Source organism: Grampus griseus (assembly GCF_964374135.1).
Source record: "Grampus griseus genome assembly, chromosome: 10".
NCBI lineage: Eukaryota > Metazoa > Chordata > Mammalia > Artiodactyla > Delphinidae > Grampus > Grampus griseus.
In genome coordinates this window covers 5,208,222-5,352,400 of record NC_139004.1, presented here as the reverse complement: position 1 = coordinate 5,352,400, position 144,179 = coordinate 5,208,222, and the positions used below count along the sequence as shown (strand labels likewise).

At 43.8% G+C, this 144,179-nt stretch overlaps 2 protein-coding genes across 3 annotated transcripts; both read right to left on the bottom strand.

Moving 5' to 3' along the window:
- Window positions 1–68,687: 68,687 nt before the first annotated feature.
- Window positions 68,688–84,831, bottom strand: SNRNP48 (small nuclear ribonucleoprotein U11/U12 subunit 48). Its single transcript, XM_082662720.1, has 9 exons — window positions 84,635–84,831; window positions 81,759–81,872; window positions 81,449–81,509; window positions 80,012–80,086; window positions 75,204–75,392; window positions 74,623–74,744; window positions 72,699–72,787; window positions 72,219–72,383; window positions 68,688–69,301 (listed from the first exon to the last, which is right to left on the bottom strand). Exons 1-9 carry the CDS (start codon window positions 84,788–84,790, stop codon window positions 69,253–69,255), a joined length of 1,020 nt encoding a protein of 339 aa, XP_082518846.1. The 5' UTR covers window positions 84,791–84,831; the 3' UTR covers window positions 68,688–69,252.
- A 3,638-nt stretch (window positions 84,832–88,469) lies between these two features.
- Window positions 88,470–130,660, bottom strand: DSP (desmoplakin; the record flags this gene model as incomplete). Of its 2 annotated transcripts, none has more annotated exons than XM_082664367.1 (24): window positions 88,470–92,383; window positions 93,385–95,679; window positions 96,448–96,546; window positions 97,123–97,230; window positions 97,791–97,874; window positions 98,963–99,125; window positions 100,193–100,386; window positions 100,902–101,040; window positions 101,730–101,896; window positions 102,564–102,790; window positions 103,044–103,245; window positions 104,022–104,148; window positions 104,950–105,104; window positions 106,284–106,436; window positions 106,978–107,103; window positions 107,432–107,527; window positions 109,387–109,491; window positions 110,008–110,169; window positions 111,067–111,117; window positions 112,890–113,018; window positions 116,008–116,182; window positions 116,886–117,034; window positions 118,386–118,485; window positions 130,467–130,660. In XM_082664367.1, the coding sequence occupies 24 exons, from the start codon at window positions 130,658–130,660 to the stop codon at window positions 89,159–89,161; spliced, it is 8,625 nt and encodes a 2,874-aa protein (XP_082520493.1). In that variant the 3' UTR covers window positions 88,470–89,158. The 2 variants fall into 2 exon arrangements, with proteins under 2 accessions (XP_082520493.1, XP_082520494.1); XM_082664368.1 differs by having other exon boundaries at window positions 95,182–95,679.
- Window positions 130,661–144,179: the final 13,519 nt, after the last annotated feature.

Sequence of the window (144,179 nt, the reverse complement as noted above, 5' to 3'; positions counted from 1 at the left end):
ATAAGGTCCACACATTGCATTTGACTGCTATGCCTCTTAATGCTGTTTTATTCTCTAACAGCTCCTCTCTGTTTGGTTTTTGTTTTTTCTGTCTGTCTTGGTCACTGTTTTTTAGGTTTTTTTAATTTTTATTAGAGTATAGTTGATTTACAATGTTGCATTAGTTTCTGCTGTACAGCAAAATGTATCAGTCATACATACACATATATGCACTCTTCTTTAGATTCTTTTCCCATATAGGTCATTACAGAGTACTGAGAAGAGTTCCCTGTGCTATACAGTAGGTCCTTAGTAGTTATCCATTTTATACATAGTAGTGTGTATTTGTCAATCCCAGTCTCCCAATTTATGCCCCTCCTCTGCTTTCCCCCCGGTAACCATATTTGTTTTCTACATCTGTGACTCTATTTCTGTTTTGTAAATAAGTTCATTTGTACCATTTTTTTTAGATTCTACGTATAAGCAATATCATATGATATTTGTCTTTCTCTGTCTGACTTAACTTCACTCCATATGACAGTCTCTAGGCCCATCCATGCCGTTGCAAATGGCATTATTTCGTTCTTTTTTATGGCTGAGTAATATTCCATTGTATATGTGTGCCACAACTTCTTTATCCATTCCTCTGTCGGTGGACATTTAGGTTTTTTCCATCTCTGTTTATTTTATTTATTTTTATTTATTGTTTTAGAAGATGTTGGGGATAGGAGTTTATTAATTATTTTAATTATTAATTAATTTATTTATTTTTGCAGTGTTGGATCTTCGTTTCTGTGCGAGGGCTTTCTCTAGTTGTGGCAAGCGGGGGCCACTCTTCATCGTGCTGCGCAGGCCTCTCACTATCGTGGCCTCTCTTGTTGCGGAGCACAGGCTCCAGATGTGCAGACTCCGTAGTTGTGGCTCACGGGCCTAGTTGCTCCGCAGCATGTGGGATCCTTCCAGACCAGGGTTCGAACCCGTGTCCCCTGCATTAGCAGGCAGATTCTCAACCATTGTGCCACCAGGGAAGCCCCATCTCTGTTTATTTTTAATGTCTTTGATTTGATGAGGAAACAAGGTCATTTATCTTGTAGAATGTCGTGCATTCTAGATCCGGCTAATTGCTCCTTTGTGCTGTTTAACTTGTTCCTCTAGCTGTCGTGTTTCCTGTAAGTTACTTGTCTGATCTAAATGTTTGAAGAGATTCAGGATCAATTTTTGGACAGAAATATTTGCTGAGTGATGCCGTGTCACAAGGTTCAGAATTCTGGTTGCCCCACTTTGAGAACTGCCCAGACTGGTTATTAGATTCACAGAGTGTCAGCCCGAACTCTCCAGCATGAAGTTCTTCACCAACTTTTCAGCTAAAGACTTTAGTATCTGTAATATATTGTCTCCAAAGATCACCACCAGTAATTCCTCCCACCTCTGGCCCCAGAATTGTGGGAACAGGTATGTGTCTGTCTGGGTTCAGAATTGTTGTGGAAGAGTGACTGCCATGTGGTTCCCATTCTTCCCTCTTTCAACCAGGGGTGCCCACTGCCGACTTGCCGTTGCACGTTGGGCATATGGAGTGGAGATAACTTATCTCCTTAGTTCATAGTTCCCAGGTCAGTAGGAGTTGCACTTGAGGACCTGGTTTAGATCACAAAATCCTAGACTTTGAGATGATGACAAAATGGAGACATTCGGGGGAAACTGAGTGTATTTTGCACGTGGAAGGGATGCAAACTATTGTGGCTAAGAGGCAGACAGTGTTAAACTGTTCCCAAGGCTGGCCATGCCTCTCGTCAGCACTGGAGTCTGTTTCCTCTCCCTCTGCACCTGGAATGACTTTGTTTTTTGCTTCAACCAATAGAAGGCAGCAGAGGTGACACTGTGTCCCTTGTGGGTTTAGTCCTTAAGAGACCCACCAGCTTTGACAGCTTCTGCCCCCACCCTCGTGGAAACCAACCACCACGTGAAGAAGTTTGGGACAGTCTGTGAATGAAGAGAACCCCCTGGAGGATACTCAAGGCTCCCTGGTGACAGCCCCCAATGTCAGTGGAGCCATCTTGGACATTCCAGCCCTGGCTGGGTTCCCAGAAGAATGTAGCTACGTTAGGGACCCCAGCTGCCCAACAGGATGGTGGTTTGTGATGCATCAGCAGATAGTTGAGATCGATGACGATAGATAGATAGATAGATAGATAGGGACATCAATCCATTGATGACCTATTGCCTGGACTCATTAGGGGTTGCAAAATGGGATTTTCTAATTTCTTCTTCATTGAGTAACTGGAAATCTGCTGAGAAAGGAGACGTTTTCCCCAAACGTCTTTATTTTCCCTGAGAGGATAAATATAAGAAAGGAAGGACAAACACTGGATGCTTTCCTTTCCTTTTGAATTTTCATTGGGCCCTGTAATTCCAATTGACCGTTGACGTTCGTGGGCTTTTTGCTTTTACTGTTTTCATTTTTTTTAGTGTCATTATGAGCCCTTGGATGTTTATAAGTTTAACCTATTTCGATCCTTTGCAGTTATTAGCTTTACTGATACTCAAATTTTCCCTTCTTTGGCCCATGGCAGCCTCCTCCAGTTGGATCTGTGTCCTTGTGACCTGACCCCATTTGTCTTGATAGCTTCCTTTCCTTCTGGCGTAACAAGATGACCCAGGTTCACCATATACATTTCCTGCCCCAGACCTGGAGTCGGCCATTTCTCCAAGGAGTTCTAGTTCCTTTAGTGGGAAGTGGAAACTATTTATTCTTAATTTACATTCCATCCCAAGAAACTTAGAAATTAGATTTCCCAGCCCCAGATGCTTAGAAATATCACATTAGAAATGGGCTGCTAAATCTTGTATTCAACATCGAAAATTTATGTGATCAGGAGAAACATACTTAACCCTCTATGGCTGTTCTTCTCATTTGTAAAATTAGGGTAACGATAGTACCTATCTCATTTTTGTGAGCTAATACTTTAAAAATTCTTGGAAATAATACCTGGGAAGTACTGATAAGTACTGGCTGCTATTATTATTGTTGTTGTTGCTATTAATTTCTCCTATTTAAGGAGAGCTCATCACTCAGGATTTTCACAGGTATCTGAACATTCTGTGCATTTAACATGTTCTTTTAATTAACTGCCACTTTATTTGCATATGCCTTTATTTGCATATAGATATTTGTGGACCGTATGTACAGTTCCTCTGTGTGTGGTCTTACATACGTCTTGTTATACCTTCTGTTTTGCTTACGTTTTTAATTCGTCATGTTTCTGAGATTTATTATACATATATAAGAGGACCTAGTTCATTTCTTTCTGAGTTCCAGAAAGATTTACAGGCATGTACCTTCTTTTTTATGTTCTCCCTTTGATGTCCATTTAGGTTGATTTAGCCTTTTGCCTTTCCCAACAAAGCTATGACGAACAACTTTATATTCCTTTGTGTACCTATGTGAAGGTTTCTTGGAGATGTGTACATAGAAATAGGAGGACCTACTTGGAGGATATATGTGGTCTCAATTTCATTTAACCCTGCCAGATTGAATATCTCTTGGAATGCTCTTTTGCTAGTCTAGGTTAAACTGATAAATTTCTGGTCTTAACAATTTGCCTGTTTTTCCTTTGGGGATGTCTGCCTCTTGCAGATGGTAGGAATTCCTTATTTATTCTCAGTAGGAATCCTCTGTCAGTTATGTACATTAAGAAGCACTGACGTATGCCATTACTAGCACAGTGTTAAGGCAGACTGCCGTGGCGCAAACACTTGGCTCCCCCAAGGTCACTAGCTTTGTGACTTTGCTCAAATTCCTTAACCCTTCTGAGGTTCAGTTTCCTCATCTATAAATTGGGATGGTAACAGTGACCTCCCTCATGGAAAACTATGAAGACTAAATGAGTCAAAGCATGCAAACTACTTAGAATGGAATCTGCACAAAGAAAGAACTCAGTTGTCTTTTGGAAATTTTAATATGCCTACAAACATTTCAGACATACACAGACATTTTCACTAATTTTTTTTTTAACTCTGTTCTAATCGTTTGATCCTACCCTTATACTCACTCAACTCCCCTCATGCTCCCTGATGGAATTTTGTGTTCTTTGGGTCAAGAACCATGTCTTGGTAGATTTTTGTTTCCAAGTGCTTAATAAACAGCCTATCCCATAAAAAAGAAAGAAAGAAAGAAAGAAATGGGCTGCTAGAGACATACACTCATGGCTGTGAGAGGGAAAGCTAATAGCCTATTAATAGGAGAGAAAACTGGAAAAAAAATTATGAAAGGCAGACATAAGAACTCAAAAATTTCAGCCATCTGGCCCAGCTCCAAACTTGCATTCTCCAAAAAGAGATCTTTGGTGTTCCCATTTGAAGCTAATCTCGTCTTCCAGCCTTTCCTTACATTTTATTTATATCTCTATTATAATATTTATCAAGTTGTTCTTGTCTAGGTCTGTTTGTCTAGATTAGTATCCCAGACGCCCATTCAAATCATCTAAGGAGCTGTTTATTTTTAAAAATATTCTAATTGAGATATCATTGACATATAACATTGTATTAGCTTTAGGTGCTCAGCATGGTAATTTGATGTATGTATATATTGCAAAAGGATTACCAGAATAAGTCTAGTTAACATCCATCACCACACATAGTTATAATGTTTTTTCTTGTAAGGAGAACTTGGAAGATCTATTCTCTTAGCAACTTTCAAATATGCAGGGCAGGATTATTAACTGTAGTCACCACGTTACATCCCCAGCACTTAGTTATCTCATATCTGGAAGTTTGTACCTTTTGACCCCTTCTCCCATTTCATGCAGCCCCACGCCTTCTGCCTCTGGCAATTGCCAATCTGTTCTCTGTGACTATCAGTTGGGTTTTTTTTTTTTTTTTTAGATTCCACATATAGGTGAGCTCATACAGTTAAAAAAGAATAAAATAAAATTTAAAAATGTTATCTGGGTCCCATTCCCAGAGAGTCATATTTAACTGGTCTGGGATGGGGTCATCTATATATTCTTTTTTATTTTAAATATATTTATTTATTTATCTTTGGCTACGTTGGGTCTTCATTGCCGCGCGCGGGCTTTCTCTAGTTGCGGCGAGCCGGGGCTACTCTTCGTTGCGGTGTGCGTGCTTCTCATTGTGGTGGCTTCTCGTTGCGGAGCACGGGCTCTAGGCACGCTGGCTGCAGTAGTTGTGGCACGAGGGCTCAGTAGTTGTGGTGCATGGGCTTAGTTGCTCCTCGGCATGTGGGATCTTCCTGGACCAGGGCTTGAACCCGTGTCCCCTGCATTGGCAGGCAGTTTCTTAACCACTGCACCACCAGGGAAGTCCCCTCTACATATTCTTAAAACTTGCCAGATGATTCTGATAGACAGCCAGGGAGGGCTGAGAGTCACTGGTCTAGCCCGTAACCCTGGAAGGGTGGAGACCTGCCAAGTCATCCTGTATCTCCCAGTGCCACATTACCCAAAACTGCCATTCAATAAATGCTTGTTGTGAGTAGGAATCTTGAATCAAAAATGGTTAATCAGGGAATTCCCTGGTGGCCCAGTGGTTAGGACTCTGTCTTCCACTGCCAAGGGCCTGGGTTCAGTCCCTGGTTGGGGAACTAAGAATCCTGCAAGCCGCATGGCGCGGCCAAAACAAAACAAAAAAATGGTCAATCATTTGTTACAAGGTAACAAATCGGAGAATGTGTCCCGTCCCATCCCCTCAAAGGACTGGACCCAGAGCCATCTGAGAAATCTGGCTATTCAGAGCAATGTGTTCAGATAGCTCAGTAATTTTTACTTAGGAAAAAATTACTATACTGTATCGCTGAAGGCTTTATCCCGAAACATTAAATCTCCAGTTAGAAGGGTAGTTTAGAAAGACTCCCACAGGTGCAGTGTTGGGATCCACATGTAGACAGTATAAAGTGGGAGGCATGATCATGTGGCTTGAGGATGAAGCTACCGTGATGCGACTGATGACCAGCAGTAGGTTTTCTGAGCCATGGTAATTGTCATGGTGGCACGTAATCCCAGCTGCCCCTGAATGTGGCTCATTGGAACTCCTGGTGGGAAGGGAATAAATGTAACTTGTGCAGCACACATTTCTGTATTCCCTCAGCCCCTGGCAGTGTGTTAGACGTAGGACATAATAAATAAGTGTTAAATCTTTTAGAAAGGAACTGCTCGTGTGCCTTCTCGTATGAGGACCGTATCTAACCTCAGTGAGGGCCACATATTTTGACTGTTCTCATTAACATGATACAGCTACAAAGGCATTGAAAATATGATCCTTTCTATTTTAGGCATAACAAAGAACTACAATTTTCTCTAAAAATAACCTAGATTGGAATTTTCTTCCACCCATGAGAGCGCTATGTTTATGAACACACAGTCCCAAGACCTGTGTCAACAACATTCTAAAACAATGCTTCACTTTGATAATCACATATAATAAGCATTTGGTTCCGTAAGCTTTCGTTAGTTTGGGAAATTTTTTTTTATCCTAACAAAGCGAGGATCTTTTTTTTCCCCATAAAACACAACCCATCTGATCAACAGCAGTCCAATCGTGGGTGCCTACAGAGGGACAAGATGTAAATTATGGAGAATAGCACCCCATGCCCTGAAACTGGCCCAGGCCAAGAGGGTCCAAGACTCCAGCATAAGCGCCATACATATCAGACCTGGTCCTGAAAACAGCCCTATTTTCAACGCATATATATATATACATATATATATATTTCCAATCCCTAGATGCAGAATAGCTTATGATAAACTCTAGAGCTAAAGTAAAGCCTTGAAATGAAATTGAGCAGCTGTGGCCTTTTAGAAGAATTTTCTGGAGCTATTCTGTGTGTGGATCAAGAACATGACCTGGAGATGAAACTTGGTACAGTCGCTGTGGAGAACTGTATGGAGGGTCCTCAAAAAACTACAAATAGAGTGGCCATGTAGCAATCCCACTCCTGGGCATATATCCAGACAAAACTATAATTCAAAAAGATACATGCACCCCTATGTTCATAGCAGCAGTATTTACAATAGCCAAGACCGGAAACAACTTAAATGTCCATCAACAAATGAATGGATAAAGAGATGTGGTGCATATATACAAGGGAGTACTACTCAGCCATAAAAAAATGAAATAATGCCATTTGCAGCAACATGGATGCAACTAGAATTATCATACTAAGTGAAGTCACAAAAAGAAAGGCAAACATTATATGATATCACTTATATGTGGAATCTAAAATATGACACAAATGACTTATCTGTGAAACAGATAACAGAAACAGACTCACAGACATAGAGAACAGATTTGTGGTTGCCAAGGGGGAGGGAGGGTGGGGGAAGGATGTATTGAGAGTTTTGGATTAGCAGATGCAAACTATTATATATAGAATAGTCCTACTGTATAGCACAGGGAACTGTATTCAATATCCTGTGATAAACCATAATGGAAAAGAATATGAAAAAGAATATATATCTAACTGAGTCACTTTGTTGTACAGTAGAAATTAACACAACATTGTAAGTCAACTACATGTCAATAAAATAAATTAAAAAACAAAAGAACTTGACCAATCTAAAGTCCAAGTCACATGATGCAGAATGAGCTACTTCTAAGTGGAGAACGAGAGCTTTATTTATCAGTTATCTATCCTTCAGGAATCCTCAGGAAGGTGAGCATAGATTTGCCATGTGACTCCCAGACACTCTCTTAAAAGCAAGTCCTTATTTCTTTAGTGCCCTTCAACCAGGTGAGGTGTTTGACAGGTGTAGGAGCTGTCACGTTACCTGGTAGGGTGGGGCTCAGGCTGCTATACATCCTGCAGTGTATAGGACGATCCCTCACACCAAAGAACTGTCTAACCGACTTACTGGTAGCACCTCCTCTGAGCTTAATAATTAAGTTGCTTAATTACTGAGTTGGAAATTAAGACATTAAGACCCCCACTGCTTATTTGCCTCTTCTGCTGTATTTAGTACATTATTGAACAGACAGCCAAGCCCACCTGGAAAAAGGAGGGAACAATATATTTATCCCCCAAGGAGAGGACCATCCACTGGTGGGACATACTCATCAGGATCTGTCTTTAGCTGAGGCCACAGTTTAGCATTTAGAGACATTTAGGGGATATAACACTTAATTCCACCTTCTACTCAGCCCGTAGTCTGAATTTGAGGATGGCGATAAGAAAATCTAGAAATTAGCTTCAGCAAAACTATGCCAACAAAAACAAAGTCAAACCAAAAGCAAGTCCAGCACTAGGCAAATGTAATGGAGACAGTCTGGAAAATTATCAGATGAATTAAATGACTGAATGCAACGACTATTTACATGAAAAATACTTTTGGTAATGAAGGAAATTGGTCTAAATTCTCTTCTATGGTTGATAGTTACTAAATTGTTCTGCTTATGAGGCAGAAGCTCTTGGTTTTTTGGTACCTTCAGTTTGTACCTAAAAATAAAAATGAGCGCCTATAAAATCAAATGGAATTGCTGTCAGGAAGATACAACCCAAAGTGCAAGTCTTGAGATGCAGCGCTTTTGAGAGACTTGCCTCTGTTGGAATCCTACATTGTTTTCACCTGGTTCAGGCACAAATGAGGAGGAATGTCCCCAGGGCGGCCTTCAGGTGGGAAACACATCCGGGATCCCAGCTAAATTCTGGGTTTTAAGGCAGTGCCCCAAGTGTAAAGAGGTGAGGTGCATTTTGACTAAAGTACTAGAAGTCTAAGAATGTTATAAAAGTCTGCCCAAAATATGTAAACAAACACATCTTCATGTATTCATCGCATATTTGTTGAGCCCTCCTGCATACCTATGCTAGGATGGCAATAGAACTAGAGGCTTTTTCCCAGCATGCATTCTGATTCCATCGAGCTGAACAAAAGGATAAGGAATGGAGGATGGGTGGCGACGGAGCAGACTGGCAGAAAACAGGAGAGAACGGACCAAGCAGGATGCAGGTGGATTGACTGCTTCCATAATACAAATCGCCCTTGGAAACAGTCTTCCAGTTCTCAGCAAAGGCAGGTGGTTTAGGTATGTCCATAGGAAAGCTAGCAACATCTCCTGTTTTCTGGCACCTATGCTTTGAACAGCTTCTTGGTGCCCTAAAGGGTGTCCTTCAGCTCTTCCTTGTTGCCCTACGAGATTCTGTGTTACAGAGAATCTCTTCCTGATTCTGTGTCTATCGTAAATACAGCTGTTGAAATACTCTTCCAGGATATATCTGAGGACATGGTGGAATTGGGATAACACTTTCCAGGACCAGGATATAAACTGCAGGCCATAATAAGATGGCTGGGATGCTCTATGAGGCAGAATCTATTATCTGTGTACAAGAGGCTGTGACTGAAATGAATGGAGACCCAGCACAGGGCACTTCCATCTTTGGAAGTGTCTGACGTTACTAAATGCTCTGTGAGTCCAGGAAGCAGCATGGAGCCCATGTGCATGTTTCCCTACAGAGTTCAGGAATCAGGAATGAAGCTGACTCTCTGGGTCTTCCATTGTCCTGGGTAAAAATGTCACAGTTATTGTAACAAAGGGCATCATGCTAGACACAGAGCTTCCAGAAATCTCTGCAGACCACGAGCACTATTTTGCAGAGTAGGGTCATAGCGGAAATGCAACTCAGAAGTTTGGGCTCTCCTTTTTCTGGATACGTTAACTAGTTGTTTTTTTTCTGGATACGTTAACTAGTTATTTTGGCAGAACAAGGCCTTCCTAAATGCTGAATCCTTTGGGGGAAATAGAAGAATATTCTCAGGACTTGAAATAGTTTGGTTAAATGCCTAAAATTGGTGATGGGGGTTAAGGCTGTCTTGGATTAAAGGGGCCTCTGCCCCTTCCTACTCCCTCTTTAGAAGGGACAGAGAAAGACAGAAAGGGAGTGATTTAATGGTACAGGAGATACCATATACTTCTACTTCATGACGAGGTTTTTTTGTTTTTTGTTTTTTTTTCACTAAAGACAAAACATCTCTCATGGCAGGATGTAGTTGCTTTCACTCTTACTGAGGCCATTTAAAAGCAAAAATATTCAAACAATTAAGCAAAGATAGAGCCAAGGGGCTGTGTCTACTACTTCAGCAGTGGCATCTGGGAAGGTTTGGCTAGCAGTGAGAGGTCATCTGGGTAGGAGGTAGCCCAGTAGGTCTGCACAAGGGAAGATCTCGCTTTAACACACACACACACACACACACACACACACACACACACACACACACACACACACACACACATTCTCTCTCTCACTCTCTCTCTCTCTCTCTCTCTCTCTCTCTCTCTCTCTCTCAGTCTATTTCCTGTCTGCTGTCCCACTGGCCATTTACCCAAGGCAGTCTCTACACCGTAAAATTAAGTTATCACAGACTTGTAGTTCAGATGCCTCAAGACCCAAAACAATTGGAGGAATGATCCCATCAGTTAACAGATTTCACATCCACTCCCCTCCCACACTTATCTCAAGGAAAAGACAGCAACAGATATATGTGGTTGGCCAGCCAACTGTCAGCCAAGTTAGCCTCCAAAAATTTTTTTTAATTTACTGGTTAATGATTCTACACATAGGCATACACAATTACCTATAGATTCTGAGAAGAGATACCCATTACGTGATTGTTTTCCTGGAGGAAGGAGCCTAAGGAAGAAGTCCTCAGGTTATGTCCCTACATTCTGATGTGGCCCCTCTCGACCTGGCTTCCAGCGTATATTAGCAGAGATTCGACTTGGAATTCAAATAGGTCAAGGATTAGACTGACCTCATCCACTGTAAGTGTTAGCTGTCCTGGCTTGTCTCAGGTTCTTGAAAAGAGGGTAGTCAGGTTCCATGTCCACTGAGTTCTGGATCCATCCAAGTTTGCATCTTGGCTGCTTAAACTTCTTTGATATTTAGAAAGGTCTCACATCCCACTGGCAAGTTCACCTTGGTCAAACCAAAGGTAGGTGTAGGAGCAGAGAGAAATTGTTCCGGAGTCCTCTTATGAAGAGCTGCTGCACCACTGTGGTATTGGAGGCATCAATTTGCTGATTTGGAAGAGTTACATTGGAAGAGACTAATCCCAAGGTAGGGGTAAGCGGGTTCTTCTCTTCCTCCTGCTGATTTAAAGAGGTCTGTTATCAGAGGAACTTGAAAGGAAAAAATGGGAAGTGGGTCGTGTAGCTGACACTCGCGGCACACCACGCCACATCCTTTGTCCACCTAGCTTTGGCACATCTGTGATGAACGGGTCTGTGCATACAATTTCTCAGAGCCCCTCTACTTTGCTGGTTTTGAGTTTTCTCTAAAACTATGGAAATCTGCTCCAAAATCGTTTCAACTATTTGCAATCCACGTGTATGCTGGAGTTAAGACTCCTAGGGTCAGCCTTCAAATAACTGGGAACCGCGGCCAGCGTATAAATGGCAGGCTCCCCAACTCCTGGTGGGACAATTTTGAGTTGCATTTCACACAGTTCATCAGAGGTCCCCAGTGGGATGGACCCTTCCTGTCTCACTTTCCCCACTCCCTCATTTCTGCTTCCAGGAATCACCTCCCGAATCAACTACGTGCACCCGAGCGTCCTTGGCCCTGACTCTCCTTCAGGGCATCACCGTCACGGCATCTCCAGGAGTGTGGCATTTGTTCAGGGTATCAGCTGAGACTCCTCCAGTTGAAATTGGCAGGGAATCCAACAAAATGTATATATATATATATTTTTTTTTAATAAATTTATTTTTGGCTGCGTTGGGTCTTTGTTGCTGCGCAAGGGCTTTCTCTAATTGCAACGAGCGGGGGCTACTCTTCGTTGCAGTGAGCGGGCTTCTCATGGCGGTGGCTTCTCTTGTTGCAGAGCATGGGCTCTAGGCACGCAGGCTTCAGTAGTTGTGGCACACGGGCTCGTAGTTGTTGCTTGAGGGCTCTAGAGCGCAGGCTCAGTAGTTGTGGTGCACGGGCTTAGTTGCTCCGCAGCATGTGAGATCTTCCCGGACCAGGGCTCAAACCCGTGTCTCCTGCATTGGCAGGAGGATTCTTAACCACTGCCCCACCAGGGAAGTCCCCAAAATGTATATTTTGATAGATTGGAATGTATTGGCTCATTTACCTGAAAAATCTAAGGCTAGAGTTGATTTCAGGTACTGTGATGTAGAGATTTAAAATATGACATCAAGATACAGAATCGCTATCTTTTTGCTGTGTTCTGCTGTCCTCCGTATGTTGGCTTTATCCTCAAATAAACTCTCCCTCTGTGGTCAGAAGGGGGCTATAGCAGTTCCAGGCTTTCTCTTACTTAAGTTTCAATTCCAGCTAGAAACAGCAGCAATATCTTTCCCAGAGATTCCAGAAGTCTCACTGTGTTTCTTTGGCTTCGCCTGGGTCATGTGCAGATGGGGAATTGGATGCCCCAACTCTACATGTGGATATGTAATCAAGGGAGTGGGGAAGGGATGACCTCCCAGAGGGAAGTCACACATGGCTGTCAGAATAAAGGTAAATGGTTGCTGAGTGGCAAAAAAACAACTGAAATCCATTACCGTCCACTCCTCTGGGCTGACCAGAATGCGCGCATGTGCACAGCCCCACACACGCACGTGCATGCGCGCGCGCACACACACACACACACACACACACACACACTCTTCCTCCCATACTTTGTAAAGTCGCCACGTCTACTTAAAATACATTCACCACTTCTCCAAAAGAAGATCATCTAAATCTAATCTAGCACCAAGCCTAGAATCTCTGGAAGATATGCAGTCTTATCAGTCAAGGCAAATTGTCTTGCCTTGTAACCTGATAGTCTACAGCTAAATGATCATTTTAGCAACCCCTGACACACTCAATACTATACAAAGGTGGGGAGAGAACAAGATAACTGCTGTGAAACCACCTTTTGAGAAAGGCAAGAATTGGAAATAACTCAGTGTTCACCAATCTAAAGCACATGTCCTGTCCAGCTGGACAGGGGTAGCAAGGCTCCCTTCCTGGCACTGGACTTTGATCATCGGTTAGTCAATCTGGATAGCCCTGGGAGACCCTTCTTCACCTATTTTCTTCCATGGCCCATGCTTTCTCCCTCTTTTTTTTTAGGGAAGTATAGTTAATTTACAATGTTGTGTTAGTGTCAAGTGTATATCAAAGTGATTCAGTTATACATATACATATATATATATTCTTTTTTTTTTTTTTAAACATCTTTATTGGAGCATAATTGCTTTACAATGGTATGTTAGTTTCAGCTTCACAACAAAATGAATCAGTTATATATATACATATGTTCCCATATCTCTTCCCGCTTGCGTCACCCTCCCTCCCACCCTCCCTATCCCACCCCTCCAGGCGGTCACACAGCACCGAGCTGATCTCCCTGTGCTATGCGGCTGCTTCCCACTAGCTATCTACCTTACGTTTGGTAGTGTATACATGTCCATGCCTCTTTATTGCTTTGTCACCGTTTACCCTTCCCCCTCCCCATAGCTTCAAGTCCATTCTCTAGTAAGTCTGTGTCTTTATTCCTGTTTCACCCCTAGGTTTTTCATGACTTTTTTTTTTTTCTTAAATTCTATATATATGTGTTAGCATACGGTATTTGTCTCTCTCTTTCTGACTTACTTCACTCTGTATGACAGACTCTAGGTCTATCCACCTCATTACAAATAGCTCAATTTCATCTCTTTTTATGGCTGAGTAATATTCCATTGTATATATGTGCCACATCTTCTTTATCCATTCATCCGATGATGGACACTTAGGTTGTTTCCATCTCTGGGCTATTGTAAATAGAGCTGCAATGAACATTTTGGTACATGACTCTTTTTGAATTATGGTTTTCTCAGGGTATATGCCCAGTAGTGGGATTGCTGGGTCATATGGTAGTTCTATTTGTAGCTTTTTAAGGAACCTCCATACTGTTCTCCACAGTGGCTGTATCAATTTACATTCCCACCAACAGTGTAAGTGGGATCTTCCCGGACCAGGGCACGAACCCGTGTCCCCTGCATCGGCAGGCGGACTCTCAACCGCTGCGCCACCAGGGAAGCCCCTATATATATATTCTTTTTCAGATTCTTTTCCATTATAGGTTAGTACAAGATATTGAGTATACTTCCCTGTGCTCTACAGTAGGTCCGTGTTGTTTACCTATTTTATGTATAGTAGTGTGTGTATGTCAATCCTGAACTCCTAATTTCTCTCCCCCCGCCCCCCTTTCCCCTTGGTAACCATAAGTTTGTTTTCTATGTCTGTGAGTCTATTTCTGTTTTGTAAATAAGTTCATTTGTATCATTTTTTTAGATTTCACAAGTATGTGATATCATATGGTATTTGTCTTTCTCTGTCTGACTTCACTTCATATGATAACCTCTAGGTCTGTCCATGTTGCTGCAAATGGCATCATTTCATTGTTTTTTATGGCTGAGTAATATTCCATTGTGTATACGTACAACACCTTCTTTATCCATTCCTCTGTTGATGGACACTTAGATTGCTTCCATGTCTTGGCTATTGTGAATAGTGCTGCTGTGAACACTGGGGTGCATGTATCTTTTTGAGCTTTGTCTCTCTTGGAAGATCTCCTTGCCTGTTACTGTCCATAGTCACATCTGAGAAGGTCTTAAGAGGTAAAGCCTGACTCAAAGGCTATACCCTATCAACTCATTTCTTAGTGACATGAATTTAGGTCTGGGGAGTATCTTCAAAATTAAGCAATCACCAATTGTACCTGGACTAAGCTTGTACTTTTATTGTAAGCCCTTGCTGTAGACCACAAAAAGGAACCAGTACACTCCAACACCTGAAACTGTTCCTACCAAATCTCCTGGTGTTACCCTTAGTTGTCCGTGGTGTGAGGGTCAGCACACAGCAGGCAAAAATGTGATCAGCACTCACTACCACTTAACAAGTACTGACACCTTTACAACCTGGGAAAGAGGATTCCTTATGACTTCCACTCAACATTAACTCAGCCAATTCCCTGTTCAAGAACCTGCTACTTGCTAATTCTTACTCCTGGTACTAATTTATCTATCGCTCATTTATTCAACAAATATTTCTTGAGTACCTATTATGTGCCAACCATTTGTTGTTAGTTCTATGGACACAGTGGTAAATCAGGTAGACAAGATGCCTGCTTACATGGAATATATAGTTAGAATTCAATCAGTTCCAAAAGGCCAAATATCCAACCCAAATAGGCGTACGCAAAAAAAAAAAATGTAATTTATTAGCTAAGATAACTGAAAAGTTCAGGGGTAGTACTGTCCTCAAGCGTAGCTGGATGTAAATGCCAGACAGTGTTGCCAGAACCCAGTTTCTCTTCATCACACAGTTACTGGACGTAGCCTATTCTGTGTTTTGGCCTTATTTTCAGACAGTCTCTCTCTTCCTGATCACAAGATGTCTACAGAAGATCTAGACTGTATATCTTCCAGGCTTTCAGCCCAATAGGATTTCATTTTATTTACTTTGATTGAGTCATATTGGGTCCCTGGCCAGGGAACTGAGACACCCTGATTGGCCAGACTTGAGTCATATGTTCTGTACCTCAAAGGAGCCAAAACCACCAAAAGTAGATGGAATGAAAGTGGATTACGGGTGGTTCCCCAGAGCAGTACTGGGGTGTGGTTATCAGAGAAGAGTGAATGGATACTGAACGGCAAAACCCATCCACCAGATCCAAAGGAGTGTGGATGTCCTGACTCATGTACACATCCGACCCAGGGTCTCCAGGAGTTGACCAGGAGTTGGTGGTACTCCGTCCAGCTGAGAAATATCTGAATCAGTGATTCCTAAGAGGCCAGGAAGTACATGAAGTTCAAGTCCCGATTCTGGAAGCTGTTGAAAGAAGGTATGGGCATTGCATATGCCAAAGAGCCTGCCAACTGCCCTGAGCTTGTCTGCAGAGCCCTCTCCACTCATCACTCCCTGAGATCTGGGTGAGGTTATGTGTCCCTAAGATTCAGTTTTACAAAGGCTTGGGCTCTCAAAATTGCTCCAGAAGATTGGAGATTGGAGGGGAGGGGAGAAGAAAGGCTGTAATTCCATATTACCCGACTTCTCAAACTTACTGCCAAGAATTACTCAAAGCTAGAGAATAACAGGATAACAAGATATGGATATGACACATCTTTTCATAAAATATATTTTGCTCAATAAAAAATAATTTAAAACATGACTTATATAATAAACAGATGTATAATGGAATAGAATGCAAAATTTACATTCATTTTTAGATCAACCATAACACTTCAAAGACATTTTCAAGCTTGCTATGAATACTCAAAGGAAAATAACTTGCATAATGGAGAGAGAGTAAAAAACAAAACAAAACAAAAAAACCTCTTTTCCCCAGACAGAGATTAGGAAGCATGATCCTTATCTAAGAAGTTAATCCAGTCTCTCTAAGTAGAAAATTCAGCATACTGGCAAGGTCTTTTTAGTAGCCAAGGGAGCAGCCCCTGAGTACGGCTGAGTAATGGCCCTGTTTATTATCCCCAGCAGACTCCCTGGGAAACAATTTGAAATCCAAAGTGAACTTATTCCTTTGTGAATAAGTAGGCCTTGCAATTACAGAACCATGAGGAAAGTATTAATCTCTTTCTGCTAGGCAATCAGGAAAATAAATATGCACTTTCACAACTCACACCGGTGGCAGGGCACAAAGGAGAGCTGCCTTGGAGAGTCCGCCAGGACTGTCTCATAGAAGACTCTGACACAGGATATGGTGAAGCCATGGTATCAAAGTCTATTGCCTGGGCAAGTCTGGGGGCTTGGAGTAGCAAAGACCCAGAGCCCCTAGGATGCTATTTCTAGACTGACTTACTAAGGCTTTGGGAAGGTACTGCTGGGAGGAGAAAGGTGTATTCTGAGGCATAACAATCCCTGTGATTGGGTTTCCCAAATAGCAGGCAGAGAGTCGAGGTGGAGCTTGGAGGGAGGAGGCATAGGGCACAGAGGGCTGGGGGCCTGAGGGCAGAAACTGGGTGCCTCAGAACAGAGCCCCCTGCCGGATGCTGACTACCTTGCATGCTTGTCCTTAGACCATGGGCAACGTCAGCACACGGTTTGCAAGTCTTTTCACTATATGTTGCCATTCCCTTTCGTTTTCCCCAGTCCTGCAATAAAAGTTGATCTGCCCAGATAGCAACGTGTGAAAGGCTGTAAAGAGAAGCTCCACAGAGCTACAAAGAGGGGTGTGAGGCCTGTCTTACTAGAGTAGAAACAGATGGAGAAATGAGGTGGCCGCCCAGCTCCCAATTCCCACTGTGATCATGTTGGCCCTCCTTTCTTCTTTGGGAATGTTGCTTTGCTCTAACAGGTGGTCCACATGTGAGATGCAGGGTGCCACCCCCATGTCACATGAGTCCAAGGGGAGCTCTGGCCCAGGGTGCAAGCCAGGTCAATCAGAAATCTCTCCCAGTTTTGATCAGCAGAAGCTAGAAGAAGCCCTTTCCTCTCAGAGGGAAAAGAGGGGAAGATGTGTGTGAGAGCGGCAGCCATGATTCAAACCCTAAGGAGAAGAATAATTTAGGAGAACGAAGGGATGCAGGAAGAAGGAGGGGAAAGAGGGAGCCCTCGTTCTGGGCATCCCTGCTCTTTCTACCGTTTGCTTATATGATTCAATGTATTCCACCTTTTCCTAGGCTGGTTGGTATTGGATAATTATCTCTTAAAAGCAAAGATCCTGTTCAATCAGTGTCCTTTACACAACATGCACACATGCATGCTTACATACACACACACTCATGCACACTGCAGATAATGGGTGTCTGAGACCAATGGTGAAGTAATTAGAGCCTAAAGTAGAAAAGATGGCAATATAGCTTTAAGAAGTCAGATGAACACCTTGGGAACAGATAGGAGACATCCATCCCTCTTTCCCAAATATTATGAAGGGGAGAGATTTTTTAAAGATGGGAAAATTGATAGTTTAGGTCTGCAAGTTCCAGAGCCGGAACTAGAACACAAGCTTTGGGACATCTAGACTAGAACTCTTTCTACAACATCAAGTGGACTCCACAAGTTAAAAGGAATTTTGAATGGTAATAAAAATGTGTGTTTATAGTAATAATTTCTCCAAAAAATGATAATAATCATTAAAATATACCTCAGGCTAACTTTTACATCTAAGGCTTCAGAGTAGATTTGGAGTTTTACAACATGGAATCATCATCTAAGTAAACTCTGACATTCCTGAGAAGTTGCTTAGAAGAATCACCTTTCAAATATTAAAACCAAGATATCGATCTCTTCCTGAATGTTTCCCAGGAAATCAGAGCTCAGATTCTATTACAGAAGAAAGGTAACTAAGGGAGGCTACTATGGATTGATTTATGCCCCTCCCCAAATTTGTATGTTGAAACCCTGACCCCCAACATGATGGTATCTGGAAACGGGCCTTTGGGAGGTAATTATGGTTAGAGGAGGTTATGAGGGTGGAGCCCTCATGATGGGATTAGTGCCCTTGTAAGAAGAGGAAGAGATCTCTGTCTCCCTCTCTCTCTCTCTCTCTCCCTCTTTCTGCAGTCTAAGGACAACACAACAAGACAGCCGTCTACAAGCCAAGAAGAGAGTTCTCGTCAGGAACTGAATTGGCTGGCACTTTGATTTTGGACTTCCAGCCTCCAGAACTGCAAGATATAAATGTCTGTTGTTTTAGCCACCAGTCTGTGGGACTTTGTTCTGGCAGCCAAGCTGACAAACACAGAGGCCAAGATCACAGATACTGCAACCCCCTGTCCCAGGTTTCCTAATTTCCAGTCTGGATTTCCAGGAGGCTATCACATTGTCAGGTAAGGCTCCAGTCTACATGCCCCCTCTTCTTTGTTTCAGAAAGGAAACAGATAGAAATGGATTGTCCCTGAGGGTCTGGATGTGGTAACCTAGGAAGGTCCTTACAGAACCCTGAGACACATCTGGTATCGAACCTTGAGTCCTCAGTGGCCTTCTTCCTAATAATTCTTTACGTAGCTAATAACTTGAGCAGTTAGATTTTTTTTAAATATGAGACATTGCTATAGACAAGATCCATTCTCATGGGAAAGGAAAAATCTATAAAATTAGAGCCACAACCTCCCAGTGCAGAGTTCCTGGTCACCAGCTTTTTCAGAACCTGTCAGAATACTACCTTATATACCAAAAGGATGCTTTTTATTCTATTGTGGAGAAGTGGGAGGTTGATTTTTTTAAAAAAAAGGATTAAGTACTAAACCATGAACAAATCACTTTAGTCAAAAGTCTTCTTTTTAAGACATGAAATAATTAGAATGGTATGGGTAGCCTGCTCTGCTAGCTTAAAGCTTGAGTCACTCTCCTGACCTTGAGTGCTCGTTTGGAAGTGCAAAAATTATTTCTGAAAATTGACTGCAAACACAAGCAACAGAGGGGTAATGAACCATGAAAGTAATTCATTAAAAGAGTTCCCACTTAGTTGCACGTTTCCTATAGTAAAACGCTTTTAGAAAATTGCTCACATTATAGACTCAGATGCACTATTCGTTAAATCTTAATTTTAAAAAATTACAACCATGTACAGTTACCCTAAGATGCTGGCATCAGTGCAGTGTCCCATCCCCATCCATGAGAGCTAGTTTTCTGAGAGCCTAGGGCGTGGTTTAATTTGGAGAAATGTTAAGGCAAAAATAAGATGGGAAGGGAGAAACTGCAAGTAAATATATGAATGCCATTATAATAAGATTTTATACTCACAAAATGTAAGCATAACAACAACATAGGGAGTAAATAAATTACCAGTGATATTTTTTTATTGTGGCAAAAAAACACATAACATGAGATCTACCCTCTTAACCAATTTTTAAGTGTACAGTACAGTATTGTTTGTTTTTTTTTAAGTCTTTATAGAATTTGTTACAATATTGCTTCTGTTTTATGCTTTGGTTTTTTTGGCTACGAGGCATGTGGGATCTTCACTCCCCAGCCAGGGATCAAGCCTGTACCCCGCAACCCCCTGCCCACATTGGAAGGCGAAGTCTTAGCCACTGGACCGCCAGGGAAGTCCTAGTACAGTATTGTTTACTACAGGCATAATGGTAGTCCAGCAGATCTGTAGAACATTTTGTTTTGCAAATCTGAAACTCTGTACCCATTGAACAGCAACTTCCCATTTCCCTCTCCCCACAGCCCCTGGAAACCACCATTCTACTTTCTGTCTCTGAATTGTATTACTTTAGGAATTCATATAAATGGAATCACACACTATTTATCCTTTTGTAACTGGCTTATTTCACTTAGCACACTGTTCTCAAGGTTCATGCATGTTGTAGCATGTGTCAGAATTTCCTTCCTTTTTAAGGCTGAATAATATTCCAATGTGGGTGTACACCAGAATTTTTTTTATCCGTTCATCTGCAGATGGACATTTATGTTGTTTCCACCTCTCGGCTTTTGTGAATAATACTGCAATAAACATGGGAATGAACTATGTTTCCCAGATCCTGATTTCAATTCTTTTGGAGAAATAACCAGAAGTGGGATCACTGGATCCTATGGTGGTTCTGTCTGTAACTTACCAATGATACTGTATACATATGAAATCTTCATTTATGGTCTTCTGCTCTTAAGTTTCATTTATCGTGCTCTTAATCTTTTACAATCTCCCTTCTTCTGGTTTTAGTAAGATATTTGTTTTCTTTATTATGGATAATGAGCATGCAAAGTTTTTTGCCTTTTTTGTAACTAACGTTACAACATGGAATTTTTCATTCTTGCTCTGATTCTACAGACACGGAGTTACTTGGATGTTTGAGAAGCTTTGCATAGCCCTTATTCCCCCCGCAGCATGGGTGAGTGGGTGTTTCTTCACATCCTGTCCCGCTGCCTGAAGTTACACAATTTGACCTGCCCAGCAGCCTTTCAAGGCAAATCAGGAGCTGTCAGCAGCTCTGATTAATACCGCAGCTCCCCCCTCCCAAAGAGAGCAGAATTTGTTTCAAGTCCCAATTACATGTTCCTCATCTTCCTTTCTTTCTCCCGAGTTTTAGTGGAAACTTCCTGATCTTTCATTCACTTTATCTTCCTTTTCTACTCCCAACTTCCCAATTTTGTCCTTTTCTAACTCATAAACATGAAGAACAAAGTTCTTGCAGTTGAAAAAATGGTCCGCAATAGTAAACCCCTGTGTGATGCAATAGTGGTGACGAAGGAATTACTCCTCTCCTCTGAAACCATATTTTAAAGAGGTCGATTGAAATGTGGCAGCAGCGGCAGCTAGGGGGCTCCACAAGCACCCGTATAGGCTACTTATTAGGGGTTAACTCCATTGCAAAGATCTCGAGAACCCACTGATAACAGAGGTGCAGACATTGTGCAGATTGTATTTACCAAAGATGGCCACAACGGTATCTCGCATCCCACACCATTTACTTGCAACTCACTTTGACATTCCTCCCACAGAGAGGTGGCGGTCCATGTTTCCAACCCGTAACATGGGCAGGTTCGTCACTCTAGTGAAAGGGGTGTTGTGTGACTTCAGAGACTAGGTCGTAAGAGGTGGTAAAGACTCCCCCTGGTTCCCTTGGGACACTTGCTTCCGGAGGTCTGAGTGACCATGTCAACCGTCTATCGGCCACCATGCTAGAAGGAAGCCCACATTAGCCCATGCAGAGCTACCAGAGGGAGCATCTCTGAGAGTGAACAAAGAGAGATGTCTGGCCAGCCCCAGCTGTTCCAGCTTCAGCCCCTGCCTGACCCCAGCCACCTGCGAGCCTGGAGTCAGAACCACCCAGCCATTCCTTCCTGAATTCCTGACCCACAGAACCCACAAAAGATAAGCCACTGAATTTGGAGATGATTTGTCACACTGCAGTAGGTAACTGATACAGAATTATTTATCTTTTCTCCTTTTAAAATATTCTTTCACCTAGTCTTTTTCAAAATTGCGTATTGAATGGACTTTATGCTCACTCAAGTAATTTTTATTAGAAAGATATTTAGGGCCTTCCCTGGTGGCACAGTGGTTAAGAATCTGCCTGCCAGTGCAGGGGACACGTGTTCGAGCCCTGGTCCCGGAAGATCCCACATGCTGTGGAGCAACTGGGCCTGCGTGCACCACAACTACTTAGCCTGCGCTCTAGAGCCCGCGAGCCACAACTACTGAGCCCGTGTGCCACAACTACTGAGCCTGTGTGCCACAACTACTGAAGCTCGCACGCCTAGAGCCTGTGCTCCACAACAAGAGAAGCCACCGCAGTGAGAAGCCCATGCACCGCAACGAAGAGTAGCCCCCACTCACCGCAGCTAGAGAAAGCCCATGCGCAGCAAAGAAGACCCAACGCAGCCAAAAATAAATAAATAATTTTTTTTTTTTAAAGGTACTTAGATATGTATTGTAAGGGTTAAAACAGCCGACCCTGGAGACAGTTCTGCTGGACTAGAAATCTAGGTGCCACTAATTAACCACAGGACCTTGGGCAACTTCCTAAACAGGGTGACAATTGTGATTACTTCTGCCCTCATCTCCATGTCAGCAGGCGTCCATCGTGTATCGACCACGGAGTTTGTGCGGAACTACACCTCCCCCAGCTCCATGGGTAGGTTTTGGTGGATCTATGGAGCCAATTGTGATAATTGCATCCCCTGGCACGTAACTACCTCAAGCCTAAACCAATCAGTGCAGGATTCGCCTGGCCACAGAGATTAGTTGGAAGCCACCCAATCACAGCAAAGCCAGCAGAAGTGGTGAAAGTGATTCTTTCTCCCCAAATGCAAATGAGGAAACATGTGGCCCTGGCAGAAGAAGGCAGCCCTCTTGTGATCCTGACAGAAGCCAACCAGCAAATGAAGCTGACACACAGAAAGGGTTGAGCCAAAGTAATTACAGACACACTGAGCCAGCGTCCTAACCAAACCGTACCTGAAGCTCACGCTACCTCTGGCCTTTTCAATCATGTGAGTTGACAAATCTCTATTGTTATTTAAGAAATTTTGAGTTGAGTCTTCTGTGCTTTAGCTTTACCCTTCTGTGCCTCAGTTTCCTCCTATACAATATGGAGATAACAGTAGTAACTTCTTCACTGATGTGTGGGGAGCAAAGGCAATAATTCATGCAGTTTTTTGACTAGTGCTTGGCACAAAGAAACGTGCTTAATAAAGTAATATATATGTAAACATAAAGCTAGGACTAAAGGGGTGTAATTTTACAGTGATGCAAGTTTATAATTTATAGTTCTTATGCAACTATAAATTAAAAACAAGTTTATAAATTAAATTTGAACAAGCAGAGGCACTGAAATTATGTGGCAGTGCTTGATCTAGGATATGCTAATACTGTCTTATAGTGTCATAGAAATTAAAATAGAAAACAGAAAATCTTCATCGAGAACTCCTGAGTCTCCTAGAATACACACACGACTCTAACAGAAACCCAAATGTCAATTCAGTACACACCCAGGACATTCCTACCGAATGAAGGAGCATAACAAATGTGATTTGAAATCGTTTCTAGGGAAATTAAACCAGTTGAGTTTTTAAAATTCTATCCAGAAATTCCCTAAATCAAAATGTCACCATTCAGAACAGAAAAAGCCTCAGAAAATGAACTTCAAAAAACTGATTGAAAAAAAAAAAAACTGATTGATAGAAAATCCAGTTTCATGCTACATCTACCAGCGGAAAAGGAGTTGTTATAATCCTTAAATAGAGTTTGTTATATTAATCAATTTAACACCCTTTTCCTTAGTGAGAGAGGAAATAATACTGGCCCTTTCGATTTTTTCAGTTTCATAATAAGTCATTACATTCAGAGGATCACCTGGCAAACACGATCCAGCTAAAGGCAGCTGAAATTCTCTGTTATGCCCATGGCTCTAGAGCCAGGAGTTACTCATGCTGACTCAATAATGTTGATTTTGTTTATTTTACTGTCTGTGTGCTATATACTAAGGCTTCGGCAGCTGGGAAATTGTGTAACTTAAGCTATTTTTTATCCTATTTACAAAGCTGCATTCTACTGTGTTCTTTTCTTTCCCCCAACTATAGCTGTACTTGTTATGAGAATTCTCATGGTGAAAACTCCCAGTTAAAGACAATTGTGGGGCTTCCCTGGTGGCACAGTGGTTGAGAGTCCGCCTGCCGATGCAGGGGACACGGGTTCGTGCCCCGGTCCGGGAAGATCCCACATGCCGCGGAGCGGCTGGGCCCGTGAGCCATGGCCGTTGAGCCTGCGCGTCCGGAGCCTGTGCTCCGCAACGGGAGAGGCCGCAACAGTGAGAGGCCCGCGTACCGCAAAAAAAGAAAGACAATTGTGATATGGATTAGGGTTACATTTGATGGGAGACCAACCTCACCCATCACTCTTTCGGCAACACTGTAATGGAGAAGGAGTTATGTGGTCGATCGGGAACACTGGACGGAAAGAGATGGGGCCTGGGGTACTGGAGTACAAGTAAGATACCGTTTTGGCAGCAGGTCCTGGCTTGAGCCAAGGCTGCATGACCAGGAAGATTCAGACCTGCACAGTTAATAGACGGGTAGCGCCTGTCCCTTGAAAATTTATTTGCAGGGGGCTGAGACTTAGCAGAAAGCACAGAGACTTAGGCAGACAGGTAACCTGGCACTAGTCAGATCTGGGCCTCTCGGAGGTGTCTGTGACTCCCTTCTGGAGAGAGGAGAAATGTTTACAGGAATCCTTCTTTCTGGGTTTTTCTTACAGTGCAATCCACAGGAATGGGTTTCATCCAGATGCATCAGAACAATGCCTGAATTCTCTGCCTGTTTCCTGGGTGTCAGCCATTCCTGTCCCAGCTGTTCGTTGCCATATAAATAAACTATCCAAAATGTAGTGGCTCAAAACCTCAATTATCACTCACAGTTCTCTGAGTCAGGCATTTGGGCAGAGGATCCAGCTGGGCAGTTCTTCTGCTGCTTGTGCTGTTGCCTGGGGTCACTAGCGGCTGTTCAGCTGGAGGCTGGTCTGGAGAATCTAAGAAGGCTTCTCTCATATGCCTGGTGTCTTGACAGAAAAATCTGGAAGCCTGGGCTCAGCTGGATCCCTCTCCCTCTCCATGGAGTCCCAGGGCCTTTCCATGGGGTCCTTCCTGCAGGCTGGAGGGACTTCTTCCCTGGCAGCTCAGCCCTCTAAGAGACTGGAGTGGAAGCTGCAATACTCCCCAAGCCTAGACCTGGGAGTTGCCGTGGTTCCCTATGGTACTCGGTTGTGGGAGCAGCCGCAGGGCAGCCCAGGTTCAAGGAGAGGGGAAGGAGATCGTGCCTCTCAACAGAGGTCCCAAAGAAATGGCAGCCGTCACAATACTCTCCCTCCGCTGAACAAGACCTGGAGCTGTATGAAGACAGGCACCAAGCACATGTTAGCTCAAGGTTACCCACGATGGAACGAAAATTGAGGTGGATCTCACTCCTGAGAAGCCAGGGGGGTTGGCCACGGCCAGAGCCCACATCTGTGGATCTCACTGGGATAGTCTAAACAATCAAAACTATAGTGAGGTACCACCTCACGCCGGTCAGAATGGCCATCATCGAAAAGTCTACAGATAGTAAACGGAGAGGGTGTGGAGAAAAGGGAACCCTCCTACACGGTTGGTGGGAATGTAAGTTGGTGCCGCCACTGTGGAGAAGAGTATAGACGTTCCTTAAAAAACTAAAAATAGAACTACCATAAGACACAGCAATCCCACTCCTAAACATATATCTGGAAAAGATGAAAATTTTAATTCAAAAAGATACATGCACCCCAATGTTCACTGCGGCACTATTTACAATAGCCAAGACATGGAAGCAGCCTAAGTGTCCATCTACAGATAAATGGATAAAGAAGATGTGAGATATATATATACATATATATATATATATATATAGCATACACACACACACTCACAATGGAATAATACTCAGCCATAAAAAAGAATGAAATATGCCATTTGCAGCAACATGGATGGATCTAGAGATTATCATACAAAGTGAAGTAAGTTAGACAGAGAAAGACAAATATCATATGATATCACTTATATGTGCAATCTAAAAAAATGATACACATGAACTTATTTACAAAACAGAAATAGACCCACACAGAAAACAAAATTATGGTTACCAAAGGGAAAAGCGGGGGAGGGATAAATTAGGAATTTTGAATTAACAGATACATACTACTATATATAAAATAGATAAACGACAAAGACCTACTGTATAGCATAAGGAAGTATACTCAATATCCTGTAATAACCTATAATGGAAAAGAATCTATCTATCTATCTGAATCACTTTGCTGTACACCTGAATCATTGTAAATCAACTATACTTTAATTAAAAATTAAAAATAATAAAAAATAAATGGTCAGCCAGGTCTTACCCTTATGCTGCATCTGTCATTTTCCACTGCTCATTCAAATTTTCTCTGAGTTAAATCATGGCTCTCTCCTGCAGTCTTTCATCCTTTAGAGGCTTAACCAGTGGAACAAGTCTCTAGTGTCTTCTAAAAAGCTTCACAAATATTCAAAAAAGATTTAATGAGGTCTCATTAGAAAGGCAGATTTTTTTGACCACAAAAAAAAAAAAAAGAGAAGAAGGAACTTCATGTTTGAAAAATATTTAAATATTGGGTCAGCTTCTGCAGAGAGCTTCAAAGAAAGAATGTTATGTCTAAGTCAGAATCCGAACATAAAAGTTCGAAAGATAACATGATAATGCTCGCTTGGCAACCCCATCTTCCTGACGGAAACGCAAACAGGCAAAGGCAGAGACTTTTTTCAAGATGGATTGTAAACACTAGGCCCTACCGCCATGCTAATTTGAAGATTATTTTATTACTGTGTACTTTTCAAGGCTAAATTGGAAACATCTGTCTTCCTGACAACTAAAAGGAAAAAGATTACAAGGGAGGCTGAGATGGCAAAGTCCATTTTAATTGCCTCATGCTGAAGATGGGAGCATCTCCTGGGTGCAGGAAGCGTCTCCTTTCATGCACCCCAGTATTTCACGAACTATAACTAAGAACCTACCACAAGTACATAATGCGCTCCTATTTATGAAACGTAAGTTAATTCTCTAAGTTGCTTTTGAAAAGAAAACATTTTCCCGAAAGCATCTGGAACCAGATGACAACAGGCCTTCCTGACTTGCATGTTCGAGTCAATCATGTTCTATTCCCTCCACATCTAGATGCTCTGATTCTGATTTGCTTCCTCATTTCTTTTTTTTTTTTTTATTTTTTGTTTTTGTTTTTGGCGGTACGCGGGCCTCTCACTGCTATGGCCCCCCCCGCTGCGGAGCAACAGGCTCCGGACGCGCAGGCCCAGCGGCCATGGCTCACGGGCCCAGCCGCTCCGCGGCATGTGGGATCTTCCCAGACCGGAGCACGTACCCGTGTCCCCTGCATCGGCAGGCGGACTCCCAACCACTGCGCCACCAGGGAAGCCCCTTCCTCATTTCTTGAATCACAGGAAGGTGTGTCTTTTCCCAGGATCACCTTCTCCAATAGTCCTCAAGGGCCTCATGAGAATTATGCACGTAACCAGATTGTTCCCTAGGCTTTCTCTCTGGGCTCCAAGTGAGCTCACCTATAGTCAGGGCCGCTGCTTGCTCTCTCTAGACCCTCCCATCCGGGGTCCGCTGCCCTGTCCACCCTTCTGCCCCACCACTGGGGCGTTCCCCCACTGCGATGTCTCTGCCTCCCCAGCCCCGAGTGCCACTGATCTTGGAAGCCCTCACCTCCTACTTCGCAGAAGCCTTCCACACCTCCGACCTCTGAGGATGTCCTTCTCAGATCTCGGGGAAATGCTTTCTGATCCTCAAGGCCAGTCCACCCTCAGACACACTTCCCACACCAGAACTGCTGTGCTCCTAAATTAGATACAGTTGTTTTCTTTATATTAGAGCCCGTTTCTTCCCGGCATGCACAGGCACCAGAAGTTGGGGTGAGGGCTGCTGGAGGGGGAACCACTAGGTGGTGAACTGGTCAAGCACAGCCTCACCCTATAGCTGGAACCACTGTACCCTGGTCAGTCGAACTGTGCCACTCAACCTGTCAACTCTTCCAGCCTTCCTTCTCACCCATTGTTGATCTTTTTTTCTCAAGAGCCAAGATATCCTTCCTAGAAATATGGCGTCCTTTAGGGACTCCCCAGTCAAGAATGGCCATTAGACTCCTGGAAGAAGACCCCTAGCTTGAGCCCCATGTTTTAGGGGTTCTGCTTTAGCTTTTAGGTGTGTTCCATCTCATAGGGCGAAGAGTCCACAGGCCCAAGGGAAGAGTCCAGGCACCCAGGATCCTGGAATCCCTGCCCAAATGGCCCCAAGATCACTTCTAGAGTCTGCACACCCTCTTGTCTGGGGTCTGTTCTCCCAGGGGCAGGCTGCACCTCCAGGACATGAAGCCTAGATCTGGGAGGTGGCCCAGGGGCAACTGTTTGGGGGATTCTGAGGAAGAGCTTAGGAATGAGGCCTAGAGTGTCCACACACATAAACTTGAATCTTCTTTTGCTCCATCACAGATGGAGCTGATGTGCAGGGAGAAGACAGGCAGATCTCAGGCCGGGGACTTTTCCCCTCACTTCATTTCCCTCACTGTAAGCCTAGGGAAAAGGGCTTTAGTGGAACCACTTAGAAAACATCATGTGTGTCCCCTGCTTGCGGTACCCAGAGGACCAATGTCTGACTCATGCCTGATAAGTCTAAACAGGGCAGGATTGGGTGGTTCCTGAACTGTGGGCAGAGGCGGGGACAGGCTGCTGCTGGGTTTGGTCTTAGCAACCTCGCAAAGGATGTTTAAGGGCCAAAGGATGGGCCATGAGATCAAGCTGGGGAGGGACTGGCTTAGATCCTGCCCTGAAAGGGCTTCCCTAGAGGAGCAAGGGGACCCTAACAGAAAGAGACCAGAATATTACAATTAGACACAGACCGTGCATAAATGGTGGTGTGTATGTGACAGGTGAAAAATAACCCTATTTTCTCTCTCATCCCCATGACCTGGGCTGGGAGAATCCAGTGAAGGCGGAGCTGCCAGCCCACAGCTCTCACTCACTGCGCCTCTCCCCCAACCCCTGAGGCTTCCCTGCCTGCAGGTCGCCCTTCACCCCCTGCTAAAACTGGCCAACGATCACTGAGTCTCAGACTCGGCTACTCACACACCAGGTCAGAAGTACCTGCAAGCCCTCAGTGTCTGGTTTCTACATTTAAAAATTATCCAAGTCACAAATATATTCTCCTACAAAATCAACAATTCAAAGATTTATAGAGTAGAAATGAAAAGTCTCCCTGCACCTGCACCCCAGTCACGTGTCCCTTAGCAGGTGCGACCTCTAAGAAGGGTCTGTGCGTTTCTTCCAGTTTGTCCTCATCCATGCATTTACATACACACAACATAAACACACACACCCCACACACACCCCACACACACACCCCACACATACACAACACACACACACAGTTTGTATATTTCATAAATGGGATTACACTGCCACCTATTCATTTCATCTTACAATAGTCTTGGCGTTCCTTATAAGGATGTCCTGTGGTTTACTGATTTAATCAGTCCTATTCTGAATGCAGGTTGTAAAGCAAGTGGTATAGAGCACAATCTCGCCAGCCCACCGGGAGTCAGATCACATCACAATTCCGCCTCCTGGTAGCTGTGGGACCTCAAATAAACTGCTTCACCCTGTGTGTCTCGGGCCCTTCATCTGTATAATGGGGATAATAAAAGTACGTACAGGGGTGTCACAGAACATTAAGTGAGTTCATTTATGTAAAGTGCCTAGAAAAGTACCAGCCCACAGAAGGTCTTGTATAAGTGTTAGCCGTTATTCACAGTAATAGCTATATTTCCAATTTTGCAACGATAATATTTTAGCAAACAACTTGTAAACGTGTGAGTATTTCTATGGGGCAGATTTCTCTTCCTAGAAGTGGAATTGCTATATTAAAAAGCATACACGGGGCTTCCCTGGTGGCGCAGTGGTTGAGAGTCCGCCTGCCGATGCAGGGTACACGGGTTCGTGCCCCGGTCCGGGAAGATCCCACATGCCGCGGAGCGGCTGGGCCCGTGAGCCATGGCCGCTGGGCCTGCGCGTCCGGAGCCTGTGCTCCGCAATGGGAGAGGCCACAGCAGTGAGAGGCCCGCATACCGCAAAACAAAAACAAACAAAAAAAAAAAGCATACACATATTAATTTTGCTCAACCCTACTAAACTGTGTCTCCAAAAGGGAGAAAATATGTGTGATAGTGTGTTTTTATTAGCACCTGCACCAGTACTGGGTGTCATCTCTGAGACTTCGGCAACCCATGGGTTGAAGTGGCGTTGTGATGATTTATTTGTACTTTGCTGGTTACCATTAAGGGTGAGAATCCTTTCACAGATTTGTTTCACACATTCGTCCCACCCCGTCCCCTTTTTCTTCTTCTGTGAATCCACGAGCCATGGCTTTTGCCTGTTTTGTCACTGCATTACTTTTCTTTTTCTTATTGATTTGTAGTTGCTTTCTATATATCATGGCTATTAGCCATTTGTGATTATATGTGTTACAAAGATTTTTCACCCAGTAAGTCATCTGCCTATTATTAGTTTGTCATGCAAAAGTATCACATTTTTGGCGGTCAATTCTGAAAATCTTTTCCTTTGGCATTTTATGTCTTGCTTAGGAAGGTTTTTTCCCACCCTAACATCATGGAAAACAGTCCTCATTGCTGGAGGATAATTCGTACCAAGGAAATAATGAAAAAAGGTTTGGGTTGAGATTTTATCTGGAAAAAAAATGAAATTAAATAATTGCTTTTATAGTATATCTAGCAACATTTCCATTACAATTTCAACTTCAGCTAGTTTTCAAAATGAACTAGAAATAAATCAAGTTTTACAGAGGAGAATAATTTTTCAGATAAAATTCTATTATTGTGCAACATAGTCTCCAGCTTTTACAGAACGGTCATTTTTACAAAAATATTTGCAGGTGTCATCAACTCTCCCAAAGGTTTCTCTGCATCCTTTCATGTCTAAATCATCCCATTTTGAAGAATCTATCCTGATTATCTTGTAAACTTCCTCGTCTTCTTTCCTTAACTGGTTCCATGCTTCCAGAGTCTTGTTTGCTGACAGCTTTGCACGAGATCTGAGCAGTGAGCTGCCAACATGTTCACCAACTTCGTGGAAAATTCTACCTCTTTGGCCAGATTTGCATTGTCATCATGCAGTCTGTTTATTTCGCTCGAAAGTTTTGAGTGTCTCTAACACCAGACTCTAATCAGAGATCTTTGGTATCTGGGACAGATGTTTGAGCAGAGGAAGATTTTACTGTGGCCAATTCATTACTTACGATTTTCAGCATGTGTATAGTTTTGCTTTCCGGGGAACTCTATAACTTCAGGAACTCAGATCATGAGTCCTGGGACAATAAGGACTCCTTTGCCTGCCATGCCATTCAATTCACCCAATACTGAGGGTGTGTGTTGGGCACTATTTTAGACACAGTGAATAAGGTACTGTGTTAGGGTTGTCCAAAGAAACTGAACCAATAAGATACATATAATATTTATATTAAATATAAGTATATTTATTATGAGAAGTTGGTTCATGTGGTTATGGAAGCTGAGAAGTCCCCTGATCTGCTCTATGTAAATTGGAGGCCCAGGAAAGCCAGTGGTGGATTTCCAGTCTGGGTCTGAAGGGTGCGCACCCCAGTCGGAGGGAAAGAGAAGACACATGTCCCAGCCCTGCAGTCTGGCAGAAAGAGTGAATTCTCCCTTCCTCCGCCCAAGTGTTCTACTCAGGCCCTCGCAGGTTGGCTGAGGCCCTCTCACATCGGGCGGACCACCGGCTTTACTCAGTCCCCTGATTCCAGTGCTAACCTCTCCTGGAAACGCCCTCACAGGCACGCCCAGACATGATGCTTAACCAGCTATCTGGGCATCCCATGGCCCAGTCAGGTTGACACGGAAAATTACCCATCGCAACATCTTTGGCAGTTGTGTTTCCTATAGCTGCAGCATGTATCCCCTTTTCTACTGAAGAACTGGACACACTGAACAACTACCCCCTTAACCTCCCCCCTCCATCCCCTTCACACACACACATACACCAACACCACCTGGCCCACTTCCTCCTAATCGTTCCCATGAGAACCTCAAAAGGTTGTTTCCAGAAACATCAGGGACAAACCAAAATGAACACCTGTGAGAAAGTTAAACCCTGGTCTGGACGAGAGGAAAGTTCAGAAGTGAATGATGTAAGGAACACATGGCCTCATCCTCTCACCTGACAAATGGTGGATGGCAACAATCTGGGAAGAAGACGGACCCCGCTGCCTTCCAGCTCTAGAACTCCATGACTCAGCATCGGGCTGTCTTGAGCCAGGACTGACTCATGTTAGCCCAAGCTCCCCAATATATTATGTGAAACAACTGTGTCAGAGCCTCTGACAGTACCAGACACGATGGTGAGGGAAGAAGATGAAAAGACCATGGTCCATGCTCTCAATGATATTCCAATACAGTTGGAGAAGAGGTAACATTACAGCAAAGGCCGTGAGGGTCGCTCCTGAGTGTGTGAGGGTGGGGTGGTGGATTCACACTGGGTTCCGTGGGGTCCCAGAGGCTCCAGGAAGGTTTCCACGAGGCCACCACAAGAAGAGCCGGGCTCTGGGCTGCCCCCCCCAACCCGGACTTTGCTGGGGGTAACGACTTTCATCAGGTTTACATTTGGGGTGTGATTAAAGATGTTATTTAAAGAAAAGATTGCTTTTAAAGATTAAAAACCTGTGATCTAGAGCAAGGGTCAGCCTGGGGACCAAGTCTGGCCCATCCTCTATTTTTGTAAATAAAATTAAATCGGAACCCAGCCGTGTTCATGTATCCATCGCCCATAACTGCTTTGTGCTCCAAGAGCTGAGGGGAGTCGTTGAGACAGAAACCGTATGGCCCACAAAGCCTAAAATATTTCCCCTCTGGCCTTTGACAGAAAAAGGTTGCCAATCCCCGATTTAGAGGAAAGACATCTGGAGTCGGACCAGCTCAGATAACTGTTCATCCGTGGAGGCAGTGAGTCATGAGGCAGAGGCAGGACAAAGCCCCAGTGGCCAGAGCTCCCTCCCACGATCACCCAACATCACCATTAAGGTTTCATTCCCTCAGCCACCAACTGCAGTGCAAATCCGTCTGCCCTCCCCAGGGACGCTGGGCAAATGGCCTCTGTGCCCTCCTGTCCCACCCGCGCTGTCCTCGAGGTGATTCACTGCGTGGAAATGAAGCATGGCTTCAGGGCCTCTTCTGCAGCCTGGTGCCAGGTTTTGCATTTTTTCTTTTTTGTTTTTGTTTTTTTGTTTTTGCGGTACGCTGGCCTCTCACTGTTGTGACCTCTCCCGCTGCGGAGCACAGGCTCCAGACGCGCAGGCCCAGCGGCCATGGCTCACGGGCCCAGCCGCTCTGCGGCATGTGGGATCTTCCCGGACCGGGGCACGAACCCGTATCCCCTGCATCGGCAGGCGGACTCTCAACCACTGCGCCACCAGGGAAGTCTGCCATTTTTTTCTTAAAGAGGGCTCCAAAAACATGGAATCTGCTGCCAGTTCTCTTTAATACATTCCAGGTAGTACCTGCCCTGTCCAGCAGAGCCTTTGCCTCTCACCCCTTTAGACCCGTGGAGTTCAAAGGACAGTGAGCTCTCCACCCCCTCTCCCCCGTAGGGCAGGCCCCTCCCTGCCAACCAGACCCCTTACTGGGGAAGGGGGATTGTTCCCCCACTGATGACTGAGGCTAGGTGGGCGTGATGATTCATCTTGTGTGTCAGCTTGGCTGGGCTGTGGTACCCAGACATTTGATCAGACATTATTCTGGATGTTTCTGTGAGGGTGCTTTGTGGGTCAGTCTAACATTTAAATTCATAGAGCTCGAGGAAAGCAGATTGCCCTTCCTAGTGTGGACGGCCCTCACCTCATTAAAGGCCCACATAGAACAAATGCCTTCCTCCCCTGAGCAAGAAGGAATTCTGCCAGCAGACGCCCTTGGACTTGAACTGCAACCTCATCTCCTCCCTGGGGGTCCTGCCTGCCAGCCCGTCCTGCAGATTCTGGACTTGCCAGCCTCCATGATGGTGTGAGTCAGTGCCTTAAAATACAATACATCTCTCTACATAGATATCTCGATGTGTATCTCTCTACACACATCCTATTGGCTCCGTTTCTCTGGAGAACACTGACTGATCCCATGGGTAAACCAGGCCTGGCCTTCCTGTCCATCCACACAGGGTCAATTCGGGGCAGGAAGTGGGAGGTCCAGAACATTCTCTGACCTGGCATTTCAGGGCCAGGCACTTTGAGGGTCACTGGGTACTTGCTTTGTTACCATTAATAAAATCAGCGCTTAGACCCCATTTGGACCCCTTAAGTCTGTTCTCCATCAAATAGAGAGGGGAACGGGACCAGCAGTTAGCACCCTTAACCTTCAACATTTATCACAGTCAGTTTAAAAGGGATCTGAAATTCATCCAGTCAAAGGTGTAAATGGGGCTTCCCTAGTGGCGCAGAGGTTGAGAGTCCGCCTGCCGATGCAGGGGACACGGGTTGGAGCCCTGGTCCGGGAAGATCCCACATGCCGCAGAGCAACTAAGCCCGTGTGCCACAAATACTGAGCTGGTGCTCTAGAGCCCGCGAGCCACAACTACTGAGCCCGTGCGCCACAACTACTGAAGCCCGTGCACCTAGAGCCCATGCTCCACAATGAGAAGCCACCACAATGAGAAGCCCAGGCACCGCAACGAAGAGTAGCCCCTGCTTGCCGCAACTAGAGAAAGCCCACGTGTAGCAATGAAGACCCAGCGCAGCCAAAAATAAATACATAAAATAAATAAATAAATAAATATAAACTTACTGGGTTTCACTGCTTCCTGTCCCCCAAATCACTGTCATTTTCTACTTGCGTCTGATATTGAGGTGACCTGCATTGTAAACTCAAGCTGGAGTTCAACCCCCCTGTTTTTGCAGATTCATTTATTCATGTGCTGATTCACTCAACACATTTTCACTCAGCACCTATGTGTCCAGGCACCGTAACAGGTGCTGGACCCCTGGAGTCAACTGGCCTGAGTTCACATCCCAGGTCTGCCCCTAATTAGCTGTGTGACCTCAGCCAAGTTACTTCATCGTAAAACGAGACAAACACTGGATGAAACGGGTCAGCAGGTGAAGGGGTTAAGGCAGCCTGAGTGGCTATACGCTCTCAGTACCAATCAGCTGTTACTATTTTGGATGCTGATAAGGGAACAACTTTGGTGGCAGGAGTTTCTGTCGGCTGGTTTCTGCTTTCAGAGTGAAAGGGGCAATGGTCAGGCGGTCATTTTGAGGGAAGCAAAGAAGATGTGAAGAAAGAGGGAAGTGAACGGGATGGATGGTAGTGATTGGGGTCCATACACCCCTAGCAGCACTGGGCTGGGGTCTTGTGATGTTCTCCAGGGCACAGCGTAGGGGCAGAAGGAAGACCTGGATTACTCCCAGCCGGGTTTCACCTGGGTGTCATGGAAGGTTGTAGGATCCAGGGACATGGGTGATAACATGGCCATGTGACAGAAGAAGCATACGCAGGAGTGCGGTGCCCAGCCTGATGCCATAGAGGACACCAGGCTGTTACTTAACTAGAAGGGGCCTCCCCATGGCTCAGGGCACAAGGAGGGCAGCATCACTTGTATTTTTCAAATTGAACCCGCCTCAGGCTCTAACACACCAGATTAGTAGAAAGTTAAATATCCCCGGCTTGCGGTTTCCCACCAACCTCCTATCATTGTCCAAAAGCGCATGGGCTTATTAGTGTCTCCAAGGCCAGTCCCATCCAGTCATGAAGCAAAAGCCAGACAAATGCCCTTGGGGCTGAAGGAAACCACAGTCACCCCCAGAACGCAGCTGTTCCAGAATTAGCTGCCCGGCCAGGCAGCGGGGATCACAAGAGCTACAAGCAAATAACTCATCTTGTCTGATTCAAAGAAATCATTGATGCTACTGTGGGTTTCAAGATGGAGCAATTCTTCAAGTAGAATCCCACTTTCCAAGGATAACTCTACTCCCCAAACCAGCCCAGATCCCCAAGGTCCCACTGCAAACACACACCCTGTAGCTGGCAGTGAGGTGTCCCCACCCAGCACTACTTCAGGACCATCTTCTCCCCATGACACCCTAGATCATCCCACTGAGTCCAGGTCCCCTTCTCCTTGTGGCTGGGGGCTGAGGAAGGCCTTGGAGAGATCTCTCCGTTGACCTGACTCAGGAACCTTCTCAATCGGTAAAGATCCAAATTACATTCAACCTCAAAAGAGAAAAGACTAGAGTTTCCGTTGCTTTCCGCAAGGGAAGTTCTTTATCTTCCTCTAGTTTGCTGAAGAGAGGGATGGGTGGCCTCAACCAAGTCACCACAAAGGCCTGCCCCACCTCCACAGGGCAGAAAAATAACTGGCAATGGCAGCTTCTCTCCACGGGGAAAAAAAACCCTACTAAACTAAAAATTGATTAAAACTCAACAATAATAAACACTGCAACTAAAAGATGGGCCAAAGACCTGAACAGACACCTCACCAGAGAAGATATACAGATGGCAAATAAGCACGTGAAAAGATGCTCCACATTACACTGTTTACTTTGCAGGGAAATGCAAATTAAAACAACAGTGAGACACCACTGCATACCTTTTAGAACAGCCAAAATCCAGAACACTGATGACACCAAATGCTGCTGAGGTTGTGGAGCAACAGGAACGCTCATTCATTGCTGGTGGGAACGCAAAAGAGTACAGCCGCTTTAGAAGTCACTTGGGTAATTTCTTACAAACTCACATAGTCTTAATATACAATCCAGCAATCATGCTCCTTGGTAGTTACCTAAAGGACTTGAAAAACCTGCATATGATGTTTATAGCAGCTTTATTCATATTTGCCAAAACCTGGAAGCAACCAAGATGTCCTTCCATAGGTGAATGGATAAAAAAAACTATGGTACATCCAGATAATGGAATATCATTCAGGACTAAAAAGAATCGAGCTATCAAGCTGTGAAAAGAATGGAAGAACCTTAAATGCCTATTCCTAAGTGAAAGAAGCCAATCTGAAATGACCACGTATTATATAATTCCAATTATATAACATATCAGAAAAGGCAAAACTATGGAGACAGTAAAAGGATCAGTGGTTGTTAAAGGTTAGAGGGGAGGGATGATTAGGTAGAGCACAGAGGATTTTTAGGGATGTCAAAGTACTGTATATGATAATGATGGATACGTGTCATCATACAGACGGTCCCTGACTTACGGCGGTTCGACACGGTTTTTCAACTTTACGATGGCGCAAAAGCAAATACACGTTCAGTAGAAACCATACTTCAGATTCTGCATTTTGACTTTTTCTGGGCTAGGGATACGCAGTGCGATCCTCCCTCGTGCTGTCAGGCAGCAGCAGCTCCCCATCGTCCATGCGATCACGAGGGTAAACGACCTAACCGGTACATTTAGACCATTCTGAGGCCAACCATTCTGTTTTTCACTTTCAGTACAGCACCCAATACATGACATGAGAGATTCAATGCTTTGTTATAATAGAGGCTTTGTGGCAGATTACTTTGCCCAACTGTAGGCGGATGTAAGTGTTCTGAGCGCATTTAAGGTAGGCGAGGCCAAGCCGTGCTGTTCAGTAGGTTAGGGGTATTAAGTGCATTTTCAACTTACAATGGACTTATTGGGACATAACCCCACTGTAAGTCAAGGAACGTCTTCTGTCCATTTGTTCAAGGCCTTAGAATGTACCACACCAAGAGGGAACCCTAATGTGACCAATGGCCTTTGGGTGATGATGACGTATCAACAAAGGCTCCTCAGTGTAGGAGACTTACCACTCTGGTGGGCTACGGGGGAGACGGTGCATGTGTGGGGAAGGGGGTCTAGGGGAAATCTCTGCACCTTCTCAATTTTGCTGTGAACCTAAGATAGCTCTAAAAAAAATAAAATCTTGAAATGTTTTAAATAAATAAATGATTGATTAGTAAAGATACCGTTGCCATTGCTTTATTCAAGCAGAAGTAGATGAGTTAGAGAGAGTATATTTCTTCTTTCAGAATTAGATTTACCTTGGACAATGGTCCTCATTCATTCAACCCACAAGTAGTTATTGCATGCCTACTATGTGGCAGGCACTGCTCTAAGCACTGGGGATGCAGCACGGAGCAAATAAACCAAGACGACTGCGCTTGTGAAACTTACAATCTCATTAGCTATGTGAGGTCATGAAGCGCAACAGAGGAAAATATCAAGTTGGGGAGGGAGCGAACAGCCCAGTGGTCCATAGGGTGGTCTGGGAAGGGCTCTCTCCTAAGATGACTTTTGAGTAGAGACCTGGAGGATAGAAGGAATGCTTTTCAGGTGGAAGGAGCAGGGAGGGCTGAGGGCAGGACCCCACAGAATGTGCTTAAGGAGGCTGGAGCAGGGTGATGGAGGGCCACAGTGACGGGAGGTGAGATCAGAAGCTTGGGGTGAGCACAGAACGTGCAGGGCCTTGATGTGAGAACTTTGTATTTTACTCTGTGTCATATGGGGAGACACGAGATGGTTTGAGCAGGGAAATGATATGGTCTTGCTTCCATTTTAAAAGGACCATGCTGGCCCCTGGCTCCTACACGGAGAAATAAGCCTTAAGGGGGCAAGTTAGAAATATGGAGACCTTAGTGGGAAGTTTTTTCCAATAGTCTGAGGGGGATGTTGGCTTGGACGAGGCTGATGGTAGTGAGAATTGGTAAAATGCTAGATAAAGTCATTAGGATTTGCCAGTGGGTTGGATGTGAGTACGAGAAAAAGAGTGAAGGATGAGCCTCTGGAAAGATGATGTGGCAATTTACCGAGATGAGGAAAACCAGAGAAGGGCTGGTTGGGATGGGGAGTTGGGAAGAAACCAAAAGTTTGATTTTAACTGTGCTTGATTTGAGATCCCTATTAGACATGCAGGGTTGATGTCGAGTCTGGAATTCAGGGGAAACGGCTGGACTGGTTTGGAGTGGTCAGCACATGGATGGTACTGAACATGGAGGGACTGATGAGAGGGCCTAGGGAGTGCATGTAGACGGGGAAGAGTGAGCCATGGGCATCCTAGTGCTTAGAGCTCAGAGATAAAAGGAAGAACGGGCAGTGTACACTCGGAAGGGGTGGCCTGTGACATAGAAGGGAGAACCAGTGGAGAGCAGGGTCTTGGAAGTGGGGAACATGTTTCAAGAATGGACTCAGCAACGATGTCAACCACACTTGGTCAAGATGAGGACTGAGACTTGGTCATTGGATTTGGAGAGTGAAAGTCACTTGTGGCCCCGACCCAGCAGTTTAGATGCAGTGTTAGAGGCAAAAACCTGATTGGAAAAAGACCCAAGAGAGAACAAGAAAAAGGAGTGAGGACAGCAAGTATAGAAAACTATTTTTTTTTTTACATCTTTATTGGAGCATAATTGCTTTACAATGGTGTGTTAGTTTCTGCTGTATAACAAAGTGAATCAGCTATACATATACATATGTTCCCATATCTCTTCCCTCTTGCGTCTCCTTCCCTCCCACCTTCCCTATCCCACCCCTCTAGGTGGTCACAGAGCACCGAGTTGATCTCTCTGTGCTATGCGGCTGCTTCCCACTAGCTATCTACCTTACGTTTGGTAGTGTATATATGTCCATGCCTCTCTCTCGCTTTGTCACAACTTCCCCTTCCCCCTCCCCATATCCTCAAGTCCATTCTCTAGTAGGTCTGTGTCTTTATTCCTGTCTTACCCCTAGGTTCTTCATGACATTTTTTTTCTTAGATTCCATATATATGTGTTAGCATACGGTATTTGTCTTTCTCTTTCTGACTTACTTCATTCTGTATGACAGGCTCTAGGTCCATCCACCTCACTACAAATAACTCAATTTCGTTTCTTTTTATGGCTCAGTAATATTCCATTGTATATATGTGCCACATCTTCTTTATCCATTCATCCGATGATGGACACTTAGGTTGTTTCCATCTCCAGGCTACTGTAAATAGAGCTGCAATGAATATTTTGGTACATGACTCTTTTTGAATTATGGTTTTCTCAGGGTATATGCCCAGTAGTGGGATTGCTGGGTCATATGGTAGTTCTATTTGTAGTTTTTTAAGGAACCTCCATACTGTTCTCAACAGTGGCTGTACCAATTCACATTCCCACCAGCAGTGCAAGAGTGTTCCCTTTTCTCCACACCCTCTCCAATATTTATTGTTTCTAGATTTTTTGATGATGGCCATTCTGACTGGTGTGAGATGATATCTCATTGTACTTTTGATTTGCATTTCTCTAATGATTAATGATGATGAGCATTCTTTCATATGTTTGTTGGCAGTCTGTATATCTTCTTTGGAGAAATGTCTATTTAGGTCTTCTGCCCATTTTTGGATTGGGTTGTTTGTTTTTTTTGTTATTGAGCTGCATGAGCTGCTTATAAATTTTGGAGATTAATCCTTTGTCAGTTGCTTCATTTGCAAATATTTTCTCCCATTCTGAGGGTTGTCTTTTCGTCTTGTTTATGGTTTCCTTGGCTGTGCAAAAGCTTGGAAGTTTCATTAGGTCCCATTTGTTTATTTTTGGTTTTATTTCCATTTCTCTAGGAGGTGGGTCAAAAAGGATCTTGCTGTGATTTATGTCACAGAGTGTTCTGCCTATGTTTTCCTCTAAGAGTTTGACAGTTTCTGGCCTTACATTTAGGTCTTTAATCCATTTTGAGCTTATTTTTGTGTATGGTGTTAGAGAGTGTTCTAATCTCATACTTTTACATGTACCTGTCCAGTTTTCCCAGCACCACTTATTGAAGAGGCTGTCCTTTCTCCACTGTACATTCCTGCCTCCTTTATCAAAGATAAGGTGACCATATGTGCGTGAGTTTATCTCTGGGCTTTCTATCCTGTTCCATTGATCTATATTTCTGTTTTTGTGCCAGTACCATACTGTCTTGATTACTGTAGCTTTGTAGTATAGTCTGAAGTCAGGGAGCCTGATTCCTCCAGCTCCGTTTTTCGATCTCAAGATTGATTTGGCTATTCGGGGTCTTTTGTGTTTCCATACAAATTGTGAATTTTTTTGTTCTAGTTCTGCGAAAAATGCCAGTGGTAGTTTGATAGGGATTGCATTGAATCTGTAGATTGCTTTGGGTAGTAGAGTCATTTTCACAATGTTAATTCTTCCAATCCAAGAACATGGTATATCTCTCCATCTATTTGTATCATCTTTAATTTCTTTCATCAGTGTCTTATAATTTTCTGCATACAGGTCTTTTGTCTCCTTAGGTAGGTTTATTCCTAGGTATTTTATTCTTTTTGTTGCAATGGTAAATGGGAGTGTTTTCTTGATTTCACTTTGAGATTTTTCATCATTAGTGTATAGGAATGCCAGAGATTTCTGTGCATTAATTTTGTATCCTGCTACCTTACCAAATTCATTGATTAGCTCTAGTAGTTTTCTGGTAGCATCTTTAGGATTCTCTATGTATAGTATCATGTCATCCACAAACAGTGACAGCTTTACTTCTTCTTTTCCAATTTGGATTCCTTTTATTTCCTTTTCTTCTCTGATTGCTGTGGCTAAAACTTCCAAAACTATGTTGAATAAGAGTGGTGAGAGTGGGCAGCCTTGTCTTGTTCCTGATATTAGTAGAAATGCTTTCAGTTTTTCACCATTGAGTATGATGTTGGCTGTGGGTTTGTGATATACGGCCTTTATTATGTTCAGGAAAGTTCCCTCTATGCCTACTTTCTGCAGGGTTTTTATCATAAATGGGTGTTGAATTTTGTCAAAAGCTTTCTCTGCATCTATTGAGATGATCATATGGTTTTTCTCCTTCAATTTGTTAATATGGTGTATCACATTGATTTGCGTATATTGAAGAATCCTTGCATTCCTAGAATAAACCCCACTTGATCGTGGTGTATGATCCTCTTAATGTGCTGTTGGATTCTGTTTGCTAGTATTTTGTTGAGGATTTTTGCATCTATGTTCATCAGTGATATTGGCCTGTAGTTTTCTTTCTTTGTGACATCCTTGTCTGGCTTTGGTATCAGGGTGATGGTGGCCTCGTAGAATAAGTTTGGGAGTGTTCCTCCCTCTGCTATATTTTGGAAGAGTTTGAGAAGGATAGGTGTTAGCTCTTCTCGAAATGTTTGATAGAATTCGCCTGTGAAGCCAATTGGTCCTGGGCTTTTGTTTGTTGGAAGGTTTTTAATCACAGTTTCAATTTCAGTGCTTGTGATTGGTGTGTTCATATTTTCTATTTCTTCCTGATTCAGTCTTGGCAGGTTGTGCATTTCTAAGAATTTGTCCATTTCTTCCAGGTTGTCCATTTTATTGGCATAGAGTTGCTTGTAGTAATCTCTCATGATCTTTTGTATTTCTGCAGTGTCAGTTGTTACTTCTCCTTTTTCATTTCTAATTCTATTGATTTGAGTCTTCTCCCTTTTTTTCTTGATGAGTCTGGCTAATGGTTTATCAATTTTGTTTATCTTCTCAAAGAACCAGCTTTTAGTTTTATTGATCTTTGCTATTGTTTGCTTCATTTCTTTTTCATTTATTTCTGATCTGATCTTCATGATTTCTTTCCTTCTGCTAACTTTGGGGGTTTTTTGTTCTTCTTTCTCTAATTACTTTAGGTGCAAGGTTAGGTTGTTTATTTGAGATGTTTCCTGTTTCTTAAGGTAGGATTGTATTGCTATAAACTTCCCTCTTAGAACTGCTTTTGCTGCATCCCATAGGTTTTGGGTCATCGTGTCTCCATTGTCATTTGTTTCTAGGTATTTTTTGATTTCCTCTTTGATTTCTTCAGTGATCACTTCGTTATTAAGTAGTGTATCGTGTAGCCCACATGTGTTTGCATTTTTTACAGATCTTTTCCTGTAATTGGTATCTAGTCTCATAGCGTTGTGGTCGGAAAAGATACTTGATACAATTTCAAGTTCCTTAAATTTACCAAGGCTTCATTTGTGACCCAGGATATGATCTATCCTGGAGAATGTTCCATGAGCACTTGAGAAAAATGTGTATTCTGTTGTTTTTGGATGGAATGTCCTATAAATATCAATTAAGTCCATCTTGTTTAATGTATCATTTAAAGCTTGTGTTTCCTTATTTATTTTCATTTTGGATGATCTGTCCATTGGTGAAAGTGGGGTGTTAAAGTCCCCTACTATGAATGTGTTACTGTCGATTTCCCCTTTTATGGCTGTTAGTGTTTGCCTTACGTATTGAGGTGCTCCTATGTTGGGTGCATAAATATTTACAATTGTTATATCTTCTTCTTGGATCAATCCCTTGATCATTCTGTAGTGTCCTTCTTTGTCACTTCTAATAGTCTTTATTTTAAGGTCTATTTTGTCTGATATGAGAATTGCTACTCCAGCTTTCTTTGGGTTTCCATTTGCATGGAATATCTTTTTCCATCCCTTCACTTTCAGTCTTTATGTGTCTCTAGGTCTGAAGTGGGTCTCTTGCAGACAGCATATATATGGGTCTTGTTTTTGTATCCATTCAGCCAGTTTGTGTCTTTTGGTGGGAGCATTTAATCCATTTACATTTAAGGTAATTATCGATATGTATGTTCCTATTCCCATTTTCTTAATTGTTTTGGGTTTTTTATTGTAGGTCTTTTCCTTCTCTTGTGTTTCTTGCCTAGAGAAGATCCTTTAGCATTTGTTGTAAAGCTGGTTTGGTGGTGCTGAACTCTCTCAGCTTTTGCTTGTCGGTAAAGATTTTAATTTCTCCATCAAATCTGAATGAGATCTTGCTGGGTAGAGTAATCTTGGTTGCAGGTTTTTCTCCTTCATCACTTTAAATATGTCCTGCCACTCCCTTCTGGCTTGCAGAGCTTCTGCTGAAAGTTCAGCTGTTAACCTTATGGGGATTCCCTTGTGTGTTATTTGTTGTTTTTCCTTTGCTGCTTTTAATATGTTTTCTTTGTATTTCATTTTTGACAGTTTGATTAATCTGTGTCTTGGCGTGTTTCTCCTTGGATTGATCCTGTATGGGAGTCTCTGTGCTTCCTGGACTTGATTAACTATTTCCTTTCCCATATTAGGGAAGTTTTCACCTATAATCTCTTCAAATATATTCTCAGTTCCTTTCTTTTTCTCTTCTTCTGGAACCCCTATAATTCAAATGTTGGTGCGTTTAATGTTGTCCCAGAGGTCTCTGAGACTGTCCTCAGTTCTTTTCATTCTTTTCTCTTTATTCTGCTCTGCAGTAGTTACTTCCACTATTTTATCTTCCAGGTGACTTATCCGTTCTTCTGCCTCAGTTATTCTGCTATTGATCCCATCTAGAGTATTTTTAATTTCATTTATTGTGTTGTTCATCGTTGTTTGTTTCATCTTTAGTTCTTCTAGGTCCTTGTTAAATGTTTCTTGCATTTTGTCTATTCTATTTCCAAGATTTTGGATCATCTTTACTATCATTATTCTGAATTCTTTTTCAGGTAGACTGCCTATCTCCTCTCCATTTGTTAGGTCTGGTGGGTTTTTATCTTTCTCCTTCGTCTGCTGCGTGTTTTTCTGTCTTCTCATTTTGCTTATCTTACTGTGTTTGGGGTCTCCTTTTTGCAGGCTGCAGGTTCGTAGTTCCCATTGTTTTTGGTGTCTGTCCCCAGTGGCTAGGGTTGGTTCAGTGGGTTGTGTAGGCTTCCTGGTGGAGGGTACTAGTGCCTGTGTTCTGGTGGATGAGGCTGGATCTTGTCTTTCTGGTGGGCAGGTCCACGTCTGGTGGTGTGTTTTGGGGTGTCTGTGGCCTTATTATGATTTTAGGCAGCCTCTCTGCTAATGGGTGGGGTTGTGTTCCTGTCTTGCTAGTTGTTTGGCATAGGGTGTTCAGCACTGTAGCTTGCTGGTCGTTGAGTGAAGCTGGGTATTGGTGCTGAGATGGAGATCTCTGGGAGATTTTTGCCATTTTATATTATGTGGAGCTGGGAGGTCTCTTGTGGACCAGTGTCCTGAAGTTGGCTCTCCCACCTCAGAGGCACAGCACTGACTCCTGGCTGCAGCACCAAGAGCCTTTCATCCACACGGCTCAGAATAAAAGGGAGAAAAAGAAGAAAGAAAGAAAGAAAGGAAGGAAGCAAGGAAGGAAGGAAGGAAGGAAGGAAGGAAGGAAGGAAGGAAGAAAGAAAGAAGAAAGAAAGAAAAGAAAAGAAAGATAAAATAAAGTTATTAAAATAATTATTAAGAAAAAAATTTTTTTAAGTAAAAAAAAAAACAGCAAAAAAACCGGACAGATAGAACCTTAGGACAAATGGTGAAAGCAAAGCTATACAGACAAAATCTCACACAGAAGCATACACATACACACTCACAAAAAGAGGAAAAGGGGAAAATATCCTAAATCTTGCTCTCAAAGTCCACCTCCTTAATTTGGGATGATTCATTGTCTATTCACGTATTCCACAGATGCAGGTACATCAAGTTGATTGTGGAGCTTTAATCCGCTGCTCCTGAGGCTGCTGGGAGAGATTTCCCTTTCTCTTCTTTGTTCTCACAGCTCCCAGGGCTCAGCTTTGGATTTGGCCCCGCCTCTGCGTGTAGATCCCGGGAGGGCGTCTGTTTTTTGCTCAGACAGGACGGGGTTAAAGGAGAAGCTGATTCGGGGGCTCTGGCTCACTCAGGCTGGGAGGAGGGAGGGGCACGGAGTGCGGGGCGGGCCTGCGGCGGCAGAGGCCGGCGTGACTTTGCACCAGCCTGAGGCGCGCCGTTCCCGGGGAAGTTGTCCCTGGATCCCGGGACCCTGGCGGTGGCGGGCTGCACAGGCTCCCGGAAGGGGGGTGTGGATAGTGACCTGTGGTCGCACACAGGCTTCTTGGTGGCGGCAGCAGCCTTAGCGTCTCCTGCCCGTCTCTGGGGTCCACGCTTTTAGCCGCGGCTCGCGCCCGTCTCTGGAGCTCCTTTAAGCGGCGCTCTGAATGCCCTCTCCTCGCGCACCAGGAAACAAAGAGGGAAGAAAAAGTCTCTTGCCTCTTCGGCAGGTCCAGACTTTACCCCGGACTCCCTCCCGGCTAGCCGTGGCGCATTAACCTAGAAAACTCTTTTGAAGAGGTTCACCACCAAGGAGCGCAAAGAAATGGGGTGGTAACTAGAGAGAGGTCTAGGGTTAATGTAAGGTATTTGGTTTTTCCTTGGTTTTGTTTTGTTTTAAGATGGATGATAAATGACTTAATAGAGAGAGAAGAAATGACAATGCCAGACAGAGGGAACTATTCCCAACACTGTCTCTGGGTGAGTGAGAGAGGAGAGTTTCAGCGCATAGCAAGAGGTAGTGTTCTTATTTTGAGCACAGAATAATTCCTCTCCTGCAACAGCGGAGATGCCTGGGAGTTTTTCAACTTTTTGCCATAAGGTGGCAGTAGACAGCTTCGTATAAACCCAACGAGCCCTAGAGAACACCTCTGGGAAAATGGCAGAAGCTGAAGCCAATTTTAAAAAATGTAAGACTCGCTCTGAAGGAGCACACTGCCCCTCCAGCCTGCCAGCTTCTCCTTGAATAGCATCTTCTCGGTCAGTCCTTCCCTGTCCAGTCTCGCCCTAAGTAGGTCCGCAAGGCTTTCTGGAGGAGGTGATACCCAATCAGACTCAAAGGATGCGTGGTGCTCTCCGGGGAAGAGCACGGGGGAGGGTAAGTGCCAGGCGGTTACTCAGGCAACTACAACTGGGACTGATCTGAGAAGCAGGCTGAGGGCAGAAAGAGTAGGATGGTGGCAGGAATCTAGCCAAGAGATGCTTGCCCACCCTCCCCCCCACCCCTGGGACTAGAGCAGGGTGGTAAATATAGAAAGGACAGGAGGGCTTAACACATACTTAGGAGGTAATAGGAAAGGGACACCTGGAGACTGGCTCTCAGGTCTCTATTGTGGGTGAACGGGAGGACGCTGGCGTGAAAAGGATGCAGACGACCAGAATGGGGGAGGCAGAGCCAATTTAGAGGAAAGGTGACAAGCATGGTTTGGGACAGTGGGGTCTGAAATATGTGGAGAGTATTCAGGGAAGATGTGCAATTTTACACATAAACATGGTGCCTGGAAGAGAGGGCTAGGCGGAACTCAGTAATTATTGTGAACATAGTTAAAATACAAGAGAACTGGTTACTGTCAACATAGTTAAAACCTAAGAATAAGTGACATCTGTTGGGCAGAGCCTATGTAATAAGAAGGAACGTCAACACTGAGAACAATCAATATTTAAGGATGAGCAGAGGATGAAAATCTCTCCAGAAGGAGAGTGTGGAGTGGGGATCCAGGCCGTAGTGAGTTTCAGAAAGGGAGGCTGTATTTGTCTGCTAGGGCTGCCATAACAAAGTACCACACACTGGGTGGCTGAAACAATAGAAATTTGTTTTCTCATGTTTCTGGAAGCTAGAAGTCCAAAATCAAGGGGGTGGCAGAGTTGGTTTCATCTGACGCCTCCTTGGCTTGTAGACAGCCGCCTTCTCCCTGTGTCTTTACGTGGTCTTCCCTCTGTGTCTGCATCCTAATTTCCTTTTCTTATAAAGACACCAGTCATCTTGGGTTAGGGCTCACCTTCATGACCCCCTTTTTTTTAATTTTTAAAAAATTTCTATTGGAGTATAGTTGATTTACAAGGTTGTGTTCTTTTCTGGTGTAAAGTGAATCAGTTATACATACACATATATCCATTTTTAAATGCCTCTTAAAAGTTCTTGTCTCCAAATAAATAAGTCACCATCTGAAGCACTAAGGGTTAGTACTTCAGTGTATGAATTTGGGGGGGACACAATTCAGACCATCACGGTGGGTATGATAGAGTCAAACACAGCACAGAGACCCAGTAATTTAAAGATGCGTAGTGTCCTTTGGGTTTGGTGATGCAGAAATCATGGTTGACCTCAGTGGTGCTTGCTAAAACCAGATGGCAGTGGGTTATGGGAAGTTCTTCAATGGAAACCAATACTCTTTGGAGAAAAGTGGATAAAGGCATATCCCTAGAGAGTTTGGAAGAGGAACTATTAATATCTCTGCCCACTTCTTTCATTTGGGAAGCAAGGTATTGATATAAGGGTATTGGGTACCAAATAATTGAAATATTATGAATACTATGATCTCTAGAGTAGAATAATTTCATTTATTGAGCACTTATTATGTGCTAGAAAAATTCATTTTAATCCTCACAACAAATCTATGAGGTTGTGTTTGTTACCTTCATTAACACATTGAGGAACTGAGGCTGTGGGAGTTTAAGCAATTTGCCCATGAGGACACCACTTCAGATGGCCTAGCTGGGTCTCAAAGCTGTTTGGAAGCTCCAAAACCCTCGTCCTTACCCACTTTGTTATATTGACTGTATTTACAATAGACGGCAAATTTGAGACAGGTTATTTACTAAAAGTTTGTAAGTCATTTGCTTAGATCTTAGAATACATTTTCCCATGGAAATGTGATTGGTAGTGACTGGGTTCCCACCAGCCCACAAATGTATGTTTAAAGTATAATGTATGAAAAGATGTTTTTTATAAACTACCAACAAAAGAAACATCTATGGCCTTCTGCCATACTAATGATTAAATAAAACAGCAAAACAAGAATATCGCTGAGTAAGAAGTTTTTACAAGTTATCTTAAGTGGCAGGACTTGAAAATGTCAATTAGGAAGTAAGGAGGAGAAGATTCTGGAGCGTTTTGTTTTTGAACATTTGGATTTAAAACCCAATTTATATTTATCGTGTCCAATTTACTTCAAACACGGTTTCCCTCCACTTTCCTGAATTCAAGTCATTCATTCGCCACGACTGGGGAGTTTCTTAACGAATAAATGTAATTTTAAGATGGTTAGAAATTTTTCTTGAAAATTAGTTCATATTTGTAAAATTTAGAATAGTGCCTGGCATAAAGTAATTAGGTTATAAGTGCCGAGTACTCTTCTAGGTTCTTTGAATGTACTATATTAACTCATTTAATCCTTATTAACAATGCTACTGTTGCCCCTGGCTTATATTGGGGGAAATGGGGCCCCAGAGAGACAAGGAACTTTCCCAAGGTAACACAGGTAGCCAATGGCAGAGCTAGAGTCCAAACCCAGATTTTTAATGCCTTTAAATGGTAGGAAAGAGGCTAATGAAGATGTGTGTATCCATTTGTGAAGGTTAGTTTTACGTGTCAACTTGGCTAGGCTAAGGTATCCATTTGTTTGGGCAAACACCAGTTGAGATGTTGCCATAAAGGGTTTTTTTTTTTTTAGATGTGACTTACATTTAAATTAGTAGACTTTGGGGAATTCCCTGGCAGTCCAGTGGTTAGGACTCATGCTTTTACTGCAGTGGCCCGGGTTCAATCCCTGGTCAGGGAACTAAAATCCCACAAGCCATGTGGCACAGCCAAAAACAAAAATTTACATCAGTAGACTTAGGATAAAGCAGATTACCCTCCCTAATGTGGGTGGGCCTCTTCTAACCAGTTGAAGGCCTTGAGAGCAAAGACAGGTTCCCTAGAAGCTGCCTCTAGACTGCAACAGAGGAATTCTACCTGAGTTTCCAGCCTTCAGACTCAAGACTGCATCCACTCTTGTGCATTTCCAGCCAGCCTGCCCAGCAGCTTTCAGACTTGCTAGCACCAAAAACCTGTAGAAGCCAATTCCTTAAAATAAATAAATCTCTCTCTCTCTCACATTATACCTCCCTCCTAGTGGTCTGTTTCTCTGTTATCTAGCCTGAGCACCCTGATAGCACACAGGTCATAAATATTGCCCAAGGTCAGCAATAAAGCTGTGAGAGTGAGAGGCAGACACGAAAGGGAAAGCTCAGCATGTGCGGCTCCCCTGCCTCAGGGGAGGACTCACGGGGAAGGGCTCCCATTGGCTCACGTTGGACTTCGACCCAGACAGCCTGGCTTCCGCAATGATGGCTTCTCTTGTTGCAGAGCACAGGCTTCAGTAGTGGCACGTGGGCTCAGTAGTTGCAGCACACGGGCTCTAGAGAGCACGCTCGGTAGTTATGGCACGTGGGCTCAGTAGTTGTGGCTCGTGGGCTCTAAAGCACAGGCTCAGTAGTTGTGGCGCACGGGCTTAGCTGCTCCGCAGCATGTGAGATCTTCCCGGACCAGGGCTCGAACCCGTGTCGTCTGAATTGACATGCGGATTCTTAACCACTGCGCCACCAGGGAAGCCCCTACTTTCATCTTTATTCCTTCCTCCCTCATGATTTTTGTCAGCTTCTTTGATATAATTTCTATACAATAAAATTCATCAATTTTAAGTATCCAGTGTGATGAGGTTTGACAATTGTACAGTCATGGTACCAATCACCACGCTCATGCCACAGCACGTTTCCAGCTCTCCCAAAAGCTCCCTCTGCAGTCAATCCCCACCGCACTCCTGGCAAGCACTCTGCTTTCTGTTACTGTAGTTTGCTTTGTAGAGAATTTCATATAGTGGAATCATACAGTACGTACTGCTTTCCACCTAAGCGGCTTTCACTTAGCATTATACGTTTGAGCTTCATCCATATGGTCGCTTGTGTCAATACTCCCTTCAGTTTGCTGAGTGCTCTTCCAGTGTCTATAAATATACTAAATTTGGGTGCCATTTACCAGTGGCACGTTTGGATTGACTCCAATTTTTGTCTATTGCGTAAAGTTACTATGAGCGGTCAAGTACAGGCCTTTGTCTGGACATACGTTTTCAGTCTTCTGGGTCAATACCCTAGAAGTGGGATTGCTGGATCATGTGGTAAGTGTATATTTAACTTTGTAAGAAACCGCCAGACTGTGTTTCCAAAGTGGCTGTATATGATTTTTAATTTACAAGAGGAAGGGGGAAAAGAAGAGCTATATCTTGCTATTGTTTAGGAAAGATCAAGCCCCCATTAAAGGAGGAAAAGCAGTTTGGGATTAACAGTGGGGTCTTCTATGTGCTATTCCTTCCCAGGGATCACAAAATCCAGAGCTGACTGTACCTTGATTTCTGCAAATTAACATAACGCGAGATGGAATGACTACGCTCAGACCTCAAATTCAAGTACACCAGAGAAAACGGATTCTGAAGTCTTTCTTTAGATCAAATTCATTTTGACTTGGTGCCCACATTCCCTGGGCTGGAGGGGAACTTGACCTCTATCCCTAGTAGGGCGCTCTTCCCGTCTACAGGGAAGTGAAAAGGTGGCACGTCTTCGCTGGACCAAGGCAATGGGATGGGTCCTGCAGTGCTTGGTCACCAGCACCTCTGGGACAGCGAGTGACCAGTCTTCAGGTCACCTGACTGCACTGGAGAGTCACTAGGCTATTTCTGCTAATCTTAGAGGACTGATGACAGGAAGCCCCTGTTGGTCTAAGCAGATTCCAGATGTCAAGCGCCCTAATGCGCCTACGAAATTCTTGGGGCACGGGGACATTTGACAAGGCTGGGGATACTGTAGCCTGTTTCCCTCTGAGACGTTGCCGTCCCTGAGAGCAGGACACAGTTCCCAAAGAGGTTTGTAAATGAAAAGCAGAAAGAAAATTTCTGGGCGATCAGGTCTCCTTTCCACCCAAGTAACCTCTAGCTACTTGGAGAGGAGAAAGAAAGCCACAAGGAAGGAAAACAAATACTACAAAACATCCTGCCAGAGTATCGTTTGTTAACATGGTTCATAGTAATTCCTGTTTTTAAAAGATGACAAAATGAACACACAAAACTACTAGAAATACTGTTGCCAAATGCAAAAGGATTAACCTTTTTCTCACATTCTGCCTTCGAGACGAAGACACGTTTTAGGAGACGCCCCGCCCCGCCGAGTGGCCTTCAAATCGCTCCCCCAGAATCAGCCAGCTTCCTCAACCAGGCCTGGTGGAAGCCGAGGGGGGAGGCGAAGGCAGGCAGCCCCTCCTCAGAGCAGGGTGGGGTCATGTCCACGGCCACAGCAGACCGGGTGGGGCTACGGGGCTTCTCTCAATAGACTCGTCCTTTTAATCTCAGATGTTCAGCTTTTTCATGCAACAGAGAGTAGAAGCCAGACTCAGATGGAGACGATGAGGAAACTACAGGTACCAGGATGGTGAGGCTGCGTCGTGCGGTGCAGGAGGCTAATCCAACTCCACGCTCACGGTGATGACTGGGACTCATGCGGGTGAGACTATCTCAATGGACAGTCGCTACGTATCTCTGCCAACCATTGTGGATGGACGGCAGTGGGACCTCCCCTGGCCAAAGCACTGGGTGTCATCCGCTGGAGCATCTGACTCCACTCAACCTGCTCGTGGTGAGGGAACCATCACCTCCATTTTGCCACAACCAGTGACAGTGCCCAGAGCTCAACCCCAGAATCACCCAGGGACTCACCAGCTCATCCCAGCAGATGCGTCCTTCCTCCTGGCACACCCTCTTCTCCTGGCTTCGTGATATGACCTGGTTTTCTGCCTTGTCTCTGGCCACTCTTCTCCCTTGCTGGCTCCCACCCCTACCAGACCTCTCAGTGGCGGCGTCTGTCCAGCTCAGCCCTCCCCCTCCACTGTCCTGACAGCCTCGTGTGTAGGTCACCTGCTGGGGGCACCGTCTTCTCCTGAGCAGCCTCTCTTCTGCCGCTCTACAGTTTGGATATCACCTGTAATGATCTGTCCGGGTCTCACGTGCTCATTCCTCCCAGATACTGTTTCTGGGAGGGCGGAGTTAGGCGTTGCTGGGCAATAGGACAGAGCTGCTCAGCTGTGTCTTGGATACTCATTTCTTACCTCGATTAACAATCAGCTCTTTCCTTTGTTTATTGCAGCTGGGGATTTTTGCAGACTCTTATTATCCTTTGGTTGTTCACACTACTAGGTTTTAGAGGAAGGTTTTAAGATTGATTGAAATCGACAGAGGGAAGTCCGAAGGTCAGAAATCCAATGAACGTTTTTTTTGTTTTGTTTTAAAATCTCATTAGAAGAAGTATATGTTTCTGTTGTATCACAACAAGCCTATCTATAATTTTCCTTTCCAGCCCTTATCACAGCTTATATTTATTATATGTATGTATTTGGGAAGTTATGTTTTAATTTCTTCTCCATCAGAAACTCCATCAAGGACCTACTGTATAGCACAGGGAACTATACTCAGTATTTTGTAATAGCCTATAAGGGAAAAGAATCTGAAAAAGAATATATATGTATATAACTGAATCGCTGTGCTGTACACCGGGAATTAACACGACATTGTATATCAACTATACGTCAATTAAAAAAAAAACAAAAACTCCATGAAGGCAAGTACTATATCTGCCTTGTGGCCTCAGTCATTATCAAACTGCCTGACATATGACAGGAGCGCATGAAGTATCTGCTGGGTGAATGAATTATTTAATCAGCCAATCAGTCAATCAATCTACGACTCGGGCCAGGTTATCCCTTCTCACTCACTCACAGTAACAGTCAGTCACGCCCCCTACTCTGACTCTGGGGAGTCTGTGTCAAGTTAGCCTTGACGGGCCTATTTGAATAATAAGTACTTATGGTAGGCTGGATACCCTGCCACAGGCCAAGGTGAATGGATTTAAAGTTTGAATCCTTCATGTCTTTCTGTCCCCATGTAGCTTACAAACTAAGCGACAGCAGCTAATAAGTGCTAGATTAAAAATACAGGCCGAAATACACTCTAGTACCCACAGGGAACGGGGTACGATTTGGCCTGAGAAAGGAAAGGAATTCCAACAGATGCCACAACACAGACGAACCTTGAGGACGTCACGCTAAATGAGCCAGACGCAAGGGATAAACACTGTATGTTTCCACTTAAATTGGGGACCCAGAGTAGTCAAATTCAAAGACAGAAAGTAGAATGGTGGTTGGCAGAGGGTGAGGGGAGGGGGGCACGGGGAGTTATTTTTAATGGGTATAGAGTTTCAGTCTTGCAAGATGAAAACAGTGCTGAAGATGGATGGCGGTATGGTTGCCCAGCAACGTGAATACACTTATGCCACTGCACGGTACACTTAAAACTGGTTACAACAGTAACATTTATATTTTACCACAATTAATAAAAAGCATAGCCCAAATGCTGTGGGAGCTCAGAGGAAAGGCTTCCGTGCCTCCCAAGAGGGTTCTGATGCCAGGTGCTAAGCCTAGTAGAGTCTTAACTAAGATCACGTGGGGGAGGGGGGCTTATGAGATTAATGAAAGATGGCGTAAAACGAGAAGGAATATGTCTTCAAGTGTTTTTCGTGTGAAAGGACGTTTGGAAGCTCTCCCTGAGCAGGCTTCCAGCTTCTGCACGGCAATCTCAAATCTGCTCTTGTGTCTGGGCCACCACCTCCATTTCAACGGGGATCCCAGGACTCCTCAGTTGTCAAGGGAGTCACCAGGCAGGACAGAGCTGCTCAATTACATGAGCTGCTTCCAAATCATGGGGTGTGGATTTTTCCCCCCATTTTTAAAAAGCAAATTTCATATTACTGCCAACTCCAATCAGCACTTAACCACACAATGATCTCAAATATCCCAACTGTTCCAAAAGGATGGAAACATTGACCCTGTACGGAGTTACGCGGCTCTGAGGCAAATGGGAAACACCGAATAAGGGATGCGTCAAGGGGAGTGATGGAGGCCTTGTGGGTCCCTTTATGAGAGCCAGGCTGTGGTGGGAAGCGTTATTTAGAGTCATCTCCGCGGAGCCTGATAAACGCCGCTCTTACCTATCATCTCTTTTTGGCTTCCTCTCTCCCCCACCCGGCATGGGCCGTGGTTAGTTCCACCAAGATGGTTCTGGGTTTCCACAGCCGCAGGAGCTGGAGTACCCTGGTTAAAGGGGCTGCCCCACTGGCGTGAACCACCAACACAGCTCGGTCACTCTGGACGCTTCTCACAGCGAGGGAGCCGAAAGCCATCAGCGCCGATGGTTGCGTCTGATTCCACAGCACTCCAGTGACGGGATTCCCTTTTAGCTCGTTTTTAGCGTTCAATGCCTCAAAAATACAATAAAAATTTCCTTCTAAGGCGCTCAGTCCTATTAAGAAGCACAAAAGAAGCCACAGATTTACAACCTGATCAATTTCTTTAGATATAAAATCAACGTTATCATCTTGACTGAACTGGAGGTCTCTTTTTTCTCCGTTTTTAATACATCTAGGATAAAATCTGAGCACTTACCACTTTTCGTAACGGAGCAAAGGCTCCCTGTCTGCCTCGCATAAAAGCTAACACTACGGCACCGGCTCTTGAGAAAAGAGCCTTCTTGTAAGCTTGGCCAACAACGCGCTTAAATCCGTCTCCTTGACCCAGCGCCTGGGGCGAAATTTAAGGAGATAGGGGAATTTCAAACTTGGAAGCTGATTGGTTAGTTTTCAATCATTCCATATAAGGTCCTCATGCTGTTGGAAGCCAGGTTTTCCTTATTGAAGGACCTCTTGCTTTGTAAAGGGCTCCAGTGGCAACGCTTCTTTCTTTTGAGTTCCAGGAACTGAAGGTTCTTGGTTCCTGAGTTCCCGTCTTGCACATGTGCAGTGCTGTCTCTAAAATAACTCGAGGTTTGATTAATCAACCTATTTAAGGAGCCAAGAACCGTTTAAGCTGGGCAATGTTTTACATGTTGTTTCACTTTTACATGGGAAAAAGCTTTTTTAGAAAAAATTTATTTTATTGAAGTATAGTTGATTTACAGTGTTGTGTTAATTTCTACTATAAAGCAACGTGATTCAGTGATACATATATATTCATCTTTTATCAAATGAAAAAAAGCTGGAAGGTTTGTTTCCCTCCTGTCTTTCCTTTGCCATTTGTGGCGCAGCAATCTTGGAGGTGCTGGGATCAGGGAGATAAGAAGGCAGCAGGCAGAGAAGAACCAAGCCTTCTAAGACTCTGCTGGTGATTGGCCTGTTTTTAAATAATTAGGAGACAGAGTACTCTTCCCACAAACCATCTCAGCATTGCCGAAAATAGCCAACCATTACCGTTCTTGATTAATGACTATCTCATCCGCCAAATATGGTACAGCACTCTAAGTGGGCGAGCAGCCCGCCATGGTTCATTGAAAATATGTTTTTAAAATAGGTGATCCCTGTTTCATTTGATGCTGGATCCGTGGATGAGGAATTGAAGTACCACGAGTTACCACACAGCCAAGGGGTACCCCAGAAGTTCGCACAACCTGAGCTGCCCCAAAGACTGTTGTGCTCTACAGCTCCCCAGCCAGCCTGGCAGGATGTCTGGGCATTGGAAGAAATGAGTGTACATTAATTTGTCCAAATCCCATTGTTTTTAACAAATGCTTTTATCTGTGCATATGGGAATTCCGTTGTTCTAATAACCCAGGAACTTCTGAAAGAATACCTGGGTCAGGTGACTGAGCAACTCCAACTCTTGTGAGTTTCAGCTGCTCCTTGGAGATCTTTTCCTTCAAGTATCAATGCCTCCACCACTAGTGTCTGCTGCTCCTAGACCACCCAGATCCTTGCTTACTCTTAGCATAGCTGAGACGGGATGGTAAGAAATTTTTAAAAGATTATAATACAACATAGGGTCAAACAAAAGGGAACGTATAATTAGCAGAAAAACAGTTCAGCTTCAGGTAGAAAAACAGAGAGTGGAGTGAAGGTTACCAAGGGCGACGGGGTGGGGGAAATGGGGGGATATTGGTCAAAGGGTACAAGCTTCCAGTTATAAGATTAACAGGTTCTGGGGATCTAATGTGCAGCCCCGTGATTATAGCTAATAACACTGAAATACACTTGAAATTTGCTAAAAGAGTAAATCTTAAATGCTCTCACTACAGAAACGAAATGGTAATTATTTGAGGGGATGGAGGTATGAGCCAGCGCTATGGTGGTATCCTTTTGCAATACATAAATGTATCAACACACTGTACACCTTAAACTTACACAACGTTATATGTCAATTATACCTCAATAGAGCTCGTAAAATATTTTTTTAATTTTTAAATTAAAAAAATTTTAAATGTTGGGTTAACCAAAAAGTTCATTCGGGGGCTTCCCTGGTGGCGCAGTGGTTGAGAGTCCGCCTGCCGATGCAAGGGACGCGCGTTCGTGCCCCGGTCCGGGAAGATCCCACATGCCGCGGAGCGGCTGGGCCCGTGAGCCATGGCCGCTGAGGCTGCGTGTCTGGAGCCTGTGCTCCGCAGCGGGAGAGGCCACAGCAGTGAGAGGCCCGCGTACCGCAAAAAAAAAAAAAAAAAAAGTTCATTCGGGTTTTTCCATAACATCTTATAGAGGTAAGGACATTTTATCTCACGTATTAAGAAGTCCAGGTGTGGGGCTCTCCCAGGGTTAGTTTATTCAGTCTCAACAACGTCATCAGGATCCAAAGTTCTCCCCACCCTGCAGTCTTCAGCCTGTTGGCTCCTCTTCTTCTGTTGATTCCACTCGTGATCAGAAATGGTTACCAGAGCCAAGCATCACACTTCACACAGCCATGTGTTGAGGTAAAAAGTGGATTTTTTTCCCCACAAGATATCTCTTTTTAGAAGCAAGGAAAGCCTTTCCCAGGAAGCCCCCAGGGAACTGACTCTCATGTACCGTTGGCCAGAACCTGTGTCACATTTTCAGTCCTAAACCAATCACTGGAAAGAGGGATGAGATCACATGACTAGCTTAGATCAATGAGGATTTACCTCTGAGCTCAGGGAGGCCCTATCCCTGAGCACATGGGCTCTGTAAGCAAGAGAGAAAGGGTAAGGGATGGATTTAGATATGCAACAAATGGTGTCTGCTAAGTGACCTTAATGATCTCTAAGGGTCTTTGCAGCTCCAACACCCAGTCACTATGTGAAAAAGCAACATGAAATCCTGGCTAAGTAGTGCTCCTTATTTCTAATGTAAGATGTCAGAGGATTTCTCTCTTTACACAAGGCTCAGATCTTCCACCAAGAATTTCAAAGTCATCAGATTCATTCAGGAGCCCAGTCCAGGACTGGTACTTAGCTCTATACTAAAAAAGGACACAGAGGCACTAAATAGGGTAACCGAGGATGGGCTGTGGTAACAAATTAATCCTGAACTATCAGTAACTTAACATAATGAAAATTTAGTTCTTCCTCACAGGGCACGTCCAATGTGGTTCAGTAGAAGGCTCTGCAGTCACTCAGGAACCCAGGCTGACGGAGGCTGTACCATCTTGTGATGCCACCATATTAACATAGCTTCAGCGTTTAATGGGACATGGAATATTCACACCTGCTCATAAGTGCCTCTGACTGGAAGTGACACTTGTTCCCTCTGCTTACAGCCCATTGGCCAGAACTGGTGATATGGTGCTAGCAAAACTGTGAGCTATCGGGGAAGTCTTCCCACATGCCCAGGAAGTAGAGGAAAATCCTGTATGATGAGCACAGCCATCATACACACTTTCTATCGTATACACTTTCCTTCTCTAATCATCAGAATCTGGACACTTTACCTGAGCATTTCCAGGTTCTAGTTCTACACCGACAACTGAATTGCCTTTTAGCTTTTTTTTGCCAATCAGCCTTTCAGCTAAGATCAAATGTCTACATTGAGATCTGCCATTGGAATTATCAATGATTTTGTATTTATACCTGATGACTTAATTTTTAAAGCAAAAAAAAGAAAAGAAACAAGAAAGAATGAAGGAATGAAAGAACTCCTTCAGTTTCATTTGCATGTTGTTTTTTTCAAGTCACGAACATACCATGTGAGTAGATGACCAAAATAAATGAGCAGCAAACTGTGAAGCTGCAGTATCCATGAACAGTCTAGGACTGTAGTCAAATAATTGTATATTAAATAAGTCTAAGTTGACATATTCAAATACAAGTAGTATTCAGCTCCATAGTAATAAGGCATAAAGCGTGGGCAGTCCATGTAATTATAACTCATATTAATTCTAGGCAAACGGGGTTCTGAAACCAAGTCTCTGACACCATCTGGGTGTCCTGCAGCACAGTTCTGACGCTGACTACCTGGGGTGAGCATCGTACTCCACAGGCGTCAGGGCTGAGTCCACAATACAACCCTCACTTCAGACTCCAGCCACAAGTGGGGTCCCCAGGCCACCTGCACATCTGATCAACCAGCTATATGCATTTGGGGGGTTCCCACAATCCCCTCAGTCTCAATAATTTGCTAGAATGACTCACAGAGGTCATTTAAAACTTTACTTGTGATTACAGTATATTATAATATAAAGGATAAAATTCAGAAACAGCCTAATGAAGAGATGCACAGGGCAGGGTCTGTGGGGTCTGGGGGAAAGCAGAGCTTCCATGGCGCCTCCTCGTGGAAGCTGGTCATACCACCCTCCCGGCCACATGAGTGTGTTCACCAACCAGGAAGCTCCACCCAAACCGGTCTCCAAAGCTTTTATCGGAGCCTCATTACTATGCATGATTGATTAAGTCAATGGCCACAGGACTGAACTCAATCTCTACCCCATCCCCACTCCCTGGAGGTCAGGCTGGCCCAAAGTTCCAACCTTCTAACCATGTGGTCTTTCTGGCGACCAGTCGCCATCCTGAAGCTTTCTAGGGGCCCATCTTGAGTCACCTCATTAGCATAACAAAGACACTCTTGTCTCAGGAAATTCCAAGCATTTTTGAGGCTTGGCCAGAAACTGAGGACAAAAACCAGGTATACCTTTATTACAGCAAACAAACAAAACTATATCTTCAATTTTTCTCTTCACGCTCTGTTCATTTTACAGTATTTCTAATCAGTGGTGACAATGACTGTCTTCCTAAGAGCATCAGAGACCCAAGACATATTATTGGGAAGGATCTTAGAAAGTCCCTTTTTTTTAACAGATAAGGAAACTAAGACTCAGAAGTTACATTACTTGCCTAAAGCCACAGCTGGTTGGTGAAAGAGTTGCGATTAAATCTTGAGTCTTCGTTTTTGAAATGTGGGCTTCACAGTCGACCATAACATCGCTCTCTTTTTTTTGGCCGAGCCACGCGGCTTGTGGGACCTTAGTTCGCCGACCTGCGATCAAACCAGGGCCCACGGCAGTGAAAGGGCCAAGCCCTAACCACTGGACCACCAGGGAAGTCCCAACCATAATATCTCTTAATGCCATGTAGCGAACTCACATTTTTTGAGGGGTTCAACTCCTCCAATCCAGAGTTCCCTAGAAACCTACCTCCAGAGCCCAAAGTTAAGCTTCTCTTGGTCACATTTGGTACCAGCCCTCCATCCTCCAGCCCTAACTGGCCTGCAAGCCAAGTAAGGCACTCTCCCCACCCTCAGGCACAGGGTGGGGAAAAGATCCAGGCTCAGCTTCAGGGAGGATAGAAGGTTGGATTCACAGCGGTTTCCTAAAGCTGCGGAATCATGGTGGAGGGAGGGGACCTCCGTGCTCAGGTAGGGCAAGTACCAGGTCCCAGCTGGCTCTGAGAAGAGCTCTTTACTTCCTGATGTTCCAGCCCCCAACTTCCATCCCCGTCTTTTCATGGAGGCAGAGAGATGACTGAGAGAAGAAACCTCAGTCCCTGTTCCAGCCCTAGAATGACAAAGCAGGCTCAGAGCCAGACTAAACAAGGGTAGCATGATTACTGGGATATCAGAAAATCCCCCTCAAAAAAAATAAAAAATAAAACCTTCCCCATCATCTGCATTCTGAGACTTTCAGTTCCTTTAAGGTAAACAAATCCTTTCATTCTATGAGAGATACGTTTCAAAATTTCAAAACCCAGCAGAGGGAATATATTTATGCAAACTCTCATTAGAGTGACTGACTGCTATCTGATTTGGGGTTTTGTCTGCATTTCATTTTAAAGTCAGAGAGCATTAACAACCACAAGGACACTGAGTACATTCAGTGCATCCCCAAATTATACATTGAGCAGATCACAGCAACACTGCATGTGCTTGTATTTCATTGCTAATCCCTTGCTCCTGCTTATGGAGGAGATGTTTAGGAGAGTGAAACGGGCTCTGGGGGGAGAGGCAGGAAATGTATATCAACTGTAAATTGACTAATAAGGTCTTGAATTGCCTAATAATCAAGAATGATTGCCCAACTGCCTAATAATCAAGAATAACCAAGAATCCTCATATATCATTGCCTTCTTCCCTGCAAGACCAATGAATAAAGGAAGATATGAACTTCTAACGTAAGAGTAAAACTCAATATCAAAATTATTCAGAAATGAACTCATCTAAACATGTTTTTAAAAGCAGAAACCTACCATTTTATTCACGTAGGTCTTTTACCAAAAGAAATCCTTTCTGCTCATTATATATCCCTTCCCCTCTAAGAAATAAATGAAATAAAATTTCTTCTAGACAATTCCAGCCTCATGTTCCCCAAACCACTGATCAAACAATTGCCTCAAAGATCAGAATTTCTTAAGACCCTTGAAGGAGGATGAAATGTATTCGACCCTGACTGCGTCAAGCCAATGGATCGGGGGGGGGGGGGGGAGTTCTCCACGGCTATGAACTAGGACCAGGCCGGCTTCATCAGAATCACCTGGGGGCTCCATGACAAAGAGACTGGGGGGGCCTAGTATCTACACGTATAAATGTGCTGTGCTCCTGTTTGGGGCACTCCATTTGATCTGTAATATATCAAAATTGTTATTAAAAAACAATTGCCCTTCAAGGGATGCATAGTTTGTCTCAGCAAAACTGACTTTTTAAAAACTTTATGCATTTTTTCCTCAGAATAGTACATTCATCTAACACTTGGCCATCCTTAGATGGAAAGACCATAAAAAGAAACATTCACTAAGTATCTGTAATATGGCTAAACTCTGCACCAAACGGAAAATTCATAACTTTTGACCATGTTAGCCTTTAATTCCGGAACGAATGCCTTGTTTCCTTGCCAAATAGATATTAAAGAATGTTAGTACATCAAAAGAGTGATCATCTTAAAATGCTGATACTGGGAGTGAAAATAAAAGAGCAAAGACAAGTGCCACCTATCTCCCTTTTTATGTACTAACAACACTCTCTAATGCAGACAAATAGATCCGTATAGTTATTCAATACCACCAGGCTACGGGTCAGAAGAGCAGAGCAGCTACATAATTCACAGGGCCCTGAACAAAATAAAAATGCAGGGCCCCTTATTCAAAACGCAGGAAAACAAAAAAGGCTTTTCCTTTCTTCCATGATCTCTCCTGACCTGTCATGGTGGGTTTTATTTGTTTTTAATGTCACGCTCCGACAGGCACGAGGACGGTCACAGATGGAGTGTCGGACACCCACCGGACACCCCCTCCCTGGGGTAAATGTGCCCAAGCTCCCCCCGCCGAGCAGGGACGAGGAGTGGGGACTAAGGGCCATCCCTGGGAGGTGGGAGGGGGGAGCGGGAGACGCTTCACCCCGTCACGTGCTCCATTATCCCATCTGGCTGCACTCCCAAGACACAAATTCAAAGACAAATCATTAAGAATTCCAAGACGGCAAAAGCAGAGCATTGGATCCCAAGCCCAGGCTCCCTTCTGAGCACAGACCTGAGTGGGACATGTGAGACGCGCCCCATAAGAGCCCCCAGGTTATAGGACTATGCTGCATGGTACTAGGACATCCAAAAATTTGTCAAAATAAAAGCTGCAGGATGCTGTCACTCACCTTAAAATACACACACGATTTATCATTCTTTTGGAAAAGAGAACAAAACCGAGGCTTTCTGATCAGGGGTGGGCAAGTTATTTTACATAAAGTGGCAGACAGTACACATTTTAGGCTTTGGAGACCACAGCATCTCAGCCGCAACTACTCAGCTCTGCCCTTGTAGCTCCAACCCGGTCACAGACCATATGTAAACAAATGGGCATGACTGTGCTCTAAGAAACATTTTTTATAAGTGCTGAAACTTGGATTTGATATGATTTTCATGTGTCATGAAATAGTATTCTTCTTTTGATTTTGTTTTTTTTGCCCAACCATTTAAAAATGTAAAAACCATTCTTAGCAGCTGAGCAAAAACAGGTGGCCAGCTGGACTTGACCTGTGGACCGTAGCTTGCCAACCCCTGCTTTAGAGTATAGTAGATTCAGTGTGGAAAACTAAAGAAGCCTCTAATACTCCCTCAAATCTGTAAGTGTGTCACTTCAATAGCAGGGTCAAGAGAAGCAATATTTATGAGTATTCAGAAAAGGGATTGGGAATAAGAGTTAGGAAGCTTGGATTCTAGACCAGGTTCTGCTATGCACCAGCTAGTGCTATGGATTGAATTGTGTCCTCTCCAAAATGCATATGTTGAAACCCTAGCCCCCAGTGTGACTGTATTTGGAGATAAGGCCTATAAGGAGGTAATTAAGGATAAACGAGGTTATAAGGGTGGGGCTCTGATCTGATAGGATTAGTGTCCTTATAAGAAGAGGCATACATAGAGGTGGTGTTTTAAGGTTTCCATAAAAAGTGAGAGCTGGATTAACCAGGCAAGATTTCCAGGTGGGACTGAAAGGATGAACACGATTTCCTTTAAAGGAAAGAAGAAATTTAAGTCAGGAGGAAATGAATCGAATGTATTGGTGAAAAAGTCAAGAGGCCGGGGCTTCCCTGGTGGTGCAGTGGTTGAGAATCTGCCTGCCAATGCAGGGAACACGGGTTCGATCCCTGGTCCGGGAAGAACCCACATGCCGTGGAGCAACTAAGCCCGTGTGCCACAACTACTGAACGTGCGCTCTAGAGCCCACGAGCCACAGCTACTGAGCCCGTGTGCCACAACTACTGAAGCCCGCGCGCCACAACTACTGAAGCCCGTGCGCCTAGAGCCCGTGCTCTGCAACGAGAAGCCACCGCAATGAGAAGCCCGCGCACCGCAACGAAGAGTAGCCCCCGCTCGCCACAACTAGAGAGAAAGCCCACGTGCAGCAACCAAGACCCAACACAGCCAAAAATAAAAATAAAAAGTAAATTAAAAAACAAAAAACAAAAAAACCCCACACACGTGCTTTAAACTGCCTTACAGAGTCAAAGAAGAACCCAGAGTCCTTCCAGATGGAAAAAAGTGAGACAGGAAAGCCTGCCATGACTTGTTAATAGGAAAGCCTCAGTGTTAAGTTCCTTCCCTGAAGGAAACTGGAATTGCTGTTAATTTTCTTAACAGTGTCTTCTGAGGAGCAAAAGTTTAATTTGATAAAATCCAACCGAGGCATTTTCTCTTTTATGGTTTATGCTTTCTGTGTCCTATTTAAGAAATCTTTGCCTAACCAAAGGTCACAGAGAATTTCTGCTACGTTCTCTCTTAGAAATTTTATACTTTAGTTCTTACATGTAAGTTTACGGTTCACTTCAGACTGTTTGTATATCACTGAAGGTAGAAGCCAAGGTTCACTGTGCTCCATGTGGATGTCCTGTTGTCCCAGCACCGTTTGCTGGTAGAACTACCCTTTCCTCGTTCAATTACCTCAGTGGCTTGTCGAAAACCAACTGATCACATATCTGTGTATCTGTTTCTAGATTTTTTTTTTCTGTTCTATTCATCGACATGGCTACCCTGGTGCCAGTACCACTCGGTTTTAGTTACTGTAACTTTGTAATAAATCTTGAAATCAAGTAGTATAAGTGTTCCAACTTTATTCTTTTTCCTCCCTAAACTGTTCTCTTTCAGATCCACTGCATGTCCATATAAATTTTTAAGTCAATTTCTATCAAAAAAAAAAATCCTGCTGGCATACTACAACATTGGGTGAACTTTGAGGTGAAGCGTGCCAGCTAAAGATTGGTACTTGCCGTCTGCCTCTACGAGGATTAGGTCACAAGCAACTGCAGCCACTGACCTTCAACACGCCCTGAAAGGAGTTCAGGGTGGAGATCAGGAATGAGGCCCTCTGTGCTCCGAGAAAAACTGGCAGAACAGGCCTTCAGATAGATATTTTCAGAAGATTTTATGAGCCCACTTCTTGCATTTCCTCATATTTGGAAAAGCACTGAAGTCATTCATGGTGACATCTGCTCCTCGTGACCAGCAGCCAGCATCTGCCAACATATGTGACTGCACAGAGTCCCCTTCACTGAAATCACATATAATGCTGACCTGTCCCCCTACCTCTTTGGAGCAGTTTCTCAGAGCTATCTGAGATGCTCTCAGGCTATAGTCTTCATTTTGCCCCGAATAAAACTTAACGCACAACTCTCATGAGATTTTTTTGTCGACAAATAAGCCAAACACAAAAGGACAAACATTGCGTGGTTCCACTTATGTGAGGTCCCTGGAATAGTCAGATTCATAGCGAGGGAAAGGAGAATGATAGTTGCCAGGGGCTGGGGTGGGGAGGGATGGGGAGGGATGGGGAGTGTTTAATGGAGACAGAGTCTCAGTTTGGGAAGCTGGAAAAGTTCTAGTGATGGACGGAGGTGACGGTTGCACAACAATGTGACTGTACTTACTGTCACTGAACTGTGCACTTACTTAACACTGTTTAAAATGATGTATTTTATGTTATGTATATTTTATCAGTTTTTAAAATGCATTATGCTTTCAAGAAAGAAAGAAAAAAAAAAAAAGCCTGCTGGGAATGTACCGCAATTGCATTGAAACTTGTTCAATCTAGAGAGAACGGGTACCTTAAACATGTTATCTTCTCATCTGTGAGCATGGTGCTGTTACCAAACCAGGTTTGTTTGCCCGACACGCAGCCAGCCAAACGCTGAGATGCTGAGGTCTGCAGTGGAGAAGAGGTTTATTCACGAGGGGCCGGGAGAACAATTCAAATCCACCTCCCCGAAGGCCAGGGCTTGGGATACTTACAGGATAAAGCTGAGGCATGGGGAGCGTGGGAAAGGTGACTGGCAAGAAGAAAAAGGTGAGGTCATCGTGGTTATGCGCAGGCGCCACTAAGCTACAGGCTTCTCCATGGGACTCACACTCAGAAAACTGCAGCATCTACACGCTCCGAGGGTGGAGTTTTCAGCTCTTTGACGTCAAAAGGTCACCGATTGGACATTCACCCAAGCTGGAGGGTCTCAAGGGTCCCAACCCATCTTAACCAGCTCGAACTTGAATTGGACGCAGCTGACACCAAGTTCCTGAAAACCAACTCGGGCAGACATCTTACTGTCCAGGCTACCTGATGCTTGGAAGGCAGGGAGTTTTTCTTAAAGTTAAAGCCAGCTTGATCAGTGAAGGCAGTTACAGTTCATTATTTATTAAGCAAGCTACAGTTTAATGGGTCTAACTGATGACTACCCTCAGTTTCAGCACCTCTTCATTTATGTCTTTAATTTCTCTCAGGAAGATTTGTGGTTTTCAGCATGCAGGTCTCACACATACTTTATTAAATTTCTTCCTATGTATTTTATGCTTATTGATGCTATTTCCAATTTTCATTACTAGCATATAAAAGTTATAATAGATTTTTATGAATTGACCTTGCTAAATTTATGAGTTCTAGTAGGGTTTTTTTTGGGTAAATCTCTACATAGGTGATTATGTCATCTGTGAATTTAGACAATTATTACTTCATCCTTTCTAATCTATACACATTTTCTTTCTTTCTATTGCATTATTGTACCAGTTAGGACCTCAGTACAATGTTGAATAGAAGTGGCAAGAGCAGACATCTTTGCCTTGCACCCAGTCATAGGAAAAATTATTCAATCCTTCACTTTAAAACATCTACAATGTTTTGTAGATGTCCCTTTGCTAGGTGAGGCAGTTCCCTTCCATTTCTAGTTTGCCGAGAGTGTTTTGTGTTTTTTAAGCCCTAAACAGGTATTGAACTTTATCGTGTTTTCTCTGCATCTATGGAGGGTCATAGGGTTTTTCTTTAGCACATCAATATGGTAAATTACATTGACCGAGGTATGTTTCTTCTTGAGTAAACTTAGGTAATTTGTGTATTTCAAGGAATTTACCCATTTCATCTAAATTGTTGAATTTACTGGCATGATATTCCCTATCATTTTAAAGTCTGTAGAATCTTTAGCAACACCTCCACAGTCATTCTTGATACTAATTTCTTTTTTTCCTCCTGGCTAGAGTCATCTGCCCAGAGGCTTATCACGTTTATTCACCTTTCTGAAAAACTAGTTTTTGGTTTCTTTCACTCTATTGCTTTCCAGTTTCCTATTTCACTGATTTATGTTCTTTATTGTTTTCTTCCTTCTGCTTAATGTGGGCTTAATTCAATCTCTTTTTCTATCTAAGTTGACTCAAGAAGAAACAGATACCTTGAAATAGATTCAGTATATTAAATTCATAGATAAAAACCTTCCCACAAAGAACACTCCAGTCCCAGATAGCTTCACTGGTAAATTCTACCAAATACCTTTTAAAAAGGAACAGTATCAATTATTCACAATTCCAGATAAAAAAAGAGGAAGGAAACTTTCCCAGCCATCATCATCTTGATACCAAAACCCAGACAGACATTACAAGTAAACTACAGACCGATATACCTCATGAACGGAGACACCTTAACAAAAATTTGGCAAATTTTTGCAAACAAGTGAATCTAGCAAGACATTAAAGAAACACTATCCTATTTTTCCCCGATCCCACCACCCTATTCCTTTCCCCTTCTCTCTCTCCTACTAAAAGCCCAAGTCCATCTTCTAGTTAGTAAAGTCATTGAAATCATAATGAAAAACAATATTATGAATTAAGTTATACTATATGAAACTGCTGATCATTCAAATGGATTTGACCTACAAAGGCAGCAATGTCACACGGCTCAACATTATGGTAACTCCGAAGTCCTTGTTTTTAAGACTTTTCAATCTGAATTTTATATACTTAGAAATTAAGTACAACGGCACTAATAGGGCTTCATACTGGCAAGCGACCCGCTGATTCTCACCTTATAAATTGGAGAGCTTCTTCCACACCTGAACCTAGCAGCCAATCTGATCTAAAACCAGTCAACCTTTCTGGCGTTGTCAGTTACTTACTCACGTAATCAAGGTTTCCTTTCTATTTGGAACCCACCTTGGAATCCTTAACCTGGGTTTCGCAGATACTGCTCTTCAGACATGAGATGTTTAATATTTAATGCCAAAGTTTCAACTGAACAATCTGGCATACGATAGACTATACTATACTACTAGCAACGAGAAGGAACAGACTACTGACACACACAGCATGGATCAGTCTGTGAAGAGGCAAGTACTGTGTTGTAGCACTCCACTTACATGAATTCTAGAAAAGATGTATCTAATCAACAGTAACAAAAAGAAGCTCTGTGGTTGTTTAGGGCTGGTGGTAGAGAAACTGATTGGGAAAAGGGGTATAAGGGAACTTCTGAGGGAGAAGGAAATGTTCTCTGTCTTGACTGAGATGAAGGATACATGGTGTGGGGGGGGTATCAGTTTGTCAAAACTCAATGAAATGTACACTTAAAATGAATGTATTTTACTGTATGTAAACAGTACCTCAATCAACTTTATTTACAAAAAACAAAACGACAGTATATTTTTAATTAACAAGTGAAACACAAATACTACCTTATTTTTTAAAAATTAATGCATAATGAATAAAGCTAAAGTTCCCTTTGACCACCCTCCCAATCCTGGTTTCCATCCCTTCTCTCTCCCATTTATACCTCCTCCCTCAAATAATCCCCGTTGGGCGTTTGGGATGAGTTCTTCTGAACCTTTAGAAATATATTCACATACATATACAGCCAGAGAAGATGTACAGTATTGTTTTGTTCATAGATATAACTTGTACATATGTTTCTGAAACTTGTTTATTTTCATTTAGCATGTCTCTGAGATCTAGTCATGATGATACAGTTTCTTTCTTTAAGTCCAATACAGTAATCTATCGTGACTACACCACATTTTCTTTAGCCAGGCCTTTCCCCTTTGGATGAATATTTGGGTTGCTTTTCCCTTTTACAGTTCACCCGTGATTACCCCCTGGGGTGGCCACAGGGATCACAGGTGGTGCTCCAAGCATTCTTTAGCCTTATCTGTAAGGATTTTCTTTTTCTTTTTTTTTTTTTTTGCGGTTCGCGGGCCTCTCACTGTTGTGGCCTCTCCCGTTGCGGAGCACAGGCTCCGGACGCGCAGGCTCAGCGGCCATGGCTCACGGGCCCAGCCGCTCCGCGGCATGTGGGATCTTCCCGGACCGGGCACGAACCCGTGTCCCCTGCATCGGCAGGCGGACTTCTCAACCACTGCGCCACCAGGGAAGCCCAAGGTTTAATTTTTTACAGTAAGAATGCATTTATGTATTAGTTATATAGTTTAAATATTCACTTTAATTAAAGAATTTTCTGAAACATAAATTATCAAAAAAAGAATGAAACAAAATCAGTAATAGGAGGCAATCATCCATTAAAATATAAGGAAAACAAATTTCTAGGGCATAATCAATGTACTCATGGTTTGAGATGTAAGTATTGGTTGAAAAATAATGATCTGAGCACTGAACAGTTCATGTAAGCACATTCTCCTACTCAAAGCAATTATGATAAAAACATCAGCATACTGGTTACCATGGCATAAGCATAATTAATACACGCACAAATACTTCATTTATATTTTTTGCTTTCTTCTTTTATGACTATGATGTCTTTCCCCATCCCTGAAATGAAAGGGGTGAAAAAAAAATTATAAATGACAGGCATTTTAATATCAAAGCTTTAAAATAATAATTCACAGTAATATACTGACATCAGATATAAACCAGAACAAGTTAAAACATGCCCTTAAAACTGATCAGTGACTTTTTTTAGGAGTAGATATAAAAAATGCTTCATTAAAACTACAGGACAAAATTGAGATGGGGATAAGGAAAACGGATTCTTTACCTGCGTTTGGAGTTACACTTTAAAATTAACTCTGACTATATGTACCCGGTCGATGACCTGAGAGTTCATTGCAAACAGGATGCTAGAGTCATAGGAGGAGTTCAGATGTCTGATCTACTCACCCTGGCCCCCATCTCAGCTCCCACAATTCATTCCCTCTCAAGGGTGGCCCTCAAAGACTATCCTAGTGAGAAGTGTTTCCTGCTAATACTCAGTTTATCCTCTCTAAAGGAAGATTACTCATGTTTAGATTTTGAGGTTATCTAACATATGTAAGTCAATAGGGACTGACTGGACATGTCAAAAATTACTTAAGTGGAAGAAGCACTGACAACCAGAAGAAGTGAGACAGCACAATTTCTGATAGCTAATCAAGAGTTAACGTGTGCAGGGGCTTCCCTGGTGGCACAGTGGTCAAGAATCCGCCTGCCAATGCAGGGCACATGGGTTCGAGCCCTGGTCCGGGAAGATCCCACATGCCGCGGAGCAGCTACACCTGTGTGCCACAACTACCGAACCTGTGCTCTAGAGCCCGCGAGCCACAACTACTGAGCCCGCACAACTACTAAAGCCCGTGCACCTGGAATCCGTGTTCTGCAATAGGCCACCGCAGTGAGAAGCCTGCGCGCTGCAACGAAGAGTAGCCCCCGCTCGCCGCAACTAGAGAAAGCCTGCTCGCAGCAACAAAGACGCAATGCAGCCAAAAATAAATAAATAAAATAAATATATTTAAAAAAAAAGTTAACGTGTGCATAATTATCACAGATTATCATGCATTAAATGAATCAAAAGGGTTTACTAAGCAAATATTTCATTTTTATAAGAGGACTAAATCATAGCTAGCTTTAACTCCATGAACTGAATGATAATAAGATGAGCAAAATTATTAAACCAGTAAGTCTTACTAATATCCTGATCACCACTGGCCCTGGAGAGGTGTCACTTAAAAGCCTACTGCTAGGGCTTCCCTGGTGGCGCAGTGGTTGAGAGTCCGCCTGTCAATGCAGGGAACACGGGTTCGTGCCCCGGTCCGGGAGGATCCCACATGCCGCGGAGCGGCTGGGCCCGTGAGCCATGGCCACTGAGCCTGTGAGTCCAGAGCCTGTGCTCCGCAACGGGAGAGGCCACAACAGTGAGAGGCCTGCGTAACGCGCAAAAAAAAAAAAAAAAAAGCCAATTGCTAGACAAGCACTGTGCAAATAATACTAAATAAGACATGGACCTGCTTTCAACGAGCTCAGTCTAGTAGAGAGAGAAATAACTTATGTTCAATAAAAAGTAGGTGCTGGGTAGAGTGGTAACAAAATGGGAAAGATCAGCTCTGTCTGAATGAGTGAAAAAGGCTTCATGGACATGACTAAGCTGGGTCTTAAAGGATGAGTTTACCGAAGGCTTAAAGGACTCCCCAGTGGCGCAGTGGGTAAGACTCCGCACTCCCAATGCAGGGGGGCCCGGGTTCGGTCCCTGGTCAGGGAACTAGATCCCATGTGCATGCCGCCACTAAGAGTTCGAATGGCAGCGAGCTGCAGCTAAGGAGCCCACATGCCGAAACTAAGACTCGGTGCTACCAAACAAACACATAAATAAATATTCAACAACAACAACAACAACAACCACCAGGCAGCGGAACACGAGGTGGAAAGGCACGGACGAGGCCCAGTGCGGGTGGGGAGTTGTGAGGAATGCGGGCTGGCCAGAGCAGAAGTTGTGTAGTTCACGGGGCAGGGGCAAATACAAGGTAGGTAGGCAGGCGCCCTGCTCCGGGAGGGCTTGAGAGCTGTTCCGAAGAACGTGAACTCTACCACTGAGGAGTTTTAAGAGGTGCAAGTCCACTCTGGCAGCAGGGCGGGGATGGATCCACGTGGGACAAGCCTACAGAGAGAACAGTGAGGAGCACAGCCATCGTTTTCCAGATGACAGCCTTAAGGACAGAGAGAGGAGGCGCATGTGAGGCATCTTCACACAAAACGGACGACTAGGACCAGATGGTAAGGAGTAAAAGGGAGCTTCTAGCATGAGTCCTCGACTGCTGGCTTAGGTGAACAGATGATGGCCGTCCATTAACCAGGACAGGAGTACTGGCGGAAGAGGAGCAGACCAAGAAAAAGTCAAGTTCAGGCGTAGACCTGACAAATTTGAGATCCACGTAGATGCCCAGTAAGCAGCTGGATACAGGAACAGACCTCGGTCTATCTGAATTCACTATTTCAGTATTACTTTATATCTCCGCAGCTTTCAGAATTTTATCAGGAATACCAACAAGGGCAAAACTGACTGCCATTAAAGCTTAGACCTCCTCTCTGACTTTATAACATCCTTTATCTGATGAATTAGCAAGAGAAAGAAAGGATGAGAAAGCGAAACAAGAAAGGGACGGTGGGACACAGAAAGGACTGGAGAAAGATCTAGGCAAACACCTTTTTAACATGGTTAACTTTCTACCTAGACATTACTTTCCCATCTCCTGGTGAGGAAACAAGTAATAAAAAAGGGAAACTGTACCAATCAGGCAGGTAGAGCTGTGGATATTTGAACTGAAACAGGATGAATGTTAAGAATCTTCATCAATTGTTTGCTCTCCTCACCTTAATTTACTTACAAGCCATGTCCTCAGCATGGCCTATGAGAGAAGGGCCTTTTGCTTCTCAAGCATCAACAATTCGACAGCGAATGACGCAGTGCCGGGCTTACCTCTCTTTCCTTCTTCTTGAGTCCCAGTGTTTGTCCTTCTCTTTGTTTCTTTTGCGTTTATGCGGGCTCCTACTCCGATCCCTTCTATGTCGTGAACACTCCGCATCCAGATAGCTTCCCCCAGACTGCCGTGAGTCTACTGAAGCCGACCGCCTTTCTTCATTCCTGAAACAGAAAGAACATTAAACAGTTTTAACTGTGGTCTCCAGTACAGACCAGCCTAAAGCTCAATATTCTGTATCAGACCAGTGACAGACAGAGACTAAATACGTGTAACCCTGCACTCCAGATAAGAGGGCGGGCAAAGAAACGTAGCTCTTAATGGCATGTTTCACAACTGTGGTAAAATCAAGAACAGTAAGCGTTCTGATGAATTACAGCATGCTACTAATGGTCTCGGAGGTGCTAAAGTTCAGTTGAACGATTACAGGTGACAGAATAAAAACAGAACTATTTTCACCAACTGATGCACTGACGTACTTCTCCGCATCATCCTCTGCATTCTCCTGCTCCTCTTGCCACTGGCTGCCGAGTTCCTCCATGTGCACGTTGATCACATCCCGAATCACCTACAGAGAGTTAAGTACCGAAATTCAGATAACAGAGCTACTCAGGGACTTCCCTGGTGGCGCGGTGGTTAAGAATCCGCCTGCCAATGCAGGGGAAACGGGTTCGAGCCCTGGTCCGGGAAAGTCCCACATGCCGCAGAGCAACTAAGCCCGTGCACCCCAACTACTGAGCCTGTGCTCTAGAGCCCGCGAGCCACAAGTACTGAGCCCACGTGCCACAATTACTGAAGCCCATGCACCTAGAGCCCATGCTCCGCAACAAGAGAAGCCACCGCAGTGAGAAGCCCTGTGCACCGCAACAAAGAGTAGCCCCTGCTCGCCGCAACCAGAGAAAGCCCATGCGTAGCTACGAAGACCCAACGCAGCCAAAAATTAAATAAATAAATTTATTAAAAAAAAAAAAAAGTTAACCATAAAATTGTAAAGAGCACTTAGCAACGACACTGATACTTGAGTTCAAGGTTATGAGACCAGAGAAGAAACAAGTGTTGAACCACCAAGGATTTGAGGGACTGTAAGACTCACTAGGGCGATGCCCGAGTAAGGTAAGTCTAAAACATGTACTTTAATTGTAAAAAGCACAGCATAAAACCAAGTGCTAAGCTGTCAGTACAGAGCATGAGTGCAGTAAGCCAGCAGATGGCTCAGAGCCATCAACACCTCATGGAAACAGTGAGTGGGCATCAAGTTTCTAAACAGCAAAACAAAAGGCACCACAGATGAGACAACGTGTATTAGGATACTGAGGTAAGAATAAATACGTGTGGTCAGATACACGTTAACAGACATGCTTGACTAAAACAAAAGAAAACGCTTGGTAAAATGAGGCCAGATTATGGAAGGTCTCTGAAATAATAAAAGGAAGGAAGAAATAACCTGGGAACTATTAGAGATTCAATGAGGAAATTATTTACAGTGTTTAGGCAAGGTGATTCGTGTACCAAAATTCATCAACTCTACCCACTAAATGACATCTGAAAATAAGTCTAGATATACATCAAGAGGTTAATGTACTTAAATTTTATAATATACATAAAATTATTTTATAATATAAATTACAAATAATTTATACCAAGACATTTCTTAAGCCCAAATGTTTAGTAAAGTACATAAACGTACACTAAAATTTCTGCCAAAAAAGATATTCACTGAACAATTTCTTTGTCCATAAGCATTATTTCAATTACTTCTCACAATAACCCTGCAGTCTGTATTACTATAAAATGAAAAAATCTGAATCTTGAAAAGCTCAAATAATTTGCCCAAGTCAAAGAGCCAATGATAAATTGCAGAATCAAAACTCAAGCCCAGGTCTGTCTAAAGCCAAAATCTATGTCCTCATCGAGATGTAATACCACTTTCTCAAAAGCAGTGTTTTTGTAAGATTGCACAACCTTTTCTTTTTTTTTTTTTTTTTTTTTTGGTACACGGGCCTCCTACTGTTGTGGCCTCTCCCGTTGCGGAGCACAGGCTCCGGACGCGCAGGCTCAGCGCCCATGGTTCACGGGCCCAGCCGCTCTGTGGCATGTGGGATCCTCCCGGACTGGGACACGAACCCTTGTCCCCTGCATTGGCAGGCGGACTCTCAACCACTGCGCCACCAGGGAAGCCCTGCACAACCTCTTTATAGAAGGGCTTTATACCCTGAAAAGCCTTTGTCTGGTAAAGGGTGGGTCTGAGAGTGATGGAGCAAATACAAAGCAGGTGTGGCCACCGTGGAGCCACTTCCGCTCAGAAAACCTCTAAGGAACTGTGGACATCCACGGGACAGAGGATAAGTATCTAAGGGAAATCTCTGTGTTCGACAAAGCTCCATAAAGTTATGCCAAACATACCTCAGTATATGACTTCTTGGTTATGTGAACATTCTTAGCTCTATAGGACTGGCGTCTTCTTTTATAATCTCTCACTTCTGCCAGGATTTCAAGGTAAGATTTTGGACTTTTTCGACTATTATCTAATAAAAGAACAAAATAAAATTATTACATCCTCAGAAGCTATAAATTCTTATGAATTAGTGGGAAGGCACACCATAATCATCCGACATTTCAACACGCTTTAATGTACTGTAATAATAGAGCACTCAAAAATATTCTGAAAACTCTGTTATATAAGTGGACTGAGGTTTATATCACTCCTTTTCTCTAACCATTAATTGAACATAACAGTGCTTAGGTACAGAGATTAAAGTAATAGCCCAGCTCAAGGAACATTCTTACAGAAGTAAGGTATGCTTAATGTAACAATCAGAGAGCAAAATTTCAAGTACTAAGTAAACATCTTAATATATATGTGAATGACAGATGATACAAAACCATCCTATTCCAACTCAAAGTGGCCTGACAAGTCATCTTAATAACACTCAAAGGACGGAATGACAATTAAGAAATAGAAAACTATGATATTCGTCTCAAACCTTGATTGACTTTGGCAGCCAAGTCTACAAAGAGATCGCTGTCATTTTCAATAATTTGAGAATCTGACCGTTTTTTCTTTGTCTCCTCGATTACAAAATCATAGAGGGCAAGACGATCGGCTTGGGTTAGATCACAAACAAACCGTTTGTGATTCAGAGGAACTTCAACAGGCAATGAAGAATACATCCCTAGAGTAAAAATAAAATCACAAGGATAAACAATACATGAAGCTCTGTGGATTTATGAGCTACTATACTTATCTTTAAACATGCGCTGTAATAATGCAACATTAAATTAACACAAGCAATCTGTTTTCATAGTAATCCCTAAACATACAAAACATCAATCTGTGTGATAACGGTCAACACTGACTCTATCCTGAATGCTACATCCACAGAATGTTTGCTGTTGTGGACGTTTGCTATTCTTTCCAACAATGTTAAGACAGATCCCATGAAGGCAGGCAGTAATAACTATGAGACAATTTGCTAAGAAAAAAAACTTTGAAAAGGCTACCCATACTGTAAAGGTAGATACTAACTTTCTTTCTGTCTATATGCTTTTCCCCATAAAAGCTGGGAAAAAAATGTTTTTAATAGGTAATACACATTACAGTCCCTTTGAAGATAAATTATAGAAATATGAAAAATGTGTAAAAAATATCATTTTTTATGAGAGACATCAAGCTAGATGTTCCATAGTCAAAATGCATCCCATTTGTGCAATGACTTAGAGCTAGGGACCAAGAAACAGTTAAGTAGCAGAAATCCCAAGAGAGACCAGAGAAAGACAGACTGAGACTAACCCTGATTTAATTTTCGGAAGCAGCAGCATATTGACTTCACCAAATTAAGTGAAAAACGTTAACAATACCCCCCCCCCCACCAAAGTCATAGAACTTTCTAAAATCTGCTCATTAATGAAAAAAAGTAAATACAATACCTTGATATGATGTATTAAACATTGAAGAAAATTTGTTTTGAGATTCAAATTTTCTCAAAGAAACAAAAAAATTACTGTAACTGTAAATAAAGCAATTTAAAATGATTCTTTCTAGACTTCATTATTCACAAATGCAAACAAAGAACATGAGCTACTAAAGGAATCCTTTTAATGTTTGCTAGTTACCCTAAAGTAATAACTCAGGTTCACAGAACAATGTAAAATCAGTAGCTCTTCTCAAATACTTATATTTGATAAAGTTTAATCTCACTGACTTCCTAGGTAAAGAGGCAAAACAAAAATTCAAATGAGAGCACCCTGTGAACTAAGCATGACCACACAAGAGATGACTTTACGTTTGTCTACACATTAAGACGAGAGCTACACTGAATCGAGTCCGTGGTGTAACAGCTACAGATAAGCATCTGTACTAGCAGAAGGCTTCTGAATTAGTGCGGAAGGAGGGTTCCCTCCTTTTCAATCAATCTTACTCTAATTCTGGTAGACGCTAGGGAAAGCCAGATGTTAAAACATTTAATTTTATAATATAAAAATGAGATGGCTTTGATAAACCGAATTTATCTGAATATAGGTTATATATTCTAGGAGAAAAATACAAAAGATTAGAAAACACTGATGTATTATAAACAAGCTCCACATAAACCTCTCTCTGCTCTTTTTAAACAAAGAAGTATAATTTCCTCCTTAAAATATTTTGGAGTTTTCTTTATTCATCTTAAATTCCTGTATGGTCAAGACTGATAGTTAAATTCTTTGAAATTCAACTAAAATTCCAAATCAAGACTATAATATTGTGACAGTGATTAAGATAAAGTTTAGAAATTTGAGTGATACTTTTAAAAGGATATCATTTGCAAAAAGGATACTGCATATCTTTAAATAAGGAGTACATTCAGGTTCCTAATTCCTCTTTATACTCACCCCAATTACTGAAAAAGAAAAAGTACAGGAAAAGTTAAACAAGCTGCATTCAAATCATTCAGAACATAGATATTTCCGACACACAAAAAAATAAACACACTTAAATAAGCTTACATTTCCACAAAATGTAGAAGTTCAAACGCAAGTTTCTATACAATTTAGAGGTATATCTGAATGAGCTGTAATCATACTAATTCTGTGACCCTCTATCTACCTTTTTTTATAGTAGTCTTTAAAAACTGTGGTCAAATATACACATGAAATTTACCATTTTAACCATTTTCAGGTGTACAGTTCAGTGGCATTTAGTACATTCATACTGTTGTGCAACCATCATGTCTATCCATCTCCAGAACTTTGTCATCATCCCAAACTGAAACTCTGATCTACTTTTTCAATAACTTGAACTCTCATTCTTCTGTGTTAGTCCTTTCTGCCAACACAGGACATCTCAAACGTGTGAGATACAATATTAAATATTAATATTAAATAATAATATATTTAACAATATTAAACATTAACTCGTGTTAAAGGTACAAATTCAGAATTTTGCGAAGAATTCATACAGAGTCAATTTCCTAACGCTGGAGATGAAGAAATGAGGTCCTTGGAAGTAAAACGATTTGCCAACATCTCACAAGTGGTAGGAACAGATCAGGTCTAGAACCATAATCTCCTGTCTCTTTGGGGTTCTTTATCATAGTACACTGACGCTCAAATCACGGCCACCACCCAAACAGATGCCATGAAACTGAAGTACAGAAACTTGAATTTTTAATATTGAAGGAAAAGGATAAACCACCAACTATATAAAATGACTGTTTATGACTGAAATTAGTATCTTGGTTATAAAATTCACCAAAGTAACTATATCCGAAAAGAAATAAGTAGATCTAATGGCTGTTCAAGTTTTGACAAAGATTAATGAATTGAGAACTCTATACCTTGAGTTTAGACCTGATGTGACTGATGAAATGAAAACATAAAAAACTGACAATTTAGTATATAACAAACAAAACATTAATGAAATGGAAAATGTAAAACTATTAATGTTAGTTATTCTTCCTTCAAAGTAAACATCAATAAGAAAGTATTAAAGAGATTTTTGTCCTGGGGTAAAAAATTTTAGATGTGTAAGACATAAGTGCGCCACAAAAATTAATCTCTATTGAGAAATTGCAGAACTCTACACAGATGAAAAAAAGTTTTAAAAAGAGGGTAACAGATCATATAACATGTTATTCTTAACAATGAAGTCTTAATTTAAGATAATACAAAAATTCAAAATCAAATAGAAGTTCCTCTTAACTATCTATTGAAAGAACTATTCATTCAAAGTAATTATTTGCTTTTGTAAAGAATTAAACTCAATGTGCAAATCTGCAAAATTCAGAACTTGGCTCTCAATCCAGCTTTCCTATATTATAGCAAAGGGGTGTTAATTCACTTCTGTGTGCCTCTATTTCGTCATCTAATATGAAAGAGCAAATACTTGTTCAACCTATCACAAGTTTGTTGTCAAAGGGAAATGAAATGAATAAGAGAGCTTTGAAAAATAAAAAAACTCTCTTCTAAAATATAAAAGCACTGAGAACCTTTAGAACAAGCACCCCAGAACTTTATCATCTCTATCAGACAGGATTTGTTTCCTGATCTGTAAAAAGCAGAAGCTGGATTAGATTATCTCCAAGTTCTCTTTCAACTCTAAAATAAATTTAGTAAATCTATCTAACTAGCTAAGGTCAAAAAAAGTCCTTTAACTAATAACCCCTCCAAAAAAAAAAAAAAACAAAACCAAAATCCTTTACTTTTTTAATTGGTTCACTAACTGAACAGGGGTCAAAAAAGGCTTGACTGACTATAGCTCAGTAATCTCTTCAAATAAGATGAGAGTCAAATGTCTCCCTCAAAGAATAAAACCTGCAATTTAGCACAGAAAGTACTAAATGGGATCTTCAAAACAGGAAATACAAGCAATATGCTTCTGGCTGTTCCGAGGAACCAATCTAATGCACACTAAGAAGACTTCTTCCTTCTGCAGCCACAGGGCAACTGAGGGAGAAATGAAGCCCAGATACTGGCTTAGAACAATGGGATTAAGACCCTGAACATCAACACAGGAGAAAAGAAATCCTAACTATGGGCTAGTGAGTATCATTCAGCTAAAAAGAAGAGTGAGGGAGAAAAAGGTTAAGATGTCCAGAGAAAGCTACCTTCAGGAGGCTTAAGGAAGTCAACTGAGAATTCTTATCAGAGCCAGTCAGCTTTGGCTGGATGGTCTACCCAGAGTCAGAAATCTGTTAACTGCATTTACTTGTTTTCTTCTATGATTTTGAAGGATTAAGGTTTCTTTCAATTTCCTAGAAGCTCAAACTTAAAAATTCTAACCTAGTCTCTGCTGAAGTTAAGTCCCAGGCAGAAACTCTTAAGCCAGCCTGGGCATGCAGGGATCCACAAACCCTCTGAAATTGTATATAAAACCGCTGTTTGTGCTTCACCGAGGAGTAGCTGTGGGGACAGATTAGCCCGAGCCTTTCCTCTTACGTTGCATTTCGACATTCCTACATTTAACACTGGGTTAATTCTCAAGAGAGAGGGGAAATGTCAGGGTGAGACAGTCTACTCAGTGGGATTTATTTACTAAATAATCATAATTAAAAAAAAATTATCTACGAGGCAATCTCACCTATTAGGTAATTCCAAAGCATGAATCCCTAGCTAAAACAGTGTTCTGGTGAGATTGGTGTATCTCAGTGGAATATATCTAACAAATGAAGCTGACACCAAGCACTGAGTCTAATGTCAAATATAAAACTTAGCCTTTCTCATAACTGTTCTCGTAAGATTTCTCTTGAAAATTAGTAACATGTGCTATGGAAGAAAAACAGTTTTATTAATTAGTTCAAACTTTGATGCCACTTACTTTGATTATAATAATCACCATCGTTTCCAACTGCATCTCTAGCTTGTTTAATTATCTGGAATTGTGAGTCCTTATCTGTCAAAAAAATCCATAAATACAATATGAATCGTCAGTGTCCACAATGAAATTAACTGGGTTCCAATCCAAGCTCCCTGGGCACATTGAGAAACCTTCCAGAATCTTAACACCCACAGTGCTGCCAAGGTACTCTGAATGCAGAATTCTTTCAGATCTACCTAGAATCCAGTAAGTAACCAGACTTCAAGCAATTCAGAAAACACTATAATCAAGCATGCAGCAGTAGCTGCTACAAATTTTATCAACCAATATAATATCTAACATTTCTTGAATCCCAGCTAAGTGTCAGGCAGTATTCTAACCATATTACATATATCATTACATCATTTAATCCTCATAAGGGTGCTATTATCATCATCTGCATTTTATAAAGAAATTTAGGCAACTAACAGGTTAATTACCGTACTGAAAGTCACACAACTATTAGTGACAAAATTACTTGACTCAGGGCATTCTGATTCCAAAGTCCAAGATTTTAACCTCTATGTATGCTGTGAACACTTGGAACACATTTCCATCCTCAGTTCTATCGTCAAATTATGTGTGTGGCCAGATTTTTGTTATAATCAAGAAGGAAGGCATCTGTCCTATTGTACAAAGCTTTGGAGGATTTTCATTGCCTATTATAAGCCTGGTCTCTAAATTTCAGATTGAGCAAACTAGTGTCACTATAGGAAATATCCTTCTTGGGACTTTCCTGGCAGTCCAGTGGTTAAGACTTCGCCTTCCAATACAGGGGGTGCGGGTTCGATTCCTGGTTGGGGAGCTAAGATCCCACATGCCTCGCAGCCAAAAAACCAAAAGAACATAAAACAGAAGCAATATTGTAACAAATTCAATAAAGACTTTAAAAAACGTTCCACATCAAAAAAAAAAAAATCTTAAAAAAAAAAAAGAAAACCCTTCTTTATCAACCATAAGTATACATATAAAGTCCATTCTTTTGATAATTCAAAAATGAAACATTAGGACTTCCCTGGTGGCACAGCGTTTAAGAATCCGCATGCCAATGCAGGGCACACAGGTTCGGTCCCTAGACTGGGAAGATCCCACATGACAAGGAGCAACTAAGCCCGTGCGCCACAACTACAGAGCGCTCTAGAGCCCACGAGCCGCAACTACTGAGCCCACGCGCGTAGAGCCCGTGCTCCACAACTAGATAAGCCACTGCGACGAGAAGCCCATGCACTGCAATGAAGAGCAGCTCCCGCTTGCCACAACTAGAGAAGGCCCGCGCACAGCAACGAAGACCCAATGCAGCCAAAAATAAATAAAAATAAATAAATTAAAAAAAAGAAATATCAATACCTATACAGGTATAGCTACACTAAGATATTTTAAAATTATATTAATACTTACTCAAGGTAACTGAAGGTATCTTCGCATTCTCATAGAAAAAGTCAGAATTATACATTTTACCCTAAACAATAAAAAAAACAAAATCTTAGTGTTTTTCAGTATCATATGACTATTTTAAGATTTGAGATAAACCAACAATAGATTAATATCATTTAAACATTTCTTGCAATAATTTGAAAAATGAGGCAAGTACCATTGCATCCCTCAAATGACTATTATTTTGTCAGAAAACATCACACTGTACCTTCCAAATACTGTGAATTTATTAAGGCATGAATTACACAACATACACATAATAGATATATGGTACCTCTTCTTCTTTGGTATAGCCCAGTTTCCTCAATCTACAAGATACCATGTGCTTTGCTAGAGACGACTTAGGCATGCGATGATTGGAATCATAAGGGCATATGGCAACTTCATCCTATAAAGATCAAACAGAAGTAAAGAAAAAAGGTACATAATTTTTAAGGAAATAATTATACCATTAAATGTTTTTATATCCTCTTCCGTAGGCCTCTCCCAACGCCCCTGTGTGAGTGTATGTACACAGAAAAAAAAAAACACCCTCCCTCATTCTCACTCCCCCTTACAGTCTCTGCCCCTCTTCAACCCATCAAAGCCCAACTCTTGGAAGATGTGTTTACACTCACTGCCTGGACAATCTCACCTACCAATCAGCTGGTCTTTTTTCCTCCTAACGAACTCTGAAATCCTTCCACATAATCCATGCCCACTGCCATGTCCCCATGCAGGAGATCTTCACCTCCCTCCTGGGTTACAAGGGCCACTGCCTAACTGCTCTCTCCACTTCCGGTCTGGCTGTTCTCCATTCTCCACACTGCAGCTAGCTTGAATCCCAGGCCTGCCACTTACTGACTGTATGAACTTAGTCAAGGTGCTGAACCTTACTTTGCCTCAGTTTCCTCATCTATAAAAGGGGTGTAACAGCAGGACCTCTCTCACAGAGCTATGAGTTTATACATAAAGCAATTTGGACTGGACCTCGTAAATAGTAAACATTCAATAAATATAAGCAATTATTATTTTATTAAAAGGCAAGTATAATCATGATATGCCTTGGCTTAAAATACTTCCATTCGGGGCTTCCCTGGTGGCGCAGTGGTTAAGAATCCTCCTGCCAATGCAGGGGACGCGGGTTCGAGCCCTGGTCCGGGAAGATCCCACATGCCGCGGAGCAACTAAGCCCGTGCACCACAACTACTGAGCCTGCGCTCTAGAGCCCACGTGCAGCAACTACTGAGCCCACGAGCCACAACTACTGAAGCCCACGCGCCTAGAGCCTGTGCTCCGCAACAAGAGAAGCCACCGCAATGAGAAGCCCGCGCACAGCAACGAAGAGTAGCCCCTGCACACCGCAACTAGAGAAAGCCCATGTGGAGCAACAGAGACCCGACGCAATCAAAAATAAATAAATTAAAGAAAAAAACAAAAATTTCCATGCCTCCCCCACTGTTCTCATTAAGAAAAAAAAAAAAAATCCAGATTCTTTAACACGGCTGACAGAAGGATCTTTAAGGTCTGGCCCCTACTGACCATCATTCCCCTCCTTCCCCATAGCCTGTGCTCTTAGCTATCCTTAACTACCGGAGGTTTCCTGATCTGCTCACCATACCCTTGTCTCTGGATTTCTACACATGCTGTTGATGCTTTCTCTGTGCTTCACTAGCTAATTCAGCTCTCTTTCATTCAGCTTAGAATTCACTTCACCCAGGAAGTCCTGGCCATCCCCTCACAGCCTACAATAACCGGCACTACAGTAATTCCAACCCAGCCTTCACAGACTTTATCACATTACAATGTAGCGGCTAATCTCTCTGTATTCCCCCTCATCACCACCACCAGCCGCTGAGCTCTGTGAGGATGGGAACTGTGGCGCTGTTCACTCAACTTCGGTATGAAAACACTCCAGCAGAAAAGTGAAGATTCACTGCCTATCTGGACTGCACCTGGTCTAGGAAGTATGAATGTCACTTACCAGGATGTTTAAGCCAGTTCCTCTCCTGAATATCAGACACTGGTTTTGCAAAGGTCAGATACACACCCACAGCCGATTGCCCGAATTTTGGAATTTCAGAGAGGAGTTTTAGAGCAGCAGCATACCAAGTAGGCACAGGGACTCTCAGAGCAGAATGCCTGGGGGTTCAAATCCTAACTGCCACCTCTCAGCAATGTGTCCTGGGACAAAGTATCACCTCTTCTGGTTTGTTTCCTCATCTGTAAAAAGTGGCTAACGGTACCTACCTCATAGGGTAACTATGAATATTAAAGGAGGTAATTATAGTAAGTGGCATATACAAAGCTCTATTTAACTGTTAATAAAAGAAATCTAAATTTACTAAATCGCTGGGTAAACAGTGGTGTGGAAAGGCTTGGCAGGCCCCACTCAACGGAATTCGCAGCTTCAAATATACCTCTAAACAAATAATAAAAGTGTTGCTGCTGTTTTCTCCTCTGGCCGGGCAGCACGCGGGATCTTAGTTCCCAGGCCTGGGGTTGAATTGAACCCGGGCCCCCTGCAGCGGAAGCGCGGAATCCTAACCACTGGACCGCCAGGGAATTCCCAAAAGTGTTTTTTCAAAATGGTAAACCCAGAAAGAATAGTCGACCGCATGAATAATGATGCCACACTGGAGCACTTCCCTTCCTCCCATCCCATTAAAAAGAAAAAAAAAAATCAGGATTGTTCACCCCAATACTCCTGCCTACATCTCTTCCTAACGTCCAGGAGAGCTGCTAATACCGACTCTAGGTTGACATCCTTTAATAATCGTGGAATCGGTGCACAGTCTGGAGGCTGAGAAAGATGACCTGCACTCCCAAGCCCTCCCGACACCGAGTCTGGTGGAAGTGCGGAATCCACGCGACAGATGACAGGGCAAGCCGCCGCCGTCTCCGCGAGCAGCACCCCGAACCCGCCCGCTTATCTCCTAGTCACACCCCAGCCCGGCTATCCGCTCCGCTCTGCACCCGCCGCGATCCCTCGGCTCCTTAGGGCGAGGTTCCGCAGGGGTGCGCAGCCCGGGGGTGGGTGCGAGCATCCCGGGGGCGTCGGGCGCTGCAGGCCGGATCCCGCGCCGCCCACAGCCCTGCAGACGCGGGGCCGCGGCCGCCGCCCGGGGCTCCGCAGGCTGAGGGCCCCCGGGAGGACCCCGCGCCCCTCACCTCGGCCGCCTCCTCCTCCCCGGGGTCCAGCCGGTCCAGGCTCCAGCCCAGCGATGCCGTCACCTCCTCCAGCGTCCGGCAGCAGCTCTCCACGAACTCGCTCAGCTCCTCCCGCAGCCGCCGCCGCTCCTCCACCGGGGGAGGATCGCCATCCATGGCCGCAGCACGACCACTTACCCGCCTGCCGGCCCGGAAGGAGCGACCCAACTGCCGGCGGCGCGCGCGGGCCTCTGGGAGCTGTGGGCGGGGCCACGTAGCCACGTGACTGGATCCGCCAACAGGGAAGGGCCCCGGGAAGGGCGGAAGCTGTTCTGAGAAGTCTCTTCCGTCCCTTCCCGACGACGCTACCTTCGTAAGGCTCGTGGATGCCTTTGCACTGGGCCTTCCCTGAACGGCGTTCCCCGCCCCAATTAAAAAAAAAAAAAAACGCTTATATCTACAGAAAAGTTTAAAGAGTAGTACAATGAGCATTCACATAGCCGTTCTCCAGTTCATTAACTGCTTAACATTTGGCCTCTCTCCCACCGTCTCCATACACACAGCCCCGCACACTGATTTTTGACGAATTATTTGAAAGTTGCGGATACTTCACCCCCACAGACGTCTGTATGCATCTCCCAAGAATAAGGACATAGCCCGACATAAGCATAATATATGATCAAACCTAGAAAATTAATGATTTCATAGTATCATCTAACATAATTCGTATTCAAATTTCCCGAGCTGCTCCCGAAATTCCTTTGATAGCCGTTTTTATTATTTTTTTCAACCCATGAGCTATAATCGGCTCTTTTACTGCAGAACAGTCTCCTCCACTCTCCTCTGTAACTTGTCATTGAATTTTGTCCCGACTCCCCGCCAGTTGTCTGGTAGAATGTTCCTCCTTCTGGACTTGTTAGATCTTCCCCTTACGACTAGATTCAGTGTTAAGCATTTTTTGCAAGACGTGTGTACCTCTTTATCACACCTCATAGAGGACACATATCTTAGATTCTCCTGCTGTCAGTAATGCTAAATTTGATCACTCGGTAAAGACAGTGACTGCATGGCTCCATTGTAACTGTACATTTTCCTCTTGGTATTTGGTAAGTAATCTGAGGGATGCTACTTTGAGGCCATGTGAACGTCCCGTTCCCAGCAAACTCACACAATCCTTCACTGAATCTGTGACTACATTACTGATTGCATACCCGATGATTCTGTAACTCTGTCATGCTCCCACGTTTATTAGCTGCCATTCTTACCACGCCTTCATTTTTTCTATTGTTTGTTTCACTATGGAATCACGGTTTGGTTTTTTAAAAACCATTATTAAAGGTTTTAAAATTCGTTATTACATACTCCATTACCATCATAATTCTTGTTTTATAAGCAGAAAATGTGTTTGCAGAAATTATAAAGTGAATACAAAATACTGATATTTTTGAGAAAATTGAATTGGATCAAATCAGTAATAAAAATTTTTCCATGGTTCCATGGACTTCTTCTGAATAGTAAGATCACTGCTATTTGACATAGCCTAAATGATGCTGTCAACACAAAGTGAACAATGCAAGAGGCATTTACTAAAGACTGAGTATTTGTTATATGGATTCAGCCCATTAATAATCAATGTCCATTTCCATCCTGTATCTTGGACTTAATTTTTTTTTTAACCATCATAATTCTTGTTGATGCTCAAATGGTCCCAAGTTTGACCAGTGGAAACCACTATAACCACCTGTGTCTCTTTGACACATCCCTGTTAGTCCTCAAGTACTTCCTTGCTTTGATTAACCCAAGTTTACTCTGTACATTTCCTACCCAAGACCTGGAACCAGCCCTTTTGGTTTCCCCAAATGGTTTTAACTACCAGAATCTAATCCCTCTTATGTTTTTTTTTTTTTTTCAAGCCTGATGCCAAATCTTTGCTTTCCTTTGCACTTGCTTCCATCAGGCAGTATACCGTGGAGTATACTTTTGTGAACAACTATTCTCAAAGGCAAATAGCACAGTTCTCACACACACACACAAATAAAGGTGATAATATGGAAACAGGCCAGTAGCTACAAGTGGATGTGTGGCGAGAAGCAGTCTATTCATACCCTGCCCACTGCATCCTTACTTTTTGTTTGCCATTACATAGTTTGCCAAGCCTCCTGGAAAATGTGAGTCTATTTTTGGGTGTGAAGTGATGACTGTTGTTGAAAATTTACATATACAGTTCCCTTGTCTGTGGATGTACAGTATACGTGAACCAGATCAAAACTCAGCCCGGGTCAAGTATGCCCTCTCTCCAGGATCCAGCTCTCTCATTTCACAGCTAATGACAACTCTGGCAGCAGCTTGGAGGGGGTGTACCATATCAACCTGAAGAACTCCTTTCCATTGATTCATGTTAATCTGTCCAATCACCATTTTCCTAAAGAGGTCTCCTGACCCCCGTTCTAGGTTAGGCCTCCATTCTGGGCTGAATTCTGTCCCCTCCAAAATTCAAAGTCCAAACCCCCAATGTGACTGTATTTGGAGAGGTAATTAAGGTTAAATGAGGTCATAAGGGTGGGGCCGTCATGTGACAGAACTAGTGTCCTTCTAAGTTGAGGAAGAGATGCCAGAGCTCCTTCACTGCCTGTTAGCCCGGAAGAGAGCTCTCACCAGAAACCAACCCTGGTGGCATCTACCTTGACCTTGGACTTCTGACCTCCAGAGCTATAAGAAAATCAATGTTTGTTTAAGCCACCGGGTCTGTGCTATCTCGTCACAGCAGCCCGAGCTAATGCAGTCCCCCAGCTCTGGCCTAAGGATCCTCCTTCATTTCCTTCAACATAGCATTTCCCAGGCACTTTCCTTCCTTTTAAACTACAAGGGCTATTTTTGCACCAGGTACTTCTCCCATTAGATCCACAGCTTCTGGACCATGTGTGGCACACAGAACTCAATATTCAGTGAATGAAATTAATGACAAATCCTCCAAATTGGGAGGGGGCCAAGAGGAAGAAAAAGAGAGGCGAGGTAAGGAAGAAACGAGTGCTGTTTTCACCCTAAGTACCAAAAGCCCCCCCCCACCAATAAGTTAAGGATTATCTAGAGTATGATCGTTTTTGTTCTACACAATTAGCATTTCATTTGTCTTCCTAGTTTCTACTGTACCATCAAATGTGTCTGATTGTATTAATACATGCTTCTGATATATGAAAGTTGTCCCACTCATTGTTTTACATGTGTCTTCTGTACCCATCCAGACTGTACGTGCCTTGAAGTCAGGGTCTTATAAACTCTACTGAATCCTCATTGTACCCAGCCCAATACTAGACATACCAGGCATTGAGTAAAGTATTATTAATTTAATAGCAAATGTCCGAATTTCAAAAGTTTTCTTTGATCCAAAGAATAGGCTTATATTTCGTTGTCCTTCAACAGAGAACCAAGAACTCTTCAGGAATCAGTTTCATAGATTCAAGGTCAATTCCCTTCTCTTTGGGGACTAAAATGCAACCATGTAGTTTAAGGCTACCCAAAATGGAATCTTAGCCACTTCATGTTTTTTAAAGGGTATGACAGTGACTTCTCCCCATGCTATTCACTGTCCAGAATAAGCCAGAAGAGGGTATTGACCTCTTGCCTGGCCTCCTTACACAGGCTTCTTTCAAGGACTCTACCTGGTACATAAATGTTGAAAAAACTACCTTCAGAAGACCAGCTTCTAACAAGAACTCAGAACTAGAACAGTTTTTTAACGGTCTTCCTTAATAGATGTTTAGTAAACAGTTTCAGACACATTTTACAATAAAAAGCTTCTGCTAAATGCCCTTGTGTGTAGGAACATATTATTAAATCAAAACGCAAAAACTTCAAACGTCTAAAACTTTATTGCCAGAATAGCAAACTTCATAAAGACACCTTTGAAAGTACATAGAAAATGACAAGCAAAATGAACAGAAAACTTTGACTAAAGGACAGCAAAGATTGCTACTATCATGCACATACAGTCAAATTAATACCAAACCAAACAGGTACACTTAAGAGAATATGGGTCATGCAATCCGAGGAGACGCATTCCAAAATGCTGGGGTTTGAGGGGGATTCTTTTTGTGGGGGGGAGCGGGGGGATAGGGTAATTTTCTCCTCATACAGAAAATGGAAATATTTAGATGAGACGCAGACTGATGACTACAAGGTCAATTTCATTTTTATCTCCAAGAACAGAAATCTGGGTTATAGGCCATAAGAAGTTCAAGAAGCATCACTCAAAAATCTAAAGACAGGAGAGAAGAAACAGACTCTAGATTCAATCTGTGTTTTCCTTACAACTGATTACTACTTCCTATACGCTACATCCAGTGTATGACATTGGTTCAGGTAAGCTAAGAAGATAAAAAGCCAGAACAGCCTTTACCATTTGATTCCCCCCATGGCTACGTTTTCTTAAGCCTAGAAAGTTCTATCACTATCCTACAAGCACAAGGTTTTCTTTCTCTATTATTTAGTAAAGTGAAAATTCATATAAATGAAAGCCAAGGTCTAGCAACCATTTCCAACCGACTACTAGTGCCCAATAGAGCTGTTGCTAATGGAGTAGGAGTAGGTGTGGGAAGAATTCCCCGTCGCATCGAAGCTTCCTCTCCGGGACCCACTGCGGGAACCGGACCGGGAGCCAGAGCGGGAGCCGGAGCGGGAGCCTGGGGCAGAAGACATGTTATAAGGGCTGGGCAGGCCCTTGGAGGAGACCGAGGCGGCCTCCAGAAGGCGCAGGCCGGTGATGTCTTCCACCATGGAGCGATTCATGGCATCCTTATAGGATATCTTCAACTTGGTTTTGGGGCAGGTCAGGATCTTGCTGTAGTTGCTGGGGTCTTGCAGCCTCTGCGCTGCCCGGCCGTCGATGTACCCCTTTCTGATGGCTTCTTCCATGCTCATCCTCCCTTGCACCTCGGGGTCAACCAGGCCCCCCGTGAGGTACTGGAACTCCAGGAAGCGCTGGCCGGCCTCATAGGGGAGCCACTTTTCTTTCACTGCCTCTGCTGCCGACATCTTCTTCTTTCCCTTCACTCCTTCAAAGCCGAGGAAGGCTTTCTGAGCAGGCTTCAGCCTGGTGGCCATATCCTGGTCGAGCAGGCCCTGGGAGACGGCGTCCTGGAGGGGCAGCTTCTGCCCCGTGGTGGGGTGGATGATGCCGCCCGTGCAGGCCTGGGCCTCCAGAAGCCTCTGCCCAGTGATGCTGTCAACGATACCCCGCTCTATCCCTTCCGTGATGGAGATCTTCTCCAGGTTTTCCGTGTCGAAGATGGCTGCAATGGGGCTCGATTCTTCCAGGGTTTCGGACAGAGACCTGCTCTTTATGGTTAAATTCCTGACGCTGGAGACGGTGGAAATCTTGCTTAAGGACTCATGTCGCGAGCTGCTGAAGACATCATCGCTGACGCCACTCCCGGTGCCACCGCTGTTGCCGACACCATTCTTCAAGGAGATCATATCAGCAAACTGAGTGAGGCTGAGGCTGCCGGACTTGTACTGGTCAAAGAACTTCCTGTCAACGAGGCCCCTGTCAATCGCATCTTGAACATCATACTGACTGCCCGTCTTCCTGTCTACCAGGAGCACCCGGGTGGAGCCGTCTGATCCAGTGATGGTTATTTCTTCCCACTCGCACTCCTGCTCACACAGTTCTTTGAAGGTTTCGTAATCTATGAGGCTCTTCTTGTAGGCCTCCTGGACAGACATCTCCTTGTTGGTTTCCGGGTCAACTATGACCACTCTGCGCTTCCTGAGGGTATTCTTTTGGGATGTCTGCACCTGTTTCTTCTTTTCTTTCAGGGGCAGAAGACACAGCCCCGTTTCCTCATCCTTAATGCACCTTTCTTTCAGTTGCAGATACGTAAGGTTTTCTTCAGTGTTTGGGTCGAAGAATCCTTTTGTATCGTCACTTGGATCCGAGAGAATCTCACTGAGCTCCTGATTGAAGTAGCCCCTCTTGTACGCTATGTCAACGGGCAGGCGGTGGCTCTCCTTCGGGTCGATGATCCCACCGGTTGCAATCTGTGCTTCCAACAAGCGAATGCCATGGCCCTTTTCGATGAGTTCCTTGTTCATGGCTTGGAACAAGGAGATGGTGTTTCCTGTTTCAGGGTCGTTGTAGCCGGTGACAGCTCGTTCCGCAGACAGGAGCTTCTCCTTGAACTCGATGCCCACCAGACCTCTTTTGTAGGCTTCCTCCACCGGTAACCTCAAGTTGCTAACAGGATCCACGATGAAGCCAGTAGCTGCTTGCGCTTCCAGGAGCTCCAGGGCAGTACCAGGTCGGACCAAGCCAATTTTCATGGCCTCGTAAATGCCAAGCTTCTGTTTTGTGGTCTCACTGTAGATGCCTGCGATGCAGCTTGAACCCTGAAGGAAATCCTTAATTCTCTCACCAACCTCATCATAAGAAATCTGACCTGATTCCAGTTCATTGACAGTGGATGGTCTCAATATACCGGAATCAACCAGCTCGGAGATGGGCACGGGTTGTCTGATTCCCTGGAAGGACATACTTCTCTTCTGTACTGACAGCAGCAGCAGACCGGTGTGCGGTTCGATTCTGCACCTTTCCCTCAGCTGCATGTAACTGACCTTCTTTTTGGTGACCGGATCCATGAAGTTCTTCTGACTATCTCGGGGATCGTTCAGGGACCGATACAGATCTCTGTCAATCAGCCCACGAGCCAAGGCTGTATCTTTCGGCAAGAAGACGCTGTTCACAGGGTCCACCACACCCCCTGAAGCAATCTGGGCTTCCAGCAGACGCATTCCGATTTCCCGATCAATCAAATTTTTCTTGATGGCTTCGGACACAGATACCGTCTTGCCTGAAAATGGGTCATCAAACCCAGTGACGGCTTTCTCTGCTGTGTATATCTGCTGGCGGTCATCGAAGTCGATGAGGTCCCGAGCTATGGCGCTGTCAACAGTCAGCTTCTCGTTCCTGTGGGGATCAATTATACCACCAGTGGCTGCCTGGGCCTCCAGAAGCATGACTGTGGATTCTGGGGTGATCAATTTCTTTCTCTTGGCCTCTACCAAAGAGTATTTCTCCTTAGGGGAAGTGGAAACTCCAGCGATAGCGCCTGCTCCCCGAAGGAAAGGCTGGATCTCAGAAGCAACTTCTTCCACTGACTTTTTCCCCTGCAGCAGTTTGTCCAGGGTTGTTTTGTCGATCAGCTGGCACTCATACAGCTGCAGCGCCGTCACCTTCTTCCTCAGTCCGTCAAACACCAGCTTCGAGGAGTCAACGGACCACTCGTACTCAGTCTGGGTCTCGCGGTGGGACCCATACGGGCGCTGCCTGAGTTTGTCGATTTCCCTCTGAAGCCGGGAGCGCTCTATCTCCAGCTGGGACTGGGTCTCCCTGCTGGAATCCTCCAGCTTCCGCTGCCACCTGTCCTCGATCCTCTTGATCTCCGCCTGGAGTCTTTCAATCTCACTCCTAAGGCTGTTCTTCTCTCTCTCGCTCTTTTCTCTTTCGGACTCTATCTTCCTAACAGTCTCCTCTTTGCGGGAACACTGTGTTTTCCACTGGTTCAGGTCGTTCTGGATCTGCTGTTTCTCACACTCCAGGCGCTGTTTCACCCTGCTCTCTGCCTCGAGGGTCACTTTGGCCTGATTCAGCTCATCCTCCAGCCTCTGCAGCCTGGCCTTGTCTTGCTCCAGAACTTTGATTTTCACCAGGAGGCTCTCTCTCTCCTGCACCACCTGAGAGCACTGATTATTGGATTCCTGAATCCTATTAGATGCCTAGAATGCAAAAAAAAAGAAAGAAATGGGAAAAAATAATGATGTGATCATATCACAGGGCCATTATCATTTAACTTCTTTTCCTATATTTTTAAAAAAAGTATATTTACTTATCGGCCCTTTTCTTTTCCTTGAGCACACTGTTAATTTTGTTATCTTACAAGTTCCTGAAAAAAATTCTGTAGATACATGTTGCCACTTTGATAAATGGCTTCTGTACTTTCTATATTTTTCCACAGAAGGAAAAAGGAGCAGCTGTAGACCTGGCTTACTCTTAATAGTAATTATGGTTTGAACAGATATGGGGAGTTTTATTCCAGGTTATCCCACCTGCTGTACCTACACTTCACCTGTTACAGCTATACTCACATGTTTAATAAAGCAATACAAATCTCCAGACGTACGCACACCCCTCACCCAGCCCCACACAAATATTGTCTACAGAAGTCAAACGTACTAGAAGTTCAAGAGGTTGAGTGTTTTAATTAGGGGTTAAAAGAAGAAAAGTCAAACAAAAAGAAACGTATTAGGGCCACGATGGAAAGAGCAGAGAATAACGCATGCAGAAAAATCACAGAAGCAAGCAAGAAAGCGATTTTCAAACTGCACAGAAAACCCATTTAATGTGGCTTTTATTTAGGAAAACTTCAATTACAAACGTTACGTCACAGCTCACAAAGAGCCACCTTCTAGAAGACAGAGTGGAACACTGAGAGGAAGTGAGCTCAGATGTCACACCCCAGCCAAAGTTGGAAGAGCAGAGCCAAGTGCGGGTTACACAGGGACGGGCACTCGCTGTGGGAGTAGAAGAGAAGGGCAAATGGCACTGAAATGACCCTGAAGTAGCGTCTGGATTAGGACAGACAGCAGCACAGCATCAAAAAGAAAAGCGAGACGTATGCAAGCATCCAGCCCAGCAGCAAGAGCACAGCCCAGCTGGGAGGACCGTGGAGGGAGTTAGTTGAGAGGAAGTGAAGCGGCGATCAAATATTTGTGAATACCTCTAATGCCTGCTTTTGGAATTTCTCAATTTCCTGTCTCAAATTTCCCCTCTCTCTCTGTAAATCATTAATCAGGCCCTGCAGCTCCAGGGTCCGGGTGTTGCTGATCTGCAGCTGGCTCCGGAGCTCCAAGATGGTGGCGTTTTTGTCATGCTCAGCCTCGCTGCGGCCCTGCTGGAGGTCATCGTACTCCAGCCGGAGGTTCCGCAGTTCCCCCTCAAGCAGCAGGTGTTCCTTGGTGAGGTTCTCAGTCAGCGACTGCAGCCTCTCGATTTCAAGCCTGCTCTCGTTCAGGCTCCTGCTCTTGTCCTCAACAGCCTTCTGGAGATGCTCGCTCCGCACATGCGCCTGCCTGGCGTTCTCCCGCTCCTGCAGCAGCTGCTGCTGCAGGGCCTCGACCTGGGAGGCCAGCCTGCGCAGCTCGTCCTGGGTCCTCTGCTTCTCCCGCAGGTGGCCGTCCAGCACGTCCCGCTGCTGCTGCAGCTCGTCCTCGCTCCTCTGTTTGACGATGGACACCTGCTCCAGCTGCTGGGTCAGGCTGGTGACCTGGATCGCCTGCTCCTTCAGGGACGCCCGCAGGGTCTCCAGCTCCTCCTCTAGCTTCTTCCTCCTGCAGGAGTCCTCGGAGGCCGCCCGCTTCAGCCACACCAGCTCCTCCTCTGCCTTCTGCTTCTGCAGCTGCAGCTCCTTCAGGGAGCTCTGGCAGCGGGCGATGTCCTGGTCCCTGACGGCCCTCTCCTGGGACACCCGCTCGTAGTCCGTCCTCAGGCATATCAGCTCCTGTTCCTGCACCTTCAGTTTGCTGACTGTCTCCGTGGCACTGCTGTAGGCCTTCTGCAGCTCACACTGTGCCCTCTGCCACTTGGCCTTCTCATCCTCCAGACACTTCCGCTGCTTTGCTTCCGTCTCTGTCAGCTGCTTTAGCCTCTCTATCTCCTTGTTTTTATCCTGGATCGTCTTGGCGGCATCATCCAGAGACTGCCGGTACCGTGTGCTCTCTTCCATCCGCACCTGCGTGACCTGCTTCAGCTCCACCTCCAGCTGCTGTTTCCGCTGCGACATCTCCAAGCCCGCGGCCTTTTGCTGCTGGACGTTCTCTTCGACCCTCCTGAGGTTCTCCGTGGTCTGGGCTAGAGCGTTCTTCAGCTTTGTTACTTCTTCCGAGAGGCTCCGGTTTTCCCTGGTGAGGTTGTCTATCTGGGCTCGGTAGCCGCTGGTGTCCTCCTCCTTCTTCAGGGTGAGCTGGTGGATGGTCGTCTTGGTGATGTTGATCTCCGTCTCGAACTGGTTCTTTAAGCTGATGATTTCCTCATCGTAATTGCTCCTTACCTTAGCCAGTTCATTCTCATATTCCCGACGGTGCTTGGCCTCCTGCTGAAACTCAGCTTTGAGTCTTTCGATCTCCTTGTTTTTGTCCTGGATGGTCTTGGCAGCCTCCTCCAGGGACTGCTTGTGCCTGGCGCTGTCCTCGGAGCGCTGCTGGATGACCTGCTTCAGCTCCATCTCCAGATGCTGCTTCTTCTGCAGCATCTCAGAGCCACAGGCCTTCTGCTGCAGGGCATCCTCTTCCGCCCGCCTCCGCTGCTCCGTGGTCTGCAGGATGCTGTCGGTGAGCCGGACAATCTCAGCCTTCAGATCTCGATTCTCCTTCATGCATCTATCGAGCTTGTTTTGGAAATTTTTGGAATCATCCTCTTTTTGCATGGATATCTCCTTGATGGTAGTCTTTGTGATGTTAATCTCTGTTTCATACTTGTTCCTTAAATTACTCATCTCCTCATTATAGTGGTTTCTTACCTTTGCCAGCTCATTTTCATATTCTCTCTTCCGGGTACCCTCCTCCTGCAGAAGAACCCTCAACCTCTCTATCTCGAACTCCTTCTCCTTGATGGCTTTCTCAGACTCTATTTTCTGCCAGCCGAGGCTCTCCTTCTCGCTCTGCCTCGCCTTCTGCAGCTGGTCATATTCGTTCTTCTGTTGATCAAACCTGTCTTCCACGGTTTTCCTGCTTCGCTTTTCATGCTCGATCTCGTAAGTCAGCCGGGTGATCTTCTCATTGAGCTCTTTGATTTGGCTGTAGCACTTGTCTAGATTTTGCTTGGCTGACTTGCCATCCAGCTCAGCCTGTCTCTTCAGCTCCTCCAGGCTCACGAGCTTTGCTTTGAACTGGGAACACTCCGCCTGGTATTTCTGCAGGTTCTGATCCAGGAATTTGTTCTTACTGCAGTTTTCAGAGTTGGCGTCTCGGGCCAGCCTGAGCTCCTCTTCCAAAACTTCGATCTTGGTATTTTTCAGCTGTGGAAGGGAAATCAGAAAGCGTGTTGAAAGAAAGATGCCTCACATCATAAGAAAGAAGTGGTACTTCCTCCCCCCAAGACCAACGTGCTTTCTCATTTCCTGTTACACACCTGCACACACACAGACAAGCACGCACACACGAGCACACATGTAGACACTGATACAAGGCAAAAGCTACTAGACAAAAAATTCAAGACATCTGTATTCTTGTCATAATTCTTCCGTCAACTGCTTGCGTGATCTTAGTAAGGGATCTACCCTCTCTGAGTTTCAGCTTCCTCATCTGTGAATGAGGGAATTTCTTCCAAGACCAAAAGCTTATGATCTCCTAAATTATGTTTCCTTTATTTCCAGGTATCAAGTAAGTTTCCATATAAACTCAATTCGAATATTAGAAATGAGGAGTAAATTAAACAGCCATTCGACATGGAAAATTCAAATCCAGCCAGTCCTGGATGTTCTTCTTAATTTAACACCAAGAGAGAAAGAAAGCAAATTCCTTGACCAAACATTAAATGAAATTACTGGGGGTTACGGCAAGGAAAAATAGCTATAATTTTGAAAATACTACCTGAGTGCATTCCGAGCAGTGTACTGGAGAATAGGACTGACACCTGATTTATGAATAAACTATATCATATTAACTGTTTAGAGGAAATACACTTTTGCCAATGAGTATGTCCAAATTCATGTTATAACGAGGCAGTAATAATTAAGTTCCATTCTATTTTCTTTTTTGATCCTCCAAGGAAATAAGTAAATTACCTTCAGATCTTCCAAACTCTTCAGCATCTCACTTAAGAATCTGTAATAGTCTGCAGACCTTGTAAGAAGTTCTATGTACCGAGCATGCATCTCTGCCGCCTTGGAGAAAAGAAGTGCAAGGAAAAATCAAAGGCGCTGCGTTCAAAAGAAGTCCTACGCGAGCTGCCCAACTGTTTTCTAAAACAATCCAATAGTGAAATTATATTTTAAGGAGTGAATTCCCTTCTTTCACCTGTGCTAATTCCGAAACCCAATAAAAGAATAAAGTACAATAAAACAAAGGGCCAAAAACCTTACACTTCATCCTCACCACTCCAGGTGTTCCCCCTAAACCATCTGATGGGTGATGTTCTCTGACACCTTTGAGAAGAAGTTGTCTTTTAGAAATCGACTGGATATTTTCCACTCTTTAAATGTCCCCCTCACTAAACCCAGAATTTAAGCCCAGTTTCTGCAAAGATTCTAATGTATGAGCAATAGACCCAGACTTCTCACTGATCATTCCCTAAAATGCATTATGCTGATGACTTACACTAGAGAGAGGATAACCTATTAAACCTTTTTGAATGGATACCCTATGGCAAGAGATGAATTCAGGGAGGGTAGGAAAGACAGAGAAAAGAGAAGATGCAGAGGGAGGGGCGAGCTCTAAGAGATGGGTAATGACATATCTACCTCTTGCAGAATCATCCCAGAAGGAGACTGAACGATGGTTCTCTTGATAGGTATGTTCAGTAGAGTTTCCAGTCCTGAGGTGTATGACGCCAGCTGCAGTTCATAATCCTGCAGAATAATAATGTTTCAGAAAAACATACTTAATTGACTTAAAAGGAGTCACTGATGGCTACAGTTCCCAAGCTTTAAATCACCAAGCTGTACTTCTAATGTCCAACCCCAAAGGCCATCACGTGCTGCTAGTGTCCAAGCATCATATGACATTATTAAACCAAGCAGCACCACTTTATATGCAAAATGGAGATCTCTGCACACACCACCAGTCTAAAGGATGAAGACCGGCCCATTCCCGTAGATATTGCTAATGTATAATCAATTCAAGCTAATGGATAACAGCATTTACAGTTTGTTCACGAGAGATTATATAAAAACCATAAACGTTGTCCTCAAGAAGTCTGTAATCTTTAAAGTGAATCAGAAAATAATGTAGTTGATAACATTCTTTTATTAAAAAAAGTATGGAACACTTCATGAATTTGCATGTCATCCCTGCACAAGGGCAGGCTAATAATCTCTGTATCATTCGTTTTAATATATGTGCTGCCGAAGCAAACATGGTTAATAATATTCTTGATGAAACACCAACATTCTTTGTGAAACGTACATACCTTAATTGAATTTGCACAAAGTTCGGCAAGTTTTTGTACTTCTTCTGATTTGTCTCGTTTGCTACTTATATCACTGTGCAAGTTCTATACAGAAAAGGAAATATTTATAAATGTTAAAGTGTAGACATATTTAAAATAAATGTTTTTTTCATTCTTTAACCACTGTTACTTGTTTTTTTTTCCCCTCAGTTTATGACTACATGTTCAGACCCCATAGTCTCACAGTTAAACCTTAGGAGATGAGCATGTTTTCTATTCAGAAAATAGAAGAAAGATCTTCAAGTTCTTATGATCTAAGAGGTTACTATCTGGCTGGCACTCTCTTCTGGTCCTATCACCTCAATTTATAAAGATACTTTACTATGACGGTCGTTACATTATTTCCATGTTCACAACTGCATTTCTTTGTAAATTTCTCAATTGCTTTTCCTCTGGACACTATTTAAGCATTCATAAAATGGACTAGTAATAGTAATTATTTATCATTTCATGAAAAGATACATGCATCCCCATGTTCACAGTGGCAGTATTTACAATAGCCAAGAAATGGAAACAACCTAAATGTCCATTGACAGATGAATGGATAAAGAAGATGTGGTATATAGACACAGCTGGAATACTACTCAGCCATAAAAAAGAGTGAAATAATGCCATTCGCAGCAACACAGATGGACCTAGAGAATATCATACTAGGGGCAGTAAGTCAGAAAGACAAAGACAAATACCATATAATATCACTTATCTGTGGAATCTAAAATATGACACAAACGAACTTATTTATGAAGCAGAAACAGACTCACAGACAGCAAGAACAGACTTGTGGTAGCCAAGGGTGGCAGGGGGAAAGGATGGACTGGAGGTTTGGGGTTAGCAGACGGAAACTATTATACACAGAATGGACAAACAACAAGGTCCTAGTGTGTAGCACAGGGAACTATATTCAATATCCTGTGATAAACCATAATGGAAAAGAATATGAGAAAGAATGTATATATATGTATAACTGAATCACTGTGCTGTACACCTGAAACTAACACAACACTGTAAATCAACTATACTTCAATAAAGTTTTTAAAAAATTTATCATTTTAAACCTAAGTACTGCTACGAAAACCAGAGGAAAACACAGGTTACACCCAGTGACATCTATGCAATGACAAATTGCCTTATACCTTCTGCTCATTCAAAAATCGCATGACCATGCTGGAATCTCCAAACTTCATGGATTCTAAGTTATCCTGGCAGCGTTTGGCATCACAGAGCCATTTGCAGAAAGTCTGATAGTTATCACGGTAATTCCTCAGTTGCTTGATTTGTTTCTCCAGGTTCCATAATCTGGGGCAAACAGAGATAATAAAATTATTAAATATCGCTATTGCTCTGCAAAAGTATTTAACACAGAGTTACCCCATGACCCGGCAATTCCACCTGGCACATACTCAAGAGAACTGAAAACATACATCCACACAAAAAATTATACATGAATGTTTGTAGCAACACTTTTCATGGTAGCCAAAAACTGGGAGCAGCCCAAATGTCCATCAGTTGATGAAAGAATAAACACAATGTGATACAGTCATACAATGGAATATTATACAGTCATGAAAAGAAATGAAGTACTAACACGTGCTACACCATGGATAAACCTGGAAAACATTATGTTCAGTGAAAAAAAAACATTCACATATTGTATCTTTCTATTCATAGGAAATGTCCAGAATAATTCGCAAATCTATAGAGACAGCAAGTAGAATGGTGGTGGTTTGGGGCTGGAGGGTTGGGAGGAAATGGGGAGGGACTGCCAGTGGATATGAGGTTTTTTTTTAGGGTGATGAAAATGTTCTAACTTAGATCGTGGGGATGGTTACACATTCTGAATATACTAAAAACCAGTGACTTGGACACTTTTGGTGGGTGGGTTATACGGCATGTGAATTATATATCAATAGAGATGTTTTTAAGAAGCACTGCTCGTAAAATAAACGATAAGCAAGATTCAGGAGATGTTTTTAAACCCTCATTTGCAGTAAGGCATTTCTTTTGTGTAAGATTTAATTTTCACAAACTCTTGGAAAATGCTCCCTCAAAGGAGCTACTCCTTCCAACAGTCATAATAGGAGTTTACAGGGCACAAAAGAACTTGATCAATGGCTTCCATTATTTCCCTAAGAACCTGAAGGGCCTCTGACACAGGTTGGTTCAAGCTCGGCCACTGGATGTACTCTCTTCCTGTTGTCAACAAAGCTGCCCACAGCCAGTGCGTGAAGAGAGCTCCCAGGATGCTGAACTTACACACAAAACAAAACCACTGTTTTTTACAGTGATGACTTCAAGTGACATTATCTTGGGAACAACCAAATGTAAGAAAGTATGAAAGAAAGTATGGAAGGAGGTTGGCACACCTGTAGTCTATCTGTTTATCGATTCTTTGCCAGCGATCTGTCAGCTGTGTGACTTTTTCACTGAACTTGCCCAGGTCCAGGTCGTACATTGGATACTGCTGTGAAGTCTGGCAGTAGATCTGCTGGGCTTTCTGCAGTTCTGTCTTCATGGTGGCCAACAAGGACTGCTTCAAGTTCAAGTCGTTTTTAATTTTCTGTCACAGGAGGAAAAAAAAGTACAAATTAACCGCATTCCCGCTTGATGCTACACCACAAGGAAAATATATCTACTGATTGCATCTCCTATATTTGTGCCAGTGACCTAGTTCCTTGTGCCAACTCGGTTAAAAAAAAAAAAAAAAAAAAGATTCGATGTGTAAATTAGTTTGAGAAATGCTACATATCACACTCCATTCCGTTTCTGAAAAATTATAAAATCTATTAACCTATTAAAGGTTCTGAGAAGTACTACAGTACCAGCTTAACTGTGGTCAACTCGCGTTCCCCAGACTAATCTCACCACAAATGGACTTTCTCACGTAGGTCCTGCCAACACGCTCTGGACAACAGTGCTCTAGAGATAACGGCTGATGTCAACCACGTGTGGCCAATGAAATCCAGTAATCCTCCAAACCCATGAAGACTTAGTGAGGCTCTACCACCGGGGACTGAGTAGTCCTGTATGCTTTCCCATAAGCCGGGCCGCTCGCTGTTCAACCCTTCTCCTTACCTTCAGTCCGCAGCGGTAAGCTTCCACTTTATCCAGATCTAGGCAAACAGTCTCCTCTTCAGTAAGCTTGGCTTCGTAAACCTTCAGCATGTCTTCTGTCTGAAGGATGGCCTGCAGGAGTGCTCTCACCACGCACAAGCTGTCGAGTGCCAAAGAGGCAAAAATAAAATTGCCGGCGACATAATTAGACTTGGAAACTCTCTCGGGCTCTCGCCACTCTTCGTAAAAGGGAACAATATGAAAGCAGATAAAAATTTACCCTGCTTATTTTATAAGTTACGGAGCAATACATTTTTTCCCTCTTTTTTTTTTTCTTTCTTTCTTTTTTTTTTTTTTTTTGCGGTACGCGGGCCTCTCACTGTTGTGGCCTCTCCCATTGCAGAGCACAGGCTCCGGACGCACAGGCCCAGCGGCCACGGCTCACGGGCCCAGCTGCTCCACAGCACGCGGGATCCTCCCGGACCGGGGCACGAACCCGCATCCCCTGCATCGGCAGGCGGACTCTCAACCACTGCGCCACCAGGGAAGCCCTCATTTTTTCCCTCTTTCATGACTCAGAACACCATCTTGCATCAATGGAAGAATTCTAAGTTCTGGCCTTTAGAGGATGCCTTGGCTGGAAGAGACAGTGGAGTTCAGAACAGTGGGATTGGCACCCTAGGCTGGAGGACCCTCTCTCAAAAGCACAGAAGAATGTGAGTGAGGCTCCAATGAAAAGAGAACCCATAAGGCAAGAGCTCCAGCAACCAGCACGTAAAGCAAATGAAGTCTCAGAAAACGAAGCTTGAGAAAAGCCAAATATCTGAGGTCAGTGTCAGTCGCGTTTACCTATTTAAGTAGCCGTCTGTGACACCATTGATATTTTCCAGTTTCTGAAACAATCCGAATACCTCATTCTGCAAATAGCAATATTTTTCCGAACCTCTGAAGTTAGCCAGCATGTCCTTCAGCTGGTTGAGAACTTGAGCAATTGCTTGAGAATCATTCTGTAAGCCCTGTCCGAAAAGAAGGGAAGCGCTTCTGATTTAGCTGTATGCTTCTCACCGTCATTCATGTCCTCAAAAGGCCCACGAAATGTGAACGACTCAAGTGAGAGTTGACCTTTCATGTCCTTCATCAGGGAGGCCTTACCAGCACTGGGTAAATGTGACCCTCTTCCTTAGAATATATACCTCGTAGATTCCAGCGCAGTGCCCGGGCCTGGCTGAGCGGAAGAGATCACTGAGCTTGACACTGAAACACCTGGGCTGCAGTCCCAGCTCGGCCGATGCCTTGCAGCTCTTACCCCACCCCCTACTGTCTACAAGTAAGATCATTCTACCTGTCTAGCCCACATCACAGGTTGTTTCAGGCAGAAGCCAAATGAATGTTTGTGAAAACTTTCGAAATCTACAAAGCACTACATTGCAGAAAAGGAAAAACACTGCAGCCGGACTGAGTGGCCCACAAACTAACAGCAAAGGTGGTTGAATCCCCAGCCTGGTATCTTTCCACAGATTCGGCAGCATGGGAAAGAAAAAAGGAAATTGTGCCAGAAGCCTCTTTTCTTGAAAATGAAGGTTTCTTGCCTATAAATATTTAAACCAGGAGGTCTTTTTTTTACTACTTCACAGTTAAATATAAATACACCTAGAATCAAGCAAAACATTAATGGATACCTACCTTTAGCTCGCTTATCTTCACTGTGATGTGGTGCGAAGACCCTTGATCTGCCAGAAGGATGTTTTTAAGGGTCATTTTGCTCTCACAGAGCTCCATCTGCCTGCGAATCTTCTGGAGCTCCATCAGCAAGCACATTTCCTGCTTGTCATTTTCTCTGTTGGTTTCAGTTACTTTATTATGGTTGACAGCTTGGCAGGAACCAAGATGAGTGATTTCAGTTGTGGTTACTGTAAAAATGTTAGGACCACAAAAATCAGAGACTTCTTGGCTAGAAGGGCGCAAGGCCTCAAGAAAACATCCATGCTGCATGAAAGTGTCGCTACTTCCTTTGATTTGGTTCTGAAAACCTAGCATCTCAATGACTTTTGATATACAATCTTTCAAAGGAGTGATTCTGCAACTAGTTTTTGGCAAACTACGTACTTTCTTTTGAAAACGGCATGTATGGTGGCTACAAAGAAGGACTGGCTCTAAACCAACCTGTCTGTTGCTGCGGGTAGCCGGGGAGCTGTATGACCAGGGTCTGGTAGTGTTTCTGGGCATCCGTGAACTGGGTCTGTATTTTCCTCTTGTCATCATCTCCAAACATCTCTGAGCCTTGGCTGTCTCTGATGAAGTCTTGGTAGCGTAACTCAAGGTCAGATATTGTCTTCAGGTAATCTTCCTGCCGCATCGTTTTCAGCTGGAAATAAACCAGGCGGGGAGTGTTTCTTGGCCCCAGAGCGTGGCCAAGAAAGCTTCCTGGGAAATGCACTACTCTGGTGGCGCTTGAGGCAACGCCCCTCAAAGACCCATTAAGGCAGAAAAGGTCTTTGATGATTTAGAGCTTGCGCCTAAGAACCAAAGCAGTGGGTTGTCAATTTTCTTCTTCCTATGGAATTTTCTTCCTCAAAGGAAATAGGACTCAGAAGCCCCAAATGTCAAGCAGATCACAGCAAAGCTGCTCTGACTGAAAAGAGTTAAAGGGGTAAAGGGAAGCCCCCACCTTACCCATTCCCTGCCCCTCTCCTCCCTGCTGTCCCTGTCATCCCAAAGGACTCCCTCACCTGGATTCTTGGGCCACTACCTGAAAACCACTGATCTAGGGTAACTAATGCTTCCAAGGATTCAACGCCCACCTTTTACTTCTGTGCTATCCAGTCAATACCTATGCCCTCACTTTCCATTACATCTAAGGAGAGTGGGACCCTGAGTACCACAGGACCTCATGCCTTTCCCACAGGGACTTCTGGCTTGTCCGGTAACTTTAATTAGTACTTCTGTTTGTCTCTTAACCGGCCGGGTGTGAATCCCTCCCATCCTGTGTTGGACGGACTAGAACCTCTAAGGAAGGCTCAGCCGACTCTCGTGTTGACACACAAAAGCATCAGCTGCACAGCTAGGTTTGCCTGGTAGAAACCGCACGTCAGGGAGCAGCTGGGGGGCCCCTCCAGGCAGCGGGTGGTCCTGAGGACGTACCTTGGCGATGGTCATGGTCTTGATCTTCTCGATGTCGATCATGCAGTAGTGCCAGGACACCAGGCTCTTCATGTTGATGTAGAGCTGGTTCCACAGGGCCAGGATGGCTTCGTAGTACTGCTCGATCCTAGGAGGTGCAGAGGGAAAAAGCACGCTAGCCTGGCTCTCCAAGTTCATCCCAAACGGGAAACCTGGCCACGCTCCCCCGAGGGCACAGAAAACTCAAAGGAGAACTAACAGAGCAATGGGTGAATGGAGCATTTGCAAAACATTCAACATTTCAATGGATTTAGACTAATACCCAAAAGTACATTCTCCATGACCGACATGGGTTTCCATACATTGGAATCATTTCGGTCAAAACAGGCAGTACAATTTGTGGTTGTTGGGTTGTTTGTCAACAACTTTTTAATTGACGGAGGTCTGGCGCCGTGCAGGCAACAGTGAGAAATGGGTCTCGGGTCACAGACGCCTGCTGGAGCTTGGACACGGGCTCACGGGGTTCCCTCACCCCACCCTGAGCGGGCTGAAGACTTCCATCATAAAAGGTTTGGAAGAATGTGCCCTAGACAATCTGTCAAATGAATGTGCCACCTACTGATGGCCAAATATTGATGCCAAGTGCATTTTGTATTTGTGGCTACAGGCCAAACTACTGATGGTCTAAAAGGCAGAAGAATTTCAAAACACCGTCTTTAAAGTGCATGGCCAGAATGAGCTCCTTTGCTGTCAGACATTCTTTTCATCTTCCCAAGATAACCACAGTATCTGCAACAGAAAACCTCAAGACAAGGCAAAGGGACCTTCACCGGGTCCCCCTCTGGGGGGGAGGTGACAGCAGTAAGAAGCAGTATGTCTCGTATCAGCTTCTGCCCTATTTCTCCCCACCCGCGTTCATGTCACGGTCAGAAGGAAGTTCAAGACGTACTTGCTTGAGAGGTCCACGGCCAGGGTGTTGGGCGGAGGAATGATGAGGCCCACGGAGGGCACGAGCATGTCCACGCCGCCCGGGCCAGTCACGTGCCACTTGCTCCGTTCGTTATTGTCCTTCAGGATACACTCGTCCCCTTTGTGGACGATTTTCTGCAAGGCAAGCAGCACTGTGTTTTGGCTTTATCCACGAGCCCACGTTTTTATCTTTTTGCTCAAGAACAGAAGCAGCAGCAGTGATGATGTGCTGTTTCAGCTTTGCTCTTAGTATTTTTTGCCTCAATTGAAGCTGATCTGGACACAACCCAACACGACTGATGCTTTAAATAAGACAGGTGAGCCTACAAGGTGTGTCTGAAGGGAATTAGGTAGAGTGACTTTCCAGGGGACAGCCAGGGGAGTCCCCCGGTGAAGTGAGCCATCCTCCTGGAAAGGAAAAACTCACCCCCTGGCTTTTCTACTTTTGTGAGTTTGTGTTTTATATCATAGAGTTCAGTGCGTGGGAGTCACTTGTCTCATTCATTTGCTCTTAAAATTGTTAAATAAAAACAAAAAAATTTTGATATCAGGTCCCCAGAAAAATAACTTCCTAAATTAACTCCAGCATCTAAATAGCTTCTTTTCTAAATTAACTCTATATAGCTTCTTAAAATGGGTATTTAAAATATGCCAACTATCTTAACTACTAAAATGTAACAAGTTCGACATGGAGGTATCTCAGTCTCCCTTTGGATTTCTTACTTCTCTCCACCCAAGTTCTAAAACCATTTCTGCATGGTAGAATAAACTCCATTGTTTTATAATGTCCATCTCACCAACTCATCACATTTTTATTTCTTAAGTCCTCCATAATTTTTATAAGAAAATAGAGGGAATTACATAGATAATGACTAAAACCAAGTCATCTTTCTATATAAATGTTTGTATTTACCACTGAGCCTACAGAACTGATGCGGCTCATTTAATGCATAAAATCCGCAATGACATTCCCTTTACATGCAGCATAATGACCACGTGTCTCTTTTTTTTTTATATTTCAGAAATTTAAAGAGGGATCACAGATGCTAATTGCATATTGGAAGAAAAGAAGGCTTAAGCCTTAAAACAGAATTAGAATAGTTTAAAAATAACTATTGTCCTACTTATTTGCAACTATCATACAACTCAGAACAAAAATCACTGCATTTTTTCAACAGCTTGCCACTTTGTATACAAAAGAAAGACATTTACTAGGGTGCTCAATGAAACCTAAATTAAATTCTGCCCTGGACAAAAATGCATCCGTAAAGAAAGGGAAAACTTTGGCAGCATTCTGATTAGCCGAGTACACACCTGGTCCTGTTTGTAGTCACAGAGAGCCCTGACAATAATGGGTTTATTGCTTTTGTAGTCCGGGTTCCGAGGTTTCAGCTGCACAATCCTCTTGGACTTGTTTACCAAGTTCTGCACCTGGCGCTTGTTCTCAAGGATTTTCTCCCATTCTTGCTGCAATTGCAAATAAAATCATACTCGAACACAGATAATCTCTGAAAGTGAGATAAGACCTTCAAATGGCATTACTATAGCTATCATGACATTACAAATTAGATACCGCTGTAGCTGCATTAGCTGTAAAAAACCACCCATTCATCTGTCTGCAGGGACCACAGGTACCTTTCAAAAGAAGCCGCTACAGAGGCAACACAGCCACGAATTAGGTGGGCGGGAAAGAACATCACTTTGCAAAAAGGCTATGCCGACAACATGTGAAGTACGCTTTTCCGAAGGGATTTTCATGTTAAGTCATCAGTGCTCTCTCCGGTTTTGTTCTGAGCACCCATAACTACTGAAGCAGAAGTAACGTGCCACAGCAGCTGATCATGCAAAGAAATGTATTTTGAGAAAAACCACTGAAAATGAAGACAACGCTTGCCTGAGCTTTGGGCACTCGCGGCTCTACAGAGCAATACAAACGCAGATAATCTGAACTGAGTCCGTGGGCGCATTTGGTTTATTCCCGGGGAAGGGCCTGGGTCTGAGACAGTACCTCTAGCACCTTGATCTGCTCCAGCAGACGCTGCAGGGGCATGTTCTTGTCACACAGGTACTTCTTCCTGACGGAGTCTTGAAGGCCCTTCAGGTAGGCTTCCGTCGACTGGGCCTCTTCAAAAAACTGTTAAGGATGCGGGTGACCCCGTGTCAATTAAAAGCAACTCAATACGCAGCATCACCTACTATTTCAACTTCAAGGATTATCTTCCCTACGAGTCTATCTGATAGGTGGTTAAAGGAAAGAATTTGAGCAGAAAGTACATTAACTTATCTGAGAGCAAGAGGCTACTTGAATGATTGGTGACCAATCTGTGCTCCTCTAAACTAAAAACCAATAAATAGTTTTCACACCATAGTGTGAAGATTGTTTTCAGTGCTTTTTCAAACACATTCGGAAGAGAAGCTGTGAAGACCCAAAAGACAATTAAATGATTACTAGGTATAAAAACCTGAAAGTAGGCAGCATTTTCTTTGAGATGAACATCAATGCATTTGGTGATCTGAAGAATCCAGCTCCACTGTGTCTGGAGAGTATCCATATATGCCTGAAACAAGAAAACAGCAGCTGTCTCTCCACCGTTCAGCCATAGAGAGGCATCCGTTATTTCATAGATAGGTGAGCCTGAATGAAAACCATGAAGCATTTTTTATCTAATTCCAAATCAAGCAAACTTTTTTCTAAAACTTGAAACCAGAATTTCCCAACAGGGCACTCTTGCTTTGGTAGAAATTAAATTTTAAAACCAATTTTGGGAATTCCCTGGTGGTCCAGTGGTTAGGACTCAGCACTTTCACTGCCGTGGCCCCGGGTTCAATCCCTGGTCGGGGAACCAAGATCCTGCAAGCTGGGTGGCCAAAAAAACCAGAAAAAACCCCAAAAAACAGCTTTAACAAATGGATATGATTAGGAGTATTAGTCAAAATATTCATCCAAATAGCATGGCTACTGACCAATCAAAACAGACCAGTCAGAACAGGGATAGCACTGGGGCAGCAAGCCCTGTTCCTGTACCGCTGCTAGATCATGCGGAGGTCCAAGGTGAAACAGAGCAGGACACAATGGTCCTTGCCCCCCATGTCCTCAACTTGCCTTCTGTCTGTGAAAAAACTTTAGCCAAAGAATAAGTTTAATCAGAGAAGTGAGAAAATGCAGAAACAAAGGAACAGTCCAACAAGACTAAATAACAATAGTTTGTTCATTAAGCTTAGTCAAGGACCTTTAGTTCCTCCTCAAGGGCTATAGATAATATTCTGAACAATATCCTGTGAGCTGTCTAATAGAGACTGAAACCCACACCAGGTGGAAGAAGTGAACTACATGATGACCAGACTGTAGCCATGACATAAGCTGCCACAGTTCTAAGAACTGGCCTCAAAGAAATGGGGACAAACCGATCCTGGAACTAAAGACTAACTGCACTTAAAACAATCAAGATGACGCTGATCAGACCACGGCACGACAAATTTTAAGATGACTGTCAGAGCTGACTGTGCTGTTTCGACAGGTAGCCCCCAACCCGCATCGATAAAAGCTCTTGGCCCCTGATTGTTAAGTGGGGGGAGGTGCCCTTTGGACAGGTTGCCGGCATCCAAAATAAAGGACACTTTCCTTTCCACCAACCTTGCCTCTTTCTTAGCTTTTTTTTTTTTTTTGCGGTACGCGGGCCTCTCACTGTTGCGGCCTCTCCCGTTGCGGAGCACAGGCTCCGGACGCGCAGGCTCAGCGGCCATGGCCCACGGGCCCAGCCACTCTGTGGCACGTGGGATCTTCCCGGACCGGGGCACGAACCCGTGTCCCCTGCATCGGCAGGCAGACTCTCAACCACTGCGCCACCAGGGAAGCCCCTTTGTTAGCTTTTGAGCAGCAAATAGCTGGACCGCCCCTACTTTCAGTTACAAAGGTACCTGCCATGAAGAGGGCCTGTGGGGGACGAAGGCAGTGATGCTTACCAACTGATACGGAAATATCTGGATTTTTTTAAACAATCAAAATGGTCATACCAGTGCTACCAGCTAATGTCAGCCTTGAGCACAGCCCAGAGATGGCAGTCTAGGGCAGAGGTCAGCAAACTACAGCCCAAGGGCCACATCCGGCCACCACCTGCATTTATACATAAAGTTTCACTGGCGCACGGCCACAGCCGCTCATCTACGTGTTGCTATGGCTGCTTTCACACTACAATGGCGGAGTTAATTTCAACAGAGACCAAATGGCCTGCCTGTCTAAAATATTTATTATTTGGTCCTTTCCAGAAAAAGCTTGCCAACCCCCGGTCTAGGGTATTGATAAAATCAACTTGTCACGGCTTTATGCTGGGTCAGAACCGCTCATCTGTATAGTCTTATTTTTTGAAAAGGGTCCCCTGTTTTCCCCTGATAAGAATATAAATCTCACGAAGCCCACCTCGATTTTGTCTGAAGCCGGATGCTGACTGAGGACAAGTTGGTCACTTTCTTGTTTAAGCTTATTGAGCTCTTTTTCCTTAACTTCCAGCTGACTCATGCGTATCTGCGAATAAAAGAAAAACAAGTCCTGTAGAACAAGTCACCGGCAGCCTTCCATCCCCCCCGCCATTGTTAAAGGAAGTCAAACACAAAACTGCATTTTGGAAATGAACAATGTCAAAGAACTGCATTACGTGTTCCTCAAGAACCTTAGCATTTTTAAGACCAGAAAGGATGTCTGAGATCATCCAGTAAGCAGCTGAGGCCGGACTGGTGACACGGCTTGTCTGAATTCACCCAGGTGAAGGGACAGAGCTACAACACATACTGAGATTTTCTAATTCTCGGTTCTAAGCCACCACACTCTGCGGTACACACGCTCGAGGATGTCTGACCGAACCAATCTCACCCCGTGTGCTGTCTTCTGAGATGCTAAGCCCTGCACTGCCTCTCTTAGGTCACGGAAAAGCCTTCAGAAAGGAATGGTTTTTCACGACCACCCCACTGAGGCTGCATCCCAGGTGGCCGATTAAACGATCACAAGTGCTTTCATCAGCACCGCGCGACCCCCGGGGCTTACAGAGAAGGCCTCCTGCTTCTGAGCGATGTTGGTGTTCCTGTCGCTCCAGTCGTACAGCAGTTCCTCCTCTTCACAGTCATTGATCCACATGATCTCTTGGGACGTGGCCTGAATGATGTTCTGCAGCTGTCGCAGGTGGTCCATCCTCTCAAAGGATATTTTCTGCACAGGAAGGTCAAAGCAGCGTTAGGACAACAATATGCAAATGAATGATGCTCCCTGCAGATTTCACAGATAAACCCTCGGTGATCCCTTTTACCAACAAAAATCCCAAGAATTGGTCAAATGTTCATCTTTTGCATTCCCTGATCAGCTGGTAGGTGAAAAGGACTCACCCAGACTTAGGATGAGTAAGGGGTCAATTTTAGATTCAAAGAAATAGCCTAATCCAGAAGGGTCTTGATTCAGACACTGGTGTTTGGCTTCAATAATTAGTTTTAGATTATATAGAGAAAACAGATTATTAAAAAAGATAAATCAAGCTTTTTCTGCCCTCTCCCACATCCCCAAAAGTCAAGGGGCCATCATCTTGGAAAATAGTTGTGTCACCACTGGCCATGTTATTTAAATAGTATCACTGCCAACAAGGAAATACTGGAAAAGGGAAGACAGGGTGACACAAATAGGCAGAAGAATGGACATATCTCTCCTTATGAGTCAAGTAATTGATTCAGTTTGTCATAAAATGGTGATGATGGTCTGATAAACCTCTCTCTAAGGAAAACAAGTCTTACTTTTGCTTATACTTCCTAAAAAGGCTACAGTTCACAAGTGGAAAAGCTTTATGGCTTTAACTGCAAGTACTTAACAAGTGCTAATTATGTGACACTTAAACTTGCAAAAACTAAGTACTGTCTTCAGAAAAAAATTCTTTTCAAATTTCCTTCTAAAGGGAACACAGCAGTAGAAATAAAATCAGCATCTATAAGCCCCTTGGTACACTTCCAGGCACTTCCTGGGTCCTTAGGGATAACGCCAAGCAGGTGCTTTATCCCCAGGTCCACATTTATACAACCGAATTGCACTGAACACAGAGCCTTCAGAAATAAGTCATCTTACCAGCAGGTTTTCATACTCCTCCTCCAACTGGTAGATTGCAGATTTTTCACGCTAGAAGAAGACCAACAGTGAGTAATTATTTAATTCCCCTTGAGGGTTTATATAGAGAGAACAGCCCTTCTAAATCTCCTTCTGTCAAATACATACTAACTTCAGATTCCCTGGTGGAAAGAAGAATTTGCTCTATGAAATCTTTCACCCACAGGGACCTTTCTCAGTTGATCTAGAGGCAAACCTCACTGGCCTGGTGGTGGCATCTCTAAAAGGAAAGGGCTCATCACTGTCGCTTAAAGAATCACTGTTAAACAAACTTTTAAAAGTTTGAAAATATCATTTAGGACTCCTCAGATCTTAGAGAAAAGAGGGAGAGATCTGATCAGATACTCAGGTAGACAAAAGTAGGCAAAAAAAAAAAAAAAAAAAGGTGGAAAAAATGGGGATGAGCATCTCCGGGCCACGTACAAAAGTCAGTGATTTACTTTTTTTTTTTTTTTTTTTTTGCGATACGCGGGCCCCTCACTGCTGCGGCCTCTCCCGTTGCGGAGCACAGGCTCCGGACGCGCAGGCTCAACGGCCATGGCTCACGGGCCCAGCCGCTCCGCGGCATGCGGGATCCTCCCAGACCGGGGCACGAACCCGCGTCCCCTGCATCGGCAGGCGGACTGTCAACCACTGCGCCACCAGGGAAGCCCCAAAAGTCAGTGATTTAAATGGCACAAATGAACTTATCAATGAAACTGAAACAGACCCACAGACATAGAGAACAGACTTGTGGTTGCCAAGAGGGAGAGGGGTGGGAGAGGGCTGGAGGGGGAGTTTGGGATTAGCAGATGCAAACTAGTATATACAGCATGGATAAACAAGGTCCTACTATAGAGCACAGGGAACTATATTCAACATTTTGTGATAACCCGTAATGGAAAAGAATATGGAAAAGAATGTATATATATATGTGTGTAACTGAGTCACTTTGCTGTACAGCAGAAATTAACCCAACATTGTAAATCAACTATACTTCAATTCTTAAAAAGTCAGTGATTTAAAGTGTAGAGATCGGGTGGCCAGGTACTTAAAATCAGATGAATATTTTAGGCTGTAATCTTGGACCCAGCTTCAAGTCAGTCCTTTCAGCAAAGGAAAAATGTCAGGATGAGACACGATTTCCTTATTAGAAATACAGTTTAATTACCACATAGGAAAGGCTTCACCAAGGACTGCACCGAGGATTCACCAAAATAAAACTAGAGGATTGTCGCATTTTCTCTATTTGAAGAGACGGTCTGCTTTGTGCAGAAGAGAACTACCACCCCTCAGAACATGCATGTACCAGTGGCATAAACGAGTGTGTGTGTGTGTGTGTGTGTGTTTAGTCCTGGAGGGTTAGCGCGATCCCTAGTCGGTCTTTCTGATTCCACATCCCCATTTATGAAATGGGATTTTTAAAAATTTCTAGGGAAGGATAAATTAGCAGTTTGGGATTAACAGATACACATTACTAGATATAAAATAGATAACCAACAAGGACCTACTGTATAGCACAGGGAACTATGCTGAATATTTTGTAACCTATAAGGGAAAAGAATCTGAAAAAGAAGATATCTATGTATGTATAACTGAATCATTTTGCTGTACACCTGAAACTAAGACAACACTGTAAATCAACTATACTTCAATTAAAAAAAAAATGCCAAGATTAAAAAAAAATGTTCCAGTCTGTTGGGGAAGAAATCCCAGACTCATGTTTCAGCCCAAACTGCCTGGGATCAACTAACTACAGCATCCTTCAGTACACTCTTGGAAGACTCTACAATGTTCCAAAGTACCAGGTCGGCTTTAATCTTGTCCAGCTGCCAGCGGTAGTCCCCGATGGCGTTGTGGATGGTCCTGTGGCTGCTGATGTGCTGTTCCACCGAGGCCAGGTCCACGCCCCAGGTTATCATGTCCATCTCCGCCTGCCAAGGGAGAGAGAGCGGGCCCTTCAATGTCTGACCCCCCTCACCTACAGCATCATCAGGGGTCGGGTACATACACAGGGACATACAGAGCTTCCACTGAGATACAACTGAAGCTGTAAACAGTCAATATTTTTGAAATGAAAAAAAATTGTAAAGGCTTGGAATTCCCAAAAAGCTAGGGAGGGCTGCCCAACTCAGTAATAAGCTGGAGGTCCCCTCAACTTATGTGTCCCTAGCTCAAGATGGGCTGAGGAGAGATGAATCCAAAATGAGATCCTTAAAACCTAGATCGTGTCCTCTAAAAATCTACCTGTGCACATGCAAGTGGCCTGTGTGTATATACAGCTGTGGGTGCGCACCTACGTATGATACGATGTTATAAGATACTGATAGACGTTTCAATATTCAGTTATTTTTAAATGTGCATTAATAATAGTTCATTAAGCTCAGTCAGGTACTACTTCCCAAGCTAAACAGTTGACCCAAGAGAAGTTTTCATTGTTTATTTCTTTAAATTGTGTTGAGCAATGTGATTTTTGACTCTTTAAATCCAGAATTTAGCATTGCCTTTCGGGATGCCAAACTCCCTATGACCCATTTCAAAGAGAAGTTACAATATATACCCAATGCCTTCATTTCAATGAATGTGGGCAATATGAAGATGGTGGATTTATGTTAGCTTTTTAAAAATGAAATCTAACTTTCTAATTTGAGTCTCCACTACTTCAATTTAAGAATGCCACACAGTAAGAATCAGACATATTATTTCACAAGATTCGTACTGTGGCGAGTCTATTGTCTTCCTTTTGCGTGAGCTCATGTAAATTTCCAAATCACCTGTGTCATCTCTCGGACATGCTGAGGGCAAACATTCCAGACTGGTATTGCAGCAAGAACATTACACACATTGTTCTAAGCCACATCCATGTTCTCATGTACTTGGCGAGCCTTCAGAAAGGGCAGCCACCAGACAACTGCAAGTTACCCAGGACTCTGACCTTTCTCTCCCGTGGCTCATTTCGACTTTAAAGCAGAAACAAGCGAGTACACTGGGAAATTAATGAGATGACCAGGCTCCCGAACCCACCTCTCATTACCAGCCAGGTGTACAGTATCTGCCCCATCCATCAGCAGAAACACAAATCAGGGAAACACAACCCTGGCCCAGGAGCTGTGTGACTGCGTAAGGACTGTGCCTCTGGGGACACTTCTCCCTTATCAGCTGGCCCTACAGCTCAGTCCCCTGGGAGTGAGAGGAAGAATGCAGGCTATGCTTAGGGAAAGAAGGGATAAGAGGAACGCTAGAGCAAACAAGCAGCAAGTGATAAAACTGCTTTTAATCCCTTTGAAACCCTGGGGGCTACCTGATCTGAAAAGCAGCGGCTCATCAGTTGCATCTGTAAGAGGGGTGCACCCCACCCCCTCTCCCCACCACCCGCCATGACAGAAAACTGCGTCCACGTGATAATGCCGTTTTCCAAAATTTTAAAATGCTGAGCTACAAAAGATTCTTACAAGGCTACACCCAACATGAATACAGAAAATGACAAATTATGAGCTGTCATGTTCTAGAACTGTCAGAGTGACTAAGAAGAAATGAGGGAATTTGCCGTTTCATAAGTAATCTGGTTCAAAGGCTGTTTCACCTAACGTCTGTCACTGGTCACTGACCCTCCCCATGCAGTCCAAGCCCCATGAGCCTGGCCCAGCCTTCTCTCCTGGCTCCATTCCGCAGGGACGGGAGTGCCAGCCCTCCCCCACTCCCATCTGAGCAGGGTTTTAGCATAGCTCATGCAGAAAAATTTAGCATTTGGCTGTATGTATCTTGTTTTCTTCAATAATATTCCTTTTCAGGGCTGTGGGACATAAGCTTTGAACCTCATTTTCTGGCATGCTGCCAAAACATAGTAAATGTTCCAGAAATGTGTGTTCAAAGATTAGAAGGGGCTTGGGAAACATGCAAATAGGTTTGTATTTAGGTTTCTGGGATTACAACTGACTCTCCTCCTCTACAAACCCCACCTTCTTGTAAGTGCTATAAAGTCTTTATAATACGTGGGAGAAAAGGTTAACTGAATGAAGGAATGCACACATGCATGTTTAGCTGCATAAGCCTTCACACGTGCCAAAGAACACCTACAAAAATCTTTAAGTGGCTGAGAAACTTCAGAACCACTGCTAAATTGGCCCAACAACAAGTAATGAAACCACTCTCTCCAACAACGACAACCGCATCTCTGCACAACTGATCATTCTAACACGCCCGCTTCCTCACGAGAAGGACAGCTCATTAGGATCGCGTTTTCATTACAAAATTCCCATCTACATTCATTACGGCACATAATTACTACATAAAACAACAAACCAATAATTAGCACTGAAACATCCTTTGTAGAAACTCCAGTGCTAGGGAAAGGCTCAGCACCTCTGATGCCAGTATTTCACTTCTCTCCCACAGAAGTGATGTCATGATTGCACAAGACAGCTGACACTTCAAAAATATAATAAGGTTAGGCAACCAACGAGACCAAACCAGAAGGTCCAGTTTTACTGCGTGTCCAGCTCCTCCAATTTGTTAATATTTTAAATGAACCTCCACAATGTTCGCTTTTTTTCTCTTAAGCACCTCTCAGTAACACCTGAAGAGCTCAGCGATGAAGTTTTTTGGCACATGAACTACCATAACAGATCTTCCAGCTGTGAACGGTGAGAACTAGATTTTCACCATCTAGCAATTCAGTGATACGTGTTAAATATTACCTACGTGATAAAGTACGACTATAAAGCAATGAGGCTGGTTCCCTAAGCCACACGGGGAAGAAAAAAATCCCTGAATTTTCACTTATTTCAAAGTAAAAGAATATGAGGAAATGCCGAAAACAGCACGTGGTTGCTGCCAGCTGATGTCCCGACCCCCATCCCGCCAGGTCTGCACACCTGGCCAGGATCTCTGAGAACCAACCTCCTCCCACCGGAAGCCGCTTACCCTCTGCTGCCGCATCCACCCCAGACATTCGCTGGTGAGGCGCTTGGTGACTTCATCCCACCCGGAGCCACTCTGGCAGGTGTACCCTCCACCTCCCTTGGAGCTGGCCCTTCGGCCTCGAGGGACACTGATGGCTTTGTAAAGGGCTCGCATTTGCTCCTGGAGCTGCAGCAGTCTGAAAGGAAAGGAAAACAATCACACCACTGCCGGAAAACAGCCCATGAAACATGTCCTGGCCAAACGGCCCCCTCAGTGTCAGTACAGAGATCACAAATGTTTTACTCATAGATTTTTTTTTTCTTGATCACATGCAAAGCCTTAAATATTCTGATGCTCCAAGCCTAAAGCATCACAGCAAGTGTAACTGCCTTCGCCCAACCTGGCAGCATCCTGTACCTTCTCACAAGTTCCACCCTGGGAATTTCCTAGGACCATGCGCCCTGGGTAGTGTGATCTCAAAATCAGACTACACACCTCTGCTTTAAACGGCATTTTCAACTCTGTGAGTCTCATTTCTGTATGCATTAAACTGAGCTGGACTTAATTTTAGACTCTTCAAAGTCAATCGCTGTGCCAAAGGTCTTTGCTGCCCCCTAAGTGGAAGCACAGTGAACGTCTCAGAGCAAACTCACTCTTCAAAAGAAGCACGCCCTCTTGGGCAGGTCTGTTTAGTTCTTCGCATGGCAGCTTTGTGATTCCACGACAGATGAAGGTAGTGGGTTTGGTCAATTTGTATTAGAGACACATTAAGCTCTAATACCAAGCAAGGGAGCCCTTTCTGGGGAATATCTGTGCTTTCTTCAGGGAAGACCTGGGTCAGGGGATTGAGTGCAACTCCACGAGGCCTGCGGGCACCACGCTCGCTCTGTGGGCAATACCTTTTCTGATAAACATCACAGGGCTGGCCCATCTGCCGCATCTCTCTAATCAAGCTATCGGTAATTTCCATCTGATCGTTGGCCTGGGCAAAACACTCGTCCAGTTCTCTGCTCTGCGCCAGCTGTATCCCATCTCCGTACTTCAGTTCCTACAAGAAAGAAGTCACATGAAGGAAACACATAATACTGGAGAGAAAAGCTTCACGCGTATTACTAGAAGCAAAAGCTTCCGCTATAAACTCAAATATTTAAGTCCCCTGCCCCGTTCCACGGAAGTGCAAAAAGTCTCTAACTGAAAGTTGTCTTATTAATTTGAAATAGGGAGGTAAATTAGGGAGATTCATGAAGCAAAATTTGTAGCCTATATTTTAAATTTTCAGACCCCTTTAAAAGCATATTCACAGAGTGCTGACCTTTCTCTTACTTCAGTGTTAAATGCCTATCTTTCTTATTTTCACAGGACACTCATCTAACTGTAATTTCACTGTGATAAGAACACTGTACCAGATGAGGTCTTTTTATTTTTTTTCTGGTACGCGGGCCTCTCACCGCTGTGGCCTCTCCCGCTGCGGAGCACAAGCTCTGGAAGCGCAGGCCCTGGAAGCGCAGGCCCAGCGGCCATGGCTCACGGACCCAGCCGCTCTGCGGCATGTGGGATCCTCCCGGATTGGGGCACGAACCCGCGTCCCCCGCATCGGCAGGCAGACCCTCCACCTCTGCGCCACCAGGGAAGCCCCCAGATGAGGTCTTCTTTACACACAAACTGAGCTCTTCCTGCAACTTGTGGGAGATAACTTTTTGGTTCTTAAAAAGAAAGCTGTCTAGTTAATTGTATCGAGCCAATCAATTTCCTGGTTTTGATGATGGGTGATACTTAGTGAGATGGCCACCTTTGTGGGGAGCTGGGTGACGGATACTCGGAAAATATCATGGGTCTCGTGCCTTCTAAGCCTGTTTCAATAAGATCCTAAGTTATCTCTGTAACATCAAGAAATACTGTGAGCTTTCACGAATGTTACCATTTCCCCTCAATTTTCAGTTGCTTATTTATCCATATTTTGTAATGTTTCTCATGTAGAATTGTTCTCACAAGATGGTAAATTTTCCTGAAAAAAGACATTCAATTGATGGTGTACATCACAACCCATGACAATCCAGTGACATAAACATGTCAGGTTGCACCTCTAGGAAAAGAAAGCATTACAAAATCAGAGAAATGACAACAGGTTGTTGCAATTCCAAAAGGGTGTTAATCCGTAGTGTAAATATTTGTTGGGAAAAAAACTATGTGAAAACTGGTTCCCATTGTTAAGCCAACATTGCAAGTAAGTTAGGAAGATAGACATCCCGCTCTCGTCTGTTTTGAGAAAAAGCATCTCTAAACACTAGGAGGGCGGGGAGAGAATGCACAGGTCAGGGCTCTGAGTCTAAGTTAACCAGGAGCAAAACCAGGTACAAAACCAGGTGTGGACAGTACTTTAGGAGAAAAAGAAAGCTTACCGGCTGCACGATCAGCTCGGCCCGCATCAAACAATCCGAGCAGTTCTGCAGAAGCTCCTGGATGGTGTTCTGGTTCTGCCTGGACATCGTTCCGGTTTGACTGATGAGCAAACACAAAGAAAGAAAATATGAAAAATTTTTTTCAATTTTGAACTCATTTTAAACTTTCAAAACAGCTGCAAAAACAAGACAAAAACACTTCAGTAGGCCCTTCACCCAGACTGCCCAATTGTTCACATTGGCCATGTCTCTTTGTTCCCCTCCCCGCGTATGTGTGTATATCTATGTATAGTATATATACATTTTTCTGAGCCATTTGAGAACAATCACGCTTCTTTATCCCAAAATATTCCAGCATGTATTTCCTAAGAACAAAGCCATTCCACTATATAACCACAGTACAATTACCAAAAGCAAGACATTTAAAAATGATGGAATACTATTTTCTAATCTACAGAACTTTTTCAAATTGTACTAACCTTCACACCAAGTTTTTTTTTTTTTTTTTTTCTGGTATAAAATCTAATCCAGAAATATCCTTTTGAGTTGTGAAAACACATTTCCAGCATCTTCTCTGTCACCCCTCTCCCTTCATCCCACATCAATGCCATCACCAGTCCTGGGAAAGGTGGCATCAGACCCAGAGCTGCAGGGTTTCCTTGACCAGTCTGGCTGAGGACAATTGTAGGAGACGAAAGAAAAGCTTATTCTGCAAAAATATTTTCTGCAACCAGAAAAAGCTGATAATGGTAAAGGAAGGATGGGGTAAAGAAAGTGATGGGAAATTTAAATATCTTTAATGCAAAAAGAAGCCACTTTTCCTTTCAGGATGACCCCAGAATATTATCCTGTACAATGATGCTCACCCACATGTGTATATCAAATGTAGCGCTATTCTGGAAGACAGGTAGCAGAAACCTTAAAACGACCGTGGTATTTAAGAAGAATGTTGTAGATATTCTACATTTTAAAGAAAGAGATTACAGAAATTCAGTTTGCTCCAGATACAAGTAAAAAGAGTAATCTATCATAAAACAAGTCTTACTTTTTAATTTGCCAGGATACATTATGCTACAGCACAGCCCGCTACGGCTTAGTTTAAGAGAGATTTAAAGCACATTAAATTATTAACGTTCAGGAAAGGTCTTATGAATGTCCTACAAGAAAGCTGAGTTCCTCCAGGGCTTCTGAGCTACCAGCCAGGCCGGCTTGAGCTTTCAGATAAAACAGACGCCTGTTCAATGTACTGAACTTTCTTTTATGTGTGTCTGTGTCGGGAAGGGTGTCTGTGTGCGTTTTAAAGAAAGAATTTCCGGACTTCCCTGGTGGCGCAGTGGTTAAGAATCCGCCTGCCAATGCAGGAGACACAGATCCTGGGGGCCTTCGAGTCCTGGTCCAGGAAGATCCCACATGCGGCGGAGCAACTAAACCCGTGCACCACAACTACCGAGCCTGTGCTCTAGAGCCCTCGAGCCGCAACTACCGAGCCCGTGCTCCGCAACTAGAGAAAGCCCACGCGCAGCAACAAAGACCCAAAGCAGCCAAAAATAAATAAATTAATAAATACAATTTTTTTCTAATTTTTATTTTATTTATTTATTTGCGCCAGGTCTTAGTTGTGGCATGCTTGTGGGATCTAGTTCCCTGACCAGGGATCGAACCCAGGCCCCCTGCATTGGGAGCTCAGAGTCTTAAGCCCTGTGCCAAAGGGAAGTCCCAATAAATAAATTTTTTAAATAAATAAATAATGAAGAAAGAATTTCACTGTTTAAAAAAAAACGTTTGAAAAGCACAGGCTGTACTAGGCAGAGATAGGGTAAAGTCACAAGAATGTGGGAAACTCCTCCCACCGCCCCTTGATTCCACCTCATTTCACATCGGACAGGCGCTTTCTCTCTCTGCCGGCCAGGCTTCCCTGCAAGCCAGCCCTGGCTGAAAGTATGTGGGTGAGAAACCAGCTCTCCTGGGAACCAGTGCCAGGTGAGGCCGCAGCTCCTCCAGGCAGGCCCTGGCACTGCCCACCCATCAACACCAGGGCACCGCACACACACACACACACCCCCCGCATGAATGCTGCCCTTCTCTGCCTGCCACTCAGAATCAGACCGGAAACCTGGCACACTTCTCGGATTGCTGAGATGTTAACAGGACTCCATCCGTTGTCAAAACTTGTGCAAAATTCCACTTGACTTAGAACACTTTCCAAAATGCACCCATTATAACAGGGAGGAAAGAAATTCAAGAGACAAAGGGAAAAAAGAAAAAAGAGAGACAAAGGGAGAAATACAGAAACATCACTGAGAAGTCTAGGATGGGTAAGTAATTAGGGAGGTCCTGTGTAATTAGATTTGTTTTCTTTAATGAAGGGGCATGAGAGGCCCTTTCTTCTGAAACATTTAGTAATTCTGGTCAGCAGTTGGGTTCAGAGGGTGATTCCCACAGAGAATGCCAGTCCCTTGCATACAAAGGAAAGGGCTCTCTCTTAGCACAGTGGAAAGTCAAGAGTTTCTGAAATGATTTAATAACGTGTGCTACTGTAAAAACTAACACAGTGAGTGCTAAGACAGAGGGAGATGGGGAAACTGGGTGAGGTGTAGGAGAACTCCCTCTATCTCTGCAGCTTTTCTATAATCCTAAAATTATTCCAGGATAAAAATGTACAAAAAATAAAAAAGAAGCAGAGAGGCCAAACTCACTTGTGAATGAAAGTTCCAAAGTGTATACACAAGTCTTTTAAAAATGAATTTATGACACTAAATTCATTTGCCAACAAAATATGAAACTCTTCGGCTCTTTTTACCCAACTACTAGAGTAGTTAGTTACATGACACTTAGAAATGAACTAAGGAAAAAGAGGTGAGGCAATTAAACACTGGCTTAAAATATTGGTGGACTTGCACTTAAAAAACAAAAAGGTAAAAAAAAACAAAAACAAAAAAACACCAAAACGGTAACTTCATATGCTGTTAATGATACTGGAAAGAATTATTCATGCTTCACCAACAGGCCTATGTTCACCATACACGCCCTTGATAGCCACTAAAACCCTATGTGTTTGCCTTGGCATTTTAGGAATAGATTAACAACCGTCTTCACAAAAATCTAATCTTTCTAAAAGTAAAAAGAAAGAAAAGCTAAAGTGTTAGAACAATGTAATGAAGAATCTTTGGTATTGTGATTTGTCTGTAGGAAAGTATGATCTAATTAACCAAATTTCCTTAGGCACAACTTTTCAAGACTGTGTCTGGTCCTTAAAGTAAGATCTACATGTCCCGTTTGTCATCTGTAAGCATCTCACTTCAGTCTGAACATCCTTGGGAAACAGACCATCAAATCGAGCAGGTGGAAGGACAACTCAGGCCCCTGAGGTTTATTGATGAGAAAAGAGAATCCACCTTCACATTTCAGCTTGCTTGTCCCCGCCCAGTGAAGGATCCAGAAATGACTGTACTTAAATCAAGAAGGAAGTGTCCGTGGAGAGGATTTCGACTCACTAGACACTCACTCAGATGCTGTGCAGGGCTGGACCCTTCAGCAGGAGAGCCAGGAGAGCATGCTTCAGGGAACACGGGCATGTTGTGTGTCATTCAGAACTTTTTAAGTCAAAAATCATATTTTTTCACATAATTTTAGGTCTTTTGTCGTTTACCTCAGAAATATTCTAGATCTCAGTTTTCTCATCTTTTGGGCTAGGTGCTAGCTAAGATTTCCTTAGCTCCTTTGATCTGTAACTTTATTTTATGAGACCACCAAACTCACTCCTCCTACTGAAAATAATCTAAAAGTCTATGTTCTGTGTAAAGGTAAGGAAGTTTCCTCTTCACACAGTGCAATTTGGGAAAATGCAAAATTCCATCATAGCGGAAGAAATCATTTTAAAATAAATACTTATTTAACAAGCATATAAGGACTTTAGAAATCCCTAGCCTCAAAGAAATTTTCAACACTGGTACGTATTGGTATTAGGGGTGCAGAGATTTTAAGCCATGTTAGGAATTGAACTAACGAGGTCAGAGTTCAATTTTTAAGTCCCATTTCCGTGTCATGGAAGATGAAAGAAGTCATGCAAAAAAAAAAGAAAGAAAGAAAAGAAAGTTCGTTTGGGTCAAATCAATCAAAAAATATTGACTTCTAAACTAAAATTAATAGCTGGCCTTGAAAATATAACATTTGTCCTTAAAAGTCTTTAACCTTTCTGAAATCTTCTCTTATTTTCAAACTTACAAAGACAAATTATTCGTACAACAAAGAAACTGACTACACTTTTTTTGAAAATTCATTCTAAAACTTGTTTAAACAAGTAAGGGTTCCAACAGTTTACATAAAGATCCCTTCATCAGAGGCTAAAAGGAAAACATGGTCTGGGCCACATGAACGTGTGAACAGTATTAAAGAGCTTCCGATGTTTTATTTTACTACCTCCAAATAACAGTCTTTTCTTAAAAAAATAAGACCCCAAAATTAACTGTGAAGCCACTAGTTTCACACTTTTCCCAAGAATATTATAGACAAAAATACAAGACAAATACTTTGAAGAGAGTCTTGACGCATTACAAGATATTTATTAATAGTTACTCTCCTTGCTTTATGAAAGTCATTTTACAATCATCTATTCTGTTCATTAGACCCTTGGCCGGTGCCACGTAACTCTGGATTTATTTTTGTATATACACTGGGTTGGCCAAACAGTTCGTAAGAGTCTATGGAAAAACCAGAAGGAACTTTTTGGCCAACCCAATACTTTCTCTCCCAATGGGTTCCTTCTTTCCTTCCTTCCTCTTTCCTTTGCCCCTTCTCTCTCTCTCTCCCCCACTCTCTCTCTCTTCTTTTGGTTCATTCCATCAACATAAGGTCCTGGATGTGTGCCGGAAATTATGTCTCACGTGTATTCGGATTCATGGAATAATGACCTTGGAAAAAGTCAATGAGGACTTGATGGAAATGATGATAATTATGTAATGCATTAATACTGATCTTAAAACTTATTTGCATTCATATTGATCTAAAACCTATCTGCTGAGCTCCTTACAATGTTTCAAACATGTTCCATATGTTATTTTGAGTTTCTTTAAAAGATCTTAAGTAAAAAGAAAAACATCCATGGAGTTTGTAAAAAAAAAAAAAATTTACGTCTTCATTTAAGGACAATACCCTACCTCCAAGACTCACTAAACACATCAGTGGAAATGTCACGTATCAGAAGTTACACACCAAGTGCTTCCGCCTCCACAGAGTTTTCCTGGCACATCTCTGCCCTCCTTCTGAACGAATTATTTACACACCTGTCTGCCCACACCTGGAGAGCAAAGTCTCACACCTTAGTCACTTTCGGCTCCTACGTGCACCTAACAGCACAGAGTTCCTCACCCAGAAGGTCCTTAACGTATGTTTGTTTGGTTTAGGAAAGTAGAAGAAAAACAAAGGCAAATCGAAGACTGATATGAAGATATTACTACTCATTACCCTGATTTCCAAAGCTCAATCAGGTAGCGCATCTACTGCACCCCAATTCCCCACCAATAGTGGGAAAAAAAAGGGGGGGCTTCCCTGGTGGCGCAGTGGTTGAGAGTCCGCCTGCCCATGCAGGGGACACGGGTTCGTGCCCTGGTCTGGGAAGATCCCACATGCCGTGGAGCGGCTGGGCCCGTGAACCATGGCCGCTGAGCCTGCGCGTCCGGAGCCTGTGCTCCGCAATGGGAGAGGCCACAGCAGTGAGAGGCCCGCGTACCTCCAAAAAAAAAAAAAAAAGGTTTTCTCTTATCAATTTTAGGAAGAAGGCCTCCTCTGGACCTTCATCTTGTCCTCACCCAGGAGCTTTGGAAGCGGTACTCTAATAAAAGTTCCACTGCCTTTCCATGTTTGCTATTTTCACAGTTTTTGGTGGCTTGGGTGGGGGCCGGGGAGGGCAACCTGATCACAGATCATTAACTTCATAAAGAGTTTGGGGTCCACCCCGTTCTCAGCCACTTCTGGCTGGACAGCCTGTGACTCGGAGCAAGTTAGTAGACCCGCGGGGCCTAGGGTTTCTGCAGGAACCCAGTCACCTCTCGGGGCTGGCCTGATGTTGAGAGAAGCAGCCAGTGAGGTCTGTAAAGCCCGGCAGAAACTAAATCCTCGCTGCGAGATCGTTCGTACAGGGGAAGCTGCTGTTGTGATATGATTCTTAGATTTTGCTTTTATTTTTCATTTTGTGTTTTTCACCCCAGTTCATGATTTTGCAGTTCACCCAGTTCACAATTTTAAGGATATCCTGCAAGCACACTGGAGGTGGAGTGAGAAGTGAAAAAAAGGAAAGAAGAAGAAATGATGATTGGGTATTAAGTGTGAGGCATTTGATGAGACTTTCTCAGGTAATTTTTAATTCCTAAAATTATCTACGAAACCTAAAAAAAAGTTTGAGACAATTCAAAGACAGAGATATATTTTAACTCCGTGAAAGACATCTTTTTGAAGGGATTAGAAAATTCAGAAAAAGATGCTTTCCTTTCCTTTATTAAATGGGGATGAATATTTGACCCTTACAAATTCAAGGCCAAAACAGGGATTTCTGTTTTGAATTCCTTCCCTATGTGAAAACTTACATTCATTCTGATGCCTAAAAAAAATCGTTTACAAGTTGTCTGGTTATCCACCAAGAGGCCAACTCATTTTTAATTTTTTTCAGGTACCTTACGATATTACGTTTGCATGTCACACATTTGAATTCCAGGCAAAAAACTCAGACCTACGGCCTGCAGCCTCTCACTCTGGTGTCCTCATTTTCATGAAATGCAGACTTCGTATTCCTGAGGTCTCTGAAGGTCCTGGACCCTCCTCCTAGCCCAAGGTGCTGGTGGTAAGGTGCACGTGATGGGACTGCCCTGGCATTTTATGGCATGCTGAGGCTTGGGGTCCGTGGGGCAGTGGCTTCAACATCAGAACCACCCCTGCCCATTTTCCCAGGAGGGCCAGAGGGAGCCGGAGAAAAAGCAAAGGGCGGGGCGGCAGGGCCCCAGGCACCAAGGCCTCGGGACTGAGGCGCTTCTTCCAGAACCTTTGAAAAGTCTGGAAAGACTGGCTGGCTGAGGGCTGAGTTAACACTCCCCGAGACACACCCAAGCCCTCCTCAGCTCCACCCAAAGATGTCAGCGTGGAGGCATCAGCACTTTTTTGTCTTTCCCAAGACATTTCAGGCGCCTGGACGACAATGAAATTACGCCCATGTTTACAGAAAAGATTAACTACTTGCTGGAAGCTGCTCTGTAGATGTGCCTGACATTCAGCAGGCTTAACGCAGCATCCCACTGTCCTTCATTCCTCAGCAGATGGAAACTCTACAGGAGTGTGAATGCAAGAACACAATGGCTATGAAATATTTCCCAGGAATGCAACAATTTAAAAAGAAGTAAAAACTCCTATTGGATAGAAGAGTTTACAAGAAGAGGTGAATTTTAATAACTAAAGTTAGATCTTTTCTTGCACCATCGTGGTATACTGGATTCAAATGCAGCTCAATTACTAACTTAGCTGCTTGACCTAAGCCAAGTCATCTAACTCTTTTAACCTCAGTTTCCCCACCTGTGAAATGGGAAGTTTGTCGTGAGGCTTGAGATAACAATATACTTGGCACATGGTGGGTGTTGGCCAGGCAATGGTAACTATTATTAACCACTGATCTGATGTTTGTATAAAATATATAACCTACTCAAACTTAGTCACTATGTAAGTGTTACTACTGCCATATATTAAGCTACACTGAAGCTTACTTTGCCATCGTTTCCCAGAAAAATATTTAGAATAACCATTCTGAGTCAGCCAACTCTAAGCCTGTTTTCTCACTCTCCCTTGCCTCTCTGATCCAGTTCTGAGCTGAAGCTGTCACTCCATCACATCTACTTCCTGTCCCACTGCCACCAACCTCGACCAGACTTTCACCTCCCTCCTTCACTGGTATAACTGCTTCCTTAAGGCAACCCCTCCCACACACTGCTGGCCACAGCAACAATCCTATGGCTCCCTGCGTCGGTCTTATCTCTCTGCTCCTTCAAAGGAGACCTTCACTGGCTCGGATGAGACCTGCAAGGGTTCCCCTGTGCCTAACCCTAACCCACCACCGTGATTCGAGATCTCCCAGGTTCTGGCCCCAGCCCGTCCTTCCTCCTTCCGTCTCACTGTTTCCCCACTTAAGCGAATGCTCCAAAAGGAGACCACTCTCTAGGCCTTGAAGTTGCACCTGCTTTTCCACTTCTCACACTTTTCTCATGCTCTTCTCTCCTCCAGGTGCACTCTCTGCCCACTCTCTTTACCAAATGAAATTCTCCAAAGTCCAAGTCAACACCACTTCTTTTATAATAAAGTCTTACTGGTGCCGCCACTACAGATGTTATCTTGTCCCCTTACGAAGCCTCTGAGTCGTGGGTACCGCTCCTGTGCATTACCCGTTTGTATTATAGTACTCATGTACTTATCTTCCTCTAAAGAGCATCTGCTCCCTTCCAGAAGTCTCTGTATTTTCACCTTTGAATCTCCCCGACATCTAACACACAGCAGATGCTCAGGAAATATTGGCTGAATGAATGAATGAATACATGGACTTGAGGTACTTTCATCCTGTAAGTACAGGGCTGTCCAGTCTCATACACAAGTACATGGTCTAAACGCACAGGATGCCAGAGGGCAGAGGGAGGAGCCCCTGATTCTCATGCCAGCTCGGCCATGGTGGACTCCGGGACTTGGGGCAAGTCTTAATTTGTCTCTAAAGTGGAAAAGTGAGGTTTCTGTCCTCCTCAGGACCCCCTTCCACTCTAAAATTAAATGTAAATGCGCCTGTTTAACTTCATGCTGAGAAACAGGCTCCATTTAAAAGGTAGTTTAAAGCAAACTTTAAAATAGGTATCAGATAGTGATCACACATATTCCGCTTTGGAAATCAAGAGTTCTGGAGAAATGTAAGCATTACCATTTTATGCACATATTTCTGAAGCTTAGTGACTGTATTTGGTTTGTAAGCCTCCTACGAATTCCACACTTTGATCAGCGGAAGATCTAACTGGGGGACTTTGTCACTTGGCCACCAAATTTCACTACAGATTTGTAATTTCTTTTAACTACAGGAATAAGACCAGTGTAATTCTGCCATCATTGAAAACAATATAGCATCTCATACAAGAAAAATCCAAAGTTTAAATTTTCAAAAATAAACATCTTAAATTATCAAGCATGAAACATGTACCAAACTTTAAAATATCAAGAAAAGCAGCGGAAGAAGGTAAATAAAGTCGTTGCAGATCCCATGCAGGGTAAAACAACGACACAAAAGACAGGTGGGGGAACGAGGGATAATCAGAGTGAGAAATATCCGGTCCTAAACAGTGACAAGTGTTACTAAATAAAGGACAAAGGCAAGAGGCTGTAAAGTCACTTTCAAAGGAAAAATAAGATTTGGGCTCTGTACACACTCAAATTAGCTTATTTAGGGAAGGGCTAAATGCACACATTGATCATTAAAAAAATCACCAATCTGATTCAGCCAATAAAGTGGGAGTTTTAGAAATAAAGGAGTTTAGATGCAACCAGTCGTTTTCATACTGGTTTTTTAGGGTTTTTTTTTTTTTTTTTTTTTTGGTTTTGTCGCTTTAAAAACAAAACACCTCTATTTAGAAAAACTTTCGGTCAGAAAAGTGCTTTTAAAATCCTTCATCATCATTCACTTAGCAGAGGGCAGTCGAGTCAGAGCTGCCATCCTGCTTCTGCCAAGTGCGTGCCAGGGCCAAACAAATCCTTCCACACAAGACGCTAAAAACCCTAGGAAAACAGGTGCGGTGCGGACACCGACCCTCTCCAGTCAGTCGTCCTTATTTTAAAATGCAGACCTCAGCGTTTGCGGGCTACTGTGTATTGTGACAACGCTTCGTTTCTAAGGGCAAGTAGCACAAGCGCAGGCCGGGACAGGCCTGGGGAAACTCCAGTACCTGGATCCAGAAAGAACGCCGGCCACATGCTGACTCAAGCCCCCAGCCTGCCGCCCCGCGGCCCTTGGCAGCTCGACAGCAACGCGCAGAAAAACAACCTCCCTCCGAGTTAGGTCACTTTTCACTAGAGTCTCTTTCCCCTTCCCGGGGAGATGTTAAAACTTGACAGGTTTATCAACAGCCTTTAGGTTGGAAAAACCGAACACAAGAAATGATGCTATACTAGGAGAAAATATCAAGCCTCGCCCAAATTTAACGTTCGGTGAAGCATCCTTATAAACCGGGTATCTTTATGCAGGTCATTAACCCAGATATTAATTACAAATTTACTTCTACAAGAAGTCAAGGGAGTGAAATATTCCATTAACAGCCATGTTTATTGTCAACTTAAAACATAGGGACGCTAAGATAACAGAAGCATATTCAAAAAAAAAAAAGGAACAAAAAAACCAAAAAACCACCTGGTTCATAAATGCAGGAAAGAAGCAACCTTGCAAATTCTGACTTGGATTTAAATGTGTGGATTCAAAAGCATGTGCTTTCCAAATACTGCAAGACTGGGAGGGAAAAGTAAAGTTTCAGATTTATATGGTTGGCCAACTTTTCAAACAAACTTAAAAACCAAAGTGTAAACGAGCAAAAATTTCTCCCCAGTCTCCCTAATGGTTTGGCGTATTTTTTCCTGGAAACCCCCAGGTGCATTTTGTTCATTAAAGAAAGAGCTCCAAGATTGAGACAATTCTTTGCTAGCTCAAAAAGAGAAAATAAATTTTCAAGGTGCTCCGGGAAGATAAAGAAATGAATAAATCGAAGCAGAAAGCAGGTTGCAAGTCGAGTAGTCCGTCCCGGCCCCCAAAACTGCTGGCAAAACAAAAAACCCCTGGAGTGTATTCAGTTTGCTCCTCCCCAGCCTAAGGCCACAAGGCTAGGTCGACAAAGTTCTGGAACTCAGGCCTCTTCCCCCGAAGCCCTACAAGGGAAGGACTTGCAGGGGGCGGGAAAGGGGGGTGAGAGCCGCAAAATTCTCACGGCTCACGTGGGAGAGTCCGGCTCCGGGGACCGGGTAAATGTACGTTCATTATCTTTCTCCACCCGCACCCGATTGACCTCCCTCTCCCCAACCTGGGTTTCCCGGATGATTCGGAGAGGCAGACCCCGCCCTCTTCCCAGGGCGCCCCCAGCATCGCGGGCCGGCCGGGATGGTACGCGGAGCCTCCCCGCCACGGGCCCCTGCCCGCGCTATCCCGCTCAGAGCGCAAGACCCTGCGCCCGCGCTCTGCCACCGAGACACTGAGGCTGTTCCTCGGATGCTTTTTAAAAACCGGGAAACAAAGGGCGCAGGCGCGGGGCCACAGGTGTGCTCGCTGGCGGGGGCTGCCGCGCGGCTGATCCGGGCTGGGGGGACAGGCAGCCGCTCCCGCCGGGAAACTTGGTTTGGGTAGCAGGCGAGGCCGAGGCGGGGCCTTCTCGACCCGCAACCCCGAGCTACCGGGACGCACAGCCTCTGCACAAAAGCCCCCGGGTGGCCGGGCAGCCCAGGCGCCGCTGCGGACGTGGTCTCGGGGTGACCACGAGCTTGCGATGAGCCACTAGCCAAAGCCGAGAGCCACGTCCACGCTGGCCACCCGACAGGCCGGAGGCCCCGCTCCCCTCGCTGTTTTACTTTTGGTTACAGTTCGAGAGATTGGGTTTAGTGGTCGCAGCCACGCCCGCCTGACCTCCCACCTGCGGCCCGGGACAAAGGCGAGGCCTCGCTGGGGACAGTCCCGGATACAGCCGGGACCCCCGCCGTCCGCCGCGCCCTGCCTGCACTCTCGCTGGCTGGCCTTGGGCCCCGGCACGCAGGAAGCGAGAAGGGGGGCCCGAGTCCCCGCCGGCAGCGAAGGAGACGCTCCTCTGCGGGTTGGCGCACATGCCCACCCGGTCTGCGCGGTGCGCCGGGACACTCGGTCTTGCCCCAGCGCGAACAGGAAATGCGTGCATGACCTCGGACAAAGAGACTGTCCCCTTTCTGGACCTGAGCTTCCTCGTCGGTCAGAGGTCGACGGTCCGTCCCGGTCCCAGGGTGCTAGGGGAGCGTAGAGACCCCGGCCCACGCACACCGCGCGCTCCGGGTCGGCCCGGTACCCACCAGTAGCCGTCCGAGTTCTGGTCGGTGACCGTGCAGCGCCGGGAGTAGTACATCCTGCTGGTGCCCCCACCACCGCTGCTGCCGCCCCCGCCCCCGCCGCAGGTCATCTCGTAGCGCAGGTCAGGGCCGGACTCGGCGCGGGTCATGTGGCCCAGCGTGTTGATCCGCGGGCTGGAGCCTCCGTTGCAGCTCATGTTGGCTGGCACTCGGAGCGCCGCTCAGCGCCGAGGCGGACGCGAGGGCGGGCCGGCTCGGAGAGAGCGAGGGGCTCCCAGGAGAGGCCCAAACCGGGGACTGGGCTGGGGGCGCAGAAGGATCGCGAGGACGCGCCTCTCCACCGCGGCCGTTCTGGACACTGCGAGCGCGGCACGGCGGGCGGGCGTCGGGCGTCGGGCGTCGGGCGCCGGGGACAGCGACGGGCCGGGAGTGGAAGCGGGAGCGAGGGCTGCGGCTCTCAGGGCGGCGAGGACGCAGAGGAGCAGGGCCGTGGCGGGGTGGTGGTGTTGGTCGGCTGGGGCTCGAGTCTCCTCCCCGCTGGCACCCGACGCTGCCGAAGCCACACCTGGCCGGTTTCTTCCCAGGGCGGGGTGCGGCCGCCGCGCCTCCCCGCCCCATCGGGTGTCACCGACTCGCACCGGCCGCCCCTCCCCACCTGCGCCACCGGCCCGCGGCTCCGCCCTCCGCGTCGGGGCCTGAGTAACATGCAAGGGGCGGAGGCCCGGCACCCGCGCGCTCCCAGCGCGCGGCCGGCCGAGGGGTGGACATGCGCTGGCCGGGGCGTGCGCTCCGCGCGTCGCCGCCGTAGCCAGGAAAGCAGGGCCCCAGCTTTTGAGGATTTCTACGGCCCCCGGGTGGAAATAGGCTAAAAAATAAGTCATTCGATTGGACAGTTACTTATTAAACTTTTACTTCTGCTTATCCCTGAAAACGGTGCCAGCCAAGCTTTGGCTACAAACAGTTGAGGAGAGAATGCTTAGATGATGAGGTTTTGTTCGGAGACTCTTTTTGAATTTTCTTTTATTCCAGTAATTCAGAAGATTGCCTCAGAAGCATGTTTTCCGACGTGTAAAACGATTTTTACCCAGAACCACCGCTTTCTGGAGAAGTCTTCACCGTAAATAACTAATTTCTTTAGCATGAAGATAAAGAGGAATCCACTACAGTCAGTTCCCATAGGGTACCATGAAACTATAAATCGCAGTGTCTTTTATTTTGCCTGGTGATGGTCAGTCATTTTAAACGAGAAATGGCAAAGACTTCCACCCCAGACCGCTTCCAAATTTTATTTAAAAACCTTGGGGGCTTCCCTGGTGGCGCAGTGGTTGGGAGTCCGGCTGCCGATGCGGGCGACGCGGGATCGTGCCCCGGTCTGGGAGGATCCCGCGTGTCACGGAGCGGCTGGGCCCGCGCGTCCGGAGCCTGTGCTCCGCGGCGGGAGGGGCCGCGGCGGTGAGAGGCCCGCGTACCAAAAAAACAAAAACAACAAAAAAACCTTGGGACCACTCCTCTCTTGCGTGCCCCTGAGCAGCTTCTCCCCCGACCCATCCCTTTTGAAACAGCTTTTCCCACAAGTCAGTGGTGGTGGCCTTCCTGGGACTTCAGTCTACCTGAGAGCAGCAGAGAACCCTGAACAGAGATCATCCACTGGGTACAGTTGAGTAACTCAGAGCCAGAACATTCCAGCCACCTGATCGAGGGCCCCTCCCAATTAGTGGCTGCCTGCGAACAACACTGCAGTCTCTGTGACTCGGGTTTAGATCCAGACCCAGTCACAACATCCATAAAAAGCTGTTTCTATAATTTGGAAAAACTGTTCAATTACTCTTTAATAAACATCATTTAAAGATCTTTATAATAAACATTTGTCATCTCCCTAAACAATGACAGTTAACTCACTTTCTTATAAAGTATATTTCTGAAATGTTTATAAACTGAAAAGAACAAAAATCAAACTATATTTGCATGTTGTAAAGGGAGGGGAGGGAGTTCTCTAAAAGGTCCCAGATTATAGCACCCCAAGTTACACCTCAAATTTTAGGCAGAAATCTTTAACAAAATGTCTTTTTCTCTACAATGGTCCACAGAGTTAACCAGCCTAAATCCAAGGAGTCAAAGATACCATGAGATCAAAGTTTGCCACTGTTAGCACTCAATAATTCCCATCATTTTCTCAGTTTCCTCTTCTGGTAAAGGCTAATGTGATAAAGTGTTCAAATGATTTCACAAACACTGATGTATAGACAAGAGTGGTGTTTCTTCTGAAATTGAATCAATGGCTGGAAGTCAGCATCTGCACAAATGGCCCAGATATTCACGGGTCGGTGGAGGGGAAGCCTTTTGGGGTGTCAGTCCATAATATACAAAATACTTCTATGCACCTCCTTTGTTCAGCAAGTAGTTATAACCTCCTATACAGAAGGACCAATGCTAGACTTTGGAATATACACAGAATGTCCTTGAAAACATAGTAAAACTTCAATTTTAAAAATTCAGGAATTCCTTCAGTCCAATAATGTGTAAATAGAAGGTCATACAATTGCACAGTAGAATCCTCCTTAAACACAGCACACGTCTATGAGCCACCTCCCAGTGGTGGCGAAAGCTGTGCTCAGCCAATGGGTCCCTCTGAGAGCTCCCACTGGGTAGTCAGGAGCCCAGGCACTCACAGACCTAAACATCACCCAGACCCGCAGAGCTGTTTACAAAACAGGGGTAGAGGTGAAGAGCACAGCCCACCGTTCCTTCCCGGCCTACCTTACTGCTTCCTGTTCTTAAGATGTTCCCAAGAAGGCGACCGACTTCCAGCTAGCCAAACATGCCGGGTCTGGGAAGACGACGACTTTCATTTACCTTTCTCTAAGGAAGACAGGAGGATGAAATAAAAGATCGACATGACAGATGGGATCCAGACATACACGCATTCGTTGTCTAAATTGACTGTCTCACAAGCGGCCCCCAGTGAAGGCTGGGGATCAGAAGACCATCCTCTGACATGAGTGCTGCAGTTTACTTGGGAAGAGCTCCATCTCCTCAGGCGCTAGATGGAAATGATACTTGTCCTGCCAACTTTGCAGACCTACAGTGAGGATCAAGTCAGATAAAATATGTGAACATTCCTGAAGCATATAAAGCAATGGCGCCACTCATTAAACCGAAAGCTCTTTGCTGGGTGTGAAATGTTTAGCTCTAGTGCTTCTCTTTACCCCACCTGTGACTCAGTATAACTCCCCCTTGGAGACATTTAACATTCATTCAAGCAGTTATTAAGCATCTACTGTGTCACACAGCAGGCTCACTGCTGGTCACTCTCTGTAGGATATCTGTGGGAAAACAAATAATTGCAATATAATGTTAGGTCTGCTGTTATAAAGGTAGGTCTTCAGAGTCGTGGGGCACAGCAGAGGGGTTGAAAAGTAGCTTTTTTCTTACAACGAGGTTTATACAGTTTAGAGTCCACGGTCTGGCAAAGTCCTCGCTAGCTGCCCTAAGGTCAGCTATTTTTTCCCTACCACTTGTAGATACCTACCCTTGTCCTTTTAGAGACACATCACTGACAAGTCACTTTCTCTCTGGCTGGACTTAAAAATGACCTTGCAGTGAGGAAAGAGGCATCAGTTGTATCCTGAACATAGTTTTTAAATGAAACAGAGCACCTTGATTTCAGTGAGATTAAGAAGAATCATTTACTTGCTCAGAATCCTATGGGAAATCTCTCCTCTTTGTTGGTAAATGATAATGCTTTACCATAGAAAAGATGTACAGCCCGTGAGCTAAAATACCTGTTCTGCCGGCCAGGGAAGCAGTATTTTTTTTTCTTTTACCTTTTTATCTTTGGCTTCACCGTGCAGCTTGCGGGATCTTAGTTCCCCGACTAAGGGATCGAACACAGGCCCCAGCAGTGAAAGCGCCGAGTTCTAACCACTGGACTGCCAGGGAATTTCCAGGGAAGTAGTATTTTAACAAATTAGAACTACAGACACTAGGATTGGAATTGTAAAAATAAATAAATATATATATTTTTTACTTCCTTATTTTTCCATTTGTATGAATAAATTAGAATCTTCCAGAAATCATAAAATCTGTGTTCTCAATATTATAAAAATACGATTGATCTCTCCTAAAGTTGTTGAAACTATTCAAAGCTTTGAATGAAGAAAGCAGTTTCATAAACCACAGAAATTCCATTTCAGAAATGGGAAAGTGTTTGTGAAATATATACATTAGCCCAGAACTCTCTTTATTTTCCTTGGTTCAAGCGTCCTTCAGGGACAGAAGAATTTCTGTTTGTAGTAGTTTTTCGTTTTTGCCAGAGAAGGGTGATTAACTTTTCAGAAATTGAATAGCTGAAAGAAACATCTCAAATACATTTTCTGTTTCTGTACTGATGAGTTGTCCCATTGTTTTGGCACAGATAATATCCAATAAATCATGCTATCCTTTGTGGGGTTTTTTTAAATTTTTTTAAATCTGGGGTGGTTAGTTGTTTGGGTTTTTTTTTCTTTTTTTAAATAAATTTATTTATTTATTTTTGGCTGTGTTGGGTGTTCGCTGCTGTGCACGGGCTTTCTCTACTTGCGGCGAGTGGGGGCTACTCTTCGTTGCAGTGCACAGTCTTCTCATTGCGGTGGCTTCTCATTGCAGAGCACGCGCGGGCTCTAGGTGCGCGGGCTTCAGTAGTTGCGGCACGTGGGCTCAGTACTTGTGGCTCGCAGGCTCTAGAGCACAGGCTCAGCAGTTGTGGCGCACGGGCTTAGTTGCTCCGCGGCATGTGGGATCTTCCCGGACCAGGGCTCGAATCCGTGTCCCCTGCATTGGCAGGTGGATTCTCAACCACTGCGCCACCAGGGAAGCCCTGTGGTGTTTTGTTTTTTTTTTTAATAGACTTTAAAAATTTTTTTAAATTTATTTTTGGCTGCGTTGGGTCTTCGTTGCTGCGTGCAGGCTTTCTCTAGTTGCCGCGAGCAGGGACTGCCGTTGGTTGAGGTGCGCTGGCTTCTCATTGTGGTGGCTTCTCTTTGTTGCAGAGCACGGGCTGTAGACCATGGGCTTCAGTAGCTGCAGTGCGTGGGCTCAGTAGTTGTGGCGCACGGGCTTAGTTGCTCCATGGCATGTGGGATCTTCCCGGACCAGGGCTCGAACATGTGCACTGGCAGGCAGATTCTTAACCACTGCACTACCAAGGAAGTCCATCCTTTGTGTTTTGAGTATGTTTTTTTTGACTACATTTAATTGGATAGCATAGATATTGGAGATTCATCTATACTTTCCTGCCAGATCTTTTTCATTAAGAGCCCAAGTTTGCAAGATAGGGAGGCTGGAAGTTAAGGGCGTGGATGATGGCATGCACAGGTATGGGCTACACAGAAGACACCTACACCCTTAGCCAAGTGACTTCTAACCCACCAAGCTAAACAATAACTCACCTTAATTTTGTTGGGCAAGCACACAGTCACTGAATAGCCAAATAAGCTAGCCTTTAAAATATACTCTCAAAGGAGTTTTTTAAGCTTATGCTTGTGAGGGACTGTCATTGTGAGTAGATTGTCCTTCTACCACGTTGGGATTGGAACACGTACTCAGGGTTTACATTACTGCTGGTAAACCCTGTTATCAGCCAATACCACATGGATGTATATTGTGCTAAGAGCTCCATGAAGAAAATTATGAATTGCTATTCAGCCTTTACCAAAAGAATTAAAAATATGTATTCCATAAAGAATTTCAGAAACGAAAGCTGCCTTCAAGAACTTTTATACGAATTGTTTTCAAAACATTGAGAGTCTTGGAACTCCTTCTACCAATGAAACCCAGTAGCTAAAACAGATCATGGTGGGGGGCAGGGGGCAGACTGGTTGTACCCTGCTGGGAGCCCAGGACCCACCCACTGCACCTGGGCTCTGGAGCATTTCCCTGACGGAAAAGCCGTATAAACCAAAAGCCACATTTTAATAAAAGAAAATAGCGAGTCCCAGAAAGGTTAAGAAACTTCCCTGAGTTAATGATTGGTATTAATTTGAAACCAAGAAACTATCTGATCAATTGTTATTTTCCTACACTAGACACATAGGATGTCTGGAAACACAGTGACTATAAAGTAATCAGCATGCTTTGCAGAAGGTACATCAAAAAAACTACTCTTATTATTATTTGTTTGTTTGTTTGTTTGTTTTGCGGTACGCGGGCCTCTCACTGTTGTGGCCTCTCCCGTTGCGGAGCACAGGCTCCGGACGCGCAGGCTCAGCGGCCATGGCTCACGGGCGCAGCCGCTCCGCGGCATGTGGGATCTTCCCGGACCAGGGCACGAACCCGTGTCCCCTGCATCGGCAGGCGGACTCTCAACCACGGCGCCACCAGGGAAGCCCTGTTTGTTTTTTTAAAAAGGCTTTTTGAAAGTAGCAAGGGGCAGATGCTGGAGGTTTCCATACATGCGATCCACCCCTCTTCTAGAATTTTCACATTAATGGCAAACAGCAGCCCCTGTGGATGGGTAACAAGTGGGCGAGGGTGAGGCAGGGCTGGAGGGGGGAGCAATCCTTCATGGAAGGCAGCTACAACCATCACCAAACGGTGTTTAGGAAAACAGTCCTGCCCCAAAGGGTGCAGGCAAGTCCTTGTAGGGTCTTCCCAGCAATCCTTCCTTAGCCCCAGCTTCCCTTTAGCAAGAGCTGGGTTCAAGAAAAAGTCATGCAAAATCAAGAGGAGAGTATAGAGGATTGTTTCTTCTGCTGTAAATCAATGCCCTTGACAACAAATCTAACTTGATTTGATATGTGTGTGTGTGTATTTTTAATGATTTGTAGTATTTAAACTGAAACATTTAAACCTTGCTGACATCAGCCAGAAACGTTTCACATTCAGGACAAAGTTATAGCACAGTTCCGAAGCAGTTTCAGCAAATCTTGAAGCCGTTCTGTCTTGCAGAGGTGGGTGTGGAGAGCTACACTTTATTCTCTATTCTCGTTAAACCTGCCTGACGGCCCCTGGGAGTTGTGACTGCTTAGCAGTTTGGCTCCAGGCAGAATCTAGGACAGCATCTGTAGTCCTTTCCCACCCAGGCACTCAGAAGAGGTGCCAGCTGTCATCTCTAAACAAGCTTTTATTTTTCTTTACTGAATAAGGAATAAAAAAATTTAAGGATTTAAAACTGGAATTACTGTGTTCTTAAAACAAAAATCAGCATTCCTATTTAATGTATCCCTGAGAAAAAATGTAATACACAAGAGGAGGGTTTTTAAACCTCTTTTTTAACTACAGAGGGACTTGGCTTATAAGAGGGACTTAATATTAAATACATATTACCATAAAAGGGGAAATGGACAGTAACACAATAATAGTAGGGGACTTTAACACCCCACTTTCACCAGTGGACAGATCATCCAAAATGAAAATAAATAAGGAAACACAAGCTTTAAATGACACATGAAACAAGATGGACTTAAGTGCTATTTATAGGACACTCCATCCAAAAACAACAGAATACACATTTTTCTCAAGTGCTCATGGAACATTCTCCAGGATAGATCATACCTTGGGTCACAAATCAAGCCTTAGTAAACTTAAGAAATTTGAAATTGTATTGAGTACATTTTCCAACCACAATGCTATGAGACTAGGTATCAATTACAGGAAAAAAACTGTAAAAAATACAAACGCATGGAGGCTAAACAATACACTACTAAATAACCAAGAGATCACTGAAGAAGTCAAAGAGGAAATCAAAAAATACCTAGAAACAAATGACAATGAAAACACGACGACCCAAAACCTATGGGATGCAGCAAAAGCAGTTCTAAGAAGGAAGTTTATAGCAATACAATCCTACCTCAAGAAACAAGAAACATCTCAAATAAACAATCTAAACTTAACCTAAAGCAATTAGAGAAAGAAGAACAAAAAAACCCAAAGTCAGCAGAAGGAAAGAAATCATAAAGATCAGATCAGAAATAAATGAAAAAGAAATGAAGGAAACAATAGCAAAGATCAATAAAACTAAAAGCTGGTTCTTTGAGAAGATAAACAAAATTGATAAACCACTAGCCAGACTCATCAAGAAAAACATGGAAAAGACTAAAATCAAATAGAATTAGAAATGAAAAAGGAGAAGTAACAACTGACACTACAGAAATACAAAGGATCATGAGAGATTACTATAAGCAACTATATGCCAATAAAATGGACAACCTGGAAGAAATGGACAAATTCTTAGAAAAGCACAACCTTCCGAGACTGAACCAGGAAGAAATAGAAAATATAAACAGACCAATCACAAGCACTGAAATTGAAACTGTGATTAAAAATCTTCCAACAGGGCTTCCCTGGTGGCACAGTGGTTGAGAGTCCATCTGCCGATGCAAGGGACACGGGTTTGTGCCCCAGTCCGGGAAGATCCCACATGCCACGGAGCGGCTGGGCCCGTGAGCCATGGCTGCTGGGCCTGCACGTCCGGAGCCTGTGCTCTGCAACAGGAGAGGCCACAGCAGTGAGAGGCCCGTGTACCGCAAAAAAAAAAAAAATCATCCAACAAACAAAAGCCCAGGACCACATGGCTTCACAGGCGAATTCTATCAAACATTTCGAGAAGAGCTAACACCTAACCTTCTCAAACTCTTCCAAAATATAGCAGAGGGAGGAACACTCCCAAACACTTTCTACAAGGCCACCATCACCATGATACCAAAACCAGAAAAGGATGTCACAAAGAAAGAAAACTACAGGCCAATATCACTGATGAACATAGATGCAAAAATCCTCAACAAAATACTAGCACACAGAATCCAGCAGCACATTAAAAGGATAATATACCATGACCAAGTGGGGTGTAACCCAGGAATGCAAGGATGCTTCGATATATGCAAATCAGGCTTCCCTGGTGGCGCAGTGGTTGAGAGTCCACCTGCCGATGCAGGGGACACGGGTTCGTGCCCCGGTCCAGGAAGATCCCACATGCCGTGGAGCGGCTAGGCCTGTGAGCCATGGCTGCTGAGCCTGCGCGTCCAAAGCCTGTGCTCTGCCATGGGAGAGGCCTGCGTACCGCAAAAAAAAAAAAAAAAAAAATATATATATATATATATATATGCAAATCAATCAATGTGATAAACCATATTAGCAAACTGAAGGATAAAAACCATATGATCATCTCAATAGATGCAGAAAAAGCTTTTGACAAAATTCAACACCCATTTATGATAAAAAAATACTCTCCAGAAAGTAGGCATAGAGGGAACTTACCTCAACATAATGAAGGCCATATATGACAAACCCACAGCCAACATCGTTCTCAATGGTGAAAAACTGAAACCATTTCCTCTAAGATCAGGAACAAGAGAAGGTTTCTTACTCTCACCACTATTATTCAACATAGTTTTGGCAGTTTTAGCCACAGCAATCAGAGAAGAAAAATAAATTAAAGGAATCCAAATCAGAAAAGAAGAAGTAAAACTGTCACTGTTTGCAGATGACATGATACTATACGTAGAGAATCCTAAAGATGCTACCAGAAAAATACTAGAGCTAATCGATGAATTTGGTAAAGTAGCAGTATACAAAATTAATGCACAGAAATCTCTTGCATTCCTATACACTAATGATGAAAAATCAGAAAGATAAATTAAGGAAACACTCGCATTTACCATTGCAACAAAAAGAATAAAATAGGGCTTCCCTGGTGGCGCAGTGGTTGAGAGTCCGCCTGCCTTTGCAGGGGACCCGGGTTCGTGCCCCGGTCCGGGAAGATCCCACATGCCATGGAGCGGCTGGGCCCGTGAGCCATGGCCGCTGAGCCTGCACGTCTGGAGCCTGTGCTCCACAACGGGAGAGGCCACAGCAGTGAGAGGCCCGCGTACGCAAAAAAAAAAAAAAAGAATAAAATACCTAGGAATAAACCTACCTAAGGAGACAAAAGACATGTATGCAGAAAATTATAAGACACTGATGAAAGAAATTAAAGATGATACAAACAGATGGAGAGACATACCATGTTCTTGGATTGGAAGAATCAACATTGTGAAAATGACTCTACTACCCAAAGCAATCTACAGATTCAATGCAATTCCTATCAAACTACCAACGGAATTTTTCGCAGAACTAAAACAAAAAATTTCACAATTTGTATGGAAACACAAAAGACCCCAAATAGCCAAAGCAATCTTAAGAAAGAAAAACAGAGCTGGAGGAATCAGGCTCCCTGACTTTAGACCATACTACAAAGCTACAGTAATCAAGACAGTGTGGTAGTGGCACAAAAACAGACATATAGATCAATGGAACAGGATAGAAAGCCCAGAGATAAACCCACACACATATGGTCATCTTATCTTCGATAAAGGAGGGAAGAATATACAATGGAGAAAAGACAGCCTCTTCAATAAGTGGTGCTGGGAAAACTGGACAGCTACATGTAAAAGAATGAAATTAGAACACTCCCTAACACCATACACAAAAATAAACTCAAAATGGATTAAAGACCTAAATTTAAGGCCAGACACAATCAAACTCTTAGAGGAAAACATAGGCAGAACACTCTATGACATAAATCACAGCAAGATCCTTTTTGACCCACCTCCTAGTGAAAGGAAATAAAAACAAAAATAAGCAAATGGGACCTAATGAAACTTAAAAGCTTTTGCACAGCCAAGGAAACCATAAACAAGACGAAAAGACAACCCTCAGAATGGGAGAAAATATTTGCAAATGAAGCAACTGACAAAGGATTAATCTCCAAAATATACAAGCAACTCTTGCAGCTCAATATCAAAAAAACAAACAACCCAATCCAAAAACGGGCAGAAGCCCTAAACAGACATTTCTCCAAAGAAGATATACAAATTGCCAACAAACACATGAAAGGATGCTCAACATCATTAATCATTAGAGAAATGCAAATCAAAACTACAATGAGAGGGGCTTCCCTGGTGGCGCAGTAGTTGAGAGTCTGCCTGCCGATGCAGGGGACACGGGTTCATGCCCTGGTCTGGGAAGATCCCACATGCTGCGGAGCGGCTGGGCCCGTGAGCCATGGCCGCTGAGCCTGTGCGTCAGGAGCCTGTGTTCTGCAACGGGAGAGGCCACAACAGTGAGAGGCCCACGTACCGCAAAAAAAAAAAAAAAGAAAGAAAAAGAAAAACAAAGTACAGTGAGGTATCACCTCACACCAGTCAGAATGGCCATCATCAAAAAATCTACAAACAGTAAATGCTGGAGAGGGTGTGAAGAAAAGGGAACCCTCTTGCACTGTTGGTGGGAATGCAAATTGATACAACCACTATGGAGAACAGTACGGAGGTTCCTTAAAAAACTAAAAATAGAACTAACATATGACCCAGCGATGCCACTACTGGGTGTACACCCTGAGAAAACCATAATTCAAAAAGAGTCATGTACCCCAATGTTCATTGCAGCACTATTTACAATAGCCAGGATATGGAAGCAACCTAAGTGTCCATCATTGGATGAATGAGTAAAGAAGACGTGGCACAAATATACAGTGGAATATTACTCAGCCATAAAAAGAAACAAAATTGACTTATTTGTACTGAGGTGGATGGACCTAGAGTCTGTCATACAGAGTGAAGTAAGTCGGAAAGAGGAAAACAAATACCGTATGCTAACACATATATATGGAATCTAAAAAAAAAATAAAAGGTTCTGAAGAATCTAGGGGCAGGACACAGACATAGAGAATGAACTTGAGGACACGGGGAGGGGGAAGTGTAACCTGGGATGAAGTGAGAAAGTGGCATGGACATATATACACTACCAAATGTAAAATAGATAGCTAGTGGGAAGCAGCCGCATAGCACAGGGAGATCAGCTCCGTGCTTTGTGACCACCTAGAGGGGTGGGATAGGGAGTGTGGGAGGGAGGGGATATGGGGATATATGTATATGTATAGCTGATTCACTTTGTTATACAGCAGAAACTAACACCACTGTAAAGCAATTATACTCCAATAAAGATGTTTAAATAAATAAGACAAAAAAATACATCTTGATCTCAGAATTATCATTAAAGATAAATGTTGGGGCTTCCCTGGTGGCGCAGTGGTTGAGAGTCCGCCTGCCAATGCAGGGGACACGGGTCTGTGCCCCGGTCCGGGAGGATCCCGTATGCCGCGGAGCGGCTGGGCCCGTGAGCCATGGCCGCTGAGCCTGCGCGTCCGGAGCCTGTGCTCCGCAACGGGAGAGGCCACAACAGTGAGAGGCCCGCGTACCGCAAAAAAAAAAAAAAAAGATAAATGTTAAAAACATGGCTGTGTAAATCTAAAATTTTTAGACATTTAAAGAAAATGGGTGTGTTTACATAGACAGAAGGCAAAATGAAAAGTTAAAAAAGGCAATTTTTAAGCCATATATATATATATATATATATATATATATATATATATATATATAGTACGGTCAGTTGTTTTATATTAAAAGTTATGTGTTATAAGAGACATACTATCTAAGGCATAGATGTTATCAATGAAGACCTATTTTTTAGTATATACATTTCTAATAATAGTTCTTTTAAATAGAGCTATGCAATTCTTAAAGAAAAGGATAGCTTTTGTACCTAGTTTTGAAAATGAGATCCTTAACACCTGAATGTTAAAAATCTGATATTTATCAGTATGAGAAAGGTAATTATAATCCAGTTCATTTGTACAGGAACTGACAAGGTTTTACTTTTTAATTGTGAAAAAATACACATAACGTAAAATTGACTCTTTAAACTGTTTTTAAGTGTACGGTTCAGTGGCATTAAGTACATTCACAAAGTTGTGCAACTATCACCACCACCCATCTCCAGAACTTTTCCATCATCTCAAACAGAGACTGTACCCATTAAAGACTAACAAATCTCTCCCCCTACCCACCCTCAGCCCCTGGGAACTTGCTACTATCTGTCTCTATAAATGTGACTATTCTAGGTACCATATATAAGTGGAATCACACAGTATTTGTTATTTTGTATTTGGCTTGTTTCACTGAGCATCATGTCTTTAAGGTTCATCCATGTTGTAACATGTGACAGAATTTCATTCTTTTTTTAAGGCTGAATAATATTCCACAGTATATCCACTGCACATTTTGTTTATCCACTCATCAGTTGATGATGGACATTTGGGTTGCTTCCACCTTTTGGACATGGTGAATAATGCTGCTGTGTTGTTTTTTTTAAGTAGTAAAATTATTATAGACTTTTCCTTTAGAACTTCCGCTCCCCCCAGAGTTAATAACTGTCTTTTTTTTTTTTTGGTTTTGCTTAGTTGTTGGTAATTATCATTAATTTATTCCCAAACTCTTCCTGAGTTGAGTAAATCTCTTCACAACACAAACATTCTTATCAGGTATTCTATAAGTTTCATCTGCTTGAAGATATCCCTCCTGGTCGGGGGATGAGGGTGGGTGAAATGGGTGAAGGGTGTTACAAGATATAATCTTCTAGTTATAAAATAAATAAGTCATGGTGGTGGAATGCACAGCTTGGTGACTATAGTTAGTAATCCTGTATTGTATATTTGAATGTTGCTAACAAAAACAGACATAATAGATCAATGGAACAGAATAGAGAGCCCAGAAGTAAACCCACACATTTACAGTCAACTAATCTTCGACAAAGCAGGCAAGAACATATGACGGAGAAAAGACAGTCTCTTCAGCAAGTGGTATTAGAAAAGCTGGACAGCCTTCTGTAAATCAGTGAAGTTAGAACACACCCTCACACCATGCA

Coding starts and splice junctions, on each gene's coding strand:
- SNRNP48 (XM_082662720.1), bottom strand. CDS start 84,790: ATGGATGGCGATCCTCCCCCGGTGGAGGAGCGGCGGCGGCTGCGGGAG. Junction 74,745..75,203: donor GGCTGCCAAAGTCAATCAAG/GTTTGAGACGAA, acceptor TTCTTTTATTAG/ATAATAGTCGAAAAAGTCCA. Junction 72,384..72,698: donor GCAGAGGATGATGCGGAGAA/GTACGTCAGTGC, acceptor TTTCTGTTTCAG/GAATGAAGAAAGGCGGTCGG.